General features: G+C 36.3%; 4 protein-coding genes across 8 annotated transcripts; 3 read left to right on the top strand and 1 right to left on the bottom strand.

The window, feature by feature from the left end:
- The first annotated feature begins 15,871 nt into the window (after positions 1–15,871).
- Positions 15,872–34,996, top strand: LOC129274532 (sorcin-like). 5 transcript variants are annotated; one of them, XR_010295397.1, is made up of 11 exons: positions 15,917–16,097; positions 20,432–20,523; positions 21,350–21,388; positions 23,898–23,967; positions 24,672–24,715; positions 25,419–25,566; positions 26,145–26,258; positions 27,090–27,148; positions 28,702–28,753; positions 30,528–33,407; positions 34,031–34,996. XR_010295397.1 is itself a non-coding variant. In XM_064108139.1 (10 exons), the coding sequence occupies exons 2-9, from the start codon at positions 20,446–20,448 to the stop codon at positions 28,726–28,728; spliced, it is 579 nt and encodes a 192-aa protein (XP_063964209.1). In that variant the 5' UTR covers positions 15,872–16,097; positions 20,432–20,445; the 3' UTR covers positions 28,729–28,753; positions 30,528–34,996. The 5 variants fall into 5 exon arrangements, 2 of the variants coding, with proteins under 2 accessions (XP_063964209.1, XP_063964210.1); XR_010295396.1 differs by having other exon boundaries at positions 30,528–33,454; positions 34,050–34,996; XM_064108139.1 differs by having other exon boundaries at positions 15,872–16,097; positions 30,528–34,996.
- Positions 34,997–42,157: 7,161 nt separating this feature from the next.
- LOC129275028 (uncharacterized) lies at positions 42,158–72,855 on the top strand. Its single transcript, XM_064108142.1, has 15 exons — positions 42,158–42,278; positions 44,926–44,982; positions 49,257–49,382; positions 50,308–50,518; positions 51,060–51,285; positions 52,846–53,016; positions 53,832–53,989; positions 55,759–55,936; positions 59,010–59,089; positions 59,776–59,868; positions 60,425–60,502; positions 60,992–61,117; positions 61,702–63,520; positions 69,363–69,511; positions 70,462–72,855. Exons 2-15 carry the CDS (start codon positions 44,930–44,932, stop codon positions 70,543–70,545), a joined length of 3,552 nt encoding a protein of 1,183 aa, XP_063964212.1. The 5' UTR covers positions 42,158–42,278; positions 44,926–44,929; the 3' UTR covers positions 70,546–72,855.
- An 813-nt stretch (positions 72,856–73,668) lies between these two features.
- LOC129274021 (WW domain binding protein VOPP1-like) lies at positions 73,669–85,962 on the bottom strand. Its single transcript, XM_054910887.2, has 5 exons — positions 85,420–85,962; positions 83,710–83,765; positions 77,822–77,908; positions 77,262–77,410; positions 73,669–75,109 (listed from the first exon to the last, which is right to left on the bottom strand). The coding sequence occupies exons 1-5, from the start codon at positions 85,468–85,470 to the stop codon at positions 74,967–74,969; spliced, it is 486 nt and encodes a 161-aa protein (XP_054766862.2). The 5' UTR covers positions 85,471–85,962; the 3' UTR covers positions 73,669–74,966.
- A 15,834-nt stretch (positions 85,963–101,796) lies between these two features.
- Positions 101,797–103,554, top strand: LOC129274529 (beta-1,3-galactosyltransferase 5-like). The gene has a single exon (XM_054911322.2). The coding sequence runs from the start codon at positions 102,441–102,443 to the stop codon at positions 103,470–103,472; it is 1,032 nt and encodes a 343-aa protein (XP_054767297.2). The 5' UTR covers positions 101,797–102,440; the 3' UTR covers positions 103,473–103,554.
- The last annotated feature ends 6,002 nt before the right edge of the window (positions 103,555–109,556 follow it).

Below are 109,556 nucleotides of genomic sequence, written 5' to 3'. Positions count from 1 at the left end.
ATAAGTACATGAACATTCAAATAATCCGTTTGTCTTTCATGTCGATAAATATATACATGGCATCAAATTCGTTTAGTCACTTTTCAATATACATGTTGCTGACAGCGAGAAATATAACAACTTTTAAAAATGGATTTTGATACAAATTTAAGTTTGTGTCCATTTGAGCTGACACATGAAAATCTTTTTTTTCTTCTTTCAGTTGTTAAAATAAATTTTGTAACAAATTTGGAACTAAGTGCATTTCGGTAAACATGAAAAAAAAATTGTATTCCATTTAAATAAGGGAAAATATATATATATATATATATATATATATATCCGTGCAAACAGAATATTGTTTGATGATAATAGATTGTCTTGCAGAAATTAGTCTTTTCTCTTTTATTTCCAAGGTATAACAAAAGTTAGTTCGTATTTCCAGAAAAGATTTTCCCTTTTGAATTTCTGTAATGAAAACAGCATTGCTCTTAAAAAGCAAGTAGGAAAATTCAGAAAAAATAAATTTTTTTGAACAAATTGTCCCTAATCGAAATTAGAGTACGGAACGGGGAGAAAACACAATTATTTTGCAAAAACAACCTTTACAATTTTTTTTTCTGATATGTCCATACTTTTTTTTCGTATTGGACAAAACATCACATATATACATTAAACGATGATGGTAACATTTCAACATGAAAGTCTTTTCTTTAGATTTGGAAGAAATATTGACTTCCTTTGGGTTTTTTTTTTTTTTTTTTTTTGGGGGGGGCTGATAATAATAATAATAAAATATGAATAAAGATAACTAAACTGTTTTTTTTTTTGTAACAGTCCATTTTGGTTTGAATTACAAGATGGAATCAATCAAAATAGTTTACATCTTGCATAACAAATTTTATCTTTTTTTTTTTGGGGGGGGGTGGTTGTTCAAAAAATAATCTGATCATAGGAAAAGGTATTTGGTTGAAGCAACTATTAAACTAACAATTTTTACTATAAAACATAATTCCTTTTGAATTTGGAATACTTATACATCTATTTTCCATATTTCTTTTAGATATAAAATTCCAGTTTCAGTATAACTTTTGGAAAAGAATCTGGAAGGTTAACATGTTGAAAAATACATAGTTATCAAATATTTGAAAATGTGAAACATTTCAGTCAAAACTTTTTCTTGTTTTAAATCTTTTGAATTTTATTTGTTTTAAATCAGTATTATGTAATATTGTTGCTGTTCCTGTTTTCACTTTGGATTTGTTTAGTCTGCCAAAAGTTATTAAAATAGTATTTTATCACATAAGAAAATAATTTGGACTATTTTCTTTCTTTTCAGAAAAAAAATCATTCTGACTTTTGGTCTTAAAATGTGAGACTGAAAAGTTTCAATATTTTCTTACAAAACATTGCCATCTTCTTTTCTTCTTGTCTAGTCTTCTGCCCATCATTTGAGAATATAGTGATTGGCAGTTGACATCTGTGGCCATACTTCAGATCTTGAAGCAAGTCCATGTAGAACATAATGACTGTCAGCTTGGGTTGGTACCGAGTGTCTATGAAGACGTACAGGTTTGGAGGTGAGCGCCAGGGTTGATGGTACCCTGACCTCCCTTCCAAGAAGAAGGATGATACTCTGCTTTGGAGATCTCAGAGAGAATGAAAGAATCAGAGTTAAAGGTACTCCGATCATTCATCCACGAAGGAGGGTGAATGCTAGAATGGGGAGAAAAATGTGGAGTCTTGAAGTTAGGGTGATTACTGTAGGTGAAAGGAGACTGGTGAAGGATGAAGTTGGAGGCATCATCTTCTGTAGGAGACTCAACGATGCTGAAGTCATCTCCCGAGGTAGACTTGAAATTGCGAGAGTCAGCTTCTGTGGAAATCATGCAGACGTTTGAGTGGATATCTTTCGAGGAAGACCTGGGTTTCTTCTGGTAGTTGGATTGTTTCTTCCCAGTCTTGGACTTTTTCTTACTTGGTCCATCTTTGAATTTTTTCCTTGGTTGGCAAGATGTTGGGTGTAATAACTTGGTTCGGCAGTCTTTGAAGTCTTCCTGTGGTTGGTATGATGAATGGCTGATCCGGGAAGAAGGCTGGTTACCATTGCTTGCGTATTGGTTGGGATGACAAAGATTGCAAGTCTTGCAAAAGTTCAAGATGTCTTGGTGCATGAATGGCCAGAATAGCTCAGACTTGGCTTTCTCCAGGGTCTGATCAATGTCAAGGTGCTCTGCTGACTGATGATCATGGAGAAGTGGCAACATCTCTGGAATGAGATTCCTTGGGATGACCGCTTGGAAGATCCGTTTCACTTTCTTCCTGTCCATCTTGGATCGATAGAGGATGTCATCTTTAATGCAGAAACGAGGTAGTTGCCATAAGTAACGTCTAATTCGCGGGTGGTATTGACGAATCTCTTTCGGCGAAAATCTTTGTCCATCAGTAACAGTCTCTCTCAGTTTCCTTATTTCTCCGTCTTTCTTCTGATGTTCGAGAATTTTCAGTTCGAGTCTGGTGAAGGACTTAGCTGGATGAGGACTTCGTTGGTTGATTGAGATAGGTCTGCTGTCAGTGGTTTTCTCCAGATTGGTTTGGGTACCTGCAGAGACTGATGAAGGAAGCATGGGTGTGATGACTGAAACAATTGCTGGAGGAGGCTGAAAATTGGTAGGTGTATGTTGCCCGAGTTGGTGCTCTTGTCTGTTAGAGGGGGCATTCCTCTTGGCTTGGTGTCTTAGAGGGCTCGATAAACTGAGCTGAGGTTGTTGATGTGAGTGCTGGAGTCTCTCTAGCTTTTCTTCTAGTTTCTCTAGACGAAGGAGGACTTGCTGGAGCACTTCACCTACATTCCTTAAGGCAGCAACCCGAGACTCTTCATCTGGTGGTGATTGCGATGAAAGAGAGTGGTCTGGTTCGATGAAGGTTGCTTCACTCTTGGAATGCGCATCAAAATGTTTCTGGCTGGTAGAGTTGCTGGATATCTGGAAGTTGTTCGGGTTGCCTCTTCCAAAAATCGCAGATAGGATAGTCTTAGCTTCATGGAAGTCTTTCTGTCTAGATTCTGAAAAGCTCTCCCAAACTTGCAAGGCGGAACCTGCTAGACATGAGGGAAGGAGGACATGTATACGGCTAAGCGCATCAGGTACCATCTCTACGGCGACTTCAAACCGTCTGACCCATTGTCGAAAATCTTGCCCATCATCTCCGGTGAACACCTCTGGTAATTCAATGTCAAACATGGTTAAACCTATGTCATCAAATAACTTGACACTGCTGAAAAGGGTAGGCAATTAAGACTAGAAAATCCCGGAATAATTTCAGAGTGCTGGAGAGGGTTGAGCATATACACATGAAGGAGGATGTGACATAGTTCTAAACAGCTACAAACATTTCAGAAAGGACTTCAAAATTGTGGTAGCACAGCTCATATGGAAGCAAGGCTGAAAATAACTGTTTCATCAAGCAGCAGTTTACAAAACCAACATGAAGAAGGGTGACTAGTAAAGGCTATCTATGATGAGAATAACAAGATTATACAGGCAAAAGGCTTACCACAGAAATAAGAGCTGGAACTAGCTGAATAGATTGAGTATTGAACTTGACGAAGGATGCTAGGGTGTAAAAATCTTGAAGAAAGGGCGTGGCAGGCTCGGAGTTTCCTGGGTAAGACAACAGGACCACCGCTGCTACCAGTTGTAGAGTGGCCGAATGTTCAATGATACACCTCACAAAATCAGTCGTAAAACAAGCAAACTCAAATCATATCAAACAGCCAGAAGCACCAAATAAGAAGAACCTAAAATATAATTGAAGCTGAACTAAACTCAAAATAAAGATGTTGACAAAATGAAGTCCAGTGATGCTCTAATTTATTGGTCTGCAATCTAGACCTCACAAGGCATTGCCTTCACAAATTATATATTCAAATGTATTCAAAACATAGTGTCACATGATAAATTCAACCAATAGAGAAAGAAAGAATGGAAGAACCCAGAAAAGTGGAAGAACCAAGGGTGAAAGGTGAACCAATGAGAATGAGATAGGATGATATGAATGAGGAACAATGTTCTGAATGTAAATGAGAAAAGGACAATAGAAACATGTGGAGATGCATAAAGTTGGAATGGCAATGGAATGATGTGATGTAGAAACTAAGGAATGAGAGAAACAGGTGTGTGACAGAGGCATAGAAATGGTAGTGAAGAGAAGTATGGAAAGCAAAGTGTGAAATAAACAATTATATTAAATAAGGCAAAATTCAACTCTTACACTAGTTTTGGTAACGATATCAAAATGAGTTCGTACAGAATCCAATGAAATGACCACCAAAGTGTCTGTTTGTATAAATAAAACGCATGTGCCAAAGGATACTGGAATAAATTTTGTAATTGCTGAGAAATCAGCAAATAAGCATGGGATTCGGGTAGAGCGTCGGGCCCGACGCTCAAAGCAATAATTATACACTGTCCCACGTGCGCTTATCTGTGTTGGGGAAGTTCAGTCTGAACATTTTTCAGCGTAGATTTCAAGATTTCACAAAGTTCAGTTTATGTCACTATACCAGGTCTAGATCCTTGATGATATACTGACAATTAAGCCTGGTTTACAGACTTTCTCATGAAATCAGTGTTTACTGCAACTACTGGAATTTCTCTTTAACTGCAAAATTTTCTATTGCAGGAGAAATGAGAAATCGAAAAGAAAATGCATTTTGCTTCTTCAGGTAAAAGGGGTATTACTGTTAATTGTTACATCAATGAAGATATATTTCTAGAAAGAATACTGAAGAGCAATTTTTTAAATATGTATTCTGTTCTTGATCCTTACTGCAGGTATCCTTTGCTCTTCTTTTTTGATGAATTCCTGCCTGCATTCTCTCGTCAATCAATCAAGATAGCGTGCTATTTCGCATTCCATTGGCCATGTCATAATCTACGCATGAACATGGACACTGAGTTAAAACTGGTAGCTTGCTCAATCCCGTACATCTCTTGACTGTCACCAGCTAGTTATTCCTAGGTTTTAAAGCTACTGTACCACAGCCAATTTGGACAGCACCATCTCAAGACATAAACTCCTGTACCTTGTAACACCAGGATGTAATAAATTGACAGGTTTATTACTTATTTGCAAAGAAAATAATATTTTCTTAGTTGTTGGGGTGTTTCCACGCATTCCTGTATTTCAATAGTGATCTAATGACCATCTTGCTTTTAAAACTCAAATTTACAATATTTTTCTTGTTTGATAAAAGGTTAGGACTAGGTACTTCTGGGTGGATATAAATGACACACATGTTGGGTTAATAAGCAACAGTTGTATCATACTTAACTCAGTTTTGCCTAGAGATGGACTGACTTTAGGTCATTTTTATTATTCAAGTCTATTGTCTCACTTATCTTTTTTTTAATTAAGAATCAATGCTTAAATCCTCATGGTTTCAATTTTAACCCTATAGACTGGGCTATTTCAACGTCTAAGAAGACTGGGGGGGCCCCCCGCCACCCCCAGGTCTTCTTAGGGTTAAGACCTGTTTATTCATAAAATAGTCACTTGCCTTGGCATGTGCAGCTCCCTAATGTGTCAAATTTAAATCATATAATTTCATTTTGGTGAATTAATATCCTTTCACTTTCCAGCTTTTCGTAGGCACTTCGATACACTGAAATGAGCACTATATAAATGCAAACTACCAGTAATATTATCAATTTAATATTACTATTATTATGATTGAATCATCCTTCTTTAGTGTCTTTCAGAAATATATTTGACATTTTTTCCGAGTATCTTATCATTCATAGTGATAAATGTAGACAGTAAATTAATTTTTTGTGTCATATAAACGACTTTTGATCTAATTAAAAAACAACAATGTACTGAATAAACTAATCTATCTACTATAAATGTACATACGTTTTGTTTATATATTGTATTCCAGGTGTGTTATCAGCAGAAAACATGATTTTTTTTTCTCTCTCTCTCCATGTGCCTTTGTTCAGTTATTACAGGAGGCAAAAAATAAATTAATATAAGAAATACTTTATTCACTTTCAGATTAAAATTGTGCCAAGGAAAGATTAAGGTTATGTGTAAGGCAGGGGTGGTAGTAATGTGAATGATATGTTGGTAAAGGTTGTGTATGAAGGAAGTAAACTGACTGCTTGTGCAAGAGGATACAATTAGAGAAAATTGCTGTAGTGGGTACTACAATGTTATTTTTTATAAACTTTTAATTGGGAGAAAAGTTTTTTGGTATGTAAAGATACATGATAATGTGCATGTGATGAAAGCAAATGAGAAGTGAAAGGAGGGAAGGTAGCTATATCACCGAGAGAATGACATGTGGGGTTAGCATATCATAAGACTTTGTTTAAATGTTAATTTTTATTGTAGGAATTGTAATCCCCTCAGAAATGATTTTATTTTTTTTCTTTAAAAGCAGGGGCATTTTGACCAAATATCCTGAATTAAGCAATTGGTCTTCGGGAGGGGATGGAGGGAGGCAAAGTTATTACAAGGCAGGGGCTGCGGAACAGTTAATCACAATCGGTCAAGGCCCTCCCCCCCCCCCCACCCCGGTTCTGCAGCCCCTGCAAGCTGGACACCAGGCTGATAATTTCAAAATTGACCATAATTAGCAATTATCTTTCAATCTAGGAGTACCTTGGACATTTTGTCATAATTTCCCCCAATTTCAAATATATTTTTATGATCGGTGGAATACCGTTTTTACTCATCCAGGGTTGATAAGTCAACATTTTTCTGGCTAAAATACTGTATGGCCTTTGAAAAAATGAATACATGCTCTTACGAATGTGCAAGCATGGTGTCTAACTTTGTTACCCCCCCCCCCCCCCGCCAACTGGAGTAGCAATAACAGAAATAGGTTAGGGATAATGCAATTACGGTGACCAGTGAGTGCTCTTGGAGGAGCTTACCAATTAATATCTTGGCTCCTTCCAAAATTGTTAGCTCTGGCACAAATGTTGGAAGTTTTTGCTCGCGCACAACTTTTTAAAAATTAATTTTACCAGATACGCCATATCAAGCCCCCTTTAAATTTTTGGTTTATCCAGGACTTCATCGATCATGGGGTGCAGAAATTAAATGTTCCTCCCCCCCCCCAAAAAAATAGATAAAATCAATCGAAAATAAAAATGATAAAGAAAAAAGTATAAACTAGTTAAGTAAATTATAAGAGGTAGACTATAAATAAAGGAATAAAAATAACGAAATAAACAAATTTAAAGAATTCTGTTTTTGAAGGTGAAAGATAATTAAATTTTTAAAAATAATAGAAAATGGAATTTCATACATGTACAAATACTGCTGCAACTTCCCCATTGATAAAAATATAACTTATTGGAAAAAATACAATTAATAGAACATAAAATTTTAAAAATATTACTTCAAATAGGAAAGTTTAAGAGAAAGAAATAAATGGCACTCGATAGTGGGGTCGAGATCATGTTGCTTGCGCCGGCCCCAGCCCCTAACTCATAAATCTTTAACATGCATCTAAACGTAACATACAAGACCCCAATTTTTAAGGATAGCCATAGCAGCATGGCATTTCATTTTCAATCAAAACTCGATCCACCCACTTTGACAAGGTAGGTAGGCTTCGTAAACAGAATCAGATCGATGATGTATTTCACACAATGTGCACTATAAATGGCAAGTTTTTTAGTTGCATTTTCCGTACTCAGTACTACGATATGTGCTCAATTTGGACTAAGGTTAGATCTAACCTATAGTCTATACATACCTAACAAAAAGGTTAAAATTAGAGTAGGCCCCTACAGCTTTTTTCGCATTTAAGGTACCACTGTGTAGAACAGTGCAGTCTTGGTCCTCACGATGCGTAGCCCAGGGAGCTCCGGCCGGAGCTCCATGGGTTACGCGATACGTTGCCCGGAACGGTGCAGGCAGGGGCAGCGCTCGCAGGCGGCGTGCCGTCGGCGGTAAATATATACCTACGTTGGCCCAAGTTAATTAACAAATTAATGACAATGTTCGCTGTCAATACCATCTGGCAAAGAAATTTAAGTGCATGTTGCTGATACATGATTTTTTTTGGTTGAGTCCTGCTTCATAACCCCTGCGATGGCGACGTTTTCATGTCCCTAGCAGACTAAACTCTCAATACGGCGCTGAGCATGCTCAGTACTGCTTTATTACACTGAGCATGCTCAGTACAGTGCTAAATAGAGCGCTAACTTCAGTCATCGATCGTGGTAGATTTAGCCCATCGGGCTAAATATTTAGCACCCCGTGCTAAATATTTAGCCCGATGGGCTAAGTTAGCCGGGGGTGCTAACTAGCCCACGCTTTGAGAAATGCTCGGTGGGCTAAATTAGCCCACGGGGGATAGTTAGCCCAATGGGCTAAGTTAGCACGGGCTAAGTTAGCCACCCTTTGAGAATTCGGGCCATTGTGACCTGGTACCATAAATCATAAAAAAGTCACACTGTATGATCTTCAGTTGGAGCTTATCAAGACTGAATTTTGTCAGAAAAGACAAATGTTCAATGATTTAAATTCTAATTTTCTGAAAAACTATATATGTTTATAAACTGCAAAAAAATAAAATAAAAATGTGGACGCACCTAGGCTATAATTTCATTCCTCAATCCCAAAGATGTTTCTTAATCAAACCTCAGTTCCATTCAGTCATGATTTTTTTTTCATTACTAACTTGGGGATCATTTTTCTTATTCACCGGAGTGCTCAAAAACTTTAAATTGGAGGGGAAGGGAGGGGAGAAGAGAAGAGAAGAGAAGAGGAAGAAGAAGAGGAAGAAGAGGAAGAAGAGGAAGAAAAAGAAGAAAAGAGAGAAAAGAGAAAAATAATAAGAATGAGTAGAAGACAAAAAAAAACAAAGAAGAGGGGGGAGGCTGAGCGCCTAGAACGCAACCAGCAGTACAAGCTTCAAATGTAAACAAACAGAGTTTAAATAATATCGCACGCCCTCTTCAGGCCAAAATTTGCTGTGCCCGAATCAAGACAACTACATGTAGACAAGTTCAAGAAAAATATATCATCAGTTGTAGATTTAGAGCATATAGAGATGCTGGCAAGAAAATTGGGATCGTCTCAATTTACAGGGACGTCTCAGTATTTAAAGATTCCTCCACACAAGAAAGTTAGAAAGTGCCGACACCAATCAAGATTATTTTATTGGAAGATGGCAAGTTGTGAAAAATAGATGGTGAACTACATGTAGGGCCAGGGGGAATTGAAGTCACTGAATCTTTTTTAAGCAGAGGCTGGGTGCTACATTTAACTTTTTAGAAGCACTAGCCCGGTCGGGCAAGTGAATTTCTAAATAGTTGGAAAATACTTGACCGAAAATACATTTCACTTGCCCAAAAAAAATCCTTCAAAATATTATTTACCGCTTCAAAAGAAAGTACTACGGTTTTAAATACCATTGCCCCTTTCCTCTTTTTTTAATGTGAACTATTGTACCGTGTAATATTTTTTTAAAAGTTATTTTATCTCCTATGACCAAAATTGGTGTCAATAGTACACCATTTGATTAATTTTCTCTCTCATATATTTTCATGTGCTTTTGTATATGACCGTGACACAAAATAAAAAGGGGAATCACTGAAAATAACTTAAGAAAGAAGGAAGGAAAGGAAGGAACCTGGATGGAAGGAAGGAAGGAAGAAAGAAAGAAAGAAAGAAAGAAAGAAAGAAAGAAAGAAAGAAAGAAAGAAAGAAAGAAAGAAAGAAAGAAAGAAAGAAAGAAAGAAAGAAAGAAAGAAAGAAAGAAAGAAAGAAAGAAAAAGGGAAGGTAAACGAATGGGTGAAGGAAAGGATAAAGGAGAGAAAGAAAAAACGAAAGCAAAGAGATGAATGGAGAAGAAAGAAAGAATAAAGGAAAGAAAAAGTTTCCTTCATTCTTTGAAGTCAATAAAGAAAAAGGGAAAGAAAAGAACAGGAAAGAAAGGGAAAATGAATGGGTGAAAGAAAGAATGGAAAGAAATAAAAAAGGGGGAAAAGAAAGAAAGAAAAAGGGAAGAAAGAGAGAATAAAGAAAAAAGATTTCCTGCATTTTTTGAAAGAAAGAAAAGAAAGAAAGAAAGGGGAAAAACAGGAAGGAAATAGCAAAAAGGGAAAGAAAGAATAAGGAAAAAGAGAAGGAAAGAAGAAAATAAAGAATGAAAGAATGAAGTGAAGAGAATATTTTAAAAAAAAGAAAATAATGGAAGAAGGAAAAGAAAGAAAGAAAAAGGGAAGAAAGAGAGAATAAAGAAAAAAGATTTCCTGCATTTTTTGAAAGAAAGAAAAGAAAGAAAGGGGTAAAACAGGAAGGAAGGAAATAGCAAAAAGGGAAAGAAAGAATAAGGAAAAAGAGAAGGAAAGAAAATAAAGAATGAAAGAAAGGATGAAACTTTAGTGGAAGGAAAGAATGAAGTGAAGAGAGAATTTAAAAAAAATAATAATGGAAGAAGGAAAAGAAAGAAAGAACAACAAAAAAGAGAGGAAGGGAGAAGGAAGCAAAGAAAAATTAGAGGAAAGAAAAAATGAAGAAATTTAAAGAAAGAAGGAAAGTACATGTAAGAAAACAAAGGAAACAAAGAAAAATGAACAGAGAGAGAGAAAAATGAAGAGAGAAAAAAAAATCAGGAAAGAAAGCTAGGAAAGATTGACAAGATAGATGGAACAAAAAAGGCAAGCAGAAAAGATAGTAGGATAGAAAAGAAAGAAAGAAAGATAGAAAGAAAGGAAGGTAGCAAGTAAGGATTAAGGAAGGAAGAAAAAGAAAGAGGAAGAAAGCTCAAATTTGAAACAAAACAAAAAGTGCAATCTAACAAAAATCTTGCTGATATTTGTTTAAAATAAATTTTAAAAATTGTTGGAAAAATAAACGTTTTAGAAATGAATTAAATTTCACAGAGAAACATTGCGACAAACTTAAAAATCAAATGAATCATCGCGGCATCGTGGACTTGCACGCATCTTTCTTCACAACGACACTCAAAACAACGGCTGAAACTAGTTATGAAAACTCAATAACTTGCTCCTCCGATCACATCACCAAATCAGTAATCTGAGAATCCATATAAGTATAACAATTTCCCTCCGATTTTATGATTATTTTGTTGGAAAAACTATTTTTCATGTGAGCTTGTTCACTTTGATTCGGAGTTTGATCGGGGATAGTACAGGTGTGCACAGCAGCATGGAGATCCATGCATTCCTGCCACACAGGCTGGGCGCACCAGCCACATGTATGTATGCTGACTCTGTGTGTGTGTTTTTGTGTGTAGATCACAAAAAATCTCGCAAACTGGCTTGCAATTTGAATTGAGGGAAGTTGTTAACTTTGTTTTTTTCTCTCTCTTCTGTATTTTTGAGTGTGAAGTACGTATGGGGAAACTTTGTAAAATTTCATTTCACAGTGAGAATTTTGCTTGCCCGATTCGGGCAAGTAGTTTTTGTCTTTACTTCAAAACACTTGCCCGACTCTAACTTTTACTTGCCCCGGGCAATCGGGCAAGCGCTTATGTCGCACCCTGAGGGGTAAAGACTAAAAAAAAACTGTCCCCACAAACAAGGACAGTCTCAATAAGAGACAAGAAATTATTTGTCTTGCTTGACTCATTGACTGAGGAGTGAGGATATCCTTCTCCTTGCTTTCTGGGATAATCCCAATTTTTTGACAAACAGGCGAAGGCAGCACCTCTATTATATTACTAAGTCTACGTCTAACTGTTAAATTTACAGAAAGCTAAACTAAGTCTAAAACTAAGAGTAAGACTAAAAGTCTAAAGAAGTCACCAAACTCCAAAAGGACTTTATTTCGTTCGGTAAGTGTCATAGCACAATGTGAACATATTTTTTTATTGGTGATATCTATTAATTGCGCAAAATCCCATGGAATTCGAAGTTTTGCATGCGTGCAGCGTTGTGCCTCCCATTTTCATGTGCTGTGCACGACGCAATACACCCATGCCATGGCCTGTTTTCGCCGGCCAGGCCCAGGGTTCGCCGGGCGCTCATCTGGATTCTGGGTGTGAGTGACTGATGACGATGAATCCGGCGCGGCGATGAATGAATAGCCTTACATATTGCAGTTAAAACCGAGTTATAATACAGAATTTAAAACTGCAGTTCGGGGAACTGGTTCAGTTTCTTCACAAAATGATTATGATCTATGTTACCTTACCAACAGCTCCTTCCTAGTACAGCTCCACCTTTAGCTCTGACAGTACCGGTACAGGTCAAAAAAGTTTCATGAATATTAAATAAATGGAAAACGATTACGCAATTAATTCGCAAGTGACGATCGAGAGAGGGCTCACTTCGACTAAGGGGGCGCGGTCAATTAAGCTCTCTCCCCCCCCCCCCCCCCCCCCGCCGACTTCGAACGAACACTTTTCCCACTATACTGTAGAATAAAGATCTATTATAAGGAATTCAGAATTTATTTCTTCTTTTTCAACAAAGAGTAAAAGAACATGCTCTATAACCATTGTAACGAGTGAATGTCGACCATATAGACTGAACATGAGAAAAGATATGAGGACTAGACCAGGAGACATACGAAACAATACGGAAATGCAATATTTTATTTTTGGATTGGAATACAAAAGTAAAAACGCATTTTGAAAGAGGAAAAACGTATTTTGAATAAGCGAAAGTGTATGAAAGAAAAACTGTATTTTGAATAAGGAAAAATGTATTTTTGATAAAGAAATAATATTTTGATTTGAAAATTTCATCAAAATCGGATGTAGAATAAGAAAATTATGACATTTTAGAGTTTCCCTTAATTTCACAAAACAGTTATATGCACATCCTGGTCGGTATGCAAATTGGCAGACTGATGACATATCACCCACTCACTATTTCTTTTGTATTTTATTATATGAAATATTCTAGTTTTCTCCTCCTTGTCAATTAGTGAAACAAAGTTTTATTTCTCCCTGAACATGTGGAATTACCATTGTTTTAACAGTTTATAGTTAAGTTAAGTTGGTCCTTCTTGTCAAATCTGTAAAAATTGATTATTGTATTATTCAAACAATAAAAAAAATTGCTATGGTGTGCCCCTCACAATATTTGGATGATTACGATTAGTAATTACGATACACAACTGCATTGAATTTATGTGTTGTATGAAAGCTATATAAATATACACGCAATTTGATTAAAGTTAGTGGCCATCTGTAAGGTTTAAAATGGCTTTAATATCAAGAGGTTCCGGGGCTCCGCCCTGGACCCCACCCAGAAAGCACTGTTGTATGGATGAGTTTGGACCATGGCCCCCAAAAGTTCTAAACCAAACAAAAAAAGGAGAAAAGAAAGAAAAGCAAAGGAAAGTGTGTTATATTTTTCTGAATATCACGTCAAAATCTATCTTCATGTTAGATCCTCATGAAGAGGTGATTTTTTTAATCTCGCTCGAAGTTCGCTCGCTCGAGACCTATATTAAGCTACTTCTTGCCACAAGCGCCATACTCGGCCCCCTCGAGCGTATAGAGCTTCGCCCTGATGCTCACAATCATTAAAAAAATCCTGTTCACCATGGCGTACAAAAAAGAGAGAAAAGGAGAAAGAGAAGTGAATGAAAAATGATATCATCTTTTTAACATTATGTCAAAATCTATCACAAAATTTGATTTTTGCAATAAAAATGTCAATTTTTTTGCTCGTTCGCTTCGCTCTCTCGCATTTATATATATATCTTTTGCCCGATACACCATATCGCCCCCTCAGAATTTTTGCCTTATGACGCCATTGCCTGTTCCATGATATGACCGGGAAATTTTTGGCTCTTGCCCCCCCCCCCCCCCTGGCCTCCAACCCCTGTTACGCCCCTGCTGAGAATTATGTTATTTTCTGAATATTATGTCAAAATCTATCTCAAAATTAGATTTTGTAAATAAAATTTCAACAAAAATGTTTAAGTTTGCCCGATAGGCCTACGTCATACATGTATTTCGCCCCCTCAAATTTTTTTGGCTCATAATGGCACTGAACATAGGTGTCGATTTCTTGTGATGATTGGGGGATGATTGGTGTCTGAGGTAGGGACTTTTTAAAGGGATGGTCAAATAAAAAAAAACAGTAAAATTCACAAAGCAAAATGCTGAAAATTTGATCAAAATCGGGTAACAAATAACGAAGTTATTGAATTTTAAAGATTTGCATTATTCCGGTGAAACAGTTCTCGGCATGTCTTTATGAATATTCATTACGTGGGCTGATGATGTCATATCCCCACTTGTTCTTTTGTATTTTATTTATGAAATTAGAATTATTCAAAAAAATTCTATCAAGAATTAAAACAATTGGATTAACACCTGATAAGTGGATTAGTTATTTATTGCTGAAATTTTATTTTATCACAATGGAGACACATCATTGATTTACACATGTATGAAAAAATGAAACAATTATGTTTTTATGTAATAACTTAAGAAAAAAGGAAAGTGATGATGTGACATCATCGGCTCACCTAATGAATATTCATGACCATGTGCATATGCTGAAAATTATAACTGTTTTTACAAAATATTGATAAACTTAAAAATTCAATAACTTCGTTATTTTTTATCCGATTTTGATGAAATTTTCAGAATTTTGCTTTGTGAATTTTACTCTATTTGTTTAAATACAAATGTTTTCAGCCCGACCATCCCTTTAAGAAATTAACATGCGAAAATCGCATTTTAGAGCTCACTAAAATCACATTCTCGCTAGGCCATGATATTGTAGTCTACTTTCACTATTGAATTACCTTGCAACGCACTACAAGTTTCAAGTTTACAAGTAGGCCTAAAAACAAACTCAAATCCTCGGAGAGAAAAATGAAAGTTGGCCTACTTAAATACGAAATCGCATATGTAACGCCTAAAACAACCAATAATACAGATTTATTAATGATTATTATAACATGAAAATACAGTTTTGTGTAAGGTCAAAAAGTCATCTATGAGATAACTACATTTATTTTTTTTTATCGCGTGTCAGATTCTGACATAATAAGGCAAAAACAAAATAGCAGTACCATCAAAGTTCAAAACTTTTCAAATAATTTACATAGAATTCAAATCTATTTTGTGAAATTTAAGGCCTATATATTATGATCTTCTTGGAAGATCATAGCGTAAGCTCAAATTTTAATGGATCGCCTGAAATTTGAGGCTGCGCCTTGGATTATTGCTCTGTTACCCTTCAATCCGCATGTTCATTCAAAATTTCAAACATATACCAGGCAATTGTGTAATGAGCAAAGGCCTGGAACAATTATGTTATTCATAAATGATGAAGCTACATTTCCAACCTGTGTAACTTCTGTTAAATAACATATAAATGCATTTGTTGTTGAAGCAATTTTGATTTTATGCACCATATGAGAGAGGGCCTAAACCTTAAAGTATGCAGTTATCCATGGCGCATTAAATTACCCTATATCGGCAATAAAGTTCACTTTTCATGCGTTAACTGTTTTCAAAACAGACTTCTCAACTTCACAAAAAAAACTTAGATACGATTAACTAATTTGGGGAACGAATTTTGTTTTTCAGTCTTTTTTTTTTCTTTTGGATTTCTGTGTTGTCAATTTTATTGATTTTAAGTTTTTGATAAATTTATCTATTTTTTTTCTGGAGATATACTGTTATTTTCTTTTTCATGCTTTCGAAATATTTTTTCAGGGGGGATGATTGTACAGGCAACCTCCCTCCCCTGATTTTTTTTTATTGGGGGGATCCCCCCCCCCCTCCCGCGATCGACACCCATGGCACTTGGCCCTTTTTTGTGCATAGAAGAATTATATCATCATTAGAAAGACTGGAGAATGTTTGTAAAATTCCAGAAACTCATATAATGCATGTATCTATTCCAGGAAGTTTCGTTTTGAAAAGTGCATGGAAGCATGCACTGTCGAGGTGACCACGCCCACATCGTTTTTATTATCATCATGCATATTATAACAATTAACATGCATGCAGCTAGCTGCAGCGCAATCACTTACCGTACGATATATTTTTGGAATCAGTTGACGTTAGCGCTGACGTGTGGTCGTCCATTCTCGAATTAAAATCTTGCAGCTTTGTAAATTTTTCGGTTTCACTTTTTCAGTCAGAACTAAGGTAAGAAGGATTGTGGGAAGTTTATGGGTAAAGACAGAGTTAAAAATGCTTTTCCGAGTCTCATCTTCTTGACGTCTTCGGTTGGGACCCGGATAACAAACTTGAAAAGCATAATGTGGGACCGTAATAAAAGCAGAATACATAAGTTAGATCTTCACTTCAGTGCGTCCCAGAAAAAAAGGAAATCGGAATTCCCATCTCTTTTTGATTCAAAATAGAATATGATATTTCATTTACATATGCATATAATTCAATTATTCCTCTTTATTTTGATACCTGATATGAGATGAATGAACACTTCACGCAGTAATGAGCAAGACGAGTTTGACATTTTAAATTTAATGTCAAACTCAAAACAAGGTTAAGCAGAAAAATTGCACAGTCACAACAAAAGACACAAGATTGGTTTGTGATACGATGACCGTGCATATTCAAATTCGACGATTGGTTGGCTCATTTGCCTAATTCTGATTCTGATTCTAATTAGCATTTCTTTTGTATTCTTTGTATTCTCTGATCCCTGAAATGAGAGTGAATTCAGATTAACACGTACATGTAAGTTTCTACAGCTATACAGCTGCACAAATCGTTTCTGATATGCCTCATTATTTATCAGTACAGTGCAGTAGTGAGTAGAGGCGCACGGCCAGTATCATAGTATGGGAGACTGTCTCCCATGCGGGAGATATTTCTCCTAAAGTCCTATATCAGACACTTTTGTAAAGAATTTGGGTATCCAATTTGAGAGACAGTCTCCAGTTTGGGAGACCAATTTCCTTTGTTTACATTTCCTGCTGTCAACTCAACATCGACAAGCTCATTCAAGAAGGCCATTGACAGAACCTTCTAATCCTCAGTCTCACCCAATGTGTTTATGCCCAGGAGGGCCCTGCATCGTACACATCCAGATCCTGCAGAAGGATTACCATGGTGGCAAATAAAAATGTGATAAGCAGATTCCTCATGAAAAATTACTCCTTTTTCACCATTTACTTAAAAATTCACCGTCTACTTTTGTTTTGAGAAGGATTTTTGTTGTCATACACACAAAAAACAAATGGGCTTCTGACCTCAGTGAGACAAAATTTTGGGTGGACAAAATTATGCTTTTGTTGGTGTTTCTTTTATTCTTTTGCAAAGCAAGTCTCCAATATGGGAAACGATCTCCCATATTGGAGAGAGTCTCCCATATTGGCCGTGCGCCTCTACTGTTTGTTTGTAATCTGCCATGCGTGAATGATTTGCTATTAATAATGTTGGTTTCAAATGCAAATGAGAGATGAGATTCCACTCTTGCCATGAGTATAAAATTGAGATCTACCGTGAAAATCATATTTAATAATTGTGAATTCTATATCTGAAAACGGGTTTCCATTTTTGTGGGACACACTTTACATGTATATTGCAGTGTCACGCTCGGTTCAACTAACGTAGATCTACCCCAGGGAGCTCCGGCCCGCGAAGCGGGCTAGAGCCCAGGTGGGTGTTTCATAAAGCTGTTCGTAAGATAAGAACGACTGGTGATCCTTTCTTTTGGTAAATGGTTTACACCATAGGCGATGGTTTAGCGCGTAAGAAAGGATCACCAGTCGTTCTTAAAGTCGCTCTTAACTTACGAACAGCTTTATGAAACGGCCTCCAGGAGTCCACCGTGCATTTGCACATAGACACGGGACTTGAGTAGATTGGGGTCTCAATAACTTACTTTAAAAAATGTGAAAACAGAAATTATGCACTTACCACGATAACATGGATGAAGGTCTATCGTGTGACAGCATCCTGACATCGAGGCACAGATTGGAACCTCAAAAAAACGAAAAGTTCCGTCGCGATACCTCTCATAATTCTTTCAAAATTCATAACAAAATGGCCGATCGAGACTGGGGTAGAGGTATCGCGACAGAACTTTTCGTTTATTTGAGGTTCCAGTCTGTGCCTCGATGTCAGGATGCTGTCACATTTTTCTTAGTAAGTTATTGAGACCCCAATCTACCCCAGTCCCGTGTCTATGTCTAAATGCACGGTGGACTCCTGGGCTCCAGCCCGCTTCGCGGGCAGGAGCTCCCTGGGTTAACGTAGATCTAGAGTCTTATGTCTAATCATCCCATTAAACTATAAATATATTGTATAGAAACAACTTTGTACAGAAAGTAAGCACAATCCAAGAAGGTAGGTGACCTACAGTTATGCATATTTGGTATACATTGTAGGCCTACTCAAAGTCAGGCTGCTGAAAATAATATGAGATAAAGAGAAATCAGTCAAACAAAAGTAAAAACAAACAAAAAATTACCGAAATTGGACAAGGTCAATAACAAAGTTATAACCTTTATAAGTTCATTTGCATTATTTTTTGGGTGAAAAATTTCTGTTCTGTGCATGCCTTCATGAATATTCAATGAGCAAACTGATGATGTCATAATATGACTTGTTCTTTCATTCAAGAAATAAAACAAATCATGATTATTGAATTGGATTGACAACTATTTTAGACGTATGCAATAACTTAGAAATTCATTGCTGCAACTTATTCACACATAGAGCTATATGAAAAATGAAAATGATTTCATGTAATAATGAAGAAAAAGGAAGGTGGGGATGTGACATCCGCCTGCCTTCATGGATATTCATGATGAGGCTGATATATAGATCTAGATCTACAAATGTTTTCACAAAATATTGCTAAAACTTTGAAATTTAAGAACTTCGTTATTATGCGATTTTGATGAAATTTTCATCATTTTGCTCAATAAATTTTATTCTATTTAGATTTCATTATTTTCAACCTGGAGTGCCCCTTAAAAACAGGATGTTGCATTGTATGGTTTTTGTCTCACCTGCATAGCAGAGTGAGACTATAGGCGCCGCTTTTCCGACGGCGACGGCGGCGGCGGCGTCAACACCAAATCTTAACCGAAGGTTAAGTTTTTGAAATGACAGCATAACTTAGAAAGTATATGGACCTAGTTCATGAAACTTGGCCATAAGGTTAATCAAGTATTACTGAACATCCTGCCTGAGTTTCATGTCACATGACCAAGGTCAAAGGTCATTTAGGGTCAATGAACTTAGACCATGTTGGGGGAATCAACATCAAAATCTTAACCTAAGGTTAAGTTTTTGAAATGTCATCATAACTTAGAAAATATATGGACCTAGTTCATGAAACTTGGACATAAGGTTAATCAAGTATCACTGAACATCCTGCATGAGTTTCACATCACATGACCAAGGTCAAAGGTCATTTAGGGTCAATGAACTTTGGCCGAATTGGGGGTATCTGTTGAATTACCATCATAACTTTGAAAGTTTATGGATCTGATTCATGAAACTTGGACATAATAGTAATCAAGTATCACTGAACATCCTGTGCGCATTTTAGGTCACATGACCAAGGTCAAAGGTCAATGAACTTTGGCCATAATGGGGGTATATGTTGAATTACCATCATTACTTTGAAAGTTTATGGATTAGACTCGTGAAACTTGGACATAAGAGTAATCAAGTATCACTGAACATCCTGTGCGAGTTTCAGGTCACATGATCAAGGTCAAAGGTCATGTAAGGTCAATGAACTTTGGTCACCTTGGGGGTATTTGTTGAATTACCATTATATCTCTGTAAGTGTATTGGTCTAGTTCATAAAACGTGGACATAAGAGTAACCAAGTATCACTGAACATCTTGTGCGAGTTATAGTAGTTTTCAAAGTCAGCACTGCTGCTATATTGAATCGCGTGATGCAGGTGAGACCGCCAGAGGCATTCCACTTGTTCTTTCAGATTATGACTTATTTCTAACGTTAGACTAGAAGAGTCTAGCCTTGGCTTTAATATTATGAGTCAGAATCTATTGAATCATATTGATACACTTTCAAATTTTGAATTTTATCTTAATTGTTTTGCAAGTGTGCTATAGAAAGCAGACTACAGGGGAAAGTAATAACATTAGATCTTCTTTAATTTTTAGGCCAATTCAGAATGTCAACACCAACAGAAAATTGGTTTGAATCAAAAATAGAACAATCATACTTAACTAACGTTAGACAAAGAATATTATCATTATGATTGATTATTTATTTATTCATTTAACAAAATCATAAAACATGCATGATACAAACATGGTGTGGCATTAACAAAACAGAATGGAGCAGTGCTGCATGATTAGATGCATTTTGATGTATAAAGTAAATAATTAAGAAGATAGTTATACACATGTACTATAAAGTTTGATTGATTTCAGAAAACAGTTTAGTTTGGACTATGAATTTAAAACGGTTTGTATGCAGTCGAGAATCCATCTAGTTAATTCCCCTTTTCTTTCTTTTTATTTCAGATTTCCTGTTTAAAATGGCCTATCCTGGGTATGGAGCTCCCCAGCAGCCACGCTACCCTGGTATGCCAGGTTATGGTGCACCTCCCGTTCAGGTAAGAGAAAACCCTTGGAACATGTAGCTTGTATGAAAACAACAAAAAATGAATAAAGAATTGTAGGTACACTTAGAAAATTGAAAAAAAAAAATTATATAGCCATCCAGATCAGTTGATTTTGATGATTTAAAATAATGACAGAAAATCATTAATAAGAAGAAAAAAAAAATTGACACAATCAAATACTTACTTTAATATTCTAAAATGTTGAATTTAATCCAGGATATTAGCACTGGACCTAAAATAAAGAATCCCCCAAAACTGCCTGTCTCAAAGGGTTCCATTATTACTCATATTTCGTTCTCAACGGAAAACGCATGCTTTCGAGACAAGCGGGGGGGGGGGGGGGGGGGGGCTTTTCTCAAAGAGTTGGGCAACATTTAGAGATAAGCCAGATATTAGTCCTACTCATTTTTTTAAAGTTGGTTAAGTGCAAAAATGTTGAATTTTGTGAACAGAATCTTACACCTGTCAAACCTCTGGTCATGTGACTTACAAATATTAATGAGTATGCAAATAGCTGCCAATGTACCTGTATATAGAGTCAATCAGATGACAATAAAATCTTTCTTTTTCTCAAAGAGTTGCGCAACATTTAGAGATAAGCCAGATATTAGTACTACTCATTTTTTTAAAGTTGGTCAAGTGCAAAAATGTTGAATTTTGTGAACAGAATCTTACACCTGTCAAACCTCTGGTCATGTGACTTACGAATATTAATGAGTATGCAAATACATGTAGCTGCCAATGTACCTGTATATAGAGTCAATCAGATGACAATAAAATCTTTCTTTTTTTTTTTTACATTTCTTTTCCATCCCAGGACCCTTTGTATCAGTATTTTGCTGCTGTGGCTGGACAGGTAAGTTACATATTTTTCTTTTTAAAATCAATACTCTTATTGATTTAAGATAAAGTTTAGTAAATTGCAACAAAATTTACATCAAATTGTTAAAAAAATGATATTATGCCAAACGACTTTTCAGGAAAATGTATAAATTACAGAGTAATGAACAAATGGAGTTCTCAAAAAAATTACTAAAAAAATGCCCGTCTGTGTAAAGTGTAGTCCCACATGTTGTTTCCTGTGTAAGCTACCCCCAGGAAAAGCATGTGGAAATGAAAAAATATTTAATTTAATTTTTCAAGCAAGCCTGAATTATTTCAATTAAACTTTGTTGTTCTGAATAAGTACTCTGGTTTATGATAAACACTTTAGGATTGCTTCCGACCATTTACTATTGAAATTAGATTTCAGCACCAGAACTCAAAATTAACTTTAAAAGAAAAATTGTAATATATTGAATTTAAAAAAAAGAAGTATTCATGCTAGAAATTAAAGACGTTGCCGACATTTTCTTCTTTTTTCTTTCTTTCCTCCCCTTTTTTGTTTTGGGGAGAAAGGAGTGGTAAGGAATGGATCAACTGATGTATTCGCAACTGACAAAGCTTCGATACCCTATAACAGAAAAATATGCTGTTCTTTTCCTATAATACAATTAGATTTGAACCATATTCTGTCATTGCTCAATAAATACTGTCATAACAATTTATCAAGTACATGGAGATCATTTCTCAGTTGAATAAATGTACTTTTGAGTCATCTTCCACAAATGTACATAAGTACATGTACAAATACCTTTGCCTCTTCCTGTTGTGAAAATAGTATCAAGTAGCATAAAGATTTTTTTTATCGTCAAAATGATTCAAACTCTTTGTACTTGTCTGTCATGCTCTCTGTAAAAGTATTCAGTATTTATGATTATTTTGGTTTGATTGTTTTCTGTTCACTCATATTCCTATCACATTGTTACTGTGCGTTGAACTGTGTTCACTCACTGGTGCCACAACATTTGCTCTGGGCTGTATTTCAGCTTAGATACAGGGTTAGGGTAAGGGTTGCAATAGGGTTTTATGTTAGGATAGGGTATAGTGTTAAAATCCAGAGTTGAAGTTGGTCATTCGATTTGTGTGTGGAATTTACAGCAGAGCATTTGTCGCCAGAGCAATTGCCATGGAACCTCGCTCATTCACTACATGCCCAAGATCTATTTTTAGACATGAAGCCATTATTGCTCTAGTTGACCCCACATTATGACGTTCTGTATTTGATCCGCTTGTGTGGGTAAACATTCAGACCCATTGCTTGTTTAATGAGTTTGTGCAAATACATTTGTATGCGGATACATGCAGTTATTAAGTTTCATGGAATATGATTTGAAACTAAAACTTGTTTTTAGTTTCCAGTCAGGAGGAGTAATTACATGTACATGAAGCCTAGTTTACAATGATGCAATGCAACAAAGCTCTATATAGTCATAATTGCTAAGATATGAGATGAGGGAGCATTTTATGAAACAAACAGTTGGAATTGATGCAATCAATCTCATCTCTGGAAAACCACTACAAAAATACAACAAACAAACATGTGCAAAATGCAGATTTTAAACCTGGACACTTCCGTTACTCTGTACCCTACCCTCATATTCTTGTCATGTCATTTGATTGATGGCTGTGATTAACAAATTTGTATCTTTTGTGTGTACATTGTTTTGTTTACTTTCCATTTGACATTTTTGTATCAGTTTGTATACAATTAGTATTGGAATATGTAAAGTGAAAAAAAAAAATAGCTAAAAATTTATATGCACTTATTGTACTATATATTATTTGCTGATGTACATGAGCATATAATGGCTATATAAATGGACTGTATATTATTAGTAGTATTTAAGAGGGAAAATCCCAATTTTGTTGAAAGAGAGAACCACTTAAACCACTTTGTCCCTATTTTTGTTATCTCTCTGTACTGGGGAGTGTTTCATCAACATTTTCATCCGACAAGTTGTCAGATCTGACATCTTTCTCTGATGTTGATTGGCTGAGAGGTACTGTTACTATGGTAACTGTCGGATAAAATGGGACTTGTCGGATAAAACGTCCGACAAGTCCTTTCATGAAACGCCCCCCTGAAGTCAGCAATGTCCTTCCTTATTTTCAGCCTCTGTCTTTCCATCCATCCCACTTTCTTGGGTTTGGTACATGTACGTGATAGGTATGCATGCAATTTCGTTCAAGTAATTGGCCAAGGTAGTGTACATGTACACTCCAAGTCAATGAGTTTGAAATGAATGAATTAAAAAAAATGGCACTGAAAATTTATTTAGTCTTGAAATATTAAAGAGCAAACATAAAAATGATGAGAAAACATAATCGAACCAAACGAAGCAGATTTTACTCCAGTGATCCGATAATATTTGGAACAATGTATGCTATTATTCTCTATACAGTCGAGTGCATTAAACACCAGTAGGCAATAATAATTTACTATAATGTCAGTTGATGACCACTTTGCCTTGTTTTCTTCACAGGACCAACAGATAGATCAGAAAGAGCTCCAACAATGTTTGACAAGTTGTGGGATAGCAGGAACATATCAGCGTAAGATACAACATTTCGTCTTCTTTGTGGATGTATATGAATTGCTGTACACATGCGTGACCAAATTATTTCTAAACACCTCTTAAATGAGTTTTTCTCTGTTTGCAAATTGCAAAATAACCCCTTAAACATGTTTTTTGCGGACTTTATCTACACAATTTGGCCCCTAAGCAAGTTGTCGCCAGAATATGACCTCGGGGGAAAGCTTGGGGAAAAACATACCCTAAACACGTTCGGCTAGTCTTTGAAAAAAAAGCTTTGGAAAAACATACCCCTAAATATGTTGACCCCGCAACTGATCATTGACCAGTCTTTGAAAACCACCCTTTTCCTTGAAAATCAGTGTTTTTGATACCCTTAACGAGCGCACGCGCGCCTGCGTCCAAAACTGGAAAAAAAAACGCCCCTTTAAAAGCATTTTTTTTTTTAGTCACACATGTGTACAGCAATATATTTGACTGCTAGATGGATGTCTTGGTACAAGAAACGTTTCAACAATGAGAAGTGTATGGCAGAAAATTCTGTCACATGTACAGTAAGTTGTAATGAAAAAAATACAAATATTCTTCACAATTAAAAAAATGCTGTTTGAATTGTATACAAATGGGAAATTCTATGCTGTATTAAAGGCTATTGTATTTGTTAAAATGTATCTTTTTTATGGGTTTAAACTTTTCTCTTATTTTGTTTATTTTCATTTCCAGCGTTTAGTATAGAGACCTGTACATTGATGATCAACATGCTTGATGTATCCTTTTGAAATCTTATATCGCTATGCTGGGATGGAAATGACGATGATGATGAATAGTAGTAACGATGATGATATGGAGGAAGAGGAGAAGGAGATGGAGGAGGAATTTGATGATGATGATAATGATGATGATGTTGATGGTGGTGTCGGTGATGATGATGATGAAGATGATGATGTTGATGATGTTGATGATGGTGATGATCTGTTAGTGATGATCGAATAATAACATTATCAGACCTGCCAACCAGTACGTTTTAGCCGTATTTAGTACGTTTTTGCAACCAAAATACGGCAGTACGTTTTTTTCTTTGAAAAATACGTTTTAATGTTTTGTTTATCATCTGCAAGAGCAGTGCGCATTTTAGCTTGCATGCAGCTTGAGCGCTGCGATGAGCGAGTGCGCCAAGCATTTTATTATGAAATACAGTTTTTTTTATCACAGAATACAGTTTTTCATTCCCAGAGGTTGGCAGGTCTGCATACTTATCTCACACGGTAAAAATACTGATTTTTTGGTCAAAATACTGATTTTGGGGGATAAGAATACTGAAAATGCAAAATACAACTTGGCAGCTCTGCATTATGATAATATTTATTAATATCAGTCATTGAAGTCATCCTGTTCAATAAATATCATGAAGAGAACTTAATACTAGCCAAGCAATAGTATTTCCTTGATTGACTTCACCCTTCACTTCAGAGAGATTTTTCTGGAAAGATGGGCTTCACAGAATTCAAAGAACTGTGGACGGTACTCCAGCAGTGGAAACAAACCTTTACACAAGTTGACCGAGACCGATCTGGCCAAATCGATGGTCGAGAACTGGCAGGAGCACTCGCTTCATTCGGTAAATTTGACGTACTGTCAGTTCTGTACTTCCCTTGTCGGGACCCTTCAGGGGGTCCTTTTTATAAAGACTTGGTATCACAAAAAAATCACAATAACAAGTTTATCGGAAGTTTACTGTGGCAGAAGTAGTGTAGTAGTTCTGACTCTCGTCTTGTAATCAGAGGGTTGTGTGCTCGAATCCGACAGCAGCCTAGCATCCTTTGGCAAGGCATCAATCCAAACTGTGCCTCTCTCAACCCAGTTGCTGAATGGGTACCTGGTAGGAAGTGAAAGTTCTAGCTTGTCCTGTATTGTTTGCGTCTCAATGACGATTGATTTGTTATGACTTCATGATCATAAATAAGGTAGAATTGTTTTAATTCCATTTTTTTAAAGAAGAAAGCATTGATTTATGGCTTTTTGAGTTATTTTCGCTTAATTAGGACCCCATGGAAGAACAGTAATATTTTGTAAATATCACTGAAATTAGCTATCCATTGTAAATATTTTCATGATTTTCATGTATTTTATTTATCACTATTATATGGAAATAAAAACAAACAAACATTTATATTTTGGTGTTTATGATCATTACAGGATATAGGTTATCACCCAACGCCATTGGTGCCCTCATGAGACGGTATGGAGTCAACGGCCAGATTCAATTTGATTCCTTTGTTGGATGTGCAGTACGTCTACGTGCCTTGACAGGTACATGTATGGTGTTGTCATCACCCCACTGGGTGATCTCAAGGTTCCATGACATTTGCTCCGGCGACAATGGCTCCACTGCAAATTCCACACATTAATGCAATGACCAACTTCAACCCTGGATTCAACGCTATACCTTATCCTAAACCAAACCCTAAACCCAACATAAAACCCTGTTGCAACCCTAACTCTGGACGAAATAAAGCCCGGAGCGAATGCCGTCGTAGCAAATGTTGTGTCACCGATTTCAAGTATGCACAGTATTAAAATTTAGTGCTGGTGTTGTGACAACCCCAGCCACAACACCGTACCTGAAAAGAAGTTGGTGTCGGGATGTTCATTGGATAGAGCTTTATACCTTGTAATAAACAATTATATTCTTTTTTAATTCTTGCATTGCTTTTTGTATTTGCATTCTTTACGTCAAGATTTTACTGCAATTTCTACTTGATTTCCATTTCATTGTTGAGACGTCACAGGCTATTGATAGCGTAATCGGTGTTGGAGCTGGGTTCACCAGCCTGTTCACACTCTGAACACCGAACTTGAAATCACCCAAGGATGGGGCAAATAGCAAAAGTCACAAAATTCTGTGTAAAAGGCAAAACATCTTGATGATTACATAATTGTATCAAAGAGTAGAAAGTAGATTTGGGGTACATAAAGATTAGAACTTTAAATTAGCTCAAATGTAACATTACTCATCAATTTCAAAGAAAAGGGCCGGTGGCTGGTGCGAGGCTGTTGTACCACTAGCAATGATAATGAAATTTAATGAATGGTCGTACCAAAACTCCCAATTAATTCTTCTTTTCTTTTATCATTTTATAGATTTCTTCAGGAAAAAAGACACACAACAGAATGGAAATGCGATGATGCAGTATGATGAGGTAAAAACATAATTTCTTGCCCTTTGGTGATACATTTACATTCTTTCTTGTATGCTATGAAATTAGTTGATTAATTTATAATTGTTTTACTTCAATTTACTTTCATTTATTTAAAAATTGAAAGTAATATTTTGAGGTAGATATTGCATGCATTTTGGCCTAATCACATTCATTATTGTTGTTGTTTTTGTTTTATATCTATTTTGCTTTCTTATTGTTAATTACAATTTGGGTTCTGGGTTGAATGGCATTTGGTTCTTGCTCTAAATGTGGACATTCATTTTCTGCTTTTGCTGATAGTTTTGTGTATGTATCAGTTATGAGCAAAATTCTGTGCTTTGTTGATGAGTAAGAATCCCACTGTAAAGCAATTATTGTAGCAGCTTTCATGTATTTGACTGTCGGCACTGTTTTGGCTTAGATGGAATCTTGAGGAATAGCAACATTTGAAGAAAAACTGGCAGGATTCCTGATAATGCCAAGCGATCTGTTACAATCGGCCTTTCCTAGCTGATCACGAAAAGTTTTGAGCAGTACAAATTATTTTCTACAATTAAAACGATTGCCACAACTGACCTCAAGATTTTCGGGGGGCTACGTTTGTATTGACCAACCTTCTTTCTCTATTTGATTTGTATTGTACATGTGTATGGCTCTGTGTTGGAGTCCCCAATGCACTCACAAGAAACAATATGTCTAGTTTTCATACTATGTTTCATACCTTCAAAAATATATAGACTGACCCTTTTTTTTGGGGGGGGGGCTGAAGTTCTGGCAAATTTTTTGGGGGAAGGGGAATCCTTACCATAACAAAGACCCCAGAATCCTTATGATGCCTACTATAATAATAATAATAATAATACAGGTATATTTACCCAGGGAAGCCGCTTCAGTTCCGAAAACTGTTCTCCCAGCGGGCCCTGCTATTATTATTACCCCGGCTTTAGCTGGGCTGCCTAGGCGCTCAAAGCATTCAAGGAATTTCTTCCTACCGGGTACCCATTCATCTCACCTGGGTTGAGTGCAGCACAGTGTGGATAAATTTCTTGCTGAAGGAAATTACGCCATGGCTGGGATTCGAACCCACGACCCTCTGTTTCAAAGTCCGAAGACTAATCCACTGGGCCACAACGCTCCACTACTAAAGGTTAATTGAAACTGTTTTGATTCCTGGGCCCCATCTTACAAAGAGTTGTAATTTATCCAAATCATCCAATCATTCTCAGCTATATCAAAATCCGTCAATGTAATAATTTTTCTACAGGAAATTTGCAGAATGTCCTTTGTAAAGAAAGAGAAGCATACTGAATTTTCGAGAAAGCAATGAATGTATTAATAAACATCATATCTAGAAAATATTTTGAACAATCATGCAGTTAAGATGTTGACATTGCTGGCTTTCCATAGTTGTGGTTGATCGGATTAATCTCGACTCTTAATGACGGGGACCTGAACTGCTTTTTTGTGATGGTATTATATGTTTTACTACACGTAGCTGATATACATTTCTTCAATTCTCATTTTGTCTTATCTATCTTCATTTCATACGACAGTTTATTACATACACCATGTCTGTTTGATGTTACAAGGCGAAGAAAAGAAAAGGTACCCATCCATTTTTTTTTAATCATGAAAGAACTTTTTAACATTGGCTCTTAATGTGTCGCACGAATTGCAGCACTGTGGTCCATATTCTGAAGTTCAGTTTAATCTGAACCATGGTCTAACTCTGTGCTAAATTTGTGGAAAGGCAAAATGTCTAAATTATAAATGCTTCTTATATCATGAAAGAACTTTTTAACATTGGCTCTTAATGTGTCGCACGAATTGCAGCACTGTGGTCCATATTCTGAAGTTCAGTTTAATCTGAACCATGGTCTAACTCTGTGCTAAATTTGTGGAAAGGCAAAATGTCTAAATTATAAATGCTTCTTATATTTATTGTGGTCTTTTCTGATGCTTTCATTGTTAAAAAGACAGCTGTCTTATTCATCATTCCTAGACAATCAAGAATGATTTTTGGGTGTCAATTGAGCTGATAAATTGCACCTCTACTGATAGAGATTTGTGTCGCAATTGGTTATCCATAGTTAAACCGCAACTTTAGATATGAGTTTAAAGTAAACCCAAGTTCAGAATATGACCCTATGGGGTATATTATTCGGTGCAAATTTGCAAGAGGGACATGTATGAGAGTCAAGCTGCTGTGCCAATAATAATGGATCTCTGAAATTAAGGGATGATGGTATCAAGTTGATGAGAAAGAAAATGCTTGTCAGAAATATTTTGAAGAAAAAAATTTGGTCCTTGTTAGGCCCTTTCCCCTCCTGATCAGATCAATCCCGGTTCCCGCCTTGCTGTCAGAAACTCATTTGTACATGTAGGGCTTACATTATCTTAGGGGCTCTGGGCTGAAGTTAAATGCTTCTCCATTCTGTGTGAATTGATTTTTCTGCTGTCATGTCTGTTTCCTTTACAATTATATGAAGATTTGAGATTTATCCCCTTAAAGTCATGTGCGTATTATTTGAAATACTGTTTCGTTTGCTATTCAAATTGCTAGTCTGTGAATTAGAATACATCTCCATGACATGAGATTCAATATGTTCAGCTTCAATTACCACTTTGATATGAAATATTGACAGAGCTATTAAAAGGTATAATTTTGTTTCTAGGTCTCATTTGTTCAATGTTGATGCTTTTAATTTGTTTCACTGCTTGTAGCTGCTATGTATCTCTGTTCATTATTATTCAAAATTCTCATTTCTTCTTCAATATATCACCCTTGTTTCATACAATAGTACATTTCATCTACAATGTGTATATATTAAGAGTGTGTATCAATTAAAGTGTAAAAGAGATAAAAATTATAGTTTCAAATGGGAAATTTTGAACTGCCTAGTGGAGGAATGGGAATTTTTTTATCAAGAGATAAGAGTTCTTACAAAAACTTTGCCCGACTTAATCTCCTCACAAATTAAAGAATCAATAATTTACCATTCAACAATTACAGAGTCTGCCAATTCCCTATTCATTCCCTTTTTTTTGGGGGGGGGGTGCCATTTTAACCCATGTGTTCCCATTTCTGTGAAAATATTTCTCTAGTATTGAATGGGAAACTTATCTTAGTTTTGGAAATTTCGTAGTGAGTTGTTCCTATGTATTTGCTGTCATGGTTGGCAGGTATGGATAATTATATTCAATTGCCACTCACTGTTGTAAGACTGGAATGTACATGTAAGAAGAAGCTCTTGTAATATTCACATTATTGACCCTTACCGAAGCTTTAGAGTGTGTTAATTCTCAACATATTGGTTGTAGCCAACGTTTGAAATTTTATTGAATTAAAAATTTTTCTTTTCTTTTCGTTCCTCCACAGTTCATTGCCAACACCATGGCTATGTAACACGGCTACTGTTTATATTGGTGAGTTCATTGAACACAAGGGAGAAGACAGAGTGGAGAGTCTCAAGGAGGATTTAAAGCCTCTTATTTTTTAATAGAAAGTTTACCTTTAGCTACAAATAGATGTAACTGCCTTGATGTATGTAATGACTTGATGTAATATTACTCCGATATTCTGCTCATGGAAACAAGTTTCATACAAACCCAGAGGTTCCCATCAGGGCAGATCTTGGGTCTGTTTCATAAAAAATTGTTAATATAATAACAAATTTCCAAGAATACTGAAATCATTCAATTTTATTGGCTGATAGTGAGAATTTTTTCATCTCACTCTGCCGGAAAAACTTCTTTTTCTAAAAGAACTATTGCTACGGGATCTGTCACATAGCGTATTCTGGCTGCCGCTTCATGAAAGCTTTATTTACTTACTTTAATTATTTCATTAGCTTGAAACTGTTATTGGAAATTTGTTACTATAACTAGTATTACATATGTATGGCAAGCCATTTCATCACTAACTCCTATTTCTTGATAGAAATCCAATTCTTGATATCAAATATGAGATTATTGATATTCAGAGTGAATTATTTCTAGACAAACACTTTTTATTGCCAACAAAATGTCTATTCTTGCTATTAAGAATTATATACATGTATATTCTTGATATCAATTATTGCAATTAATGATAACATAGCTTGCCATGTGTCATTTCAAGGGCCCTGTAACATAAAGAGTTACGATCGAGTATCCAATCAGGATCCTTGTTGCAAATACCTTTTGCAGTAAAGTCTTGCAGTGAACCAATCAGATTGCTTTGTTTTAACCCTATCTAGGCTAGGGTATTTTGGGAGATCATATGGGGGGGGCAGGCCCCCCCTTGAGATCTCGGTCATCGATCGCGCGATTGCGCTGAAAATTGGCACGCAGCTTGCCTGGAACATAATCTACAAAATTCTGTAATAATTTATTTCATGCAAATCGCTATTAATTATGCTAATTTATGCGTAATTAGTATGCAAAATTATACTTTTTCCTTTAAATCCCTAAATAGAAACTCTTTGTGGTGTTCTCAGCAAATGAACATGAAAAAAAATGCGATATCAGAACAATTTCTCATACTATTATATTGTTTTTGCAATTTCTTTTTTTTTGTACCTTTTGTTTTTTATTGTTCTTCAATGAACTTTGAGACTCTTTTGAGATCATAAACAGCATAAAATAAACCCATTTAGACCACCAAAACTAAAAATAATCCTACAATTATGATTATGGGTTGAAACAATTTGCCTTGACTTTGTTCACAAAATCACGTTTTTGAGCAATTTTTGGTCTGACATGCACTTACAAAATGTTGCGTAATTTTTAAACCGCGTACCCGGTTGTCGCAAATTTGATCTCAAAAGATGCGCAAGACTTGAAAGTAAAGTCAGCGAGTGGCGCGGTAAAAAAAATTCGCGCGGCAAAAATATTGTGTGAATCGTTGAGGGGGGCCTCAGAGGCCCCCCCCCCCCCCTGGCCTAGATAGGGTTAATTGGCAATTGATTGTAAGTCGTGATGTAACAGAACATCTGGGCCCCATTTTACAAAGAGTTACAATAGATCCGATCAGCCCCAACTTTATGGAAATCCATCTATGTCATATTTTTTTCTTCAGGAAATTTACACAATGTCCTTAGTAAACAAAGAGAAGCACACTGAAATTTCAAGAAAAATATGAATATACATCATATGTAGAAAATATTCTTCTATTAAAACAAATATGTATTTTAGATGTTGACATTGCTGGCTCTCCATAGTTGTGGTTGATTGGATCAATCATAATTTTTTGTAAGACGGGGCCCTGTATATGGCTTTCATGATGAAAACTCACCAAGCTGTAGACACCTCTCACGTAAAAAGATATGACATGCTTTATAGCAAGTCATTTACATCTAAAACAAATTGCCAAGCCAGACCTGTTAAGAAAATTTGTGAATTATTTTTGTCATGTATATGTTTGTAGTGCAAAGGCTGTGACTCTGATAGTTTTATTACCTATTATTGTATTTATATATATATATATGCGGGACTATTGTATGTGTTTTTTTTTCAATGAATAGTTAATCATGTATATGTACAATGTAGTACTAGTTATTGTGAAAAAGTAAATTAAAGGGCTGCATGTGCCACCCTGCCATCTCTGAGAAATTATGTACAGTAAGAAAAATAATATTAAATAATCAAACCTGAAAATTTCATTTTTTTGATGAAATATGATAGAGATACAGTATTTGGAACTTTTCATTGTTTGTAAAATTTTGAACAAAATGATACGAGTGTAGTGCTAATGCCACAAGCCCACCTTTCTGTATCTACAAATATTGTTATATGGATTGCAAATATTGAAATTTTCTGCTCCTAATAATGTGAAACATATTTTGGCTTTTGTGTCTTTGAATGTTTTACTTATAAATAGTGCTATACAAATGCTATTCATCATCAAAATGTGAACTATTCAACACTGTTATCCATTTTAACACAGCAAGATATTCTTTATGCATCTGTGACGAAATTAAATGTCTCAGATTCTGCATGATAAACTTCAAAGAATATAGTTGACATCTACAGCTCACTCATTTGCATATAATATTTGTAGAACTATACAAAACTTTATGGAATTGTGTTTCTCGAACTCTTGTCATTTTTATCAGATTTTGAAATTTGTTTACTGTTTTCTTTTGTATTTTACTCCCTTCATTCTTATCTATCACTTTATTGGTTGAAAAAATAGATTACTAATAACAAGGTCAATTAAAAGGGTGCAAATTTTAAGGAACTACCTTGACACTTGTAAAAATCTTTATAATACTTGTATGTCTTTCACTCATTGATTGCTATTTCTACACGATGCAAGGCTTTATTGCTTAAAGGAGAATGAAACTCTTGCAGCAAGTTAGCTTTTGTGAAAGCAGAAAAATCAAAGAATAAGATCAACAAAATTTTGAGTAAAATAGGACTAGCAATAGAAGAGTTATGAGCATTTGAATGTCGAGATCACTAATGCTATGGAGATCCTCCCAATGGCAACGCAACCAAGATCTATGATATCACAGATGAACAACTCTCCCCTTTTGGACACTGAAAATATACCCCAAAACATCTCTTTTTGCTCATTCTAATCATATGACAAACGATTCATCAATGATATAATGTTGTGAAACCTCTGTACTTGTCCTCTCATAAAGAGAATACCTCACCTTGTGATAGATTCTATAAAAGTGAGAATATAAGTGAAATAAGTACTAAAGCAATGAGGGAGTTGTACGTGTGTGACATCACAGATCTTGGTCGCATTGCCAACAGGAGGATCTACATGGCATTAGTGATCTCAATATTCAAATGCTCATAACTTTCTTATTATTCATTCAATCTTCCTCAAACTTTCAACAATATGTTTCTTTGATTTTTCTCTTTGATATGGATTCAGCTGGTTTCAAGGGTTTCATTCTCCTTTAAGTTCATTGTTCGCTTTTAATACATTAAAGTACAACAATGTATACAAAGTATACATATAATCTTTCATTTCAGTGTATTTAGGGTGAAGTACTTCAGACTCTGTTTTGTATGCATTCTAGGAGAACAGATAAGTCAAAGCCGAGGAATTCATTTCATAATTGTGAACTATATTGGTGTATGAAAAGTGGTCTTTGTTTGAAATTATATTCATTTGGTGTTTAAATTAAGTCAGAATGTAAACTGATTAGATTAATAAACTTTGAGTTGAATTGGTATTGATTATATTGCACTTGCTATTATCAGAATTAGTTCCATGCTAATTTCTATTTTCGTTTCTTGCAGACTTTATTCCTTTTTTTCTAGAAACCAGTACATGCTCTTGTTTTTTGTTGTTATTCTGTATGTGTAGGCTGCATTCGGGGCAGCATTGATATAATTGTGGTCGCGTCATGGTCTAATGGTTCTGACTCTCGCCTTTCAAACAGGGTCGTGGGTTCGAATCCTAGCCATGACATGTTTTCCTTCAGCAAGAAATTTATCCACACTGTGCTGCACTCGACCCAGGTGAGGTGGATGGGTACCCGGCAGGATTAATTCCTTGCATGCGCTGAGCGCCGGTGAAGGTAGCTCGAGCTAAAGCCGGGGTAATAATAGCAGCGCTTTGTATCCTCAGAAAAAAAGCGCTTTATAAATTCAGCTTATTATTCTTATTATTAATAGTCTCTTTTAGTGAAAATGAGATAACAGTTAGCCACAATTAATTACTTGGTTAATTTTATAATGTGAATAATTGTCAATGTTTAAGCCATGTTGAATTATGTGAAACATTCATGAAAATATGAAGATATATGCTATCCTTTTGTATTGTATGAAATACCACATAATTTTAATTATCTCTTCTTCTTTTATATACATGTACATCAAAGAATAAAGACTATTGACTTGTAATTTGGAGGATTTAAAATCTTATATAATAACTGACTTGATATTAAAGTGTGGGCAAAAAATAAAGGTGGAAACTGGATGAAGGGAGAGAGGGAGAGAGACAGAGTGATGGAGATGGGGGTTCCAATTTTTTTTAAATGAAGAATCTAGACAAGAAAGGCGGTGTGCGAAAAAAGAGGAGATGAAAGCGAAGTGGAGATCAAAAGGGTTACAAGCTAGGTTTTTCAACAGTAAAAGAAGAAATAAAGAGGAGGGGGAAGGAGAAAGAGGAGAAAAATAGGACGGAGAAGTGTATAAGAAGGAAGAAATGTAGAAGAAAGGAATAAGTGGAGAATTTATTTTTTTATTTATTTTAATTTTATTTGTCTTCTTTACCCAGGGTAGCCTGTTCAGTGATTGACACACCATTCTCAATCAGGGCCCTGCACAATATTAGAACAATCATAAGAATACATTTTATACAACACAATTGTTACATTAAAATATATTTACAAAACAGCGAAAGGATATGAGTAATTGAAAAAAAACAACCAGTAATTAGTAGGAAATAAAGGAAAAAATTCTAGGTATGCAAATTACTTATAGGTTACTTACGTTTTCATAATTGTAAGCTTATATTCAATTGAGTGAAAGTGCAAGAGGAATTTAGAAATCGATATATTAAACAAAAAGACTTTATTGAAAGAGTCTATAAATGGATACAGGACACGAGGATAAGAGGGTAAACGACGGCACACATGAAATAAGGTTGTTGGGACACGGAGTGAGAGAACAAGGATAGAATTGACGGTAAAATTAAACACCTCACCCAAACTTTATCTGCGGCACTAACGTCGTCTTTTCATGTAAAGAAGGATTTTTTGCAACTACAACGGGGAGAGATTCAAGAATACAATAAATGTATTGAAAATGCTCTTCAAATGACAAAGAACAGCTGGGAGGCACGTCTTTGCCCCCGGGTCTTTGCCGTAAATTAGGGAACAGCAGTAGTTTCGGAGCTGACGAAAATTGAAAATAATCATGTTGTCCACTGAGATTCCAAGACGAAACTGCTTATTTCAATGACGATTTTGCGTATAGCTTCAGTTTGAGTTTCGACATGATCGAGGTGATGACTTTCCGACAGCTTTGAATCTAATCAAATCTCTTTCATATTCACGTGAAAGTTATTGAAATCGCCGGCATTCCCTTCGTTATCTTTTTTGAAGTTTGAATTTTACCTTGAAGGTGAAGGCCCGTATTCAGAACCTGTTATGAAATATTTTGATGAAAAATATGGTAGTTATATTCCCATCCGACGCAACCAAATTCTTATTTTGAAGTAACACATTATTTCATAATCATTTTAAGATTGTCAGTATACTTTTTGGTATCATGCCTCATTTTTTGCTATATCCAGGGGCGGATCCAGGAAAGATTTGACAAGCAACCGCGTAGCCAGGATTTCATTTTGGAGGGGGCGGTAAATGCACGCGAAGCGTGCCAACCAACACTTACAGAGCGCGCGAAGCGCGGTCCCTAGGGGGTGGGTGCAGGGAGGGGGAGTTTCCCCCTCCCGCGCGAAGCGCGAAGCTTTTGGTGTTTCATAAATTAAATGAAAAGGAGCCGTCTCTCTTGTCTCTAGTACCTATATCAGCTCCAATTCAGTTGACTATATTGTGATTTTGAACCTTGTTTTTAAAAAAGATTGTGAACGCACAAAAAAGGAATACAATGGAGGAAATTAAAATAATAACCCTGCGCGAAGCGCGGAAGCTAAAGCGTTTTATCAATTTTTTGCCATGAAAAGGGACACGAGAAAACGGTATTCTCAAACATATATTGAATACTTCCCTTGGAAAGATCAGATTTTATTACAAACAATTTAGCGACAGTGCATATCTTTAACTCGCAAAACAGAGGAGAAGAAGTGTACATGCCGGGAGGAAGATAGGAAGATATTCCTCCCCGCGCAGAGCAACGAAACTTTGAAATTTCAAAGGGCGGACGTTTCATCAAATGCAGATATATCTCCAATACCCCATCGGCTCTAATTCAATTAATTTTCTAAGATTATTGAACTTCATTACAAGGAAAATAGTGCGCAAAAAGTTGAAACTTCTGTGATTTAATGAAATTATATAAAAAAGGATGCCTAATTTCTTTGACTTTTCCTGAAGCGCTTCATTTTGAATTATAAAGAAACTTAAGTGTCATTCAAAATTTCAAACTGAGGGCGCAAAACAGGACAGGAGATGAATGTGCAGGGAAATGACATGAAGTTTAATAGAATTTGATAAAAAAAATATTGTACTTTTTTTTTATTTAATACGACACGAATTTTATACCTTCCTCTTTTTAAATTAGGAACCTGTTTGCCCCAAAATTATGGTTGTTTATATAATGAGCTGAAAAGCGGGAGAAGTTGACTTTATGGAGGTGACGGCAGAAATTGATATAAAGATTTAACCCGCCCGGAGCCGACCCGACCAGAAGTTGCGCGATCAATTAAAAAAAAGATAACTTCATATACTTCGGCCTAACCTTACTCTAATTCCATGCCCTAATGTATACATTTGAACTTTAACTGGCAAGAAACACATATAGCTGAGGTGGAAAAACAGGGTTAGAGAAAGGGTGGGGGAAACAATGGAGATCTTCAATATTGTCATTTAACCGCGCGCAGCGCGGAAGCAAAATTCATATATAAATTTAGAGCAAAAGTAAAGGAGTTTCTCTTTTGAGAAAAAAAAACAAAGAATAAAAAGAAAAAAAAAACACAAAGCTACGTTTCTTCCCTTTCCTCCCTCCCTTTTCCTTTTCTCCTCTCTCTTTTCCCTTCTTTTTTTCTTTTTTGGGGACGTTTTGGGGGGGGGCGACCGCCCCCATCGCCCCCCCCCCCTGGCTACGCGCCTGTTGACAAGCAACAAAAGGGGGCACGGGCCGGCTTTGCCCCCCCCCCCCCCGATCCGCCAGTGGGACCTATATCTTTTTTCTACCTCGGATTCAGAATAAAATATACTACGGAGAAATCGCCATGGAGCTTTTCTAAGTCGACATAGCAATGAATACCTCGCAATATTAATGTAAAGATGGCGCTTTGAAGGTTCCTTAGAAACATGCTACTTGTTAATCTTTTGTAGAGCCATGTACGGCCCGGGGAAGCGGGGGTGCTGGCCTGCTGAAGCATAACCAATTGAATATTTCCTTGGGGGTACTGCGTGTATTATTCTCCAGCTCCATAGGCAGCACCCCAGGTATGCTGCATGGAAGATGTGTAAAAATTGAAAAGTGTAACCAAAATGACCTTCAATTTGTATTGAAATCACTTTTTTTTGGCTTTTCAAATTTCTCGTGGTGACCGATTGGATCTCCATTTTTTAGTGACCCCCCCTTTTTTTCTTTTCAAATTTATATCAGCACTCCTATAGTAAAAAAAAAAATCGTTCCCATGGCCATGTGTATAGAGCTGAAAGAATGGAGCCATGCCGTCTGACAATAATTACAAGATAGTATGTTTTTATTCACAATTACAGGTCATTCATCGTTCAATATAAATATTTCCTTTATGTTCTTCAAAATGAGCAAGTGTTTGAGTAGCCATCTCAAAAGGACCTCAATATGCCGTCTTGTTGTCATCTGGAAAATAAAGAAGTGATAGAAAGGAAAGGGGCGGGATGAGAGAGACGAATAGGAGGAGACAAGTGGCAAGGGGAAGAGAAAGAAAGGTAGAAACAAAATATAATAAGATTTTGCGAAATATGTGTGCATGTCTAAACATTTTTCATCGTCGGCATACATAAATTATTTACTATTCCTTTAAGTAAAAACAAAATCATCAGCTATCCCCGCTTTTCTCTTTCTTTCTTTTTACCTTTTTTATTGTTAAAATTTATTCTTGTTTTCGGGGCATTCTCGCCGTAAAATTATAGTGGAAGCCTCTTTTTTTTATTGATCCAGTTTTTAAAGGTCAAGTCTACCCCAGAAAAATGATGATTTGAATAAATAGAGAAAAATCCAACGAGCAAAACGCTACAAATTTTATCAAAATCGGATGTAAAATAAGAAAGTTATTACATTTCAAAGTTTTGCTTATTTTTCACAAAACAGTTATATGCACATCTCAGTGACATGCAAATGAGACAGTCGATGATGTCCATCATTCACTATTTCTATTGTTTGAATTATACAATATTTCATTTTTTTACAGATCTGACAATAAGGACCAACTTGACTGAACCATATATATAGTTATAAAACAATGCCTATAATAATTTTACATGTTCAGGGAGGAATTAATCTTTGTTTCACTTGACAATGAGGAGAAAATTAGAATATTTCATATAATGAAATACAAAAGAAATAGTGGATGACGTCATCAGTCTCCTTATTTGCATACTGACCAGGATGTACATATAACTGTTTTGTGAAATTAAGTAAAACTTTAAAACATCATAACTTTCTTATTTTACATCCGATTTTGATGAAATTTTCAGCGTTATGCTTGTTGGATTTTTCTCTTTTTATTCACATCAACTAATGGTTGGGATGGACTTGTCCTTTAAAGAGAATCCTCATCGATTGGCCGCGGTAGGCAGGATTCAATGTTAATACATTTCCTCTGCACGAAGAATAATTTTGAAGCTAATGATTAGAAGTTACATGCATACACCAAAAGCACATACCTGCATGTTGCATGTTTCAGCCAGACTCCAGATTCGCATCAAGAAGGTATTCACACTCACATCCATGCTCTAAGTTAAGTTTGATAACAGTTTTTGTCAACCATAATTGGTTAAAGTTATTGAAAAAAAATGTTTGAAATTCTGAATGGTGATGATTGAGTGAGATCCCAGATCGGTGTATTTTAGACATCATCTTCCCCAATTGTTTCATATACTTTTGAGCTGATTATCTTGCACTTGTCATCGATGGGGATGCATTCTTTCAAGATTGTGGCCGTGAGTCTCTTCATGGTTGCCGGTACGGTCCCCGGCTCGTCCCCGGGGATGGTGTTGACGGTTACCAGGTAGAATTCCTTCTGTTTGGTTGCTTCCACCGTGATTCTGTTGGAAAACTCCTGGAGTGCTTCGCAAACTTGTTTCTTGACCAGAGCAGCGTTGGCCCCATCGCATTTTGGACTGAGCTTGACGCGGAGACACTCAGGCTCATCGGGCTTCACTGACTTCACTTTAATCACCTTGGTTTTAGATGCCGCACATCCCATTTTTATTACTTTTGTTCCTTCAATTAGCAAATAATTTCAAATGACTTAATTATATCCCGAAAATTAGTTATTTGTTAGCGTTTCGAATTGGATTTCATTAGATTCGGATTAAGAATTACGTTTCAATAACTTTTTTGAACAGGTGGGCGTGGATGTAATCACTGGTTGTCATGCTTGCGCTTGGAGCCTAGTTTTTACACACGCGCAGAAACTGTAAAGTTTGAGGATGAGTACTATGACGTCATAATAACTTTTTTGGGGGGTCACGGATCCGATGGGGAGCTCGGAGCCAAGTACTTTTTCCAGAGGGAGTGGGGGCCGGGGGGGGGGGGGGGGCAAGACCTGGGCAAGACATGTAAAAATTTTCGAAGAAACTCAAAAGCGAGGGAGTGAAGCGACCAAGCTTAATTGTCATTTAAGTGAAATTGAAAAAATAATGTTGTGCACACTTTTGGTCAATCCCCCCGCTGCGTACGGAGGCCATGTCTTTGGCCTATGAAGCGAAGGGCACATAAGTTTTTAAAAGTTTTGGATTTTGCATCTTTATGTAATATTTAAAATGCATCATAAATTTCATTTTTTGTTGTTGAATTTTTTCTATCGGGTGCGAAATGATTTCTGTTGAAATATTATAGGAAATTATTAAAAAACATTTTAATATTTGTTAGAAATGGCATTTCATTTATTTTGTTTTACCACTAGTGTATAGGGAAGCTACTCCGAGTCACAAATCTAAATATTAAAATTCTCATAAATTTTTAAACATATATATATATCTTTCTTTCTTTCGTTCTTTATTTCTTTCTTTCTTTCTATTTTTCTTTCTTTCTTTCGTTCTTTCTTTCTTTACCAACACCTAAAAAAGAGGCTGATATTCAATGACATCTGCACAATATATTACCGTCGCTATAATACAGACATTTCGTCTTTTTGCAGATGGTGTGGTCGTGCGAAGAACCAGGAACCATTCAACATCTGTTCATTGAGTGTAAAGGAATCCAGCCCCTTCTCAATCTTCTTCATAGACTTTTGAACAATCTCCTCCCCTCTCTTTAAACTTGATTTTTTTTCTTATACTGGGCTCTCGATCATTCCGCATGCCAGAGGACGCGATAGAAAGGTTATCCGCCTTGCAAATTTTCTTATCATCAGTCAAAGTAACATTTATTCTATGTATCGCACCTCAACTTTCACTGATCCACTAATTGTTTGGCTACATCGTCTAAAAAAAGAATTCTGTATGAATTTTCTTATTGCACATTATGCTCCAATATCGATGCCTTCTTACGGAAATGGTGCATGAATGAATTACTTTTTACCATTAGCGAGGGCAGTATTGCATGGCTCATATTAGTGTTCTATACAGAGACACTAGCTCATATAACATTTGGTTTTACTTCTGTGTTTGTAATCAACAGTTGAAAAACTGTGCTACCTGATTTCATTTGAATGTTCATGTCATACTATTATTTTATTGTATACTTGATTGTGATTATAATTTGTAAATAAAGTTTCCATTTGAAAAGTCAAAAGTCTTTCTTTCTTTTTTTTTTCTTTCTTTCTTTCTTTCTTTTCTTCTTCTTCTTCCTCTTGTTTTTATTGATTAATACTATTATTATCATTATTATCATCATCATATTGTTTTCATTATCATTATTATACTAGTAATACTACAATTCCTTTGATCAGATCAAGTCCGCATATTTTCTTATCACTCTGCTCTAAAGCTCCAAGTAGGCTAATTATTATTATTGATATTATTATCAATGTTATTACTATAATTATTATTACGAACATAATTATTGAAATCGGCGTCATGTCCGTCGTCGTATTTTCGTCACTACCCCCCCCCCCCCTCCTTCACGTTGTTTACTTTCGATCTATGCACGAGCGAATCTCCTCGCTTGTGTTGTATATGTATTCGATGCTGCCGTTGAATTTGATTGGTCGCATTTGTTTTCGTGACGTCACCGTGGGAAATTTCAATAGCAAAGCTGAGTCGGATTTGCGATGTTCTCGGAAGTCTTCTAAAAAAATTCATGTTTCAACTTTTTTGAGGATTCTTGAGTTTTTCAAAATGTGAGTTATATATTTTTTGTTAAAAATCAGTTGTCAATTATCAGAAAAGTTTGTGGAGATATGTTTCACACGAAGATTTTTGCGTCATAAATTGGTGCGTTTCAATGCGTAGGCCCACACATGCAAAATTGTGTTGGTTGTGAGTCAGGCCACTTAATTGTATGACTATGATGGTGGGCCCCAAGTCTGCGCACCTAACAATTTGAGTTAAGATTTCACATGAATTTCTTCTTATTTCACAAAATCTTTCAGTTAATAAGGTTCCTTATATTATCATGAGTAAGTGTACCAAATTTCTCATTGAAAAATGAAAGAAAATATAGCCTACCTAGCCTATTAATTATAGGATTTTCTTGAAAAAACCTCGGGCAGTCATTTTCAATTTCAGATTGAAAAAAAAAATGGTACCCTATGATTTATGACTATGTCTGCGGCTCTGCGCACTCATTCACTTTGCACACGATTCAGGGATTTTGATGAGAAAGGCTGCATTTTGAGGCCGTCACATGAAATGCCCAAATTTCATTATTTTTCCTCCATTTTGAGTCAGATTTTTTATGAATACCTGAACCTGTCTATGTATACCCAGTTGTTGTGTGTCCGGACAGGTTGTGTGTCCGGACGATCAATTTTAGAAAGTCATTTGGAAAAAATTACAAGCGAAGTTTCATAAATTTTTAGTACAAAATGTTAGGAAATATAATAAAGAACAAAATAGAACTTAGAAGGTGATTACAATACAAGTACTATTGAATTCATATTTTTAGTGTAATCCAAAGACAAAAAAGAAGGCTTCAAAAATATAAATTGTCCGGACACCCGACCCCCCATCCTACTATCTGACTATTGCATGTGTAAAGTCTGTGTTCGTTGCGTATCTTCTTTTACTAGAATCGTGCAAATACGCGTGTGCGCAGACAAGGGGGACTGCGCAGACTTGGGGGAACTTGCCATATTGCATTTTTGCGCAGTTTAGATAATTATATCCAACCTGATTATATCAGCTTTGAACTTAAGATCAAACATTAATTTCTACAGTATGAGTTACCTCAGGCGATGTTCATGCAGGCTCCACTCCACTTCACTACCGCTACACTACGCTCCACCTACCCGAACATCGGGACAGTGAACTAGATCGGATATTCCGAGTCATAAAAGGTGGGATGGCAATCATGGTTATCGTAAAAATTAAAGAAAAAAATATAAAGAGGGATATGAATGACTTAATATCTTACTTTATACCCGTATTTCACTCCGTGTCCATCCTCCGGTTATCCTCAAAATTTGTGATTTTGGGCCAGTATCTTTTTCCTCACACGTATTATTCACGGCCGATTTCAAAACATCACGTGCGATCGCGATCGATCAGCGACCGATCGCATGCGATGTTTTGAAATCGGCCGTGAATAATACGTGTGAGGAAAAAGATACTGGCCCAAAATCACCAATTTTGAGGATAAAGGTGACAAAGGTGGGATGAAATGGTGGTTTATTGTAAAAATTATAGAAAAAAAATATAACGAGAAAGAAAATGAAAAATAGTTTATTTCTTACTCTTCTCACCCTTGTATTTCACTCCGTGTCCATCCTCCGGTTATCCTCAAAATTTGTGATTTTGGGCATGGAGTGAAATAAGGGTGAAGAGTAAAGCTATTTTTCTTTCTTGTTATATTTTTTTTCTATAATTTTTACAATATTTGATCCCACCTTTATCACTCGGTATATCCGAAATGGTTCACCGTCCCGATGTTCTGGCAGGTGGAGCGTAGTGTAGCGGTAGTGAAGTGGAGTGGAGCCTGCACGAACATCGCTCCAGGTAGGGCAAAGGTAAAGGTAATGCATGACCAGTTTGTGATGAACTATTTTTGTTTTACTTTTCATGATTTCACGAATACGATTTGTATACTGATAGTACTTCTAACTTCTAACAATTTTTTTAGAAAATGACATTTCATACTTTCTTAACATATGATTATGATATGTAGGAAAGTTGCTCGCATATGACGCCACTGTGGCCACAAATCAAATTATTAAAATTCTAATAACTTTTTTTATATTTTTGATAGATTTTTCTCAAACATTTGGCAATTAAAAAAAAAATTCTGCTATTCTTACAACTGTAAATGACAATGTCATGAATCAATGACAATGCAAATTGTCAAACTCGGCTCAGCCATCAAAGTTCATGCTTGTCGACTTGTCAATTTTTAGAAATTCTAATATTTGAAATGAAACCAAAAAAATTAACAAAAATCATAACAATGGTCAGGGGTGGTATTCTGGGGTCATTCATCTTTAAAATGTAATTGGTATTTTGAGATGATCTTTTAATTATCTCTCAGATAAAATTTGAATTTTATCTTTAATAGATAATATTTATCTTAAAGGTAAATGCCAGTTTTGATAATAGATCTCAAAATGATTGAGTAGAAGAAATAACCAGTTCTTACTCATTCTGGTGTGTCCATTTTTCAATTCAAATTATTAATCTGCAGTGCAAGTCAAAATGTACTTACTGGGTTTTTTTTTTGCCCTTCAATGTACGAGGTTGTTTGCAATTTTACCCTTGTTTTTTTTTTCTCTAGAGCTCAAGTTACATGTAATTCTTTTGTATTTTTCTCTTCAACTTTTTCACATCCATTTACAGAACAATGCCAACATCAGGAGAAAGTGGAATTGTTCCATCATCTACATACAACCTAAGGTGAGTTTATGAAGGAGGCTGCACCGTCTCAGGATAAGTTTCTAGGAATGTACATGTTGATATAGATTGATTGGCTGAATTTGTTACTATGCCCACCTGACATTAATTCTGCCAGACCAAGAATTGAATAATTAATCAAGTTTCTTGTTTTCTTCTGGGGGGGGGGGGGGTCACTATTACTATTGTCTGGTTCAGTACAGAACCAAAGTGTGACGTCATCAAATTTCCATTTTCTGCATTTCAACATTCTTTATACACCATATTTTGGTAGAGTATGATGAAATATATCCAAAACCAAAATTTGGTGGGAATCGGTCCATGGAGGCCTTAGATATGAGCTCATGAATACACAATTAACCCCTTTGAAGTCAGTGTCATATAGGCCTGGTTCTAAATGCTAGGAAACAGGCCAATAATACATTGACTTCAGTGGGGCTAATTATGTATTCATGAGGACATGTCTAAGGGCCCCATGGACCGATTCCCACCATTTTGGTAGTGGGTGTTCCAAGACAAGTATACTGGAGGATTTGACAGATCTGGAGATCATAAAGGTCATATTTCATTGCTATCTCCTGCAAGAGCCTTATCGTGGGAGAGCCTTTAAGTTAAAGGCTTCTAGGAATGTTCTAAACTCAAAGAGGCTGTGATCGAGATTGACAAGTTGACCTAGAAGCAACAGTTTCCTAAGATCAATTTGTGAAGAGACTGGAAGAAGATAAGTGAGTAGGTAGACAATCTCTTCTACCGCAGACTTTGGGACCCCCAGTACTTGCTTAAAAAGATGAGATTGAGCCCGGTCTAACTTCACCAGCATAGATTTAGTGAACTTGTGGATAGATGAACCGTGCAGCATTCTAGGGATGCAGACAGTTTTCCAGAGCTGAGATACGAGAGTAGGAACCAGGCCTCCGGTATATGCTCCAGTACCAGTGACTGAGAGCAAAGAGAGTACGAATACCGACCAGTGCCAATGATATCGCCAGTTGGATCCGATCGCGTCCCCGAGTCGACAATGCCAAGATGGGGATGACTGACATTCTCTTCAATGGTAGATCCGTTGACTTCCCAGGATGAGTTAGATAGTTGTTTTTTCCTGCTGCTCACAATCACTGCACTCTTGGAGGGATTTATCTTGTAATGCCACTGCTCTAACGATGAGTTACAGATGAGTGCAACATTGTCAGCCAGTACAATTTTACAAGAGAAGCGACCCCTACAGAGCAGCCAAGGTTCTTCTCACGCATGACTTTTCTGAGCCCATCCACAAACACAGTGAACAAAGTTGGTGACAGGACACCCCCTTGTCTTACGCCTTGAATGACTGGTATCTGTTCGCTGACTTTCCCCTTCCAGAAGACTCTGCTTTCTAGATCCTGGTACATCGACACAAGCATATTCTGAATGCCCAAATCAAGCTTTGATGATCCTAGCTTGTAGAACAACCCTCCTTGCCATACGGTGTCAAAGGCTTTTTAATCTTTGATAAAAGACATCAAGCTTGCGTGCTGACCGCTCAGTCATCTTCCTTGTCTTGCTGGGAATAAATGGCAACTGTGGTAACTAGGGATGTATAAAGTATGAGTTTACTCTTGTGGGCCATTTCCCTAGACTTCCAGATCCTGTTATATATTGGATTTTATTGCAATCAAAATACAATCACAAGCAGTCAAAGACTGAAATCCTGTGAAGTCTTGTTTACATGTACAAATAGAAACATAACAAAATATAAAGTAAACATTATAAATAAATATTTATTTACAATACAGATTCATACAGGTGAAAAAGAAATGTATCATAAGTAAATGCCAAAAGCCATAACATAATTACTGCAAGGTGTCACCAATGAAGAATAGGGGAGTGAAAGATTAGGAGGAGAGAGGAGAGGAAAAGGATGAGAAAAAAGAAAGAAATAGGGATAGGTCAAAAGAAAAGGGAAAGCAAGAGGTGGAAACTGGAAAGAGAACCTTAACAATAAAAACTCATTATACAATACAAGACATTTCAACAATGGTCACTAAAATGTAAGTTAAGTAGTAATTGAAGCGAGCACAAAAAAGGGAAAGTAGAGATGAGGATAAAGACTCCCTGGAAGAAGTCCAAGTTATGCAAGAAGTCCAAGCACTATGTTGATATTGCACAAGAGGAGATTAATTGCAAGTATTAAATGTGTGCAAACTATATAAATTCAAACCTGAAACAGTACAACAAATAATTCCTAAAAGAAAAATATGAGAGGAAAGGCAGAAACAGAAAAAGAAGCAGTTAAAAAAAGAAAAGAAAGAAACAAAAATAGGAAGTGGAGAGGGAAAAAGAGAAAGAAATAGAAAGAGAAATGGAAAGAGAAAGAGAGGGGGAAAGGGGAGAGAGAGGAAGGAGAAGAGGGGAAAGAGAAAGGGGGAGAAGCAAGGAGTAGGGGGCAGAAAATTCCAAGAGAGGAGAGAGAAAAGAAAGAAAGAATAACAGAAGACTGTAGGAAAAAGAAGAAAGAAAAAAAGATAAATGAGGAGAGAGAAAATGGAAATACTGTTCATCAACAAAAGATACAAGTTAGGGATGAAATTATACAAGTTTCAGATCATTGATTATCTTCACTGCTTCAGGTAGGAATTTTGGTACCTAGAAGTACGGCAAGGTATGTGGCAAAGTCTTTTGAGTCTTTTGAAAATAGAGTTTGCCTTGCCTAGGCGGCATGACAGATCCACTGTTATGTCCCCCTGATTAGAGATGGTGCTTCCAAGATACACTGTAGATGAAAGTAGAGACTTCTTCCACATTTTTTTGGTTTAGGTGTACATGTATGTTAGTGGGTTGATCAGTTTGTATTGACTCTGAGTCCTACCTTCGATGCTGTGGTGGCGAGGACATCTGTCATAGTCTGCAAGTTCTGGGCAGAGTCTCCTAAGAGGGCCAGATTGTCTGCAAAGTCAAGGTCAGTCAGCCTTGCGGAGTTGGTCCTCTTTATACCAAGAGCTGGGTCGATCATGGTTTGTTGCATCACAAAGTCAATGGTGATAAGGAACAGCAAGGGCGACAGTATGCATCCTTGGCATACTCCTGTCAAGATGCTAAAGTAGTCCGTATGGCCAGTGTTAGTTTTGATACAGCATCGTGAGTTTCTATACAGGCTTTTAAAAATGTTAATGAACTTTGGGGGAATGCCATATATTTGTGCTATTTCCCACACAGATTCTATATGCTGTCAAATGCTTTCATGAAGTCTATAAAGTTGATGTAGAGTTAAATTGAATACTCTGTTCTGTTATATTTCTTAATGTAAGTACGGTATCTGTTCACTGCATGATATCCCACTGCGAAATCCTGCCTGTACTTCGTGAAGCCTTAAATAAAGCTCCTAGAATGCTATTTTTTGGTGAAAATATTCTTTATAGCATTCCTAACAATTGTGAATGAAAAAAATTCTGGTACCAAGACCGATTTCTTATGTATTTTATTGTTTTTTAAATTTCTTATGTATTTCTTTGTTTTTTTACTTTTTGTTTTTTATTGTTTTTTCCGATGGAAATCGTTCCAGACTTAATTCTGATCATAAACAAGGCAAAATTAATTAAGTTTAATTAGTAAAAGTAGAAATAATGATACATTTATGAATTTTGGCTAAATACACAATTTGCATTGGATTTGTACATGAAATCACGTTTATGAGCAATTTTGGGTCTGACATGCACTTACATAATGTTGCGTAATGTCGTAACTGCGTACCCGGGCGTCACAAATTTGGTCTCAAAATTTGCGCGAGACTTGAAAGTAAAAAGTCAGTGAGCGGCAAGGTCAAAAAAATTTGCGCAGCAGATATATCGCGAAAATTGTTGAGGGGGGGGGCCATTATGCCCCCCCCCCCCGGGAGAATTAGGTTAAAGTCAATGCTATCTTTCAGCCTATTGAGTAATATTTTACAAAAAAACTTTGCCTGGAACAGAGAGTAGCGTGAGGCCTCTCTAGTTGTTGCAGTTGCTTAGGTCTCCTTTCTTTGGTAGGGTGATTACCATGCCCTCTTTTCACTCATTTGGCACATCTTCCTCTTTAAATGACATGCTGAAGAGATGTTGAAGTTGTTTCTCTAGTGCTCTGCCACCATGTTTAAGTACTTCAGGAGAAATGGAGTTTTTAATGGGTGATTTTACGTTTTTTTTTAAATACTTTAATAGATTTGTGGACTTCTGCTTCCTTATCTGACTGTCCACATCTAGAGGATCTATTTTACCTTTAAGCTTGAATTACTGTTCATTTTCAACTTTATTTCCAATTTCTAGGAGAAGACCATTGCCAAAGACTTCATGTAGACCTACTACCAGGAGTTCTAATAAGGAGAATATCAGTACAGGGAAGGTAACATCAGCAACAAGATCTACAAGGACTACAAAAAATGCAGAACAGAGGTAAAAAAAAACAACAACTAATTTTACCCCATACTTATACGGAATAATTCCTTGAATGCGATGAGTGCCGATGATAAAAAGGAGGCTCGAGCTAAAGCGGGGGTAAAAAGCGCTCAATCCAATTATTTCATTATTATTTCTCTTTCTGTAGAATAGATAGAAATTTCTCTGAGTAGTTTGTTAAAGGGTCAAGAAAGTCGTAAATCATGGAGGAATGGAAACAAACAAAATGCTTTAAAATTGCACAACGTAATCTGTCTGTCAGACGAGCCCTTTGGAGTTATGTGATAAAAAATTTGGACAGCACAAATTCGACAGAACTCAGGATTGTCATTTACCTCAAGTTCTCAACAATCCTAATTCTTATACACTTTAATAGCAGGTTTCATGATTGTTAAATCCAAACAAACACCGAGGTGAAAAATGCAATTTACTATGTGTTTGTCTTTCTGCTACCTATTGCCACCCTTTCCCTCATCGGGAGATACTGGCAAAGATCACATGACATCGCAGCCTTGTTCTGGTAGCATTGACTGACTATGCACTTTCATAAATTTTTCATCAGGCCCCTGTTGCTATTATGGTAACTGTGCCATCCAATGGTAACTACCATGGTATCGCTGATCACAGCCAATCAGAATCAAGGATTCCATGCAAGTTACCATTGGATGGCAAAGTTACCATAATAGTAACTTTTATGCAATGGGGCACAGGTTGGTGTTTCATGTAGCTGTTTTTAAGTTTACGAGCGACTTGTAAATGACTTGTCGTAAAATAAATGATGCAGCTTACCAGATTTTCATATTCCTAGGAAAGTATTCCCAGTCATTCATAAAGTCACTTGTTCGTAACTTACAAACTGCTTTATGAAAAACCCACCTGGATCCCAACTAGCGGTTACATATACTTGCCTTTTCTTCAACAGCAAAATTCCTGTGCCAAACAGCAAGATCCCTGTCTCCAGCAACAGCAGGATACCTGTCGCAAAGACCACCAGATCAACAGCCTCCAAGACATCGGGCGCTTCTTCCAGGACCCCGACGCGCAGGAAAGTCCCAGACTTTGAGAAGCTTCACAAGTCATGGAACAAAAAGTTCCAGCAAGGCAAAGCTGTCATAAAGAAACCATGTACACAGGTACAGGGGGCCCGTTTCATAAAGAGTTACAACTAAACTTTACCTTAATAATTGGATAATTATTTTATCTCGAAGTCTCACATTCGAGATAATGTGGAAGAATACCGTACGTGCATCTGCAAATCAATTTTTCGTTCGTAGCATGGCGCCCATCGGAGCTTGAATTCGCCAGAGTTTTTCATTTTTTAATCCGCCTTTTTGGGACACTCGTTTTTGGATTATAATTTTTCAATGTTTTGCTTGTTAACTTTTCTTTGATTTGTTACCTCTTTTGGCACATTTCGAGCCTTTTCAGTGCTGATATTTGTCTTATTTACTTGAGACTTTTGCGACTAGGGTGATGGAGAATCCATCGGATACACCCGTTGTTCATGTACTTGATTAATCAACATATTTTAGGACTGTTTTGGAAGACCTGTTACTAAGTACAGTAGCCTTGCATAATTGTCAGAGGCTATTATTAGCAAGTATTTTTCATTTCGTCAGTGCATCTGTGTGTTTAGATAATCACGACCATGTGTCTTTCTTAAAATCACTCTAGACCGAGGCTTTTGACTTGACGAGGCCGGGCACCGAGTTCAAGAGTGCATATTACGATGGCACGAAGAAAGACGTTAAAAGCAGGCGGCAGACGGGCTTCGGCTTCAGGCCGGATGGTGATGATTTTCACGTCGATAATGGGGCCCTGAATGACATCCTCAATGGTCAAGGGGAAGAGGATGAGGAGGAGAGGAAAGTGTCTTCAAGAGCAACTCTTGCTGGGACAGGTTAGAAAATTTGTCTAATATTTTCCTCCTCATAAACAAGGTTTTATTCCTCCATGAATGGGTGGGGTTGCTATTGCTGCATTTTATTTTAATTCAGTGAAAATGCTTCCATTTTGTCAAATATGCAAAACTTGAAATACTCCATGTTTAGTATACAAAAGCCAGATTCTTTAATTCATATACTAGGATCACCTGTGTTTGTTCATATAACGCTTGCAAAACTGCTAAATCCCCACCCCTCGGTTGAGAGATTGGTCCCAATGTCCCAACTCAATTAGCTTATATTGCGGTTGAAACTTTATTCACAAATGGGTAATTGTATGAAATAAACAACCATTTTGTATGATGGACCCCATTTTTTTTTTTTCATTTATACTTCACATTACAAATGTCTTGAAGATCCCACATAATAGCCCAATATATTGCTTCCTGGCCGATTTCATGAAGTGTGTGTATATACGTCCCATCCCCTATTTTCGGGAGTCGGACCTTCCTAAAATTATTTGTCTCTTTTTTTTATATTTCATATGAAAAATTGTAATGCTTTCAATTTTATGTCATGGCTTAATCTGTCCATGAAATAAAGTAAGAATAGTACAAATTGGAGGCTGACATGTAAAAAGATTTATTTATGGACTTCAATTTATAAATAAAAAATGCAAGCCACTTGCCCTTCTGTTTAAAGGTAAATACAAGTTGTGGTAAAGATTCCAAAATAAGTTTGTGCAGAATCCAATATAATGACCATCCAAGTGTCTGTTTTTTATAAATAAAAAATATGTGCCAAAGGATTCTAAAAGAAATTGTGTAATTACTGAGAAATAAGCGAAATAAGCATGACATTTTACCAAGATGTCAGGTCATTTCCAAGTAATAATGATACACTGTCCATCTTGTGTTAATCTGTGTTAGAGTTCTTCAGTGTGATTGTTTTTCAGATTAATTTTCATGATTTCACAAAGTTCAGTTGAATCAGTTCATGTTACTGTACCTGGGCTCTGTTTCATAAAGACTTGTTATAATAAGAAATGCAAGATTTCTATAACAAATTTAGTATCAGCCATTCAGATCGAAGGATTTCAGTGGCTTATAACTGTTAAATGTAAATTTGTTATTTTAACAAGTTTTATGAATTGGACCCCAGGGCCCTGTCTTTGATACAAAGAGTTACAATTGATCAAATCAATCACAACTCTATGAAAATCCATCAGTGTCATAATTATTTTTTATCTACAGGAAATTTGCATAATGTCCTTTGTAAACAAAGAAGAACACACCAAATTGTCAAGAAATCAATTAATTTATGGATATACATTCATATGTAGAGAAATTTTTTGAGCAAACATGCATTTGATATGTTGTCTTTGCTAGCTTTCCATAGTTGCGATTGATCGGATCAATCACAACTCACTTAAAGACGGGCCCTTGATCTAGATCTTGGATGATATGGTTTTACAGACTTTTTCATGAATTTGGTGTTTGCTGCAACTACTTTCTTTATTCTTTAAGTGTGGTTAGAACTTTATTTACATATGTATTATTACCTCCTTCAACTTACAGGTGTATCAACGGGACCTACCTCACATATCGCTGGCAGGAGGCAAACTTTAGGACAATTACCATCAACAGGGGCGGGGCGGGTGAACAACTGCTCAAACATCTTGTCGGACAGAGAAATCAGCAAGCCAGTTTCACATGGTGGGAAGAAATCCCTCACACAAGAACAGACAGGTACAGTAGTGACAATTGTAAAGTAATTGATTCACAAGGTATTTGAATAATGATGACAACAACATAATCTTTCAAATTTGACATTTTTTTACCACAGTTGGGACTGTTGGTTCTGTCAATCTAATTTTGCATTCATGTTATGAATACGCTTCCCAAAGAATTCCCTGTTTGTACCCTGATATCCACTGTAGAACTTGAGTGGAATAGCAGTTAATCTCAAATATAAATCTATTTGTAAGTGAGGAATGGAGACCATATTCCACAAGTCTGAAGCAAAATCTTTGTGCTTCAAAATTGGAAATGAGCCTTAATTCATATGTCAGTATTGCTACTTCTAGATAAAATGAGCACAAATTAGGTAGAAAATATTGTCCATGACATACATGTTGCTTGTAGCAATGCTGACTTACTTAATCCTCTTCACATTTGTCAAAGCATAAGGCCTCTGCAGCTGTGCTCCAGTTTCTTCTGTTTTGAGCAAGTGTCCCCAGTCCATTTTAGATTTGGTTTATTCATTGGCTTCATCCCCTGTTCAATAATTCTCCATTTCCCTTTTGGTCTTCCTCTTGTAGCAATGGTGGAACCACCATTTTTGGAAAGAAAGGTGGCGCAAAGGGCAAATTTTAATGTCAGGCGCAGATGTCAAGTTTATTGGCAATTATCAAAATACAGAGGGGGCAGGTGTCCCTTGTTCCCCTACTTGGATTAGAAAGCACATGTGATCTGAAAATGTAGTTGAGAAAGATAGACATAGTAGTGAAGAAAAAATTAAAAAGGAATTTAGTATATATTTTCTGCATCTGTTTGGTATACAGAAGCTGGAATAACGTTTGAGATGAGTGCTGACTCCCTTGCCAGCATTTTGAACAACACCGGACTACACTCATCTCATAAAAAACATGTCATCATGGGAGGGCGACAGACGATTGGCGGAATGTCTGCCAAACAGAGACAGTCTGCTAGATCAAATATGGTGAGTCTTCATTTTATTATTCACCATTTTCTTTACAAACACTATATCAAGTAAGTAGTATATGTAGTGGTAAGTTTTAATTAGGTAGTGTGACATACATGTAAAATTATTTATCATCAAATAAAAATCATACGGTCATCTCTACTTTTCTTTTGATATGTTGTTAAAGAGAAATGCCAGTTGTGGTAACGATCTCAAAATGATTTCGAACAGAATCCAGTAAAATTACCACCAAAGTGTTTGTATGTATAAATGAAAAATGTGTGCAAAATGGCTCTGGAAGAAAATATGTTCTTGCTGAGAAAAGAGCAAAATAAACACTGAATTCCATCAAATGACAGCCCTTTTCAAGCAGTATACATGTATATACACTGTCCCACATTTGCTCTTCTGTGTTATTGATCATTAGTGTTGTCAGTTTTCAGCTAAGACTTCATGATGTCACAAAGATAAGTTTAAGTTGACGTACCAGATCTAAATCTACGATAATAGGATGAAAATTAACCTTGACTTTAAAAAGACTTTCTCTCATAAAATAATTGTTTGCTGCAACTACATACTTTTACATTTAACATGAATCAATATACATCTACTTAAATCTTGTTTGTGGTATGCTCAACTATGGATGAGATACACAAGTGAAAGTACATGTTGTTTATTGAAGGGTATAACCTAGCATGACGAAATACCTCCGTTTGATAACACTATACCCCATTTTTTCTCAATGAATTCTCTTCTCTGAATACAAAAACCATACTGCCCCAGGCATGCAATGTAAGTATCAAAACACCTGTTTCTTGACCTCGGTCCGGACTCCGAAGATAACACAACAGCCCGAGTGCGGTCCGGGAAAACATGTCGCCATTTTTTATTCACTTACTTTCCTTATTTCGAGGTTGATTTTCTTCGTTCGAAATTGAAAATGGGCTAGCATTGAATTTCTGAATACAATATGCCTTTGAAAACGTGATTAAATATCGAATACAATAATTTAATTCCGAAGGTCCTTCTACAGGCAAAGAAGACTTACGTAATACACAGCTGTTGTTTATCATTTCGTCCTTGGCTCAACGCTCATAATCTGGCCTGTGGGGATTACCTGGCCAAGCGGGGTTGATCAGGCGGGTGTTTCATAAAGCTGTTCGTAAGTTAAGAGCGACTGGTGATCATGTCTTGCGGTAAATGGTACAAACCATTGGCGATGATCACCAGTCGTTGTTAAAGTCGCTCTTAACTTACGAACAGCTTTATGAAACGACCCCCAGGGCTTAGAAATGATGTTTTAGATTTTCAAATGCAAAATGGGGTGAAATACCGCAGTTTGCCATCTGATCTGCGGTCCGTTTCCAAACGGGGGTAAGACGTAATGGAAACCACAAGAAACATTTTAAAAATATTTAAAAATTTTCAAATATTCTTTCTGAAAGACAACTAGAAGGACATCAATCTACTACTAGAAACCCAAGAGCTATGATGTCACTAAGGTCTACACTGGGGTCGCCATGAATTGATAACTCAACTGTTGACTTAAATCCTCAGTGTTTTTACTTGAAAAATATTAAAACATGTTATTGTTTCCTTTTGTAAAAGACATCTGGATGGACATCGATCTACTACCAGAAACCCAAGAGCCATGATATCGACTAGGTTGGCTGTGGGGTAGCCATGAATCGATGGCTCCATTGTTGACTTTTATAATCTTCTGTGTTTTTACTTGAAAAATATTTAAGACATGTTAATGTGTTTTTTTTTTTTTTTTTTTTTGAAAGACAACTGGAAGGACATCGATCTACTACCAGAAACCCAAGAATCATGATGTCACTAAGGTCTACAGTGAGTTCGCCAAGAGGACCTTGTCCAGATTCACTATGGATGGGAACCAGGCGAGCTTCAAGAATGACTTCATCAACAGCCTTCTGCCAGATAACAGAGGGTCCATATACTTCAGTGAGTATCAAGTGTTTTCGGTTCAGCAACTCTGCAGTAGATGGGAGTGAAATTGCTACACTGGACTACCTTTGAATTTGTAATTTATGACAATGTCAATGTGTGATTTACATGGAGGTGACCATGGGTGATAGCTAATTATCCAATTGATTCCACATTACCTAAAATGTCCCAATCTTAGAGGATGTTGCAAGAAAATACTTGCAATCATTTGCAAATTTCAGATGCAGATTTGCAAGGGATAGATCAATTTTAACTGAAGCAAATCAATTTACAGTTGTTGATGCAAGAAGCGGACTATCAATCAATTGCAAATTCCCAATTAAATGTATGACTTTCAATTGATTTTGAGACTCAAAATTGATTTGCAATCAATTGCAAGTTTCTTGCAATGCCCTATTAGTGAATTACAGAAGCAGTGTCGCCAAATTTTCTTTTTTAAAATAGTAAGGAATATCTGAGTCTAATCAAAAGCTATATTTGCAGGAAACAATGACCTCATGAAAATGTCTTTGAAATCAAGGTTCATTGTCATTATATTTGTAAAATATATTGATTTGGTTTATTTATTAACCCAAATTTTCCATAATCATGAAATCTAAAGGTCACCGCACACCTTACGACTGGTTCATGATCTGATTTTGGAAAAAATCACATTTTGCTCATTTTCTGAAGATGTGAGTGAAAAGTAACTTTTAATTTGAGGTACAAATGAAAGAATACCAATAAAACAATTTTGGATGATTGCAAGCCTTTAGTTCAGAATAAAGGCCATATCAGTTTCAGATCGTAGCCAATCGTACAATTGCTATGCCATCATTACGACTAGGCCTGACTTGAAACGGATATTTCAATATTCGGATACCCGACACTGAAAACCGGACGGCGGATGGGTATCCGAAATTTTACCCTGAAATATAAAAAATAATATCCATTTGCACTTATTTGAGTTATATTCAAAATTTTTCAGTTATATTTGAGTTTTGAACCTATCCGATGATGGCGAGAGTCAGCGTGCGCTTATTAAAATATTTCTGAAAACCACGAAATTACGAGAAGCTGAATATTTTGGGTTGAATCTGTTTTGCAATCGGATTTGACTAATGTGAGTTAGCGTGAGGCTACGGCTACAAATGTAGATCGTATGACTGTGTAAGCTATTAGTAAATTACTATTATTTGAGTTATACAAGTCGGGCCTAGTTACGATCCCATTTAATGGTTGCGAGAGTATGTGTGTTTATTTTTTAGTTCCGATCGAATGAAATAAGATGCAATGAATTTGACCGAGGCGAGTGTAAGTGCGAGTCTACGATTACTAAAAGTCTAAAACCAGACAGGCCTACATCATTCAGCTCACTCACGTGCTGTCCTGTCTGGACGTGTCTGGAGTGAATCGTCCGATATATATTTGGTCACATTACACTCGCTACACCTTCAAATGGGATCGTACTTGGAATATTTTCATTTTCATGTCGGGTTTCTCCCCATTCCCCAAATTATAGCCAAGCTTCTCATTTCTCAACTTCTGAAACATAATCACACTTCTTACAAAGAATCAAGACAAGATTTAATCACAGTAACAGTAACTAATCACTTACATTCATCACCAGTAAGTTTTACTGCAAAACACGTCGATTCACAACCGACCACATACTCGGCGGGCGCACATCATAAACCTTTCTGGCATGATACTGCCTTTTAAGTATTGTTGTTTACGTGATGATGGATATCAAAATTTATAGTGGATATGCCATTTAAACTGAAATAAAGGAAAATGTGTGTTTTGTAATTTATATATTAAATATTAATTCATGAAAGAGATTTTCAATTGACAATTAGGCATCATTCTTTCATAATTCTCATCATCATTCATCGCTATCATCTTCACCAATCTTGATAATCGTTGATAATCATTTAAAATCATTTTCACTAGCCATCACTCATCATCATCGTCATTCATTTCGGTTTCACTCTCATTATCGTTCATTTCAGTTTCACTCTCATTATCATTCATCACAAAGTCCGTCATTATCAAATCACAAAAACAACATGACATGCGCAATCATCATTCATTCGACGTTTTCAACTTTTCATAGTTTAAAAAATAATCATCTTCATTGGTAACCAAAGTTGCTGTGAGAAAAAGTAGAATTCATTTTGCATTTGATGAATAAATTACAAGAAACAACATGACACACCCGAGTACCCCGATCAACATTTATTTGATGCTTAAATGGTTTCAAATTATCTTCATTCTTCACTCGCATTGAAAGTCGAGGTAAGAAAATATACGATGAGTTACGCATTTGAAATCATCAAAACATTAGACGGGAAAGAAAAATGATCTTAAGCGACACCATAGTAAAATCGCCATCGTTGTCAGAACGGAACTTTACTCCATTCACGGACGGTCATGCTCCAAAACTGATATAAGGTCATGTTTCAAAACTGATATAAAAACGATGGTTTTCGGCGGGAATATATTACCGAAGAAGATTAATTGATATTGGTGATTATATTGGCGACTAAAACTTATAAATTTTGTTGGTGAGTCTTACTAAATTTAATGAGTTTTTGTGACAGGAAAGTGGTGAATCAGTGTCCACGGATACCCGAACCCGAAAAATGAAAACCGTTTTCCGTCCACGTGGGCGGAAACCGTTCGGATATCCGTTTGGTGGCAGTACCAATTACGACTAAATATTAAATTCACTTTTATAAGGATGATAGCATCGTCACAGATTTGAACATAGGTATTCGCACAATGATTTACAGCATTACACAATAAGATATTCCATGTCTCAATATCAGCACAATATTCTAATACGTTTTATTACAACATTGGGTCGCAGACCAATCGTAAAGTGTGTGGTGGCCTTAAGCTGAATAAAAAAAACATGATTACAGTGAAGGTCTCAACATCGATAAGCCCATGTGGATCAGTTTATGACGCAATCAAACAGCGGTCATGTTTTTTTTTTCATTGTGTTTGAACTCAATTTAAATTGTTGCCACAACTTGTGTTTATGTTTGATACTCATTGCTTACTGATTTTGTTTTTTCGTCTGTAGAGCAAAGCAACCCAGCTCCCGAGAAACCAGTTCTGGACAGACCAAAGAGTTCTGCCGCCGTCAGTCGAACTCCGGGAACGGTGAGATCGCTTATAATTTTTGTCAGACTTGTTTGCGATATTTGGGTTGGATGCTGTTTATGGTTTATTCATAATGCCCAGTCACTCTCCAGGCAGTATTTCCTGATAATAGTTTTGATGTGAAATGCATATAGTTACATAGCTCATGATGATTTTTACCACTTTGTGAGCAGTTATTGCAAACAATCAGGGGGCCATTTCATAAAGCTGTTCGCAAGTTGAGAGAGACTATAAGAACAACTGGTGATCCTTTCTTGTGGTAAATGATATTCACCATTAAATGATCATTAGTGACTATTTATCTTGTAAGAAAGGTTCACCAGTTGTTCTTAAACAAATAAAGTCACTTTTAACTTACGAACAGCTTTATGAAACACCCCCTGGATACTTTTGATCCCAAAACTCTTATTTCATTTTATAGAGGAGGACTCTTTCTAGTTAAAGGAAATGTTGTCAGTTATGTCATAACTCTCATGTAGAGCTCATTTCTGAACTTCCCTAAAAAAGTACTTAAGTTTTGACAAGGTTTTAGTTTTAACCGTAATCATATATTTGCAGATTTGTGGAATATATGTAAAATCCATGCATCTCTTGCACTTCCGTATGGATTTTCAAATGAAGACAATACTAAAAAGTCATAATTTTATATGTCAATTTTATGTTTTTTCCTTTTGTCTCTTTTTTAGGCTGCGAGAATTCCTAATCCTCGTTTCAAGAAGCAGGACCAGTCGTGCTCTCCTGCCCTTACACCAGCAAGGCGCATCCCTACAACACCCGGGGTAGGTCATGTTCTAACTTACCAATGTTGCCTTTATTCTTGACTTTAAACTCTGGCCCATAAACAGTTGTGGACCTTCAAGTATGGATAGCCAATGGTGACACAAATCTCTAACAACAAACAGTCAGATGCCCTTACATTGAAAATATAACATATTCATTCAGAGTTCCGAAGTGTGACGTCATCAATTTTCCCATTTTGGCTTTCAGCATTTTGATACCATATTTCCGTAGAGCCCGATGAAATACCTCTACCACCTAAATTTGGTGGGAATCAGTCTATGGGGGTGTGCAGGGGTATGACCTCATGAATACATTATTAGCCCCAGTTGATGGCCGGGTGCCAAATGTTACATCATCCAGGCAATTGGTACTCTATCAAAGCGGAAAAAATTGTCGGGACCAAAGATTTGGGTTTGGCTCAGTCTTGGTGTGGTCCCATATGCTTACATCTGTGTGCTGCGAATGTGATCTCCAGCAGTTTCCTCATTGTTTGAGTTCACAACCAGAACTAAATTTCAAGTAATTTTGTGATTTGTAAATTTCTTTTATGTTTAGGGGCAGAGTCAGAAGAATGTTCGTTGGGCGGATGTCCTCTCATCACCTACAGAGGGAGACATAGCAGACCAAACTAAGGTAGAGAAATTGTACAAATAAAATTGATTAATTTATATTTTTGTTCAGTTTTGTCCACATATTAATGTAAATTACATTAATTTTGTTATCCATTTCCCTAATTTGGTTGATATTTTTTGTACATTGTAATCCTATTTCCAGATTTTGTTTTTTATAATTTTGTTTGTGTTTTTTCCCAACATGCCATTCATGCAATTTTATGATCCTCCCACCAAAGATATTTATATTATTGTTTTAGATTGCATTATCATGTATGTAATGTTTTATCTGGAAGTGGAAACTTAATGAAATGGAAATAGATAATAAATGACATGTTAGGGTTAAAATATATCTTTGGTTTTGAATTTCCTTTCATTTATATACACTGGAAATAGAAGCTATTTTTATTTCTTTTATAAAGAAATTTAGCAAAAAGCAATTTATCATATATCCAGCCATTAGTATTATTAGTAAAGAAGGTATACTTCTTGCATATTGACTCTTTTACAGGATGTGGTAGCTGTTCTCAATTTTGGCGATGATTGCGAAGATGTAGTTTCTCCCGAGACAAAGACAAGACTTGAGGAGGTGCAGAAGATTGAGGCCGAGACTGTCCTTAACAGGCAAAAGCTAAATGTAAGAAAATTTGCAACGACTTATCAGAAGTTAACATCTTAAAACTTGACTTTGTACCTTCATTGTTATCTGTTTCTTACTGTGTAGGATTAGGACGCCCTACATGTACCTACAAGTTCTTGCTTTTCCAGGCTTCCTAATTAGTTTTACCTTGTATAATGTTCTGTTGTTATGTGCCTTTGAATAATTTTGTAATTTGTCTGCTTCTAAAAAAAGAAGTTGAAGCAATAAATGAACATGTGAGGCTGTCATGATCTAGTGGTTATGACCCTCGTCTTTCAATCTGAGGAACGTTGGTTCGATTCCCAGCCATGACGTGTTTTCCTTCAGCAAGGAATTTACCCACATTGTGTTGCAGTCAACCCAGGTGAGGTGCATGGGTACCATGTGGGAATAAATTTCTCAAATGCTTGAGAACCTATAGGCAGCGCAGCTAAAGCCTGGGTGATAATATTATCATGTTAATCAGGACCCACTGGTGGAAGAGTTTTCGGAACTGAAGTGGCTACCCTGGATAAATATGACATTATTATTATCATTATTAAAAATCTAATGTGTTTGTTTTCTTGTTACTGATATTCCAGGAAATGGAGGAGATAGAAAAGCAACTGGAGCTGGAGATAGCTCGTCTTCATGAAGCAGGAGATCGGGAAGATCTTGAAGAGCCTGTCTGTCAACCTGCCTCAACTGTGCCCCAACCAGACCCTAACCTGCACAGGGTTGATTCCATCACATCAAACACTCTTGACCAGATCCCTACGAAGCAGCCCGCAAATTATCTTGATCCAGTCAAACTATCCACAGCTTACAAAGGAGAAACTACCCATGTACCGAAACCTGAGAATACATCACAAGAGTATACTACAGTGTCCGAGGTAGGGCTCCAGCAGCATGGCACAAGGGAAGTACAACATCTTCAGGAAAAGGTCCAGAGAGGTCAAAGCTATATGCAGACATTAAACCTTGATAGGGTATTCAATCATCAACATGGTGATACAGCACAGCCGAGAGAAAGTTGTTATCAAAATGCTGTTTCTAGTAGGGGTATTGGTGTGAGGAGAGAGGAGCCAAGATCGTTTCCCTTGCCATCGGACAGTCAGGTTGTTTCAGCCATTGCTGACAAGCCAAGCGCAGTCAAGCCAGAAGTGACAAGTCATGGTATTGTTGATGCTGCTGTGCATGAGGTTGATCATGGGAATGATGGCTCGCTGCGGCTTCAGTATCCATCAGGATCAAGGCTGATGGTTACGGATAGTACAGAAGCTTTCTGTGGTGTCTTCCCTCCATTCCTGCAGAACTCTTACCAATCGTCCAGGCATCCCGAAGATCACACTTTTCCAGGTAAATTAACCGGTCAGGGAAGTTCTCAGGGTAATAATGTAATGCCTGCATCCTCTACAGTGAAAACAGGGGTAGATGACTTTTTCCATAGGATGACGGTAGACATGGATCATAATCGCCATCACCTTATGGCAGACAGAGACAATGAGAACGATATGTTGCCTACGACGCTGAGTTATGACCGCAGCAAACCGATTGCGATGACTGACCCACATGGTGGGAGAACTATTTCTCAATCATTTACTCAATCATTTGTACCACAATCCTCTATAGAAAGTACTAAACCACACATATCACATGACGTTCCCCAAGCATTCAGTGTTCCGACCAAACCCACAGCACCCACTGAAAATCCACAGTTGACGATACACACGCCTCAGCCATCAAGAGCTGTACCCAGAGGAAACTCATTCCTCAACCCCACTCCACATTTGCGTACCATGTCAACTCCCCTTCACCATTCATCAATGATGCCAACTCCCATTCAAACACCCTTGGCCATGAGACACTCTTCATTGACATTGTCCTCGGGTAGAGAACATCATGAGTGGGCGTCACCCATCGCTACCAATGCCCAACGCTTCCCTCTGTATGGTGATAAATTTTCTGCCCCAAGGTCATCAAACATTGACAAGTCAAAAGAGAATTACCATCAGGCTATAAGCTCTTGTGGCCCTCTGTCAGAAACAACATCCGTTGCCCAACACTTCCTTCCGTATGGTCACAACCTGCCTGCCCCCAGGTCATCAACCATGGACAGGTCGCAACAGAATTTCCATCAGACTACAACCTCTGGCAGCCATCTAGAAACAGCTGTGTCCTCATCGATTCATCCCATCGTGGGCTCACTGCCGAATCGGCCAGAACATCCTGTAGGATCTGTGTCTACGGCTTTCCAGTACAGGCGACCTCATTCTGCGTCAGTGTCTTCCGAGTGCCCCAGGATCGCTCCCAGTCAGAGTTCAGGGGCTGCCGGGTCACTCTCTCTGAGTGACAGTCTCCGAGGTGGTCACCATCGAGAGCCAGTTCTTCCAGTGAAGCGACAAATGATGACAGAGAGAGGTGAGAATACTGCTTCAGTATGATTTTTAATGATGAACATAAATTCATCCATATGAAGAGTTAGTTTTGAAGAAGTGGATAATGATATACAAATACTACACATCATGGAAGTAGTCAGTTAGAATTACACACAGATAATACCTTTGGAACAGTTCTAATACGCACAAGGCAGAGGCGAGGGTATTTTTCATTTGGTTTCAAAGGCTAGAAGAGTGTGTATCACTTTTTTTTCACGATTGATTGCCTTGGCTACAATGAACAATCAATCTTGAAAATCAAGCGTAAAATTAATCGCTAAAGGCTTGGTCCCACTGCACTTTTACGGATGCAGAGAGGATGTAAAACGGAAATGAATCTTGCCATCCGTTGGAAAACATTATGTATCCATTGTGTACTCTTTGCATACGTGATTCATACGCTCTATATCCGTCGAACATCCGTCTACTGTGATTTCATTCTTCGCCCATTTTGTCCATTATCTGGAGCAGATGAAAACGGAGCCATCCCGAAATTTTGCTTGTCTGCTGTATCCGTTATGAATACGTTTTGTGTCCGTAGGCCAGTGGGACCAGGCCATAATCTTTATGTTTAATATGGGACACTGTTCTAATTTTTGTTTTCTTTAAGGTGGCTTGTATTCACTTGGTCTACAAGCATATTTACTCGTTCTAAAATTGTCTTCCACAATTATGATCCACTTGGTCTACTATCAGTTTAGTCCTACTGCCACTTGATCTAACCATTACTTTGTCTAATACTTAGTTTGGTTAAGTATAATTTATTCTAATATCCAGATGGTCTTATTTTGAGATCATCTAACACCATCAGGAACAATCAACTTGGCTTGCTATCAATTTGGTCCATTTGCCGCTTGGTCTAAAATTCACTTGGGCTAACTGTCATTTAGTCTAAACTCCAGATAGTCTTTTTTTTCTAAGATTAACACGATCAGGAACATTGCACTTGGTCAAACCAGTCTAATTCCTTGTTGGGCTAAATGTCATTTATTCTAATTTCTGATGGTCTCTTTCTTAGATCATCTAACACCATCGGAACAATCCACTTGGTCAAACCAGTCTAATACTTAATTAGGCTCAATGTCATTTATTCTAATTTCTGATGTTCTCTTTCTAAGATCATCTAACACCATCAGGAACAATTCACTTGGTCAAACCAGTCTAATACTTTACTGGGCTCAATGTCATTTATTCTAATTTCTGATGGTCTCTTTATACGATCCTCTAACACCATCAGGAACAATTCACTCGGCCAAACCAGTCTAATACTTATTTAGGCTAAATGTCATTTATTCTAATTTCTGATGGTCTCTTTATACGATCATCTAACACCATCAGGAACAATTCACTCGGCCAAACCAGTCTAATTCCTTGTGGGCTAAATGTCATTTATTCTAATTTCTGATGATCTCTTTCTATGATCATCTAACACCATCAGGAACAATTCACTTGGTCAAAACAGTCTAATTCCTAGTTGTGCTAAATGTCATTTATTCTAATTTCTGAGAGTCTCTTTCTACGATCATCTAACACCATCAGGAACAATTCACTTGGTCAAACCAGTCTAATTCCTTGTTGGGCTAAATGTCATTCTAATTTCTGATGATCTCTTTTTTCGATCATCTAACACCATCAGGAACAATTCACTTGGTCAAACCAGTCTAATTCCTAATTGGGCTAAATGTCATTTATTCTAATTTCTGATGGTCTCTTTCTAAGATCATCTAACACCATCAGGAACAATTCACTTGGTCAAACCAGTCTAATTCCTAATTGGGCTCAATGTCATTTATTCTAATTTCTGATGGTCTCTTTCTAAGATCATCTAACACCATCAGGAACAATTCACTTGGTCAAACCAGTCTAATACTTTACTGGGCTCAATGTCATTTATTCTAATTTCTGATGGTCTCTTTATACGATCCTCTAACACCATCAGGAACAATTCACTCGGCCAAACCAGTCTAATACTTATTTAGGCTAAATGTCATTTATTCTAATTTCTGATGGTCTCTTTATACGATCATCTAACACCATCAGGAACAATTCACTCGGCCAAACCAGTCTAATTCCTTGTGGGCTAAATGTCATTTATTCTAATTTCTGATGATCTCTTTCTAAGATCATCTAACACCATCAGGAACAATTCACTTGGTCAAACCAGTCTAATTCCTAATTGGGCTAAATGTCATTTATTCTAATTTCTGATGGTCTCTTTCTAAGATCATCTAACACCATCAGGAACAATCCACTTGGTCAAACCAGTCTAATTCCTAATTGGGCTCAATGTCATTTATTCTAATTTCTGATGGTCTCTTTCTAAGATCATCTAACACCATCAGGAACAATTCACTTGGTCAAACCAGTCTAATTCCTAATTGGGCTCAATGTCATTTATTCTAATTTCTGATGGTCTCTTTCTAAGACCATCTAACACCATCAGGAACAATTCACTTGGTCAAACCAGTCTAATTCCTAATTGGGCTAAATGTCATTTATTCTAATTTCTGATGGTCTCTTTCTAAGATCATCTAACACCATCAGGAACAATCCACTTGGTCAAACCAGTCTAATTCCTAATTGGGCTCAATGTCATTTATTCTAATTTCTGATGGTCTCTTTCTAAGATCATCTAACACCATCAGGAACAATTCACTTGGTCAAACCAGTCTAATTCCTAATTGGGCTCAATGTCATTTATTCTAATTTCTGATGGTCTCTTTCTAAGATCATCTAACACCATCAGGAACAATTCACTTGGTCAAACCAGTCTAATTCCTAATTGGGCTCAATGTCATTTATTCTAATTTCTGATGGTCTCTTTCTAAGATCATCTAACACCATCAGGAACAATTCACTTGGTCAAACCAGTCTAATTCCTAATTGGGCTCAATGTCATTTATTCTAATTTCTGATGGTCTCTTTCTAAGATCATCTAACACCATCAGGAACAATTCACTTGGTCAAACCAGTCTAATTCCTAATTGGGCTAAATGTCATTTATTCTAATTTCTGATGGTCTCTTTCTAAGATCATCTAACACCATCAGGAACAATCCACTTGGTCAAACCAGTCTAATTCCTAATTGGGCTCAATGTCATTTATTCTAATTTCTGATGGTCTCTTTCTAAGATCATCTAACACCATCAGGAACAATTCACTTGGTCAAACCAGTCTAATTCCTAATTGGGCTCAATGTCATTTATTCTAATTTCTGATGGTCTCTTTCTAAGATCATCTAACACAATCAGGAACAATTCACTTGGTCAAACCAGTCTAATTCCTAATTGGGCTCAATGTCATTTATTCTAATTTCTGATGGTCTCTTTCTAAGACCATCTAACACCGTCAGGAACAATTCACTTGGTCAAACCAGTCTAATTCCTAATTGGGCTCAATGTCATTTATTCTAATTTCTGATGGTCTCTTTCTAAGATCATCTAACACCATCAGGAACAATTCACTTGGTCAAACCAGTCTAATCCTAATTGGGCTCAGTGTCATTTATTCTAATTTCTGATGGTCTCTTTCTAAGATCATCTAACACCATCAGGAACAATTCACTTGGGCTAACCAGTCTAATTCCTTGTTGGGCTAAATGTCATTTATTCTAATTTCTGATAGTCTCTTTCTAAGATCATCTAATACATGTACCATCGAAACAACCCACTTGGTCAAACCAGTCTAATAATTAATTGGGCTCAATGTCATTTATTCTAATTTCTGATGGTCTCTTTCTAAGACCATCTAACACCATCAGGAACAATTCACTTGGTCAAACCAGTCTAATTCCTAATTGGGCTCAATGTCATTTATTCTAATTTCTGATGGTCTCTTTCTAAGATCATCTAACACCATCAGGAACAATTCACTTGGCCAAACCAGTCTAATTCCTAGTTGGGCTTAATGTCATTTATTCTAATTTCTGATGGTCTCTTTCTACGATCATCTAACACCATCGGAACAATTCATTTGGTCAAACCAGTCTAATTCCTAGTTGGGCTAAATGTCATTTATTCTAATTTCTGATGGTCTCTTTCTACGATCATATAACACCATCAGGAACAATTCACTTGGTCAAAACAGTCTAATTCCTAGTTGGGCTAAATGTCATTTATTCTAATTTCTGATGGTCTCTTTCTACGATCATCTAACACCATCCGAACAATTCACTTGGTCAAACCAGTCTAATTCCTAGTTGGGCTAAATGTCATTTATTCTAATTTCTGATGGTCTCTTTCTACGATCATCTAACACCATCAGGAACAATTCACTTGGTCAAAACAGTCTAATTCCTAGTTGGGCTAAATGTCATTTATTCTAATTTCTGATGATCTCTTTCTACGATCATCTAACACCATCAGGAACAATTCAGTTAGTCAAAACAGTCTAATTCCTAATTGGGCTCAATGTCATTTATTCTAATTTCTGATGGTCTCTTTCTACGATCATCTAACACCATCAGGAACAATTCACTTGGTCAAAACAGTCTAATTCCTAGTTGGGCTAAATGTCATTTATTCGAATTTCTGATGGTCTCTTTCTACGATCATCTAACACCATCAGGAACAATTCACTTGGTCAAACCAGTCTAATTCCTTGTTGGGCTAAATATCATTTATTCTAATTTCTGATGGTCTCTTTCTAAGATCATCTAACACCATCAGGAACAATTCACTTGGTCAAAACAGTCTAATTCCTAGTTGGGCTAAATGTCATTTATTCTAATTTCTGATGGTCTCTTTCTAAGATCATCTAACACCATCGGAACAATCCACTTGGTCAAACCAGTCTAATTTCTAGTTGGGCTAAATGTCATTTATTCTAATTTCTGATGGTCTCTTTCTAAGATCATCTAACACCATCAGAAACAATCCACTTGGTCAAACCAGTCTAATACTTAACTGCGCTCAATGTCATTTATTCTAATTTCTGATGGTCTCTTTCTACGATGATCTAACACCATCGGAACAATCCACTTGGTCAAACCAGTCTAATACTTAAATGGGCTCAATGTCATTTATTCTAATTTCTGATGGTCTCTTTCTACGATGATCTAACACCATCGGAACAATCCACTTGGTCAAACCAGTCTAATACTTAAATGGGCTCAATGTCATTTATTCTAATTTCTGATGGTCTCTTTCTAAGATCATCTAACACCATCAGGAACAATCCACTTGGTCTACTATCAATTCGGTCCTATTACCAGCTAACCTAATCATTATTTAGTCTAATACTCAAATGGGCTAACTGTCATCTAGTCTGCTATCCAGATGGTGTTATTTCCACTTCATTTACATGGTGAAATCTCATCAAATAGAGTAAGTGGTGTTTGATAAACTAGGATTAAACCATGCAGGGTGCTACCTGATGGAAAGAAAGACAAAATGGGTTTAGATCAAATGTCAATATACATTTTAGGGTGATCTGACCACTGAAAAATATACAATTTAATCCTGTTTCTAGATACATACATGTACTGTATGGTTCTACGTATTGTATAAAATCATACAGAAATCATATCATACCTTTTTTTTTTAAATATGATTTTGAATGAGGGTTTTACTATTTTCTGGTCTTAATTTTTTTTACTTTATTGATTCGAACACAGCGAGCAAAATATTTTGTTTTGCAGACGTTTCTTGTTCTAAAGCCTATCGAGAAAACTAAATGGGCAAAGTTAACCAGTTTGTAGCCATTCGTTCTAAAGGGTTACAAAACGACTACAAAATAGCAAGTGCTCACCGTGTTCTAAATCTGCTAATACATAGGTTGGACTTACTTAGTAATAATTAATAATCCTTCCCATCTCCTTATGACAGAAACCAGTGGCCAGTTGTTTCACCAAGTACTGTTAGACGAAGAGTGCGCCCTCTATGCCTGTCGATTGAAAGGAAGAAACACACCCGAATCGAGAGAACCCCGCCCCCTCAATCCTGTCAGTAAAGTCCTCATGTATGGCGATGATATGGTAAGAACCTTCACCCTTTAGTATGGCAGTGAGACTGGCGACATGACAATTGCTCTGTGCTTTATTTCATCTAAGATATAGGGTTAGGGTTGCTATAGGGTTTTATGTTAGGTTTAGGATAGGGTATAGTGTTAGATCCAGATTGAAGTTGGTCATTCCATTTGTGTGTGGAATTTATAGCGGAGCAATTGTCGCCAGAGCAAATCTCATGGAACCGTAAGACTATTCTGGGAATACATTCCCTTTAGAAACCTCCTCTCCACTAATAAACATCTGGATGTACCAAGAACAAATTTAGCTTAACGAGAACATTTTCCATATTCAATTTTATATTCTTCATTTGTTCACCAATTGTATTAAGCCTCTGTCTTAATACTAGGTATATGTAGTTGCAAGGGGTATTGTATTTTTTTCAGGTCAGTCTGTCCATCCTGTTTTTGTTCTCGCAATAATAGCAAAACCAATCAACATATCAACTTCAAAACTTATTGGAGGAAAGATGATCTGATTGGTTTTGTGGTATCACGATCAGGGGCCCGTAACACAATGCTTAGCATAGATCGTACAAATTTTGTTTACGATTGATTGCAGTGACTTCAATGTACAGTCAAGCGTACGATTAATCGTTAACCTTTGTGTTACGGGACCCCAGGACGTTATATACATGAACTGAAAGTATCTTGTTCTGATAAATAAAGAATCATTGAGTCCCAAGGTCAAAGTTTGTAGAGGTTATTATCTTAAAATTGGAGTGTAATTTAAAGTGTAATATATTCCTGATTTGCCAAGAGCGTAGTCATAAGTGTTGACTGCGTGCATTTGAGAATCCATACTCAATATAATCTCATATAACTGTGTTAGACATCTATGAAAAGCAAATCTCAAATAATAAATGGTATAATCTGATTGATTCTAACCATTTCTCCTTTGTGTTATTTTTTTACTCTCAGCATTTTGTTCCGATCAGAGATATTGAATTTCTGGTTGCCTCTCCAGTTGGATCTGCCTTCTCCAACTACTATGTAGCAACGTGATTCAAAGTACGAACACATCACATTTTGAGATCATGGTGAGATGTAGGCACTTGCAGAGCTGCAAGAGCTGAAAGATCCATAATGCTTCCCACAATTTTAGCTTAGGATTATGAGGTGTTGCAAGAAACTTTCAGCTTATTCCCAATCAAGTCCCAAAATCACGCATTTGTCATTTAATTAAACACAAATTTTTAGTTGATTTGTATTCAATTACAGATCAACTTTCTTGCAGCGCTCCATTACAGATGATTTTGGGGCTTGCACTTTATTTGCAATTTAAAGAAAGCGTTTTGCAATGCCCAATGGACTATTGTCAAAGTGCAAAGAGTTGTGATTGATCCAATCAACCTCAACTATATGGAAATCCATCATTGTCATAATTTTTCATTCAGGATATTTGCACAATGTCGTTTGTGAGCAAAGAGGAGCACACTGAATTGTCAAGACATCAGTGAATGTGTCATTATACATCGTATCTAGAAGTTTTTTTGGGGGAACAAACATGCATTTTAGATGTTGACGTTGCTGGCTTTCCATAGTTGCGGCTGATCGAATCAATAGCAATTCTTTGTATGACAGGATCCAGAGTTCAGATTATGAGTCTGTTTCTTGAGAGAAATTTAGATGGGCAATTGTCAGGGGCGTAAGTACGTTGTGACACAAGGTTGCTCTTTAAAAAGTCTGTTTGACCTGGCTCTTTCTGTGTAAAAAAAGTTGTACAACATGTCTCCTTCTAATATTACATTCAGCTCTTCTAGTGTAATCCTAAAAGTGATTTTCAATTTTGTTCCTGTATCTGAATTCTGTTTCTGTTTATGGTAACTCCCGTAGGAACTCGGCAGGACAGCATTTTGCTGGTAAACGCCAAGCTGGTGTATAACCAATTACCTAGGAAACATGTTTACGTCTAGGTTAATCAGTCATAATGGCTGACCTTTTCGACGACAGATATTACTCTGGGGCCTTTTTATCAAAGTGGAGACAGTGGCAGAGTGGGGATTTGAACTCACAACCTTGTGAGTCCAATGCTTTAACCACTGGACCACACAACCCGTGTTTCTATAAACTTTGTTTCAGTGACACTGTCAATCACTCCTGTATTAATCCAAACTCAAAAGTTTGACCCTGTCTAATTCAACAGATATTACTTATTAAGGAGGATTGGGTGTTGAGAGTATCGAGAAATGCCTAAAATGTTTGAATTGTGTTCTATTCTTGTCTATGGTGATTGTACTTAAGTCATGAATTTATCACTGTAAATATATAAGTTGCCTTTATGTACAGCACATTAATTACTAGGACTTTTTCTGCCTTCATTCTTAAAATATTTTTAGCATAAAATATGTTGTGCATATTCACTGACCTTGAAATATTTAATTGAACATGTAAAAAGATCTTTTGTTTTCTCCCTTTGGTGGGAGTCTCCAAACTATGGTGCTACATGTATGACGTTCACGTTTAAGATCTTCTGATTCAAAATTGCTTGCAGTTCCTAAAAGAAATCATGAGGACCATCTTTGTGGAATCGGTTGCCATATTCCATTCATATTTCAAACATCGATTGTTTCTAAATTTTTCTAAAAACCCATTTGTTTAAAATTGCCTTCCAGTAGTTTCCTCTCATTGTCATGACTGTGTTTCTTTTATCCTTGTCTCTTCCTGCTCCATGTAATTGTTCTTATTTCTTTTTTTCAGCGCCTTGGGCACATAATCAATGTGGATTTGGCACTTTAGAAATACACTATATTATTATTATTTATTCTACAAAATGAGCTGTGTAGAAATGCCCTTTGATGCTGCCTTTGACGGGCTCATGTGGCCATGTTGCCGTGATTTGTATTTATAAACCTCCATTTAGCTATGATCCTGCAACCTAATTATGCTCCTTGTCACCCACGCCAACACCAAAATTGAAATTATTACCCACTCTTCCAATCAAAGGGCCTGTCATAACCCCATAATTTATCCAATATCTGTGTATCGATTTAGACACAGGAAGTGTTTTTAGAGCTTTTTTATGTAAAACTTTTTTTGCAAATATATTCTTTTGTAAGACAAAGTTTGTAATATCAGTATGTAAATTAGATATATAAATGTATATATTCTTTTCTGTAATGTAGAGTGTAGATTGTATCATATGTACATGTACTGTAGAGAGAGTAAAAAAATTGTGTTTACATTAAAATATTGGTTTGTATAGAAGCCTGCCATGTTTAATACCCTTGTATCTGATTGTAGATACTGCTTGAAATTATGTTATGTGAGAAGCTGATTTTAAAATGAAATAAAGAAGTTAATGTATACAAAGGAGTAGAATTTTTTGTCATGTGCAATTTCTGTTATCAATTATCATAAGTCTAATTTAAGCCATTTTTGCACTTTTTCTTATTCTGGATTCTAGCAAAATGTACCGAAAAAATGATTCCATTTCCAGTGCTGTATGTGTTGCAGTTCCTGAGTAGAAGCCTTTCATCTTGAGCTAATCTGTCCTTTACTTCATAATTAGTTACATTTTTCATCCTGATACTATGAATACAGTGGTTATACACTGGGATGTCGATCCATGTTCCAGATGAAGGGGGGTTGGGCAAATGTGAAAAAAAAATGTCCCACATTTTTGGCGCGCTCAGGGCACCTGATTATGTAACAGATTTTACATGAAAAGGGCAGTTGTTTAATGGTTTTAAAATATTTTTGAGTGATTCTTAAAACATATATTTTGCATTGTATGGGTATTATGAATATTTCAAGTTGTCAAAATAATGGGGGGGGGGGTGCATTCACTGTAAAAACTCTGGTGTTGATTTAACACCAGCCCGGAATTTATACATGTCCACACCAGAGAAGTGTTGAAACAACACCAGTTTGGAATCAAACCGATGCAGTTTTAATACTAATTGGTGTTGTATGAACACCTATCTGGTGTTAGACCAAAAACAAACTGGTGTTGTTTCACACCTCTCTGGTGTGGACATATATATAGATTCCATGCTGGTGTTAAATCAACACCAGAGTTTTTGAAGTGTTACCCCCATGCCTCCCAAGATCTATTTCTCTGGGTATATACAAATGATTTTGCCTTGAAACGTTTCCTGATTAAGTACAAATTATACACCATGACAATTACAGAAAGAATACATTGTCTTTATTCAAGAAATACAATATTTACAGAGATTGCACTCGAAAGCCCTTGGTATAAAGAAAACAACTAAAAAAGAAGATATGTGAATATGAAACGAGTTGTACATTTCTAAGCTGCAATGATTGTATGAAACGATTTTGCACACACTGAGTTTATTACATTCGATAAATATACACAAAGTTCCTTGGAAAAAAGTCTGCAGTTACTACAGTCAACACAATATAAACCCAGAAATGTGGTATCAGAGATATATCAAAATCGTTCACCCTATAAAAATTTACCTCTCTAGGTCCAATGAAATGCTAATGAATCTTTGCAATTCACTACACCCCAAGAGCTGCTCTTTTGATGTGTATAGATCAATAACTAACAACTATTCCAATTCACCACGTATAGCATTCAAATCATTCATTGTTAAAATAAAAATTATGTACAATTTTATGATTGTCAGATATGTTCTTGCTTGTTCTTGAAAAATACCAATAAGATATTTTGATACAGAGATATTTCTGATGTATAGATAACATAGAAGCTCAATGTCTCCCATATACTGTACATGCACAGACTTTCTCCCTTGCAGTAGTAATGCATGTACACATCAAGCATGTCAAGAAGGTACCAGTTTGAACCACATCACAGGGTACTACAATAAAAGGTATTTGACCGACCACACCATATCACCTCCACTACTGCGTTATCTCTCTCAGCTATTAACTTGATAATAATCTATCTATGAATGTACTTCAAGATAAGGTATCAGAATATATATCAACATTATTTAAGTTTTGAATTCATTGTGTAGAAAAAGTTAAAATCAGACATTGGGGAGTTCTCTTAACTGAACGACACTTGATTGCTTTGTTAAATAACAAAAGTAAATATCTCAAAAAAAAAAGCATGAATCTGGTTTCAAGATTAGGCAAGAGAAACGATACCAAGGAGGGGTCTCATGTCACCAATATCGTAGAGTACTATTGAGTCTTATGTAGAATAAAAACTATTTAGAATGTGTTTAACAGCCAACAAACGAAACCCCCCAAATAATAATAATAATAAAATCAGAAGCAAACTGTCAAAACAATTGGTAGATATCTTCCTTTGTCATAATGATGAAGAAGAAAATGAAGAATTAAAAGTGAGGAGGAAGAAAAAGATCAAAGACTAGATGTAAAAGGAGGATGAAAAGAAAAAAGGGAGAGAGAAGAGGAAGAACAAGAAGGGGGAAGATGAAGTAAAGGAATGAGTAGGAAAAGTATCTAGACACCTCAAAGATACAGCATTAATAATGATGAACCGTCGCCCCTTGAGGAGCTGAATTGTACCCCACGGGGTACGATGTTACACCCATATTTGGACCAGTGGTAGCAATCACCTGGTTGTACGTAGGTGGTGGGTTTGGATAGCCGGAATATCCCGATGATGCTGAAGATAATGATAAAAGAAATAAGACGATATATATATTACACTTAAAGGTATTGTTTAACTTTGTGAGCAGCCGATTTAAAAAATTCTCAAACCAAGATGAAACATGTGTACAAGTGCATGTATTAGAACTAATAAACCCTGAAAACAACCATTATTGAGAATAAAAAGCTAAAACTACAAAGCAAACCCCGATTTTGTAAAAAGGCGTCTACAAGACGCCTAAATAGTACACATAAGTGTATGGGATGAAATTAAGATGGTGTTTTCGGTCACTTTATATTTCAATTTTTGAAGCACTAAATAATTATTTACGAACGCAATTTTTTCTGGGCTTCATTTTTGTAACATATCACACACACAGGTGACAAGTGTGACCTTCTAGCTCAGATTTTTAAAAAGTCAAACCAATGTTAACCAATCACTTTAAATTATTATTCTTTATGATTTCTTTGTTACTTAACAATTATTCCCCAGTGGTGTGAAGACCTAATTCGGCTTGTTTTCTTTTCTAAAGTGAATCCTTTAGAAAAGAAGTTTCATTAAAAGAAGCTTGCGTTCAATCATTGTCAACTAAAATTCCATTTCGCTAAATTCAAGTTGTCCAATCACGTGAAGATACATGATAATGACTGACATTTATGATATCTTTTTATTGTTTTCATAATGCATAACAACCATCAGGATACAGACACATCAACTTTAGAAATAAAATATATAGTTTAACATACGACAACATGTTTGTAATATTGATAAAACAAAAAAGAATACAACTGTAACATGTTTAACTATATATGTACTATATTATGCTCTAATGAAAGATGACTGAGGGATTGAATAAGCGTCTATTCAATATTTTGTATATTTTAGGGCAAACAAATATGTACCACGTACACAAATACGAAATGAAAGCGATTTGAATGTTTAAATGATATAAAAAAATCATTTTGAACAATATTGCTGATTTCATGTAGCAGAAAGAATAGGCGGAAATCCCAGGGGGACGCGTCCCTCTACCCAAAATAGTAGGGGGACACAATATCAAATGTCCCCCTACTATTTTTTGTCATTTACGATGGATGGAAAGAAATACATCATTCAAAATCTAAATAAAACATGTATCTTGGACGAGATGACCTTACTTTTGGGGTGATAACCTTCTTTTTTTTTTGCTTGTCAAATACCTGACATTTGGATTTGGGGTGATAACTTTTTTTTTTGCTTGTCAAATTTTCCAGCCCCTGGATCCCTGCGGGAGAGATATCCGCTCTTGGAAGAAAGCACAATCTGGTGTTAATCTCTTCGTAAATGTTATTTTCATATGCAAATTGGTCGGTATGCTTTTTAGGAATCGAAATTTGGAGATGTACGGCTGAAGAAGTTTTTATATAAAAAAAAAACCTTGAAAAAAAAATTATATATCTCAGTTGCACCGCCGAAATCAACTCTATATCGACTAAAGCTTTAACGTTATATTCAATGACACACCATCGGTCGGTGTGGAGCCCGGGGGGGGGGGGGGGCAGTCAAATATATGGACTCGTTAAGAACTTAAGGGTATCAAAAACACAGATTTTCAAGAAAAAAGGGTGGTTTTGAAAGACTGGTCAATGGTCAATCGCGGGGTCAAACGTATTTAGGGTATGTTTTCTCCCAAGCTTTTTCCCCCGAGGTCATACTTTGGCGACGTTTAGGGGCCAAAATGTGTAAATAAACCCCGCGAAAAACTTGTTTAGGGGGTTATTTTGCACACAGAGAAAAACTCGTTTAGGGGGTGTTTGGAAATTTCTTGGTCACGCGTGTGGTGTGGCTGTTGCTTTGGAGCCCTATTTCGGGCATTTTAGCAATCACTTCGCAGACGCTTTCTATAACGCAGAGAATCTATTGTCAAAAGCCCTTCATAACAAAGGAGGCTTTGTCGAAATTCGGTGAATAAAAACAGAAGTGTCGTCCTGGACTGTGGACAAAGTTAACGACACATTTTTTTGCGAGTTTTATCCGGTCCGAGTCTTAAGACGATGTGCTGTCCCGCGGTCCACCAACTTTCGACAATGTCCTCTGTACATTGTGATTTGACTTGCATTTTCAAAGGAATTAATGCGTTGTGGAAAGCGTCTGCGTATAGCGATTCCATGCGAAAATATGTTATTACCTGTCGCTGAAACGACCATGGTCTGGTGTACTGCGTTGGGGTGTTGTACTACCGGGGCGGGGTGTGTTCGAACGACTATGCGTTGTCGTTTTCTGTAATACGCCCCGCTAGCTCCTGAACAGATGAGGATGAACAGGATGATACCGAACCTGAGAGTGAAAAGGATGATGATAATATACTGAGAATACTTCTACCCCAGTTAGGGGGAGAGGCGAGTAGTAATGCCGGACTAGGGATAACCCCCTAACCCCGTTCCTAACACCTGTCCTGTATACTGATGTCAGAGGCGTGATACATTGCTGAGTTAGATTTGTCTTCCAATTAACCAAAATAATGAAACGGTCCATTCGAGAGTGTTTTTTAAGAAAGGGGAAATACTTTAATGAAAGCTACCTATGACAATAGTGCAAGAAGCTTACACATAAATTACACTGGCAGGCTATATTGACATACTCAATTTATTTACATTGTCAACCAGAAGTGAAAAAAAAAAGAAAATGGGTTCACTGGCGAAAAATCATGAAGATAGAAATTGCTAATGAAATTATTGATATACCTACCAGAAATACCAGAGGCTATAAAAATGTGCGCCACGTGAGTAATAACAACAGCTGCGTGTTCCACAACAGTATTGATCGCTTGAACATCTATACAAATGATAAAAGTTGCAAACATTTATTATATTAATTTCATAATAGCCGTACGCTTTCCAAGTGTTTTCTGTGTAATAGCCCATTCCTATTTTGCTCGAAGTCATTTTAGACCATCACTTGTCTATGAAATAAAACCAACGTTGGCCTGATTAGTGCTTTCGTTGGGATTTTGAGCTTTGGAATGATCTACCGACAGATATTGAATCCAGTCAGTCTTTAAAACCAATCAAACGAAATAATAAATCATACCTTCTTAAACAATACTACATTTTGTCATAATACTTTGTTATACTAGGCTTATCAAGGTTGATGAACTATATTTTCATTTAAATTTAACTTTATATTTATATTTCATGTTCATATTCATATCTATATCTATAGTCATATTCATATTTATATTAATATGCATATCTATATTTATATCCATATTTACATTTATATTTATATTCATAATCATATCTATATTCATATTATGTAGTAATATTAATATTCATATTTATATTCATACAAATGCAGGACCTCCCGTTTTAAACATAGTGCAATACCGTATTTTATTGATCTTCTTAATAACTCGTAAAGTGTATAATTTCATTGTATACTGGAATTTTTTTAAATGTACCATTAGTTTTATCATTATTACATAATTGTTTTATGCTACATGTGCAATTGTTATACCTTTGTAAATACATACATTTCAGCTTTTTAGCTGCAGTATGTGTATGACTGTTTTACTGGAAATAAATAAACCATGAAATGAAAAATGAAAAATAATGAATATATCTATATTTATATTGTTTAGGATTAAGAGGGAGAGAGGGGGTAGAGAGAGAGAGAGAGAGAGAGAGAATGAGGAGGGGGTAGCAAATGTAAGAGAGGTAGATATACAATGCGTCTAAAAAAAAACTATACACTTTTGAAATGGCTGCCAAACAAAAAATATGTCACCTTGGGGAAAAATACTTATATATATGGAAAGCCAATAAAGTAAACTTTCAAATGACACCAAAAAGTTGGAAAACTATTCGTGCTTGGGTGAGCACTACCCACTTAAACAAAGGGTATGAAAATTAGGGTGGGCAGGAATTAGCCTTCCAATTTCTTTCATTTTTTGAGAGGCGAATCCCCTGGAACTTGCAAAGATGAGGGTGTAGTGATAAATTAATGATCAATCATTATTAATTTAGGTTCTTAGAGCTAATTTCAAGAATTATCAAATTTAAATTTAATGCATGAGTGAACATGAATTACATTTTTAGTGCATCATTTTGACCTTTTCACATGGATCTCCCCAATGTGTTAATGGGGAGTCAGAATATATGGGTCATTCTTCAATAAGTGTATATTTTCGACCATTGTGGGATGATGAAATTCAAAACTATTTCTAAACTTTCTTTTTGTCTGTTTAATATATTTGTACATCTGTAGATTATGGAAATACTGTTTGGCGCGATCTTTATGGGGACTAAGTTATAATTTTGGGGTCTTTTTAAACATGTACACTGTTAATGCGTCATCTCCGTCACAATTTTTTTTCTCAAATAAATCGCCTCTCTTTCACTGAAGAACGAAATAAACTTTATATCCGATCTCCGTTTGAACAGACGGGGTGACTGTGAATATAAACAAAAACGCTGGTCAGCCACATTCTGATTTTTTTTTCTACAGCTGCCATTTATACCTGCCTTGCTGAATGAAAAGTGAATTTCGCCAAATCTTGTCATTTTTTATCAGTGTGAGCAAATTTTATCAGGAAATTCAGACGAAGAGAGGTATATGATTTCGAGTTAATAGATCGCTAAAAATACCAATACAAATAATTTTTACTCTAGAATAATCTCTGATAAAATTTATGCATTTGAACTGAGCGTGACGGAGATGACGAACGCGTGACGGAGATGACGCACGCGTGACGGAGATGACGCTGTTGTCTATAGGGTGGCGATTTCTTGTTCTGCTTTTGTCTGTTCACAAACGGGCAATATGCGTTATATACAGTGCACTCTCGATATAAAGAAGTCCTTGGGACCCATCAAATTAGTTCTTTATAACGAAATTTCTTTATATAAGGGTTGCCAAAACAATAAAATACAAAGGAAATCCAAGATATGGGACCAGAGATGATTTTACTTCTTTTTTTTTCATGAGAATCCTGAAATTCAGTTTCATAACAGAACAATTTTCCATCATTGTGTAAGCACACAAAGATGTGTCTTATATTTGTAAACCATTACAAACTATGAACATTTTCTTCAATTCATATTCAGCAACAAATTTCACCTAAAACATCTATCAGACAACTCATCACAAATGTTCCAAACTAGATGTAAGATATCAGTTAAAGTGTCATTTAATTATTGTAACCATAATGCAATCCTATAAATTTGAGGTGAAATGTGAAAATATTCAATATCATACTAATTCAAGACTGTCAAAATGTTTAAAGTCTTTACAATTATTCATGACTTCATAAGAAATCAATAAGGACACATGTTGAGAAGTTTTAATCTCAAAACAAGCTAGAACATCTGAAATGTTTCCAATATTGTGTAAGCACACAAACAAGTCTGTCTTATACTATTAAACCAATACAAACTATGAAAAAAAAAATCAATTCATACTCTGCAACAATTTTCACCTGTAACATCAAACGTAGAACAACCCATCATAAAATATCTCTAACTAGATGGAAGAATTGAATTAAAATTTCACTGATTATTGTAACCATAATGCAGTTTTATAAATTTGAAGTGAAATTTAAAAATATTCACAGTTCCAGACTGCCAAAATTGTAGTCTTTACAAAAATTCATGACTTGATTTGAAATCATTGAATAAGGACACATGTTAAGAAGTTTTAATCTCAAAACAAACTAGAACATCTGAAATGTTTCCAACATTGTGATTAAGCACACAAACAAGTTTGTGTTATACATGTATTATACCAATACAAACTATGAAAAATTTCTTCTATTCATACTCTGCAACAATTTTCACCTGTAACATCAAACATAGAACAACCCATCTCGTTCTTTTTCTAGGTATTGACGTCGACGGTCAGGGTCCCTCTTCATCCGTTCCCGGTAATTCTTAGCCCTCTCGGCAGCTGAAAGCACCATTCTGAAAATATATAGTATGTGTACAAATTATGTTATTATTAATTGATCCTAATGCATTTTGTCATTTTCATTCCCATTTATATCCATGAACTTTATCTTTTTTATCATCATTGGACATTGCTCTATTATAATTGTTCTATTTATTAATTTATCATATATTTTTTTATACCAGTGGCGTATCAGGGGATGGGGGGCAAATGTCCCAGGGGCGAAAAATATCGCCAAAATAAAGCCAAAAAAAAAAATCTGTTTGTTCACAACCTATGCCTTAATTGCAATGTTCAGAAAAGGCTGGGGGGGGGGGGGGGCACCGATATCCATGCATACGCCACTATCAACACACCACTCTGGCAATAAGAAGAAGAAATATCACTAAAGGTGCACTACAGACTGGTCACAGTATAAGCAGTGCAATCCATCATCCCATGGCCATAGACATCACCAGCACTTACACAGATATGGGTATGTGGGACAAGGTAAAGTTAATGATATCTGTAGTACTGTACGGTGTACCAATTTAGATCTGAAGTCCTCCAGACCAAGGCCAAGGGTCACTTTTCATGTTGTAAATATAGCCGTAAGTTTATCATGAGCCCAATGTGTCAATTAACTAAGTTCATAATTCAAATCAAACTCATCATCTCCGTCACGAAAGAGCCGTGACGGAGATGATGCGTGACGGAGATGACTATCAGACACATATGCACCGATAATCAATGTCTGCAATACCAACTAACGCGAGTGCGGCATTGGCTGTTCTGTGGGCACGTTAATCTTTCATAGAAACGATTAGAAAATAAATGTAACACCTTTATCTAGCTAATACCAAGCGTTCGGAGATGACGCTGAATAAAGGTACGCACCTGGTTTTTGACGAAGATGCCGCCCGAACAATGTCAAAACCCCGGAGATCAGGGAAAAAACGTGTCGATTCTTTCTCCGTACTATCCACCGGCCATTCTGCAACCACAATCTTGAAAACCGTGCACTTTGTTGTACCGTAGATGGCGCACTGAAAATGCGTGACGGAGATGACGCAAAATCGTGTGACACAAAATAATAGGCCTTAAAAACAAAAAAATCTTAAAATCGTTGCTTGCGCGTGTATATTTGAGTGGTATTCGTTGTCAACTCATAAAAATTAATTTATCAAGGCATATTATTACAAAAAGATGCATAATTTTAAAAATGCAACACATGTTTATGTTTACATTATGTTATTGTGACATGCAATTTTGAGGGGGGTGGCCATAAAAAAAATTAAAAATAAATTATATATGATATTTCTTTTTGACCTGTTTTAATTTTTCATTATTTTTTACATACGTGTTAGTCAACACAAAGCGGTAAAAAATAAGAAAACTTTTTTATATTTTTTCATGGGACTCCAAAGCCATGTGACACAAAAATATACACTTATTGAAGAATGACCCATATAGGGATGAGATAGGACTTAGGTGGGGGAAGTAGGTTGATGGGACAAAGGCAAACAGAACACTTCGCCACCCCCTCTCTCTCTCTACCCCTACCTCCCATCCTGAGAGACTAGCCTTTGCTAGGGTGAGCAGGTATTAGCCTTCTAGGATTTGTTTAGAGGTGAGTCCTTTGGAACTTGCCAAGTTAAAGGTGTCATGCTAAATTATTGATGAATTGAGATCAGTTTTTGGTTTCTTAGGCTAATTTCATGAGTTACTAAATTGAAATGCAGTGCATGAGTAAACAGGAATTTTGATTTTAGTGTAGCATTTTAAGTTTATTATGTGGATCTTAGCAATGTGCTTGTGAGAGTCAGAGTAATCTGATGGTACCTTTTGCATGCAAGGGGGTCAGCTAGGGTAAGACTGGGTTAAACAATTTAAAAGGGCATTCTTCTTCTTTGTGTTCTCTTACAAATTCCCTCCCCTTCACCCCTCTTTCTTTCTTTCTCCAGGATCATGGTATTCAAAACTTAAATGCCAAGTGCATGACTGATGGTTGATGGGTCTTTTATTTTCTATTGAATGATTCTAAGAAATTTACTAATTATGATGATTTATGAATTCATTGAAAAAGCTGAATGTTTAATTGATCACATTGATTGAGTTGATTTACTAACAAATTGTTGATCAAATGGTAAAAGTTGATGACCGAATTCTCTCTCAAAATTTATCAAATTGACAGTCCGCTTTGGACTTTATGCGTACATGTAATAGCATTCAGTCTCGATCTAAAGGAAGCTAAACATTCTGTTGACCTTTTACCCATTAGCTTACTTCACCCACTTAAGTCCTATCTCACCCCTATTCTCATTACTTCAATGAACACACTGCTGAGATCCACATGATAAAAAGTTAAAATGCTGCACTAAATATTACAACTGACACTCACTCATGCATGGAATTTCAATTGAGTAATTCATGAAATTTTCTCTAACAATATCAATTGATCATTAATTTATCACAACACCCTCAACTTTGCAAGTTCCAAGGGACTCCCCTCTCAAAAACTGAAAGAAATTGGAAGGCTAATTCCTACCCACCCTAATTTTCATACCCTTTGTTTAAGTGGGTAGTACTACTTAGTGGGTAGGCTTTCCATATATATTGGTATTTTTCCCCAAAGTGACATATTTTTTGTTTGGCAGCCATTTCAAAAGTGTATAGTTTTTTTTGAGACGCACTGTAGAGCAAAGGTAGCTTACCTGTAATATTGATAAAATCCGTAAGTGCTATAAGAGCATGATAATGCGTCTACGCTCTGGAATAAAACAAAGGTTCAAGGTTCAAGGTTTTATTCATATCAACATCTCACATTTTCAACAAAATCAACAACTCAGTACAAACAATAATATTATACAATACAAATTATCATAGGTAAGCATAAATAAATATCGTAAAATATGAAATGTATACTTAATATAACAATAGAAAAAAAAGTACTATAATGTATTCTTGTAAATGGTTGTAATATAATGACAAAGAAAGAAAATGAGAGGTGTGGATATGGGGAGCCAAAGGTAAAAGCAGTGCTTGTTGGTTAAAGGCTCCAAAGAATATGCAGTGAGAGTCCCATAAAAATATCAATACGACAAGAAAAATAGAGGAATAAATAAAAGGGCAAACGAAAAAGTAAACAAAAACGGGGGATACACAAATACATAAATGATGAGTAAGAAGAACTAAGTGTTAAAAGCAACAAATTTAATTAGAGCCATTTAACTGATACATAAAGATTCCTAAGTTATAGGTATAAAGATAAAAATACGAAGGAATAATAATGTAATTTTCCTATATTTTACATCAAATTCACTCAAACGTGGTATACTTTTTCACTACATAATTATAAGTGTAATAAGAAATATATATTCTGAAATCGGATTTAATTCAAGTCATAATCTGTCTTCGTGCTAATATCATGGTAAGCTAAAGTCGATGCGAGAACTATGCCTTTGCATGCGTTTCGGGGTCCTATACACACTGTGTTAATGTATAAAATATATATAGAAGTAGCCAGTGAAATAATAATTTTTAGATCGATCTTCTAAGGCCTCAGAGAATACAGATAGTCGTTACCTCTTTTCTTGTTTTACATAAATGATACATTTATACTCCAAAGACCAAACCTATCTTATATTTTAATGAAATTCAAAGATTTTTTTTCAATGATAATGAATTGAAGCAGTTAAGCGCATTGCCAAACGAATATGGCATGAAAAACAGTTATATCTCGATAAAAATAGTGAAATTCACAGAGTAAAACTCTGAAAATGACATCAAAATCTGATAACAAAAAACGAAGTTAATGAATTTTATAATTTAGCATTATTTTGTGAAATCATTTATATGCACGCCGTCATGAATATGCAATATGTATACTGACGTCATGTCCCCCACTTTTCTTCCTTATTCTTATGTTAAATCATGATATTTCATATTTTCATAAACGCAACAAAATTAGTTGCAAGAATTATTATCTTACATGTTAAATCAATAGTCAATCTAATTTTTTTCCATTATATACGGCTCTAAGAAAAAAAATTGACTCATTATTAAGTTAGTTCTACATGACAAATATTAAATAACACAAGTTTCACATAATAAGATACATAAGAATACGTGGGGTACAGCATCATCAGTTTGCTCATTGCATATTCATGAACTGTTTCACCGAAATAATGCAAAACTTTGTTATTTCCTGTCCGATTCCTATGAATTTTTCAGTGTTTTAGATTTGTTTGTCTGATTTTACTTCATTTTGTTCAAATAATATTACTTTCAATCTAGATTACCCATTAAACTTAATGCATAACTTGGAGCTGGAAAACAAACCTTGCAAACTTTCCGGCCAATTGGCAAAAATAGATAATAATAACACGGTTTTTAGAGAAAAAAATCTGAAAGTGATTAATTACCTGAATCGCTATGAGAAATCCAAGAAGCGTGGTGATAATGGCTGTCCACATTTTGTATCTATAGCTACTTGCAGATTGTATTAAACACTGTAACTTGAAGTCAGTTTATATCAGTCAATCCAATATGAGAGAACCACCATGTCATTCTCATTCACAAACCTACTGTATGAGAATGCGCTCATATATATATTTCCAGTAAGAATACAAAACGATCCCAACGCGAATTAGCATGCAGAGTATCGGGGATCTCACACACAATTTTCCCTGGTATATGGTCGTGGAAATGCTTTATTCCTTCCTGCAGTCAGTTGAAGTAATTCTCCTTACTACGACTGTTATGAAATCAAAATAATGATCTTAACATGAAAATCAAATCGTGCGTCGAAAAACAGTCAGATCAGGGAAACGAAAAGGGCGAATTCACCCCATACTGCGAAAACTATGCTATAGGCCTGGTGTTGATACTTGATTCCTCTCCTCCGCTACTCCGCATTTCTGTACACACATACCGTCACGTTGCCATGGCGATGAAAAGCCGATTGTGCCAGGGTGAGCATCGCTTCAGTATTTACTCATCCCTGATATCCCCTTTGCCTGGAAGCATTTTATTATTTTCTTTTCTATTTCTAAACCAAAGACGCTGGCCGACCCGACGACCCCCCCCCCCTCTCTCTCCCCCTCTCTCCCCTTTTCCCTCTTTCCCCTTTTCCCCCTCTCTTCTTTGTCTATTTCTTGTATATTCCAATATGTTTTGTAAATGTTTTTTTTGATATATGAACGAAATAAATGCATATGAATGAATAATTAATAAAGCAACCCGGCTTTCACACGGCTACCCCGAATGCTAGTGCCTTCCTGGACCGGGTACCCATTTACTACTCCTTTGCACAGCAAAAACTCTGGTGTTAACCGGTGTACATAGAGGACCACACCAGTTAATTTTACTCCGGTGTTAAATTAACAGTGTTAGTTTAACACCTATAGGTGTTATCAGCACCTTTGGTTGTTACATTTACACTCTTTGGTATTATGTTCAGTCTCTCGTGCGTTATTTTAACACCTCGGGTGTGGTCCTCTATAGACACCAACTGGTGTCAGTTTTAACACCACAGTTTTTTCAGTGTGGGTGGAGAGTAGCAAGTGTGCATGTAGATAAACACCTTGCAAAATGCGGCGAGTGCCGCGATGGGATTTGAACCCCGAACCTTTGTGGTTCAATGAAGTTGTGAGTGTGTGTCCGCCACTGGAAGATTGCTATAGAATTGCGCTAGGAAGCATTATTTTAGCGCATGATTAGGGGCACGAATGCACAGTAACAATGCGAAACGGTTAATAGGTCTTTAGAATTTGTTGAAATGCATTGATCGGGCATTTACAAGTGTGCATGTTCTCAGTTCGATTCAGAACAGGACAGGCATTTGATTGAGTTTTAGGGGTTGTAAAAATGCATTCTCGGGAGCTGCATCAGGCTTCTTTAGGGAAAATGCGTGGTGGAAATATACCCAGTCAGTGAACGGACCAGCCTGGTTTGAGCAGGGTTTCATCAAGTTTTATTACTTCTTCATGTTAGATTTCGAGTGTCTTCGTAATTACCAGATAATTGCGCATTTATTTTTAGTTTACACTACACTGAAGCAGAATAATGAAACAACGGGCTTCAACAGTATCATTGACCCTGACCTGTCCTGTAATTACCGCTATTAAAAGGTAAGTTGCAACCATGCTTTTTTCTTTCTTTCTTTTTTTTTTTAAGTTTGAAAAAAAAAACTATTTACATATATTAAGTGTTAATGTCATACGACCCTTCTTCCGAGTTGATATTAATAATTCCGTATTTTTCTCAAAATTCTTTTTTTTTTAAATGGGATTATACTTTTGGATAACTTGACAGAACTAAATGCATTGAAAATGAAATCAAGGGCCGCTATATTATAACATCACCTTTCTATTTTGATTAAATCTAATAATTAATCGGTTTAATGTACAGTCGGGGTTACATGGTTACGAATTCTGAGTTAATATTTGCAGCTGGGCCAAGAAGTTCCGCAAAATGTTTGCTTGAGGGCGCTATATCTTTAGTAAGGTTGTCTACATTGATGCAAAAGTTCTTTGCCTTTCCCTCCCTTTTCTTCCTCTTTTTGGCGCCTCCTTTTCGCCTACCGTGGGGGGGGGGGGGGGGGGAGCAGCGCCCCGAACCCCCCAAGAATATCCGCATGGTACCGTGTGACAGCTAATAGTAGGAAAGTGGATATAATAATCTGAATTATGGTTGGTGGCGATACTGCCACGCTGCTAATTATTCTCCTTAATTATTTAATTGTATTTCTGTTATGATATCTTTGTTATACCATACGTCCATCTTTGGTCGGGGATTTTCCGAGTGTCCTTCATTTATTACGTTTATGTAGTTCTACTTTATTTGATTTTTTTCATGTAATGAACAAACTAATTACATTTCAAAAATGGAATTTATTTCAAATTTTCGGTGTATTCTTGTTTGACGAAATAAATTATGATAACAAGATGAAGCTATTTAGAAAGAAAAATGCGTTATGTTCCTTTTGGAATCAGTTGCCATATTCCATTCGTAGTATTTCAAATATCGATAATTTCAAAATTGCTCTAAAATCCCATTTGATTAAAATTGCCTTCCAGTAGTTTCCTTTCATTGTCATGACTGTGCTTCTTTTATCTTTGTCCCTTCCTGCTCCATGTAATTTTTCTTTTCGTAGCGTCTTGAGCACATAATCAGTGTGGATTTGGCGCTTTAGAAATACTCTGTAGGCCTATTATTATTATTATTATTATGTTGTCGTGGTCAACGCACTACATTGCATCAAAATTGAATCTAACTTCTGGGGTAAAACAAACCCCAACTGGTGATAATTATGTAATCTTCCCTTTAGATGAATCCGACTTTAAGGAGAATCGAACCCAAATAAAAGTTGTTCTTACAGGAAGAAAACAAAACCAGACAGATGGGTGAAAGTTTGAACTGTATCGGACAAGACGTGTGATAGTTATGAGTTTAAAACATATTTAAAATTTGGTAATCACTTTACCCATGAAGACTTCAAATTGGCAGCATTGGTGATCTAATAGTGATGTAAAAAAAAAACTACTCTCACAATTACTGTAATATACATAGCTAATTTTTTTTTTCAAATGTTTTACTTCATGTTTTGCCTTTCATGGGGACTTAAAATAACACGCTACCTGTGTTATATTTTTATTACTGCCCCAGGAGAATAGAGGATGCTAAATGATAACAATAATATAGCGTAGTTACTATGTGCATATACTCAACTGCGCTTTGATACTTGGTATCATAATTTTTACCCTGGCTGAATATGAGCCGCCATATTAGGGACGCACCATTAGATATCCAGGGGGGCTGGAATCCCCCCCCCCCCCCGCCCCCCCCAAAAAAAAAAAACCATCAGAGTAAAAAAAAAAAAAAAAAAAACTTTGTCCTCCGACGAATCTGAAAAAAAAATGTTTCAATGGACTAAGGAAAAAAACTTTACTCAAAAAAGAAAGGAAAAAACAATTTGCATCAAGCCAAACTTCCAGCCCCCCCCCCCCGGGTATCTAATGGTGCGTCTCTTAATAGGCGCTAAAGCGTTCAAGTAATAAATCCTACCATCTACCTATTCACCTCACCTGGGTCGAGCGCAGCACAATGTGGATAAATTTCTTGCAGAAGGAATTTACACCATGGCTGGGATTCGAACCTATCCCCCTCTGTTTCAAAGACTGGATACTAATCCACTGGGCCACAACACTCCACAGAATGATCAGATGACAAGAACTTTGATCTCGTCATGCATGTTTGCAACCTGTATAACGGGTGATCAATGACAAGATCTTGGATCTCGTCATGTTTACATCCTCAGATAACATGATCTTGGATCTCGTTACGTCTACACCCTGTGGAAGAGATGATTAGGTGATGAGATCTCGGATCCAACATCGTGGTGCGTCGTGGTCTAGTGGTTCTGACTCTCGCCTTTGAAACAGATGGTCGTGGGTTCGAATCGTAGCCATGGCGTATTTTCCTTCAGCAAGAAATGTATCCACACTGTGCTGCACTCGACCCAGGTAAGGTGAATGGGTACCCGGTAGGAGTAATTGCATGCACTGAGCGCCTGTGATGGTAGCTCGAGCTAAATCCGGTGTAATAATAGCAGCGCTTTGTATCCTCTGGCAAAAAGCGCTCTATAAACCCAGTTATTATTATTATTATTATTATATTCTAAAAGATGTAGATGCATACCTATGAAAACGTAAAAAAAAAAATCATTCGTGCGTAAATTCTGGCATAAAATTACGCGGAACTGCTTTATGAAACATCAACCAAGGGCCCGTTTCACAAAACCTGTTTTAATACCAATTCTAAGCTACTCGAATCATTCGATTTGATTGGCTGATAGCAAATCTGCTCTAGAAATTATGCCTTTGTTATTATACATGTATAGCAAGTTTTTAAATATGAAACGGACCCAGACCTTGAATTTAGGGCAGCTGCAGCTTCTGCTTTTTGTGCGAGTGTTCGGATGAGTTGTTCTGCTGTTAGGCCGGCGGTTGGTCAGGTTTCATTTTTTGCGAGAGGATGTTTGCTGTGGGTTTTGATAAGAGCGCCATGTGCAGACATGAGCAGAGGGTTAATGCCAAAGGTTTATAAAATACTGTCAGAGTCAATGGTGTTTTATGGCATTACGCGCCTTGTCTGTGTGGAATTTTCGCCATGGCATTGGCCTTGAATTCTCGACATCTTTGTCTCTTGGCCTTTTTTTATCATCCGAGTGTTTCTCGCACTTTTGTTACTGATATTATTGTTTATATGCGATTCTTTCTCTTTTTTGCAAGAGCTATTGTTCAAAAGCTTTCATTCTCCCTCACAATGTACAATAATGTAATTTCATATTCAACGTTATTCTCTAAGTTTTTTAATGAAAACGGGAAAGAAACAGTCATTCACCAGCTGACATTTCAAATGTTGCATTCCACACTTGTATTGCCTTATTTGTCTTATTGTAACTTAGTTTGGGGTAGTACTTTTCTGTCTAACCTGAAGAAACGTGTTACAAAACAAAATAAAGTAGTTAGAATCATAGCTGGAGCAAGCCCAGGGCATGGGCTATGACTTTTCAAAGTAGGTCAAGTAAAAAAAAAAAAAAATGTTATAAACGAGAGAAAGGAAAGAAACAAAGGAGAAAGGTGACCTTGGACGCATTAATGATGGATAAAAATGACAGTTTCATGAGGTCGCCCCCCCCCCAAAAAAAAGGAGAAAATACTCTGGTGTCACCCCTGTATAGTCATAATACCAGTGAGTGTCTCTTGAAATTCAACACGAAAGAAGCACAATTTACGTGAAGTGGGCTGAAATACTCATAAATCATCTTTAAAAAACTTCATTAATTTAAAAAATATACAAAGGAATATCAATCCTAGGTATGAATACTCGAATGCACTAAATCTAATTAAAAAAAAATGCTACGCTGTATTACATGTATAGCGGAATGATCCAATTGCAAATCCGCGACTTTGACCTATTGTGATTATTTAATTTTTTATTTATTTGGAAATTGACGTGTATACCGAGGATCCATTATGCGCTTGTAGTCAATCGCATCCATCAGCTATTTTATTATAATTTCACTTCGTCCTTCATACCCCGTCCCATCAATGCAACTAACCCATAATGTGTCGTTGAAAGTATCTTAGAGTGGTTTCACACGCTCGCATTTTGCGTCGTTCAAATGAGTGACGCATCACTCGAGTGATCATTATTTTGAATGACACAATTTGAGCGTGTAAATGCAAAATAGTGTAATTTGAAATCGCAATTCAAAATAATGATGGTATCGAGGTGTTTAAGATATTTGAGAATGACGGAGCGAAACAGCCGTGTGAACATTAGGTCTTGCCAGTCGAGAGAGCTATTCCACAACTAAACAAATTAAAGACTTACAAGTCATGAAGGAAGCCTTTCATTTTAATTGTTGTGGGATTAGGCCTACTTGTTATTTTGACTACCAACTTTAACTGATAGTGTATTTTTTTTCTTGTCACTTTGTTCAATTTCTGTTTATTTATTGATTTTATTTTCTGTATTGTATAAGTAGTTGATTGTGCGCCTTGAGTGTCATCCACAGATATGTGCGCTATACAAATCTTAAAAATTATAATTATTATTATTATTAATACTTTTACCTCAAAATGTAATTCCGGGGGCGGAGCTCACGGTGACCTTTCAATCACTTCCGCAGAAAAACGCGCTTTTGTCTGCTCTGTTGGCCAATTTTGGCTAACAGAGCACGAGTGATTAAAGGGGGTACCCAAAAGAAGCCACACCGGTGCGAAACGTAAAACTGCAGAATTCGCGAAGCCTTCTCAGCCGTGTGAACGGAAGATAATTCTAGCGTCGTTATTCAGCATTCATGACGCAAAATGCGAGCGTGTGAAACCACCCCTCTTAATAGCTATTATCTGTCTGAAGTCGGTTTCGCAGTGTGACTCCATGTACGCGTACGAAGTATGATATTTCGACTGGGCAGATTAATCATCAGTTATCGTCCGATAGGCCTATACACGTGGCGATACGTTCGGTTGGCGATGCTTATTAATTAACAACAATAGAATTGCAAGCAAAGGCCTATACCTGATACGGACGCTGTAATGCTTTTAGTCCCGGTATATAGCAAAAAATGCAGCTGGGTAATTCCACGATATTAAACTGCTTGACCATTCAGAAAGTATATATTTCAAGCAGCAATGGTATTAAAAACTGCAGTAAAATACTCAATACAATTTTATATAAACTGGCATACATCTTTTTTCCTTCATGACAAAAAGAAAAATGGAAGCTATTATCGAAAACTATTAATTATATTTTAATCACTCAATGTATCTGTTACCAATGAATGCATTTATCAGTTAACTAGTTTCGATTTTCATATCTCTTACATAGCACGTTTGTTAACATTCAGGTGTTGTTTTTTTAAGTGTATACCATTTAATATCAGGTTTCGTCATTTTAAATAATTAGTAATTATCAATCTTTGAAATGTGAAATGTATAATTGTCACCCATTTTATTTGTACATAATCCTACCTGCAAAATATGCAATAATGACTGAATTGATTTGTTTATTTATCATTACTATTATTGTTATTATCGTTATCATTATTATCATTGTTATTATTATTATCATCATTATTATTGTTGTTGTTATTGTTATTATTATTATTATCATCATCATCATCATTATTACTGTTCATTGCCTTACTCTGGCAGCTTCTTGTTTTTTTAAATGCAAATTTCTTGTTCTTCTGTGCTCTAAACATGTACACACCATGTTCACCGGTGACATGTATTTTTAAGATACAGTAAAAAAAATAGTCAATAAAGTAGAAAGATTTATAAAATGTTATATTGAGAAATATACAGTACATCACATGAATAAGTCACCAAAAGTAAAATATTCATAAAATAAAACAAATGTACGACCTAGGCAATGATGTAGTCTAAACCGACTTTCTTTTCAAGTTTCACGGCCAAGAGAAACACAAGAGAAAAATGGGGGAAAGGAAGGGAACAGACTGGAAAGGGAAAGATGTGACGTTTCGGAGAATTATGTCACTATCTATTACAAAAAAATAGATTTCCATTTCAAAAAAAGGTTTAAAAAAATGTTTGCTCGCTTCACTCGCCATAGGTTATGTGCCACGTTGTTGTTGTTGTTGTTGTCGTACCTCCCTCTCACCCCCCCCCCCCCCCAGTACGCCACTGTTATAAAGTTTATTTTAAAACAAAATTATGCGACTTGTGTGCGCGATTGTGACGATAAGGAACAATCCAAGGGTTTGGTGTAGACAATATACAACATAAGGTCCTTATTATTATCATTGCTCCTGACACAACACAACCTCTACACATAATGGTCAGATGCATACATATTGCTAGCAAGCAATTGCTTCAAGCACAATCAATTATTGTTAGCCAAGCAAAGGATCGCGCCTTAGCAATTGCTTCATTTAGTATTTTTCCTTTTAAAAAATTGTTGATGCCTGTCTGAATGCTGTAATGCATGTAATGAGTAATAGTTCACAGAAACCGAAACGTGAGGTGATACCTGGCCTGAATGATCATGCATAAACAAAGAGGTATACTTAAAAAATGCACAAAAGTTACGGGCCGAAAACGGTCGCCTCCGTCAAAAGTGAGGAAGAAAACAAAAGCTGAGTTTTGAGAAGACTTTGAAAGAGGCATAAAAATAAAATGACCACTGCTATTTCATCAGGGACCTGTAACAACAAACTTAGCAATGATCGTAGAACACTTTTCTACGATTGATTCCATTGACTACAATGTACAATCAATCGTGGAAATTTAGTGTACGATTAATCGCTAACTTTTGTGTTATATTACGGGACCCAGGTTATACCAGGGTACCGTAACACAAAGATTAGCGACAAATCGCTAAATGAATTGGCCTATCAAGACCATCGTTGCAGCGCATTTTGCTCAGTAGATTGACAAGGAACCAATCAGAATTGTCCTTTCATTCTTGTCAGAGGATAATATATGTACCTGCACGCACACTGCACGCACACTGCACGCACACTGCGATCATCCCAATCTAGTCTCTTACATATTCACTATCTAAAAAATCCTGGGGCGATCGAGCCTTTGCTCATGCCGGACCAGCCCTGTGGAATTCACTACCACAGGAGCTGAAGAACTCAAACTCTGCGACCTAAAATTGCATTTGTTCACCAGCAGGTACTAGGTTTGAAGGCAGACATTTTTCCTCATTTGTAATTTACCCTTTCTTGTACTTCTCTTAGTTCTCTTTACTTTTATGTTTTGCTCTCTTCTAAGCGCCTTGAGCATTTAATCAAAATGGAAAAGACGCTATATAAATCATATGTATTATTATTATTTTTATTATTATTAGATCTAAGAATGTCAGTTGATGTTCAAGGAAAAGATAGTACATGTACATATAGCCGGAATGTTTGCTGATAAATTTGATGCATTATGTATATCTTTAAGTATCTCAGAAATGATATTGATAATTCTGTTGAAAAAAAAAACAGATGCCTTGAGTGTGTACAGAATGAGCATGTAATAATATTAATAGAAGAACAAATTTGTAATGTAATAATCTAACTGAATGTGTCGAAGAGGATGATGTTAGTGGATTGATGTCTGACCATCTACACTCTAAAAAAATATTGGGTAAAAATGCCCCATGATGGTAATTATGTGTCCAACCAACATTGGGCATTTTTACCTATGGCTATGCAGTGTGATGAAAATTTTGCCCATTCTAAAGAAATTGCTGCCTATTTTTTTTTACCTTACTGACAATATTGCTTCCCACAATTGGTAAAATACTGCCCCAAATTGGTTGGACACATAATTACCCTCGTGCTGGTTCAAATTATGTCCAATATTTTTTACAGTGTATGTTCATGGTAAAAATGTAATTAGTAAATACGTTCCTTCAAGGCACAATGGTTCCAATTTATAAAAGGAATGCTGGGCTGATATGGGCGATTCATGCAACTTTCGGGTAATTACACTAATCAGTATAATTGGGAAAGAGTTAGAGCTACTGATAATGAAAAGTTTAATTAATCATCTGTGCACAAACGACTTGCAATTTGGCTTTAAAGAAGCATTGTCAACAACCATGTGCACCTGTATGATAACAGAGAGTCATACTTTGTTTACGAATTTCATTTATTTATTTATTTATTTATTTATTTATTTATTTATTTATTTATTTATTTATTTATTTATTTATTTATTTATTTATTTATTTATTTATTTATTTATTTATTTATTTATTTATTTATTTATTTATTCATGCATGTTCACAATGTACAATGTAAAAGAATACACAGATAATATATAAATATATGTATGAAACACAAGTAAATAATGAACATACAAAGGTGTTGCAACATAAGCTAAAAGCTTGATTGGTTGAAGCACCTTTAAACTGGTTTTGCATCCAAGAAAACAAAATAAAAATGTAAGAATAAGGAAGAGAGGAAAGAAAGAGAAGAATGTAAAAGTGATAGACTGCCGAGATATAACAATTAAGTTTCAAATTGTTATGAATATATGGTATAGTAATTCAATTGGATGCGAGCAAAGCCTTTGATAGAGACAAAGAGTTAATTGTGATATAAATTATTCAAAAATCATGTTATATAAAAGAGTTTGTTCCATGTTCTGTAAGCTTACATTGATTGAGACAGAAAGACACGTCTTAAATGGAATGATGTATATACTGACAGTTTTTACAGTCTCAAACTGCGTGAAACGTGAAGGAATTTTATCTCCCATGCAGTCTATTTTGTTTGTACTTATATATATTGATGGGTTTTTGTCAAAATTACAAAGTAACAATGAGGTTCTCTTTTGCCGATGACTTAATCCTGCTGTCACCTCGTAGTGCTGCCATCAACAGAACAGATTTTTTTCTTGTCAGGATTGTGCTTTGGAATATGATATCAAAGCCAATAGTAAGAAGAGTCAGCTGATCACAGTTAGATGTGATGGCAAATAGGTAAAGGTTGAAATCAGTGGTAGTCCAGTTCAGGTTGTTGACAGAATTTGTCATCTTGGTCATTGTCATCAGCCATGATATTTTCAGTGATATTTCCAAACCTATTGGTGATTTTTATGATTCGTCAGTGCAATTCAATTGACACCGTTTTAAGCAATTTCAAACATGCAAAGTGAGTTTACGTAATATTTTGTTTTAACAAATTATCCTGAAGACGACAAGGGGTCCGTTGCAGAAAGAGTTGCGTTCAAACGCAAGTCAAAAAAATCAATCGCAAGTCCGAAATGCGCGCTGTTGATTGGTAGAAAATCAAGTTACGGATGATTTTTAGAGTTGCGATTGATTGCATTTCAGCTTCCTTCAACGGGGCCCCTGATCAGACTAGTGGAAACGTCGAGTTTGGATGGTCCTTTTCAAGACCAACATAATTATGCCCACGAAAGAATACATGGTGTACCGTGAAACCCACTTCACTCTTCTTCACAAATTTTATTGTAGCTTTCACGGATCACAACTTCATGCATTTGATTAATTCGAATCCCACCATGGCCTAGCGTCATTTGGCAAGGCGTCACTCCACAATTTGCCACTCTCCACCCAGGTGTTAAATGGGTACCCGGTAGGATGCCAAAGCCTATGTAGTATGCCTAGCAATTGAGTCTTGGAACTCTTGTTGGAATGCTTCCCAGGGAGTGGAGAAGGTGCATACATTGTATGTGGGCATGCAAGGATCCGATGACCGGGTAATCTGTAAAGCGCTTAGAGACGTCGTTCCGATGTGTTAAGCGCTATATAAATGCGGAATATTATTATTATTAATAATCTTTGGATGTCTTATATTTAAACATTGGATAATATAACTGTTCGCAGAGTTTGGAAAGTGTTAACTAGAATTTTAAACCACACTTCATTGGGTCGTGTGGTTCCGTGGTTAGAGCATTGGACTCATAATCGCAAGGTTGTGAGTTCGAATCCCCGCTCTGCCGTTGTCTCCACTTTGATAAAAAGGTCCGAGAGTAATATCTGTCATCAATAAGGCCAGCCACTATGACTGATTAACCTAGGCGTAAAATGTTTCCTATGTAATTGGTTATACACCGGCTTGGCGTTTACCAGCAAAATGCTGTCCTGTCGAGTTCCTGCGGGAGTTACCTCAGAAAACAGAAATGGAATGCTGAGCTTCTCAATTCTCCCATCTTCACGCCAATCATAATGTATCAATTAATTTCTTAAAATTCATTATATTCTTATATTCTTACTATTATATGTCTCGCTTTATTTTTGGACAAGTTTTTGAAGCGATGTAAAACTGTTTAAAATTGGTGAAAGATATGTTGACAACTGACACTCCATAAAACTGTGGTCTAGCTTAGGTTGAACTTAAGCGCATACATTCGTAATTCCGAAGGTTCGTATTTCCGAAGGTTCGTAATTCCGAAGGTTTGTTAGTCCGAAAACGAAATGAGGTTCGTAATTCCGAAGGTTCGTTAGTCCGAAAACGAAGAGAGGTTTGTAATTCCGAAGGTTCGTTAATCCGAAAAAGAAATGAGGTTCGTTAGTCCGAAAACTAAATGATTAACTAACCTTATTTCGTTTTCGGATTATCGAACCTTCGGAATAACGATCCTTCGGAATAACGCCACAAATGTTCGGAATAACGAACCCTTTTACGTTTTCGGATTAACGAACATCGAGGTATAGGCAATTTACGTGTTTCGGAATTACGAACCTTCGGAATAAAGAACCTTCGGAATTACGAACCATCGGAATAAAGAACCTTCGGAATTACGAACCTTCGGAATTACGAAGTGTAACCGAAGTTAAGCATGGCGAGCAGAAGACCACCCATTGTTCTCCCCTTTTTGTAAACAATAATGATGGTTTCATAATAGATGCTTAAATTCAATACAGCAGATAACTTAATAGTTTCATATCAAACAGTGGTGTAGTGAGGCAACATTTTTGAGGGGGCTCGATATGGCGTATAGCGTCAAGTTTATGAAAAGTAGCGAGCGAGCAAAAATGTCGACATTTTTATTTCAAAAATCCAATTTTGTGACAGAATATGACATGATATTCAACAAATAATATCATATATCACCCTTCTCTCTTTCGTTTTCTGTCCTTATCTCTTTTTTTTCTTCTCGGTCGTGAAAAAAGCCCCAAGCCCCCATCCGTACACCACTGATATCACAAAAGTGAGTCAGTTTGGTTCGGTTTCTGTGCTTGGAGGTCATATCATAATTATATCTGAATAATAAATACATGTTGGAGGTCCGAGACAGATAATTGGGGAGTAGAATGAGGTATAAATTCAGCTCATGTAGATTTCAAGGATGTGCAAATTAGGAAACTCATTTCAATGAGGGATGAAAGCAATGTATCTTTTTTTTTAATCAGAGTTAATTAAAGGAATTAATTGACTTTCTATGCCTAGTTGATCCTTGGCTCCATCACCAGATTTTTGTGTATATATATTTATATATATATACTGTATATGATCATGTATTTTTTATTTTTACTAGAGTTTTTTGTCCCTTCCTGTTGGTTCTGTAAATTGCAAAATATTGTTTTTTATCTTTGTATATACTTGCGCATTTCAATGCGAATAAAATCAGAGATTAAATTAATATCACCCCAATTCTAACCCCAAAAAATTGTTTTAGGATACGCAATGACATGTATTGCCCCCCCCCCCTAGAAAAGTTCGGTTCATTACGCCACTGCCAATAGTAACGAACTATAAAATAGTTTGGGTTGATTTACCAAATATACTTCCGATGGTATATATTCAACTGAGCAAATGCACTCTAAAAATGAAATGTTAATTCAACATTGGTGGAGTGACAACCTATTCCGAATGTTATATCCAACCTTGCATAAAGCTGAATCCAATACTTTAGAGTGTCTTTTCGAACCTTTTAAAGTGTAAATGCAACAATTAGAAAAAGGTTGTCTCTCCGCCAAACGTTTAAATGTTGATTTAACATTTCATTTTTAGAGTGTACATATCAATAGTTGCCACCATATTGTCATTGAGTAAGCATGCATTCGTGTATATACGTTGCAATTTATATAGCATATTACTGAGCATAAACCCGCATTAAACAAAACCATGTGCAAGGTACAAAAAATGAAGAATATTATGATGAAGTTTTGTCAGTAGCAGATTTGACCAATTGGTTTGACGCAATGAAGATGAGCTACGAACTGCGTCAGTGGTGTTTAGGTACTCCTCATATCAGGGGCCCGTTTCATAAAAGACTTACAACAGTTGTAACTTTGCCATTATGGCAACTACAAAGGCAATAGGGCTCAGCAGCCAATCATAATCAAGGTTACCATGGTAGTTGCCATAATGGCAAAGTTACAACAGTTGTAACTCTTCATGAAACGGCCCAGATGAGCATGAAGAGCAGGGTTGCTCAATGACGTAATATCTAAATACGGATATGACATCATCACGACTTTGTATGATGTCATTTCCTGTTTCAATTGGATAGGTAATAAGGAAAAAACGGGAATTCCCTGCTTAATGAAGCTCATGCTTCGTTCAAGCGTAACGATACAGCATGACATTTGTATTACTACTAGTAGTTTGACCATTACACGGTATAGGTTTATGTATCATGTAATTTCCTGTTTGAATTGTGTTAATGGGAGGGCATTGGGGTGTCTTTCCTCCGCACAACAAGCAAGTGCATTCCTGGGCCCCTTGCATATACAAGTTACTATTATGATATTTACCATTATTTACCATCCTATTGTAACTACCATGGTAACGCTGATCACCAACCAATAAAAATCAAGAATTCCATACAAGTTTATATTGGGTGGCAAAGTTACTATAATTGTAACTTTTATGCAACGGGTCAACATCATTCAAGCGTAACCGTATATCGCATAATATTCGGATATCATGGTAAGCTATATAAATTGCACATAAATTTCTGTAAAGATAACAGTTGATTTATGCTTTTAAAAAATAATTTTTATTACTATTGAGGAAAGGGAAATTGGTATTTTCCCCGCGCATGAAGCCTTGTACTATGCCTGATTGTTCGAATGTAACGGTATAGCCTAATTTTATATAACATGGTAGGCTATATTGTGTGTATTTTTCCCTATTAGATCACGTAGCAAGAACGTTCATTTCATCATCATGATCATTATCAAGTTTAGGGGCGGATCCAGGATTTCCAAGGGGGGGGGGTACATTTTCCCGATGAAAATTTGACCCCCAAAAAGGGAGTTTCCACCTAAAATTGAAGGTAATTTCGTCCATGGAAAATTTGACAAGCAAAACAAATAAAAGGGGGAGGAAACTTTTGAGTAAAAACGGTGTTTTTACATTACAAATTTTGATTATGGCTCTCAAGTTATTGAGTTTTTTTTATTTAAAAGAAACATTAAAGACATTGAAGACAGAAATGAAGCTCAGATAAATTTTTACTTTATTATATCTGATAAAATAGCATAATGCCGCTGCCCATTATATATCACTTGGGAGGCCCGACGTAATTTATAATCTCTTACATGATAATATAGATCGATCGCACGATATGAGGGGTCTCAATCCAATGCTGAGAGTAAAAGTATAATGAAGTAGGCCTACATTCATAACAAATTTCCGCAATTTGACGCCATTACGGCGTAATTCACGCGGCAACGCCGCAATTCAACCCCCGAAAATCCGTTCACGATTGCGCATTTGGTTTACTTCATCTGGCTAGTCAAATGCATCTTTTCCACTGTTTCGTATGGTTAGTTTTATGATGACATCAAATCCACCTGCATCAGATATTTTAAGAGAACTAGCAGGAAGATATCCAAGTTAAAAGTATATAGCATTTTAGTTATAACACAAAAAGTAGTGGCAAACCATTGATTATTAATAATAATAATAAAGAGGGGGCCCAAGATGGAACCTTGAGGAACAAACGCCATATTCTTTTGGACGAAAATCTCACAGCACATACCTTTGAAGCAAATGTATAGGGATCTATCAAAAACGAATGCTTGCAAATTTATACAATGATATTCGAAAATCAATACAGCCGTGGGCATTGAAATTAAGAAATGTTCCATTAGTATATTTATATCCAATGATTTAACAACGTAGCTGTGTTATACTTGATCTATCATGACAGCTTGAAACATTCCTGAAAATTCCAAAATGACATTTATTTTAAACGAATACAATAACAGGAAGTCATGAATTCTTGCTTAAAAGATCCTTTAATGACTTTTTTTTTTTAAATTGCAAAAAACATATTGGCTAATCAGTGAAATCATTATGTATATAGGTTAACTTTAAATTGTGAATTTCAATTACATTACGATAGAGCACGTATTGATAAAGCTAGAAAAAAACATGTGAATGTTATTTTTTTTTTATCACGGCCAAGTTAATGCCCATCTATATTCTTATAGGCCTACAGTAGGCATGTAGTTGGACATTCAACTCTAGCATATTTGAAGGCAAAGCCATATATTTTTAATGAAATCAATAATACATTCTCTCGCATAATATTAATCAAAATTCATGATTTTGTAAGTTGTAAGGTCTGATATAATATCCCGCCTATCCATCTTCTTTCTGTTATGGAAATTGATGCTGTTACGTGCGTCCACCAGCGCGTTGTCTACCAAGACTTGATGAGCGTATGACAAAAAGAGCGTGTGCTTTTATTCATCGTCCCTAAGCAAACAATGGTGCATATTCGGCGAGTGAGGATGATCGCTTTATACATCTCATTTAATTAACTAGTATCAGTTCGATCAACGCCAGCTTATGACTGCATCGAAAATCCCGACAGAACCAACAGGACTTAAGTTCTTGTTGCCCTCTTTTTTAAACATCGATCGGCTTAATTGAAGGGTGAAAACTCGTTTCTGGATCATATTTTGAAAACTCATTCGGCTCTGATCTGGTGTAAAAAAATTGTCATCACTAAGAAAGGACTAAACGGACGGACGTTGCTATTTTCGCAATACTGCCTTAGCTGATGATGTTTTCGTATTACTATAGTAAACTCGTTTTGGATCATATTTTGGAAACACATTTGGCTCTGATATGCCGGGAAAATAAAATCCCGTCATCACCAGGAAAGAATTAACATGACTGAATTTTCCTTTGTAACACGATCGGCTTATTTGAAGAGTATATACATAATCATTTGTAAACTCGTTTTTGATCACCATTTGGAAACACATTTTGCTCTTGTCTTCCGGGAAAAATAAGTCCCGTCAACAACACTTCGAAAAAACTGAAAAGGCCAACGTTATTATTTTCAGTACTGCATCAGCTAATAGTGAATTTATTTATAACACTAGTCGCCTCGTTTTGGATCATAATTCTATGGAAACTGGTTTAACTCTCATCTGGAAAAATAGCTCTCACGAACTATACCAAGATAAATGATTAAACATGTCTCGTGCACGAACCATAATTTGTCTCGTTTTCTTGGGCATTTTCTACGTATTTTATCAAGTTGGCTCTCCCGCACTTTTCGGCAAGATAGTCCGGATGGAACAGCGAATTTTGAACATCTCTGCTGTAGCGAGGCATGTGCAATCCTTAAGTAAACTCCATCGAAGCAAAGCTGGTCATTTCAAGAACGATACGACTGCATACGAATACAAATATATCCACAACCCATCTTACACCTGCTACGAAAGAGATGGATCGAAAATGAAGGTCCATGTGCTTTTTTATTCTCCTACAGCAACATATCATTTTAAGAGACGGCAAGCGATTCGAGAAACTTATGGTAATTCAAGCCACTGGGAGTCTTTGGGTGAACATGGAACGATGCGCACTGTCTTCCTTCTTGGTTCCACGCCAAATGATACATTACAAAGTTATATTGATTACGAAGCCATTCGCCATGGGGACATTGTCCAGGAGAACTTTCTTGACAGCTACCTTAACCTGACGTTAAAGACAACGATGGGTTTGAAATGGGTTACCAATTTCTGCAAACATGCTCAATATGCCATTAAAATAGATGATGATACCATGATGAACCAACGGCGTTTCCTTAGCAAAGTGTCGACCAAACCACCATTGACCAACTATGCAGCTGGGAAAACCTGGGTTGGGGCAGTGGTAAAACGGGACAGAAAAAATAAATTCTACTTATCGAAGGAGGAATATCCTTTTCCTCATTATCCCCCATATTTGGATGGACCGGTCTATATCTTGTCTACGGATGTGGTCCAGAGAGCCTTCAATGTTTCCTTAACCACGCCCACCTTCAAGTGGGAGGATGTCTACCTTGGGATGTGCCTCAAGAAAGTTGGAGTTCCACTTCGGGACATTAAGAATTTTCGGTTATTGCACTTTACCGGAGGGAGTATGAAACGTCGTGTGCAAGAAGTGAACTCCTATGCTTTTATATCAGGCTTGAACGTTACCGAAATGATATGGGTTTGGAACCAAGGTCGTTTAGGCAATTAACCACCGATTAAACTGCAGTCAAAGACTGCATATCTCTGCTAATGAGTACGAAATACTATAATTCAAAACTAGAAAATATCAAACCTCATTATTTTCTTCAAGCCATTTCGAAAAGTTTTCGAATGCCAGTCTGTTGAAGTCCATTCTTGCGAATTCAACTTATTATTTCAGGGTGGAGTACACTAGCGTACCTACGGGGGGGGGGGGGCAGAGGGGGCAGTTTGCCCCCCCCCCTGACGAGCCACAACCCATGCAAAGGATGTATCCATGCCCCCCCCCCCCCCCCTGACGAGCTTGAAAGACCTTTTTTGCCCTCCTGACGAGCTTGAACCTTTTTTTTTTTTTTTTTTTTTTTTTTTGCTTGTCAAATTTTTTTCTGGTACGAAATCCTTCATTCGTGATTGAAGACCTTTTTTTTTTTTTTTTGCTTGTCAAATTTTTTTCTGGTACGAAATCCTTCATTCGTGATTGAAGACCTTTTTTTTTTTTTTTTGCTTGTCAAATTTTTTGGCGGACGGTTTTGCCCCCCCTGTGAAAAATCCTAGGTACGCCACTGGTGGAGTACAGTAGGCATATCACTTTCAATGTTGCAATTGGTCTATTAAGCGATTATTCAGAACTAACAAGGGTCATCGTCTTTTTATGAAGGTGACTTTCAGATTCAGATGATTCAGATTCATTTATTATTGATCCATGGTAAAATACATAGAAATTTGGCCTCCACTGGCTGTACATACAAATGATATAAAGTATACAAACACAACGACATCTACATTGGGCGAATATATTGAAAGAAAATATACATAAACAATTCAAACATATATTGCAATACAACATAGAAGGGAAATGTCAAATAATTTACCCATTAAAGACAAAGAGTGAGAAACGGCTGAGAGTTAACTAAGAGATAGATGGAAAAGACCATGCAAGCAAGAAGAGAAAGAATAAGTTGGATAGAAACAAAGGTGGACACAGTGGAGAAAGAAAGTGAGCGAAGAAGATAGAGGAAAATCATAGCAGAGAGACAGAGAGAGATAGAGAGGGAGAGAAACAAAAAAGCAAAAAAGCTTAAACGGAATGATAATTAGGTATTACAAATTGAAGCAAGGATACTCAGCTTTATATTAGGTTAAAAGTAATTACATAATAAAAAAGAACACATTAAAAACCGACTTTGGAGTGCATAACAAGCTGGGAAGGACAGAGGCAAGAATGGGCTGGGGATCGATTGCAAGTGCGTTCGAATTGAATTGAATTACTTAAAATAATGATAATAAAGGGTAGGCAGGCAAAAACGTTGTCAAGGATTGAATGCTGACATGCGTGATTACAAAAGCTTCAGCGTTTAACTTTGTCATTGTACATATGAATAGTATTGGGTACAAACGATTGTCTAAATCGTGAACGGTTACTCTTGGGTGCACGTAGGCGAATGCCTGAGCGGTTGAATCCAAAGAAACTGCGCAATGGATGCGATGAATCATTCATGATTGTATGTATTTTTAGTAACACACGTTTTTCATACAAAGTACTAATGGGGGGAAGATCCGAGTGAATCAGTCTCTGTGCGATTTTCCTTGGTCTTTCGATTTTTTTCAGATTTTTATTTGAGAGATTACCAAAAATGCACAAAAAATTGAAAGTGAGGATACTCTGAATAAGAGATTGGTAGAAAAGAACCAAGATCCTATTATCCACACGAAACTCCTTGAGTTTCCTCAAAAAGTGTAACCTTTGACATGCCTTGCCTGCTACAATTTGTGAGTTCTTGTTCCAATTCAGTTTATCATCAATAGTGGTTCCAAGGTACTTAAATTCAGAAACTTGTTCAATCATTTCATCGTGAATAAGTAATGGTTCATGGGGTTGAGAAGAACGACGAAAATCAAATACCATTTCCTTAGTCTTGTTTACGTTAAGAACTAGGTGATGTTGATCACACCAGTTTACAAATTGATCAACTTCCCTAAAATATGACCTACTGTCTCCTAGGATGAAACCAGTGATGACCGTGTCATCGGCATATTTAATTATTGCACAATTATCGTGGGTGACATTACAATCGCTTGTATAGAGAGAAAAGAGAGTTGGTGAAATTACACAGCCTTGAGGAGCACCTAAATTCAAACATTTGGTGACAGAATTCAAATTATTGCACTTAACCCATTGTGGTCTGTCTATAAGGAAATTGTAAATAATTCTGACAAGACAAGGTGAGACATTCATATCTAGAAGTTTATCTATCAGTATGTGAGGTACTATGGTATTAAAGGCGCTTGAAAAATCTATAAAAACAGACCTGACATAGGACTTGGGAATATCTAAATGCTGATACACGCCCTGAAGAAAGACTAACACTGCGTCTTCGACGCCTCTATTGTTCTGATATGCAAACTGAGCTTTGTCAAAAATATCATGGTTTCTTAGACGCCTTAACAATAAACGTTCAAAACATTTTTTATAGGATTGCATGTGAGAGCAACTGGTCTGTACTGGTTCAATTCACTAGGGTTTTTAATCTTAGGAACTGGGATAATAATCGAAGATTTCCAAAGACGAGGAATCCTACCAGTACTCATGATCAATTGGTAAATACATGTAAAAACATAAGCAAGTTGTTGACTACACTTATTTAAAACTTTGTTGGAAATGTGATCTGGCCCAGATGCCTTATTTACATTTGTCTTTGCAAATACATTCCGTACTTCATGTTCGCTGATACAAATATCCTGACTTGGCCGTATTTTTCCGAAAGGATCATTGTTATTTAGAGAGAGTGCTGCCAAATCGATTTTTATGAATCAATAAGCCATTTCGTAATTATAAGGTTTAGTTTATATATTATATATATATATATATATGTATGTATGTATGTATATTATATAAAGTGTTATGTATGCTTGCCTGCATGGTATATCATTTTTTGCGATATTCAACTCTTATAAATGTACCACTACATAGACCAGGTGACGCGACTTGTAGGTTACGTCCGTTAATTTTGTTGTATTTTTCTTTTCCTTGCCCGCCTTTAAGTAATTGGTTGATTTCAAATTTTTCAAATTTCAAGGTTTTTTTTCATTCTAATACAGTATACCATGCACTATTTCAGGCCACAATAAGGCTTTGATTGATAGTAAAATATCCATGCTTTGTGATCAAATAATGCAAAAAGAAAATATTCCCAAGTAATCTAGGATCTACCAACATGAATACATCATGGACTTGCACGCTGTGACGATATCATTTCTAAATATTCTGCATTACCAATCGAGGAGGTGATCATTCCAATTTCTAATTACAATTTCTCCTTCGAATAGTGGAAACATTCCTTTTATACTTAAAGAATAAGATTATATGTAAAAGTTTCACCGAAATACTATTATTCAAAACTGGAAAATAACAAACCTCAATATTTCTTCAAGTCATTTCGATAAGTTTTCGAATTCCTGTTAAACTCCATTCTGATTGATTGATTAATTTGATTGATTGATTTTTTTCGTCAAGAATATCACAGGAGATTACAATGAAATTGAGGAAATACCTTGACAGGATAGCCCATGAAAGCCGAAAGGCTTATTTCCAATGGGGTCCTATAGTTAGTATAAAACATTAACATATTGTAACAAAAAATATAAACTACGACAAGTACTGGAATATTGGGGGGAAAAAAATAAAATACATACAAACATATCCATCAGTCATATAATTTGAAAACATCTGAAGCAAACAATAATCTTCCTAATATGTGAAACAAGATTATATTTTAACATACCCTAATGTATACATTATCTACAATACTAGAAACCAACTGTACAAAATGTGTTATTTTACTGGTAATGCTGTTCTCGGGCAGTTTCCAGTTTTAGGTGATTTTTTAATGCACTCTTAAATTGACAAAAGAATTTAACGGCTTTTATTTTATCAGGAAGAGCATTCCAAGATTGGATGCCATTAAAATAAAAAGTGTTTCCAATATGTCCTTCACGTTTTGGTAATACGAAATTAAAATTACTATTTCGAGTATCGTACCTATGGATATTTGATACCCGGGTGAAATTATTTGCTATATAATGATCTAATTTATCCGAATAGAATATTTTATGCACGTGGTGTAATACTAATTGTTGTGACCTGTGATCTACATGAAGCAATCCTGCCTTTTCAAGTTCAATATATCCGACATGTGCTCTTGGTCCTAAAACATTTATATATCTCACAATTTTATTTTGAATTATTCTTAGCTTTTTCTTATCCGTAACACCCAGACTACCGTACCAAGCCGCATTAGCATAGTCGAATAAACATTGTATTAACGCAAAGCATAAAATACGTCTAGACTTCATATTCAAACAGGTTTGATATCTATACAAAAATTTCAAGCGTGAATTAGCCTTTTTGGCGATTGAGTCTACCAGACCCGTCTATGATAGGTTACTTGTTAAATTAATCCCAGCTGCGAAATTCAACTTATTATATCAGGATGGAGTAGCCTACAGTAGGCATATCTCTTTCAATGTTGCAACTGGTCTCGAACGGGAGAGATAGTCTGGGAGCCAGCGGCATCTGCCTAGCTAAAAAGGTTACAAATTTTCACCTTCATAGCAATATAGTATGAATGTCCCTTAGTAAGTAAATGTGCGTCTTGCTGGTCGTCAGTGGTGGGTGTGGTCATGAGGGCCTTAAACAGGACACACAAAATATTTTGTTTGTGCTGAAACCCTGATGCGCCCAAACTTCTGCATGCGATCAGAATAGGGCTAAAGTTTGGTGGTTGGGTGGGATTGAGGAGGGGTGGTTGAGGGGGAAGGGTCGGGGACACTACTCACACTAGTGTACCTACGGGGGGGGGGGCAGTCTGTCCCCCTGACGAGCCACAACCCATGCAAAGGACATATCCCTGCCCCCCTGACGAGCTTGAAGACCTTTATTGCCCCCCCCCCCTGACGAGCTTGAGCTTTTTGTGATTGAAGACTTTTTTTTTTTCTTGTCAATTTTTTTCTGGTACGAAATCCTTTATTTGTGATTGTTTTTGGCGGACGGTTTTGCCCCCCCTGTGGAAAATTGCTTGTCAATTTTTTTCTGGTACGAAATCCTTTATTTGTGATTGTTTTTGGCGGACGGTTTTGCCCCCCCCCCCCCCGTGGAAAATCCTAGGTACGCCACTGGTCGGGGAGGAAGAACACAAGGAAACTTGTATATCTAGCTTGGGGGAGGAGCCTTTACAAATAACAAAGCAACCCCCCTCAAAAAAAAAAAAAAAAAAAAAAAACAAGGGGGAGAAATTAGGCAATTAATCAACTAAAAAATGCAAAACCATAAGTGTGGTTCGAGACTCGAACTTTTTGTGGGGTGGGGGCTTCTGCCGGGGGCTTGAGTATTTTCTACATTGGTCATTACCAATACAATGACCTATATCTTGGGCAGAAAGGGGGGGGGGTACTATACTGACCATGCAGCTGGGATTTATCTTCCCGTATCCCCTGCCCAATGCTAAAAATATGTGTTTTGTGTCAATATTATGCGAGTGATCGTAGCGACCGAGCGAAAAACACATGTGCAAACTACTTGGAAATCTTTTTCAGTACCTTTTTTCAGAATTTCGTGTGCTAATTAAGTCTCTAAATCTAAAACCCTTCTCAGCAGATATTTCTTTTGCGCTGAAACCGTAATCTCACTGCAGATCTCATAAACATTGATAAAGGGGGAAAGGGTGGTGGAGTGAGGTGGATGTACTTTTGAAGAGGGGAAAGGGTGAGGTAAGGAGGTTTTTATTATAATTATATATATGACGTCATTTGCGAGTAGCCCCCAAATATAAACATGTAATATAAATTCGACAGATTTATTTTTGGAGCATGAATGTTATACAAATAATGAATGTTTATGAATTCAATGGACATAATAGCCGATTTGAATGGATCATTAATTTTATCTATCACCGAATGAAATATTCTGTCCATTTCGCGAATGAAAAACATTCATTATTTGGTTTATATTCCACCTAAAAATAGATCCTTTTCATTTGAAACTGATGAATTTTAATGCAAAATAAATTATGCCCATACAGTGCAAGCTCGGTCTGTT

Source organism: Lytechinus pictus, chromosome 13 (genome assembly GCF_037042905.1).
Source record: "Lytechinus pictus isolate F3 Inbred chromosome 13, Lp3.0, whole genome shotgun sequence".
Classification (NCBI taxonomy): Eukaryota; Metazoa; Echinodermata; class Echinoidea; order Temnopleuroida; family Toxopneustidae; genus Lytechinus; species Lytechinus pictus.
Note: the sequence above shows the minus strand (reverse complement) of the source record. Positions and strands in the feature narration are given on the sequence as shown.

Excerpts from the sequence above, each read along its gene's own strand:
- LOC129274532 (XM_064108139.1), top strand. The coding sequence starts at position 20,446 with ATGGCCTATCCTGGGTATGGAGCTCCCCAGCAGCCACGCTACCCTGGT. Across the intron at positions 20,524-21,349 it reads ATGGTGCACCTCCCGTTCAG|GACCCTTTGTATCAGTATTT; the intron begins GTAAGAGAAAAC and ends TTTCCATCCCAG. Across the intron at positions 27,149-28,701 it reads CGATGATGCAGTATGATGAG|TTTATTACATACACCATGTC; the intron begins GTAAAAACATAA and ends TTCATACGACAG.
- LOC129275028 (XM_064108142.1), top strand. The coding sequence starts at position 44,930 with ATGCCAACATCAGGAGAAAGTGGAATTGTTCCATCATCTACATACAAC. Across the intron at positions 59,090-59,775 it reads TCAGTCGAACTCCGGGAACG|GCTGCGAGAATTCCTAATCC; the intron begins GTGAGATCGCTT and ends TCTCTTTTTTAG. Across the intron at positions 59,869-60,424 it reads GCATCCCTACAACACCCGGG|GGGCAGAGTCAGAAGAATGT; the intron begins GTAGGTCATGTT and ends TTTTATGTTTAG.
- LOC129274021 (XM_054910887.2), bottom strand. The coding sequence starts at position 85,470 with ATGTGGACAGCCATTATCACCACGCTTCTTGGATTTCTCATAGCGATT. Across the intron at positions 77,909-83,709 it reads GGATTTTATCAATATTACAG|ATGTTCAAGCGATCAATACT; the intron begins GTAAGCTACCTT and ends TCATTTGTATAG. Across the intron at positions 75,110-77,261 it reads CATGGTCGTTTCAGCGACAG|CATCATCGGGATATTCCGGC; the intron begins GTAATAACATAT and ends CATTATCTTCAG.
- LOC129274529 (XM_054911322.2), top strand. The coding sequence starts at position 102,441 with ATGTCTCGTGCACGAACCATAATTTGTCTCGTTTTCTTGGGCATTTTC.